This window comes from Pangasianodon hypophthalmus, chromosome 22 (genome assembly GCF_027358585.1).
Source record: "Pangasianodon hypophthalmus isolate fPanHyp1 chromosome 22, fPanHyp1.pri, whole genome shotgun sequence".
Lineage (NCBI taxonomy): Eukaryota > Metazoa > Chordata > Actinopteri > Siluriformes > Pangasiidae > Pangasianodon > Pangasianodon hypophthalmus.
The window spans coordinates 12,034,266-12,168,258 of NC_069731.1; the positions used below are offsets into that span (position 1 = coordinate 12,034,266).

Genomic DNA, 133,993 nt, shown 5'->3' on the forward strand with positions numbered 1-133,993 from the left:
AATCAGCATTTCTGAAACTTTTGTAAATCTGGTGGAAATGTTTTTGTTCAGTTTTGCTTACACACACATTTAAACACAACTTTACTATAAGATTGATAAATGAGGTCCAATGAGTCTACTTGGCATCAGCAGAGAGGTCCAACTGTGTCTTGTCAAACACGCCACTTCTGGGTACAGACGCCACTCTGTTGGGTAAATCCACTGCCTCGACTGTGTCTGATGCAGCATTGTGCCGGACCAACAAGTGAGTTTCTCTCACTGAGGCTAAGTGTGGGTGAACCCACCTGAGATGCTTTTGTGCAAAGCAGAGAGTGCCATCTGACCTCATGCTGCCTTGGTGATTGATGTATCTGAGCATAACAACATTGTCTGAACGGACCAGTATGTGGTGTCTCAGAGTTGGTGAGAAGAATTTGAGGGCCAGATAGCCTGTCCTCAGTTCCAGGCAGTTGATGCCTTCTAATCTTTTGACTCAAGCTTGCCACTGAGAGTTTTTCTTGAAAAAAAAAAAAAAAAAATTATTATAAAATCATTATTGGTCATTTTTTCTTTATTGATAAAGCCTAAAGTGCTAAGGTCAATAGTATGAAAGTGCTATAAAACCCAGAAGGTGGTCAACATGAGAATTAAGAAGAAAATCAAATCATTGGAAACTCACAGATGGTCTCACTAAGAGCATGGTAATATCTAGCAGTAGAATAAAGGGTGCTATAAGGCTTTGTCTACTAGATGGCGCTCAGTTCCCATTGAATTCTTGTAGTAGGTGGCTGCTGTCCTACATGGCACTTTTAGATTTTCAGTATCTTCGCCATTTGGACGGCTTAGTGAGATGAAAACAATACACTGTAACATAAATCAATGCAACTCTTTCAGTTATTATTGGCAGGTCAATATTAGTCTCAAACATACTGAGCATTAAGGAATTTATAGCAAATTAGGTTTATATTGGAAATCTAAATCCAACACAAAAATAATGCAAAATTAATAAACAAACTCATTGCATTGTTTTATATATATATATATATATATATATATATATATATATATATATATATATATATAGTTGATGTCATTTTAAATAGCTTCACTAGACAAGTCTGATCCTAAGAAAAGGCTATAATTCACTCAGTTCTATGATTAATTTAGGTCATTTAATTTACAAGCTCATCTAATATGCCACACTTTTGTTCAGCCTGTGGAGCACTGTAGATGAAGGCACACTTAAACAGATCGGTGACCTTTGTAATGAAATTAATGAATATGCCTCATTAATCTTCGTTGTCCTGATGGGAAAAATATTTTGCAGGTGTGCACTTTTGAAACAAGCCACCTGGCTCATTTCAATGCCATTTTTCATCTCAGAGTATACTGTTCAGCTCTCTCTGGATAAATAAAAGCCCACTTAGGAGGTGTTGCAGGAAATGCAGCAGCAGACCTTTTTAAAATCTCTCAACTTAATTTCAGAGATGCCAGTGACTCATTATAGTAATATATAGGCTTAGACCACAATAATATAGGTCATTTTGAGAACATTGTTTTTATATTTGGGCCACACTAGCATTTTCAGTCTACTCTCCAAAAGTTTCCTATCAAAAATGGAACCTAAAAATGACAACAGCATGAAAACAGCATGCCGGGCCTGCACCCTGTGTGTCTGACCCCTGACCATGATGTCATTTCTGCCATTTTTGTTTCCTTTGACAACATGAACATTAAACATGCATTCTTGCACATCCCAGCATTGTGTATACCGTACTAAGCAATCAAACATTAATCTGAAGTTAAAATTCCTACTACAGAAGACAGCATTACAATAAGTTCTGGCTTTTTTTTTTTTTTTTTGAACTGTGTTGATCTAATGACAATCATGGGTCAACATTTTCAAAAGCTAGATTTCCCCTTTTTTCAGATTTATCCAGATTAGAGAGCAAATTCAAAAAGATGTGATTTTGTTGGTCAGAAATGCACTTTGAGTGTGGATGGAAAGGCAAAATGGAGAAGAAAAGACACATTTGAACAGGAAAAGATTGATGTTAGAAATTTTTCAAGTAAAAAATGCACTTAAATATTATTATTGCATAATTTCATAAGGCATCAGTAATGTTACTAAAATGATAAAAAGAAAATCAGTACCTAAGAAGTGATTTGCTACAATTTTGAAGCCCTGATACATTGTGCAACCCTGATTAACAGATCATGAGCTTAATACACACTAACTAACGCATAAATACTTATGTTTTAATATTAAATTAATTAATTGTACATGATCAAACCTATTTATTAGTTCATTGTTAGCTATTAACCAGCAGTTAGTTAATGAGCATATAACATATTTAACCAATATCGCACAAGCAATTGTGCTGTTGTACTGAATATCAGCACGGCTGTGTTTCAGATAATTACAACAGGAATTAATATTAACATTTCAGACACAGTATGGCCAAATATTTTGTTTATTTTTGCTCCATCATCGAAGTGTAGTAACGGTTTCAGTGTAATGAACTATTGCTAGAATGAGTGTTTTATATAGTGCACACAGGCAAGCAGAGTGATACACACAGTGAAATGTACCAATGCTGTTGTACGAAATATCAGCACTCTTAGATCGTTGCTTGTCCAGTCAACGTGGACCAGAACTAACTGTTGAATAATAAGCAAAACTATCAGTGATCAATGCACTCAGTGACTCACTGCTAAATGATTAATGTATTACTTGACAGTAATGAAGGCTTAATGAAGAGTCACTGAATTATTAATTAATTAATCAGATCAATTATTAAAAGCATAATAAATTACTAATATGTAATCCTTAATGTAAAGAGTTGCCATTAACACCGCACCTGAAGTATATCGATTCAAGATTTTTCAAGATTCCAGATTTTTATTTGTCACATACACAATTATATACAGTATATAACTTGCAGTGAAATGGAAACCTGGCCTAGTCATCTTTAGACTGTGCACTAAATACTAAATTAAAGTTAAAATTAAAAATCAGAAATGAATAAGAAATAATAAGAAATAAGATAAGAAATATGAAATATATGTACGAGAATGTCATTTGTGTTGTTTAAGAATAGGTCTGTTACATTTATAGAAATGGAAAAAAACTGGTAAGTCTAATCCGCAGACTTGCTTTTTAGTTGACACACACAGACGACAGAACTTTTTCAGGAATTTCTGATGAAAAAACACATTATTTCTCTTATCAATATTGCATCTCCCCTTTCTTTCCGCTGCACCTTGGAGACAAACAAAAGAGGTCCCTGCTTTGTTTTAGGATAGGCTATTCTTCATCCCACGCTTCAAGGGAGCACACAGGAGACGCAGATGACGGACAAATGCATTTTGGCCGAGCTGTAGTGCATTTGCACGAGCCGGACAACAATAGCATGGAGAGTACTCAGGAGGGCTGAGGTGGAGATTCTAGAGGCTCTGAGGCTTTTGCTTCACTCCAGTGGCGCACTCTTCCCCCCCATCGCACACTGTCTCTCAGTGGGAAGCGCAAAAAAAACAAGGAGCCAGGGCCAATCACCTGACACATTTCCATCCAATTTCCACTGCCGAATGTGTTCATTTTCGGCCCTAATGGCATGTCATTTCGCCAGAGCCTTTGGTCAAGAATTAAACCTGGAATCAAAACAGATTTTCCGGGGAGCAATCTTCCATCAAGTATTGATTTTTTTACACTCACGGAGCCTGTACTCCCTAATTTAACCTGACAGCGCACCACACAATGGACTAGAGAGCACCTTGGCGACTAGCAGAAGGAACTCACTCCCTCTCCCTCTCTGTCTCTCCGTCTACCTTTTAAAACATGTAAGGGTAAAGAGAAAGTTTGGAGGGAAGAGCGGCTTGGCCACTGAAATAGAGGTTGAAGTGTGTGTGTGTGTGTGTGTGTGTGTTTACAGATGACACACCTTTTCCTCTGTTTTAGCTTACCCCTTATTAACTTTTCAAGTGCAACTCAGGCAGGTTAGACTGAGAGGGGCCAGAAAGAAAAGAGATAGAGAGTATGAAAAACGGAGAGAGAGAACGCTATCAGCTATCATTACGGGCCTGTTGACATCTCTCCTTGTGATTCGTCTCTATAGTTGCACGACCTTCTCGGCCGCCATTTTCTTTCGCTTCTCAGAGTGGCTGAGTGTTTCAGCCTGGCCTGCAGGGGGTCCTGAAAAAGCCAGAACTCTGTGTGTTCACAGCCTGCAGGATCATTTTAATTGTAATAATTTAAAATGTGTTAAACTACTTATCATTCTGTATAAAACATCTGGGTTATTAAAATGTTATCATTGTGTAACTGGGATGCAAGGAGACGAACAAATGTTGTGTATCAAAGTGTGTTGTGTATGTGTGAAACGAATAGTAAAATTGATCCAGCAGATCCAATGCTCTATTTTAATGCAGGTACAAGTATTATTTAGTGAGGATATGAAGCTAGTGGGTGCAAGTGTTGAGGATGCAGAAGATAGGGATAGGTGGAGAGTGATGATTCGCTGTGGCGAACCCCTGAAGGGAAAAGCCGAAAGAAGAAGAAGAAGAAGTATTATTTAGTGGGTGCTAGTTTGGTTGGGCTTAAGGCAAAATTTCCCCTGTTCTCAGTTGATTAGGATTTTTTGTGGACATAAATGGATGTGCCTGCACTGACATGGATCGAGCAGCACAACATGGAGTGTGACATTTGAAATCTGTAGCGTCAGTGGGATTTGGGGATTTTGGTCCTAAAATTTCACTACATCATTCCTTATTGCAACACTTTCTTTGTGCAAGCACAAGGCCAAAATGTTCTTCTGACTTGAAACAAAGCCTTAATGTTTTGTCCTGTTTCTTACTGTTATGTCTGCAGTCGAGAAACATCTGCCTACCCAGCAGTATGTGCTGTCGTCCGAATGCGAACTGTTCTCTCACACTGAAACTTCGTGATGTCTTAAGCCATGTCCTTCTAAGTCCAAGCATTTTCTTGTGTATCCTGAAATTCTGGTGTAACAGTCTGTTGTTTTGGCTCAGGTTTATGACCAAAGATTTTTGGATTTTTTTTGGTTTCTGACTTGAAACATTTACAGTACTGTGCAAAAGTCTTAGGCGCCCTATTTTTTTAGTACAAACTTTGTTATAGAGTTTTATTTTATGACTTCTACGTTATTGATTCAGTACAAAAACATTTTAGATTTCCAGACATTAGTTTTCCAGCACAAAATTAAATGTTCCAGAAAAATGTTTGTATGTCAGTAAAGAAAGCAGCATATTACATAAGAGACTTTTCAGACAAAAAAAACAGAATGAAGGCTGCTGGGTTTTGCTGCAAAACTAAGAAGCAAGTCTGACAGTCAAAGTCTCCAGTAGAACTGTGGCTGCTTCTGCAAGATGCTCAGTAACACTTACAGCTCATTTCTTTATAAAACTGCACAAATTATACCTGAGACTACTATTTTTTTTATTCTAATGCGAAGGATCTTCACACCAAATATTGATTTTGTTTCATTTATTACTATTTACTGCTCTTTTTAAATAATTATTTTTGAAGGCATCTTTGCTCTACAGCATTTTTTTGCATATGCCTAAGACTTTTGCACAGTACTGTATATGGACTTTAAAACCTGATGAAAACTAATTAATCGCCAGATTTATTGCCGTCATAGAGATAAGGAGTACACTAAGGCAGAAAACACATTGTGCCAGTTAATCATTTCTACCACTAAAATATTGACATAAAATCTGCAAGTGAACCTGAATCATGTCGTTAAGAAAGTGTTAGAATGCTAAGCCAGGGAATGAGAGAAGATAAGCTGGATCCTTCAGCAAGACTTTTAACCCTCAACTAGTTAGCTAGATGCTTGATTCACTTGGGATAAAAGCCAAATGAATAAATATAAATTCATCACATTTCTAAAAGTGTCTGAAGAACTAATCTACAGATTGTTTTAAGTTGTAACCTGTTTTGGCGCCTTTTGAGATTTGTGCAGACCCTCTTGACGTTCTGCCCCCACACTAGCTGCTAAAGCTAAATGGAGCGAAGAACGATGGCCTCTCTTGTCTCAGTCATCAACGTCAGACATTTTCACCTCTAATGACAGGGATGGGAGATGGACAGGGCCGGAGAGGCGAGTGTATGCAGACACCTTGGACAGGCTATGAGCATCGATAATTGCCCCTCCGGAGGCAACAAGGTGTGTGCAAACACCAAATATAACGCTATATATTTGTGTCTGTGTCTGTGACAGAATGGGAATGTGTCTGAAGTTGATGGCAAGGGAGAGAGAGGCAGAGTTGTAAGTGTGAAATTAGAGTGTTTATGTGAAGGTGTGTATTTGAGGGTGCACGTTTGAGCGATGCCGCGACAGTTCATTTTCTGAGAACATCGGCCCCGCTGCACGTCCACCACGGCAGAGATAAGGCATGAGAGCAGCTCTGTTCAGATGGAAAAACAAAGAGAGCAATTTAAAACCATCGACATTTTGCACACACACACTTACACACAAATACATATATATATATATATATATATATATATATATATATACTCACACTCTCATTTTTCTTTGCTAGTGTCCTGACTGATATTGAAACATAATCCATTTGAGCTGCTGACATGTCCTGATGTTTCTCCTGGAGTCTTTTTCCTTCTCTTACTTTCAGATTTGAAAGTCATGTTTTATTATGATGAGATAGAAAGAAAAAAGAAGATTTTTGTGTGGAATATGGTGTTGGATTATTATTGGTTTTACAGTTCAGTATTAAGGCAAATACACTGTTAAGCCACATGATACAACTAGTAGCAGCTCACTGTGTATGTACAATATACAGTGTATATCCTGTTTATTAGGTTAATGAATCTAGTAAGTAATAAACTGACAAATTGTATATGAGATTCACAATAATTTCGCTTTATGGTTGATTATCAATCTGTGATCTCACTTGCATCTTTGTAATATTCTTGCAAGATTCAAGAAATGATAACAAGGTTTAGGGTATAATGTTGGTGTTATAGCATTTGTACATTTTCTTCCATTTTCATTCATAAGAATTGTAACAAAATCCAACCACATCACCCTTCTTTTTTCAAATTTGTATAAATTTCTCATGAGACCTGATTTTAATTTCTGACTAATGCCTAACTTACACAGCACTGGTGTAAAAAGGTTCTCACATCTGTGTAGGCTTTCAAAATCATCAAGTTTGTTTGCCAGTTTGCTTATTCAAGAAATACTAGAGGATTCTTTATAATAACAGATGATCTTGTGTGTGTGTGTGTGTGTGTGTGTGTGTGTATGTGTGTGTGTGTGGGTGGGTGTTAAGAAAAAGGACACAACACTTTCAGTCACATACAGAAGAACGAATACAACATAGTCTGAACTGAAGCAGATCAATGTCTATCCATCTCTCCTTTGCTTCTATCAGAGCCTTGAATAAGCTCCAAGCTTGAATAAGGCCATGGACATGGATACAGTACAGGTTATGTCACACACACCCACAATGCAGCAGTGAATTGCTTTATTACCTTGAACAGATGCAACCAAACTAATACATGCTGTTTGCCATTGTAATGACAGTAACATTGAAACAGAGATGGAAAAAGTTCCATCTTTGCTTCTAGGCCAAAGCAGATTGACGGATGATAAACAATAGCAGAAGAAATAACACAATTACAGCACTAAAAGAGAAATGTGTGTGAAAAAAAGTGGGATGCGATACAACTTCTACTGCCACACTTAAAAAGAACTCTAGGGGGAACGGAGAAAAAGGATGATGCGAACATCTTCGACATCGCTTCTCAGCCTAATGTTAATAATTTATGTTGTGTGTGCTTTTTTATGATGATTATTTATTTATTTACTGCTCTTCCAGTTGGCAGCTAGTCAGCTTTGAAAGGCTTTGTGGACGAGAAACTTTGGAGTTGAGTTTGTAGAGGCTTTCAGTTGAGAATGAGCTTCCCTCTTTGTCTCAGGCTTGTCTCATTATTGTTATCTGCTACGATGAAGCGCTGAAATATTGATGCAGATCAACCGTGGCGCAAGATACCTTTCAGTTGACCCTAAGGGAGTCTGTAATAAATTGCTGTAGCAACCATGTACTGTCAGTTTGCTTTTAGGTGTGAACTTCATAATGAAATCTGGTTTGGGGGTGTGTGTGAAAAGGCTTTTGTGAGTTTCACTTTCAATCAGGAAAGACAGAATATCAAGACACAGGTCCAGAGAAGAGGTCATTACTCAGGTAAATAGACAAGTCCTGCATCTCAGTACTGTTTTCAAGTCACCTTTGTCGACATGCTCTCTTGACTGGCATGAAGTGGCTGTTTGAAAGCACAAGAACGAGGAGTGAGTAGTGAAGTGAATTTAAACAAGAAAAAAAAAACTGAGGTGCACTTGAGGTGCACTGATGGAAGTATAATGTTGTCGAGGCAAATATGGGCTTACTGACCAGCTAGCTGGTAAATATAGATGGAGTAGCTGGCTACCTAAAACGTATGTACTACATAGAGTATTTTAAATATTTATAAATATTAAACATTTTATTGGTTCTCTGTGCATTTATAAATGTGCAGTATTTTTTCCTGCTAAAAATTGCAGTCGCTTCTGTGTCAATTCTGTTCCTCAACAAACTTGCACTTTAACAGTCCTATACACAACCATTTAGTTAGAATATTTTATAAAAATGTTGACTTAACTTGATTGAGCCTTCTTAACTGTTTAGTAGAGAGGTAGATTGTTATTATTAACATAAGGAATGGTAAGTAACATTCACTTTAAGTAAGAATTTCAAAAGACATCACCAGGGTTTATGAAGGTAAGTAGAAGAGGACATCTTTACAAACAGTATTGGAGCACCAATCAAACCCCAAATCCCCCCTCCCTCTTTCCAAACGCACACAAATACTTACACAAAGCTGACTGTTAAAACATTCCTTTTAGTTCCACACTGATCTGTGTCAAAAACGGTGAAGAACCACCCTTGAAGCATGAGATAAGGCTGTTCCTGCACCGTAATCTGCAATGGCCAAAAGATTTCAAGTTTCTCTACAGAATAATACGTGCAACAAACAAAACATTGCTGTGTTAATCTATGCTTTAGGGTATAGAAGGTTATTCTTATTCACCCAAATCATGTGGCTTTTGATGGCCTTTTATAGCAATATGTAGTCCACTGAAGGTAAATCTAAATATGATTTAAACTGATGTGAATATAAGGTATGAATAAATATAAGGTGGTTCAAACTGGAGAGTGTGAGAGGAGTATCTAATGTTAACAATTACTTTACATACAAAACATGCATTAATTATCCTCCATATGTTTTTAAATATTTTGTGTGAATATTTTGTTTTTGTCCCATGGTAACATCAACAACAACAACAACAATAATAATAATAATAATAATAATTAATAAATAATAATAATTTTAAATAAAATACTTCATTAAAGAAGTATTAAATATAATCAGTAATAAACAGTCTTTAATGAATTAAATAAAAAATAACTACAAATAAAATAAAATCAAAAGAGACCTAAAGATCTCTGGGGCAAAAATATAAGGATCCAGATGTGCAAAGCTGATAGAGACTTGCATCTGTATTTGCAGCCAAAGATTGATCTACCAGATACTGAAACATAGGGTGAGTACCAAGTCTGTGTGTTTTTTTTTAATTAATCTTTCTGTAGCAATAAAAATATTTTGCACCTTCACATATATTGTGTAAATCAAATGATAAAAAAATCACAATTAAGTCAATTAATAAGTATCATTTTCAGGTCATGACACTATGAAATGTGGGAAACTTGATTGTAAACTTAAGTGTCTTTTGTGGCAATGACTTTGCCACATGGGCTGGTCTGGGTATTTCATAAACTGCTGATCTTCTGTGATTTTCACACACAAAAGTCTCTACAATTTACACAACATGGTGCAAAAGACAAAAAACATCCAGTGAGTGGCAGATCTGGGGGAGATCGGAGGAGAACGGCCAGATGACAGGAAGTCTAAGGTAACTTAACCACTCTTTACAACCATGATGAGCAGAAAAGCATCCCAGAATGCACAGCATACTGACCCTTGAGGCAGATTGGCTACCACAGCAGAAGACCACATAAGGTTCCACTCTTGTCAGCCAAGAACAGGAATCTGAGGCTACAGTGCATAGGCTCACTGAATCTGGACAGTTGAAGTTTGAAAAAGGCCAGGCGATGTTTTTAACTGTCCAATATTGTTGAACCTGTGCCAACAACCATGCCATGGTCAAAGTCACAGAGATCACATTTAACAGATTAAGCTGTTAGGAATTACCTGCAAAAACAGAAGCAAGTGTGACAGTCAAAGCCTCCAGGAGAACTGTGGCAGATTCTCCAAGATGCTAGCAAAACTTACCAGCAAATGTCCTTAGAAAACTGCACAAAGTGCACTGGAGAATACTGATGCATTTTGAAAAAGCAAAGGGTCATCACACCAAATATTGACTTTGTTAAATGTAGAAACGTTTAATTTCATTATTTTTTGAAGGTATCTTTGCTTTACCACATTTCTTTGCATGTGCCTAAGACTTTTCTATTTATACTAGCTATGAGGACACTGAGATCTGGACTTCAGTACTTTTGGGAGTTTTTTTTTTAATCTCCAGTTGTGAAATTCAATATGGAAACACTGTTAATGTAGTGGCAGAACATAGTGGTGGAAAAGCTTGCGTTCCCAGACAGCCCAGTCAGCAGTGAAAACTGGTTCTCAACTGACCCCAGAGCAGCTGAAGAGACACAACTGACATAGCTACGATATCAATGTACGAGTATATACGAGATCATGATATAATTGTATAAGTGTTTATTGGGGAATTTCTTTTAAGATTGTTTATAACTTCGACAAGCCGAATCAGCTTGCTAGTTGCAGTTTGCTAGCTGATCGGGTTAGTTCCAAGCTCTTTAATCGACTATAAACAAACATTTCATATTTATATTGTTTTAGTTGCTGTATTGTGCAGTGTTACTCAGTCCCTGGAGGACTAGTGATTAGGCCACAGTGCCCTCACCGCTACGGCCTGGGTTCGATTCCCGCCAGGAAACCAATCCGAGCCACTGGGGTTGTGTGCAACAGTGCGCTCTCAGTGCTGGTTCCAAGCCCGGATAAAATTGGGGAGGGTTGCATCGGGGAGGGTTGCATCAGGAAGGGCACCAGGCGCAAAATCTGTGCCAAATCAAATATACACGGGCCAATGATCCACTGTGGCGTACCCTAATGGGAGCAGCCGAAAGAGGAACAACAACATTGTGCAGTGTTACTCATTAACAACATAACATGAACTTGATGAATTTTATTATTAACTATTGATGATATGGTACTGATATTGTATCATCTAATGTTGAGTCAGAGTTTATGAAAGAATGGAAGAATAACATAATGGAGATTTATACTGAGCAATTGTACACATTCAGCATTGTGAAATATTAACTATGAGACATCAATGTGGACCTCAGTGTAATTTTGATCCTGGTTATGGCCCTGAGCATGAGTATCAACAAATCAGATGCTTCATGTCAAACAGTTGTTTATTATTAATTATGGTACAAATAAATGTAACAGATCTGAAGCTGTTCAGGAATACACAAAGTGCAGCTTTACTGACCAAACATATATTGCTTTATATATATGTACAGTTTTTCATAAAATTTAAAGCAGGTTTATCAGCTTTGGTTTCGAGGTGTTCAGTGTCACAACTTTTCAGACTCTTTATCTCTCTCTCTCTCTCTCTCTCTCTCTCTCTCTCTGTGTGTGTGTGTGTGTGTGTGTGTGTAATCAGTTCAAGACAATTGAGTTCGGTCACAAAGCTCTCCTTGCTCCCTATTATATAGGGCAATTCCAGTCACAGTCAATAAAGTTCATCAATGTAAATCACATGAGGGGGCAAACAGACAAACAAACAAACAAAACCATTACAATAATGTTTAAAATGTTCTATACACGTGACCCTGGAAACCACAGCATGAAGATAACTGGTAGACTCACACTCTTTGAGTACCTACCATGACTAGTGAAATCTACTTACACACATTTACACAAATCCACAAGTTGCTGTTCATTTCTCTTCCTTCTAAAAACTCACTGCATACATGTACAGTCATGAGGTAATCTTGATGCTAGACTTTATGATCCTTCCATTCATTTTCCTCAAACATTTCCAATATTTAAAGATTGTCAGCAACATTTAGCCATTTCTCTGTACAGTGTGCATATTACAATTGAGCTTTGGTCCAGCATTCAAAAGATGAGCAAAGGCAGAACTCGTTTCTTTGTCTCTTGGTTTAAGTTTTTTCTTTTCTTTTCTTTTTTTTTTTTTTGGTTACAGCTTCTTTGTTAAACCTCTGTATGATATACCATGTCTGCAACCATAAAGACCAGGCTAGTCAGATGAAAATGAAAAAGGTGTGTGATCATAAGTCATAATTAACCTAATAAAGTGTAAACTGACAGCTCAATGTATTGCACAAAAAATATTTTCTTGAAACCAAATGCAACACAGCGTTTACTGTAGTTCATGATGACAAATTAAGAGGAACTGAGAAATGTAGAATTATGGTGATTTCAAAAATGTAAAATCTTTTTTTTTTCTTTTGCTTGAATAAAAACTGGGACATGCTTGGATCAGTCATATTTATATGACTGCTGTAATTATATTTATTATTCCTCTAATAAATACTTTTCCGACTTTTCTTTATAAAATTACTTCCAAAGTTTGCTAGCTATGACAATATTTTCATTGCTTTATGGATTAAAAACAATATTGAAAGAGTGGTAAAGCAAAAACTTAAAATATTCATACGTTTTAACATAATTTATAATGTGGCATCCAGTATTAGTTATATATTTTGCACTTAATTATAATAAATGTCATCATTCTCATTTGAACACTTCCTTGTTTTTATAGTAACACCTTTTTTTTTATATTTTTCATGAAAACAAAGTTGTAAGCTAAAATTAAACATGTAAACCAGCACAGTTTGGCAAATAAAAGCACAAACTATAGTGTCTAGGGTTATAAAATGAAACATTATTATTTTTAAATATCTATGTTATGGCCTATGGCAGTCATTAGTCTGATTTCTCAAACCTGATTTCGCACCAAATTTTGAAAGAATTTCAAATGAAGGACAGAGACAGTCATAAGAAAACCAACTGCTAACCCATCCCTTAACCCTAACCTGAACCATTCATAACTTATCACATAAGTTCCCTCACTCAGTATTTTTTTTTTTTACACATTTGTTAGAATAACACCATGTTTCCAAAAGCTTTTCATCCAAAGCAACTTTCATCCCCTCTGCTTCTTGGAGATATTTGATTTAAATTACATGATTTAAATTATAATCAACCTTGCTATTTAAAATTGTGATTGTATTAGTATAATTGAATATTTTAGTGTTTTTCAAGCAGAGAAATCTTTAATGACTGTGCTGAAGAAATAATATTCTGTCATATAACAACAAAATGGAAGAAAGCACAAACTTTTGGTAATGCGAGTAGAGTACTTGGGTTGTAGTACTTCCTGTTCTGAAGCTCAATCAGTGGTTGCAATAGTATCATTTCAACAAGTTGCAAATTTATATGAGACAACTCATAAAAAAACACATGCATTGTTAAGTTAGGTTACAACTTCATTTGTATAGAATTTCTATAAATTTTGTGAGAGAATTGGTTGTTCATTTTGGTAACTTTGTATGTTTTGATCACTTTTTTCGACACAAGTTACAACAAATCTACCAAATTAACAAAAACATGCACAAAATGATAAATCTTAGAAATGATCTCATTTAATTTACCACTCATTGGTTGTGTGCTGAAAATCATGCAGACCTGAAGCCATCGATGGGACAAACACATTGAAAAATGTCATCACAGCAAAAGAAAAAAAAAAAAAGTAATGTTTTTTTTTTTACCCATGTATAGTCCTTGGGCTACAGCCCATGTCCTTGGGCTGAAGAATGATGTTCTTTGGCTAGAAGGCTTTGGCAATACAATGACATACTGTAGTTTAAGTCACAGCTGCAACAATGTGGGTTCTGCCATATCGACCACCTTTGACATATAACCCATTCTTCCAGAGATTAAAAAAAAAACCTTTTAAATTATAGTTTTACAAACAGGAGTGAGGTGACTAAAGAAAGGACCACAGGTATATGGTGTGGTCATCTCTGAGACAAAGTTTCCAAAGAGTTTGTGATTTCAATTTGAAGACAAAATTATTGTAATATTTACATATAAACCCAAGTGAGCAAGTGAGACAAAGATAATGTTACACCCTCCCACCGCCCCCCTGCCCATACACATATATCTTTTTTCCCTTTTGGTCAGTACAAATGTAAAAATTTAGAACACATTTACAAAAAGCAAAACAAAACAAAAAAAAACCCTTCAGGAATCAGACACATCAGACTTTGGTTGTAGTAGTTTTATAGCTGTCCTTGATTTAGATGTGAACTCTAGTGTAAATTCTCTGCTTTGTCCAGGAAGAGGACCCCAAATTTATAAGCATTTAGACCTTTTTTTTTTTTTTTTTTTTTTGCTTAAGTCTCTTCACTTCAATCTTATTACAACACTCCTATTAACATTGCTATCCTTGTTGGTGGTCCATCACAGTACAATGTTAGAAACGTCCAGGTTTTTAGTGTCCAGTCGATTGAATCATTGGTAAGTGGGTCCAGTTTTTCTCACATAAGTCCATCTTATCTATGGATGTTCTTCCAAAGGGTCAGCCAGAGGGTCCATGGGTGCGACCGCCCCGAGCTCTGGCTGTTTCAGCCTCTTTATTGTGTTTTTAAGCGCCTGCCTTTTATTGCAGAACCAGACACGCACCACCTCACGGTCGTAGTTCAGTTTTTCAGCAATCTCGGTCATTTCCTGGCCCGAGGGGTGTGTGTTCTTCTCGAAGTGGCTGTTAAGGATCTCCAGGGCCTGTGGCGTGAAAGAGGTCCGACGCTTGCGCTTTTTCGATGGCTCACTGCCGATAAACTCAGTCAGGTTCTGCATGCCCGAGCGATGGCGGGCTTCTGCCTCGGCCATCCAGCGCTCCAGCACGGGCTTAATCTTCTGGGCGCTTTTTGGCGTGATGTCCAACTTCTCAAACCTGGCAGGATATAAAAGGCCAGGGTTCAGTTTGCCTGTCAGACTGCTAGCTATAGTGCTCTCTTGGGCTTCCTGTGGTAGGAAAAAGTGGCTTCTCAGGATGGTGTGTCTGGGGGAGAATTGAGAGAGAACAAGCTTACTTCGGCTGCCCCGACTGGGCAAACGGGGTTTGCTGCCTGACCCAGTTTCTCAGGAAGGGTCTCCTGGTCCAAGCTGCCAATGAGACAGAGAGTTTCTCTTACGTCACTTTCTTGTTGCATCAGCACTTGTATACTGAGAAATCTACTTCCACTAGGGCATGTGTTTGCAACCCAGCCTTCTTTCTGTGCTAGTTCACTTTATAACTCTCTGTGCTCACTTTGCAGTGATGGACTGAGGAGACACTTCCACAGACTGGAAAAAAAATCAGATGCTCCAAAATTATTCAGCATCTAACTTCTATAATTAAACAGTTTAAGTGGGCTTAAACTCTGTTGTTTAACTCAAATGCACAATGATTTAAACATAACACGTTGAAGTATATTATCTCATTTAATATTCCCTCTTTTCCTGAGCAGCAAAATATGCATTTACATGTAAACACATTATTTATTCACATTTATGGCTTAAATTATTGACTATAATGCACAACTATTTTAATACACAACTTCTCTTCACCTCCAAATAACTCTGGCATCCTGAATGTTTAATATTAATACACTTTCATCCCCCAGTTTTGCATATGCTTGCAAATACACAAATACACTTTGACACATTTGCAAAGTTGAATATTTTATTATTATTATTATTATTGTTATTATTATTATTATTATTATTCCAACCAGTGTTCCTGAGATCCACCTCAACCCTAACCAGGATTAAGCAGTTACTGAAGATGTATGAATGACTATGGTGATGATGATGATGATGATGATCTTTGTGAATAACATTTGTGGAAATACAGATAAAACCCCTACACCGGCTTGGGGATATGCGTTGATTGCAGGTGTGTGTAAATACTTAGGACATGTCACTGGGACTAAAGTCATCTTTTTATTTCATCTTATTATTCTCAGATCTCAGATTTCTGTAACACTTTACATTAAGGTTCCCTTAATGAAGTAACATAATGTAAGTTAACAGTTATTAATTGATATTTGTTTAAATGTTAACAAAAATACACATAAATGATCACGAATGAATTTATAGCATGTTCCTGTATGTTGATAACTTGAAGCTGAACTCTGGTTTCCAGGTGTAAATATGTAAATAAACTTTTTTTTATCTTTAGTTCTGAATTTTGATAGTTAACAATTACAAGCACTTACTTTGTTAATGGTACTTATGATATATTAATGCTGAAGTTCATGGTTTGTTCATGTTAAATAATATGTTAATTAATGAACCTTAATGTAAAATGCTACAAATATTTTTAAGTTATTTTTTATACTTATTTATTAATTTTTTTTTTTAATTGAGCAGAGCACATAATATCATATTGGGGAAATTATTCACCTTAGTGAAATGTATAATGGCTCGGGAAAAATAAAAATAACAAAACATCTTTTATGAGCTGTCCACAGACACAGCCACTCTCATGTAAGTGTGTGTTTGAGTGTGTACGATAGTGTATGAGGGTGTTCACTAAGCAGCTTACACCTGTCAGACAGGCCGAGAAAAGCCTAGCAGAGAGAGAAGCGAGAGACGAGTCCCAGGCTCCTGCAAGGACGTCTTTGACGGAATCTTAACTGGCAGTTGAGGAGATGCCTCAAGCAGGGGCAAAGGCCTCTGCTCTCAGGACCCCAAATGCAACAAGACACATTTTTTTAGTCTTAACACAAGGATGAGTGACGGCCCTGTGTGAACACTGGACAGAGGAGGAAGCAAAAGCCAGAGATCTGGCATAGTGGAGTTGTAACTTATTTATTAATTTATGATTTATTTTGGGCTTGAAAATGTGGCCATTTGCTGTTCTTATGAGGAAAATAGTGTCTTATTACAAACCACATTATAATACAACTGGAAATAAGGGGAAAATGGCCCACTGGCCTGAAAAAGTAAAAAAAAAAAAGGTATACACACACACACACACACACACAAACCAAGAAATTACTATTTTTTTTTAAATAAATCTTTTTTAATCAATGTATTTTTTCATTGACCATTTTTTTAGAACTATATAGCTATATATATGTGTCTTATATATGTAAATAAGTGTATGAGTGCTAAAATACAAGCTGCACATGAGAGACAGTCTTCCAATGTGTGTAGCGAATGGGATAAAATGTAGTGCACTAAGTAATTCTCTAATGTGTACACACCAGTGTTAAGCATTGTTTCTGCCTAATTTGATTTGCAAATTACAACCAGTAGCTAGAACATGAATCATTCATGTTAGCTGGTGTTTTAGTGTGGGTTAGTGGTGTACATTCATGTGGCTTAAATGTTTTAAAGCGATTCCCATCTCAAAATTACGCAGTGACCATTTTGGAAGCGTTCGTGCGCATCGTTGCATCCTAAGTAGGATTTGTGCTGCAGATAGTTGTGAATCGTTGCATGTAAAATTTGTAGAATGTAGAATTTGATTGTTATAGCAATATCGTATACTATACATGCTTTCTACCAATTGATACAAGTCAATTAGCAACTGTTCTCTATATAGAAATCTAACCCATGCTAATATTTGTAACATTAGTGGAGTGTTAAATGGAAACTAAGATTCATTTGAAGGTCTTCAATGGATTCACCAATTTCTGAGTTTTTCGATCCATTAGCTGGCATATCAGGACTGACCACATCCTTTATGCGACTGTTGGGGAAAGCAGTAAAAATTTTTTTTTTTTTTCTCAGTGTAAGCTCTGAGAGATCAGACAACATGGAGACATCTGTCAAGCTGAGTTTGACTGAGCACAGACTGTAAGAGCCCCAAGAGCCTACACAGAAAAAAACCACAAACTCATCCTTATCCTCCTCATATTTGTCGATGTTAACCAAAGGAAAGCATATGCTGTTGAACCCCACAACACAGAGCAGTCTGTCATGTCCAATGTCATACAAATGAACGCGTAATTAAATAAAAAACTCCCGTCTCCTCTGTAAAGAATCTAGATGAAAGAACATGGAGTGAAAGCTTCACATCACCCATTTATTTTGCAATGTAATGGCTTTTAATGTATGTTTCCTAAATATCTGAATTATGTATTTGGGAAGTATAAATATTTCATGCAGAATTTCTGAGACTTTAAACATTAGTTTGAAGCTTGATAATTCCCCACCAACTTGCCCCTCAGTTCCGTCACACTGTTTCAGGTTTTATTCCGCATTTGATGTTGATGGGATGAAATTTTTAAAATTGCATGACATCGCTGTGACACATAAACAGAAGCAGCTCATCATCCTGGCCTAAGATTTCAGCAAAGATCAGCTTTAAAACAGAAAACTATTTATCAAAGTTAAAATGTCCCACAAAAAAATCTAATGCATGAGAGCATCTGAGCCCAAAGATATTAATTTACACTGGGATTTTAATTACATGAAAGTCAGTGCAAGGTATAACGTTTATATTTCAGACCCATATGTGAACCTTATTAAGATTATGGGCATTTGTTATTATGACCAGTTGTTTCTCACAGCAAAATACTTGCCCTTGAAGTAAGTCTATCCAAAATCATATAATAAATTTATGCTAACATGAGCCATAATATCTAATAAAGGAGCATAAGTAATAATGGGAGTAATGGTTTCAAAAGGCTTTAAAGGCTTTAAAGACTTTTTGCTGAATATTTTGTCAGTAGCTCACCATAATGTTCCAAACCTTGTTTTTATGGGACTAAGAACATGTTGGTTTTATTAATAGTCTAGTTCTGTCACATTCTATTTAGCTAAATCCATGATGAACACTTGAAGACCTTAGTAATTATTAACTGCTTTAAGTGCTTCTTGTAATACTACTAATACATTTTGCATACACTAAGTAACATAACTCTCATATATACACAGGAAGAAGACACAGGTTAAGACATGATAAAATAAATGTCAGTTATGCATTAGGATCTTAGGATCTTACTTACATCTATTTCAATATTAATACAGGCCTACACTCTTAATCAGAGTACAGAGCAGGTATGAGCTTTTATTTTATGGCCATTATGGAGAGTTTATTTACTAGCATACACTATATTTTCTTATTGCTTTTCCTGGGCATTTGATAACGCTGTTTTTTAAAAATAAATAAATAAATATTGCCGCACTGTTAGTAAGATTTGTATAAATTATTTTATTCATTCATTATAATTTAATTGGATATATTCAGACTGCTAAATGTTAATTACTTTTAATTAATTAATGTTAAATAGTAAAATCACTCAGCTACTAATAAAATGAGGAATGTTTATAAATTGTGCAATTCACATTTTTTAATAGCCTTTCGTTTTTCCACAGAATAGTTATTATATCCATCCTTGTACATACCATCTATGCTAGGTTTACCAATGATAGACTTATGTTTCTTATAAGTGGCTTATATTTCATAAAAACAGCAGTGTTCTAATCAATTTTTTCCTTAAGAATTTATCAGTTGCCCTTTTAAATTTGATTTTTCTTACTTTCACCCCTCTGCTATCAGTAAAGACAGCCCCAGTGACTACGTCAGTACACATGTATTATATACATGTAATGTATATACAGTAATGTATTACATGTAGCCAGAGCATCATGAAAACCTATACATCAGATTTAGTGGTAATAATGTTATAAATGTCATTAATGTTAATACTGTTGATAATAATGTGCTGCTTTGGTTTTGGAATTGATCAGCTTTTGCTCTCTCGACATGGATGCTTGAATGATTGCATTAGGCAGTGCAAATGAGTCTACATAGAAGGTTTTACGTTAGGGTTGGATAGTGTATTTAACATGGCTTGGATGCTTTTGGTGTTGATAGAATTCCACTGTAAAGTAACTTTCATGTGTCTTGACTCACACTGAGACAGGAACACCTCCAAAGTCCATATGTCAAATGCCAACTTATTGGATCCTGTTGCTCTTTAAGACGCTTTTGTAGGTGTTGATGGCTAAACTAGTTTTGCTACTTGTAGTTTTGGGCAGCACTTGGCCCTCCTTACCTGCAAATGGCGGATTGGCTGTAGGCAGGCCCTTCTGTGGCACTGAGAGCCTGGCCCACCTGAGTTTGCGTCAGACCCAGAGACAGACGACGGATTTTAAATGCTTTGGCAAATTCTCGGATCTCCTCCAGATTCACACCATCCACTTCACTCGGAGCAGTTTGAGGGTCTGAGAAGCATAAAAATGGAGCGAAGATAAATATCAAAACATGGAACCTTGAAATGAGGTATTTTATTTAATTATCCTGTTCAGTGATAAAAAATAAGTGTTGGAAGTCATGAAAAAAGCAAGTTGTCTTGAGAGATTTAAAGGGGCACAGATCCAAAAATTTTATTTGACTCATTATATTGAAATATATCTATCTATCAGATAGTAATGGTATTCATTGCTAAATTGAAAACCTTAGCATGCAAGCCTCAGATATATGAGCCTCTCATCTCGCAAATTTGCAGAACTGAAAAACAGAGATTTGAAAAATTCTCCCGAACAGGGCATTTTTTTCCCAGAATGAATGCAAGACCTTTTTGTTTAAAATTCCTCTGATGCACGATGCATTCAATTCCAGTGGTTTCAAGAATGCAACTTATTATTTCCTGTTATCCAAAAACATGTCCTGGATAAAAGAAATTGTTCACACTTCATATGTAACAGTTTGCTAGTCAATAAAATGTGTTTTTGTGTTGTATGTCACTGTAGTCCTGCTTAGCATTCCGCTTATGTAGGGAAAAAAGTTTGGCAGATTAAATTATTTATGTTGGTCATTATCAATGAATTATTAAAGAATCCTCCAGGCATATTGAAGGTAAAAACCTACTGAACCGACCCCTTGTCATTCCTCATAAGTAAATGTGATCTTCAAACATGGAGCAGTACTCGCCTCTGCTCTGGCCTTGTAATGTTTAATGGTGGAGATGAAGATGAAGATAAATGACTTTAACAATTTAAAGGTAAACTCAGAAAGTTCCTTAAAGATATGACTGAATGACTGTCCTTTAGCTTAAACTAAACAGGGTGCAATTCCATGTTGTCTTTGCTGTTCTCCATTTTTTGAGTGCGACAGATGTTGTGAAAGTAGAGATATTATTCTAACTAAGAAGCAAACCTGCATACATTTGTAGGCAATATTGATAGTTTGTTAGTTAAGTTGTGTGACATATTAAGGTTTACTGAGGTTGGACTCAGTCTAGTAATGGTGACTTTTGTATTCTATATAGTTCTGAGAAATGCTGGTTTTCCCAAACTGAAATCTGTTTCTTTTTTTGCACATATTGCAGTCAGAATTAAAGTTATTGCATTTTAAAATCTGATAAGCACGCCACTTTGAAGCTGAGAAAAGAGGGAAAATCAATCAGAACCATTGGGAATAGCCAATACAACAATTTGGAATATCCTGACAAAGAAAAAGCCACTGGTGTTCTAACAACTAGATATGGAACAGGTGAAGGAAAACTACAGCATTTGGTGACAGAAACATTGTGAAAGCTGTGAAGAAAAACCCAAAAACAACAATCAATGACATCTTAACAGCCTCCAGAGGGCAGGGGTGAAGGTATCACAACCCACCTTTCGAAGAAGACTTTGAGATCAGAAATATAGAGGCCACACCACAAGATGCAAACCACTCCTCAGCAGAAAGAATCTGAAGGCCAGATTGGAATTCACAAAGAAATACAGAGATGAGCCACAAAAGCTCTGGGACCAAGATTAACCTCCACCAAAGTGATGGAAAGCCCAAGGTGTGGAGAAAGAAAGGATCTGCTCATGATCCAAAACATACAAGCTTACTGGTCAAACAGGGTGGAGGTAGTGTCATGGCTTGGGCTGGCATGGCTGCTTCTGATACAGACTCACTAATCTTTATTGATGATGGAACTCATGATGGTTACAGCAGAATGAATTCAGACAGCTACAGAAACATTGTCTGCCAATTTAAAGAGAAATGCATCCAAATAGATAGGATCCTCCATCTAAATAGGAGGAACTTCATCACACAACAAAAGACTTCATCTAGGCAAAAAAAGTGGAAGGTTTTAGACTGGCCAAGTCAATCACCAGACCTTAGCCATACTGAGCATGCATTTCACCTCCTGAAGAGGAGACTGAAGGGAGGAAACCCCCCAAAACGAATAACAACTGAAAAAAGCTGAGGTACAGACCGTTGGCTGCGTTTGCTGGAAAAGCATTACAAAAGAAGAATGCAACTGTTTGGTGATGTCAGTGAGTCCTCGGCTTGACGCAGTTATTGCAAGCAAGAGATATGCAACCAAATATTAAGTGTTATTAAGACTATATAATTTTGCTCACCTAAAAATTGGGTGGTCTGCCCCCAAAGGTTCCAATTTCTAAGTTGTTTAACACATCTAGATATAAAAATATCTGGAACTGAAAGCCGAAATTCTGATCTATCATCTCATTTTCATCTTTTCATCTCAAAACCATGAGTCTTCAGGGTATAGCAAAAACAAAAGAATTGGCCTTACTGTTCCACTTTTGGAGAGGACTGCGTCATACGAATATAAATATAACAATACCATGAACCCAGATTAATACTGGAAATATTGAAGTAGTTTTGTAATTCTTTAGAGAAAACTGAAAGTGTAAAGCTTTCATTCATTGAGTCCGATCAAAGCAAACATTCGGCCTTTTGTAGCTCTGGGTCACTGATTTTTCTCACTTCTTTCAACCTATGTTCTCTAGATTTGTGCTAGACAAGGACGCTGTGACAAATACAGTGTGGCATAGAAAGCTGCACCATGGCAGCAAATTGATGAAATGAATAGAGAATGCCAGAGGTATTACATACATTTTGACACAGAAGAAGGGGGGAAAAGAAATATGAAACAGACCATTGGCTGCGTTTGCAACAAGTCGATCAATGGCAACTTCCCTTTTATTGAATTCAAAACTCCATCGCAGATGCCTTTGAAACAGGTTTAAGGCAATTGCCTGTGACAAATGAGAATTTATCTAAGTAAAGCAGTTTTTTAAAGAGACGCCGGGTCTGTGACAGGCAGCAGGGAGTGATTTATATGTGGTGGCTAAGCAACTCCGCACACAAGCCTCTGTTTATGACACATACACTTTTTAATGCACACAGTCACAAAGAAAAAGTGCAGAAAAAACAATTCAAATACTGTTTGGCTCCAGACAAAGACGGGAATAAATATCAGTACAGAGTTCGGCCATGTAGATGGCAGACCTTGATACACAGAGGATAAAAACAGAGTTTCAGAGCTCTCAGAGTTTCTTTGTATTCTGGTTTGAACAGACGTTTATTGGTGTACTTGAGCACTACGACCTCTGTTTGCTTTACAATATTCAAAACACTATTTCCTTTTAAACCTTCAAATGCATCAGAGCTAGGCCTGTTATAACCACCATTTCACCAACCAGTAATTTTATCCAAGATTTCTGTGTGCTTGTGTGTGTGTGTGTGTGTGTGTACGCATGTATGTAAGAGGGTGGGCTGTTTGTACTCACTGCTAACCAGCTGCCCCACGCTGAGTGCTGAAGATGAGGATGAAGAGGTTGAGGAGGATGAAGAGGCTTGGCGGAGAGGACTCTGGCTGTGAGGCATTCGCAGCAGGCCTGGCTGAGACACTGGGGCCGGTGGCTGGGCCTGGGCAGCCTGGGACAGCTGCGGAGATGCACACACGTACAAACACACACACATAGAAATGTGAATACCAGAGACAGTGCAGAATATATGAGAGTGTATCAGTGGGCATAGCTAAGATAATGATGGAGGTAAGAAAAAGACCAGGAATAGCTGAGATGCCAGTTTTAGAGTTTGTCACTCTCGTCTCTCATGCACACAATGTAGGATATGTAGTATCAAAATACCCTGCCTTTGCTCAAACAGAAACAGGTGTGCACTGAAATTTAAAAAATCACTCACCAGTCACTTTAATAGGAACACCTATACCCCTGGTCATTCATGCAATTGTCCAATGAGCCAATCATTTGGCAGAAGTGCAATGCATAAAATCATGCAGATACTGGTCAATTTTATGTAGAATTTATATATGCAATATGGCCAAAAGTATGTGGACACCTGACTATTGAATATCCCATTTCAAAACTCTGGGCATTAATATGGCGTTTGTTCCTTCCTTGCTGTTATAAAAACCTCCACTCTTCTGGGAAGGCTTTTCACTAGATTTTGGAACATGGCTGTGGGAATTTCTGCCTATTCAGCCACAAGAGCATTAGTGAGATAAGGCACTGATGTGAAGCGAGGGGGCCTGGGGCGCAGTCAGCATTCCAATTCTTCCCAAAGGTGTTCAGTGGGGTTGAGGTTAGGGCTTAAGTTCTTCCACTCCAACCTTGGCAAAGGATGTCTTTTTGATCCTGCTTTGTGCACAGGGGCATTGTCATTGTCATGCTGGAACAGGTTTGGGTCCTTTAGTTCCAATTATATATATATATATATATGAGCAATAAGCAATAAGAGGGGACTTAAGATACCAGTATGAGGGTGCATTTTTTAATATAATGCAGATGTAATATTTTTCATGATTACATCTAGCAATTTGGAAAAAAAAAGTGGCATAAAATAAGGGGTGGAGGAATATATTTTTTCAAGAGGTGTAAATAGATGTAAAAAAAAAATCAAATCAAATGGACTCCTTTCATTCCTTTTAAAAGCTGAGCGACACACACAGCACACTGACATTTTTTATTAATAATATCCGATATTAGAATGTAACAAAACAACTTATGGCGTGCTCTAAAGAGTGTTTATTCACACATGTGATCCTCTAGGCCAATGTTTATGTTGACTGAATCATCATTTCTACAATGACTATACATTTGGAGAGTATCTTATTTTTTTATTAATAGATTTGTTGTACATTTTATTCACTCTAATTAATACTATATGATGTTACTTTAAGACCTTGGAATCATAAGGTTCTATCTGATGTTTTGGGGGTAATGTTTCATGCCACTAAATATGTGGAAGAAATGATATACAGTATACTGCTTAAAAGTATAAAACAAATATAAAGTTGTATTTATTTTGAACTTACTGAGGATCAAAACCTTATGGTTCAATATCAAAATTACAAAAGTGTCAGAGAGTCTTATAATTCCAGCTGTGCATTTCACATTAAAGTAGCTATAACTGAGTTGTTTTGTTCTTATTTGTTAAAAATAACAATTCAGCCTGTTGCTTTTAAGCAGTAGTTTGGGGTGAAATAAATAAGGAACATCCACAAAGCCAAGTTATAAGAAATAAGACAGATCTTTTAAGGCCTTGTGTTGGATAACTCAACTGTGTCTGCATATATGGAATCCCAGGGTCGAACTCTGACCATGAAAATAGCAACTGCCATTTTATATGAGCAAGCGTTATTTCCTGAAATTATGCTTATGACTGTATGGAAATAGAGCCCATAGTAGTTTTTTTTATACACATGAATATTTGTCATAGAAACACATATGGGCACACATACTGTCTATCCACATGTATACCGTGTAATGTAAACTGTTTTCTTTGAATAAATATCATCTTTTAGCCAAAGAAAAACACAGTATATATTAACATTTTTTATAAAACTGTATAGAAAGCTATTTTTGTTATTAAAAAAACAAAAACATTCTGCATTATGGTCTGGTACAGAAAAGTGACATGAACATCACGTAAATAATCCCATGATTCACATGTGAAATTTACACATTTGGATTTTAGACCACTGAAATGTTATACTTCACACATTTTTCACATGTAGTGTATGTGCTTTTATTTTCATATGCTTCATTCATTTTCATACGTGATTTTTATACATGATTCATGTATTTTTATGTTCATTTTTCACGTGTAGGGCATGTAGTTTCATTTTTCAGATGTGATCGGAATATGATGCCAAGAATCTTTTTTTTTTTTAACATGTGAACACACATTATTCACATGATGTCACATGTTAACTTGAATGTTTTTCACATATTATTCATAAGCCCTTGTGAGAAACTTATGTGAAACATATGTGATTTTTTTTTCTCTAAGGGTAACTGCAGTGTCGCTGTTGCAGCTCCTGGTTAAGATAAAGATTTGGGCTAGATGAAATGCTAGTTCAGGTCAGTTATCTTTCCAAACTTTCTTTAAACACTGCTGTCATATACACATTAAAAATGCACATTGGGAAGGCTGGCGCATTCGGCATTCGTGAATCACAGATGCTCCAGTTTAGTGAAAGAAGTAACCAGAATTCTACTTGTGCTGTACAGGTTGTCAAGAGCATAAAACTGATATATTCATGTTATATGCACAGTTGATTTGCTTTTACAAGATCAAGACAATGCGGCTCCTGGAGAAAAAATGTAGGTTGGCTTCTTTGTGCTAGTCCCTAGTGCTATTAATTATACTCTGCAGAGACTGTGTGTGTATGTGTGTATGTGTGTGTGTGTGTGTGTGTGTGTTTATGCTGGTGTTTGTTTGGATGTCAGAACAAGTGTTGCATACACTGTCAGAACTGTTGACAGCTTCTGGAGAATTATCCCGAATCTGTGGTGCTCGCACAGAGCCAGTCGTGTTTGACAGCCATAAATTATCAGGGGCACAGAAATGGTTGGCGTTTTAGAGTGCACACAAAACCATAAACATTATTACAAACACATTAGCGTGTTCGCACGAGTGATCAAACGGCCTATGAAAATGACACACGGCACCTCCCAGAGAAATGAGATTAACCTGGGTGCATTTTTTCCACTGAATGACTCTAAATCGTGGGGTGGGATATGGACAAGAATTATTTGTCTGTAGTATATATCAGTAGTGTAGTGAAGACAAATGCCTGTGTATGTGTGTGTGTGTGTGTGTAGGGGGCTGAAAAACCTTTTTTAATACTTCTCTATGCAGTGGCTCTATTGAATGAGTGCATTCTACTGACAAGCATCTCTCCTCTCTCTCTCTCTCTCTCTCTCTCTCTCACACACACACACACACACTATGAGTGAATATGCACAAGAGCACTTAATTATTTTTCACATTATTTAATACTTTTCTCTTGCACACACTTAAACACACACACACAAATCCACACAGACTGACACACAGACCTGTCTCTCTCTTACTACACAGATACACATAAACCCAAAAAGGTCCTGCTATTTATTATGAGCTAAGGAAAAACTTTCTCTCTCTCTCTCTCTCTCTCTCTCTCTCTCTCTCTCTCTCTCTGTAATCTTAACTAGTGCTGTCAGGAGTGTAACAAAGCACTGACACAATAACATCTTATATTTGTGTACTATGGGCATTCTTAAGTCATTTTTTCTTTTATATCTTTAATACAAGAGGAAGGCAGAAACTTTTCCTTCAGTTTTAAATGTACTTCATAAACTTTAAATGCACTTCATCCTTTTATTTTTAAACCTATATAATATAAAATGTAGGAGTCCAGTACTATGATACTGAATGACACTAATAAATAAGCTCAGATGGCCTTCAAACCGGTTACAGGCTTCAGATGGAACATAAAGGGCATCGGAAAAATAAGAACACAAGCCATGCCTCACTTTCTCCATTAAACTGTGTGATTTTCTAATAGAACATACATTATGTCTATGTAATAGGTACTGGTGTGGATTAAGCACCTCAGTATAGAGCGCTTATAAATGCTATCATTAGCTTATTTATCATGACCTTATTTCAGTCATACTTGTCATCATATGTATGATTGTATTATTACAATCATGCATAAATAAAACAAAAAGGATTGAAAAAAAACAAGCATTGAATGTAATTTTGGTCTACAGGATTTTGCCCAATAGACAAGAATTTACTTCCCTTGACTGACATTATTTAACATAATAATTAACATGAACAAACCACGAACTGCAGCATTAATAGACCAGTAGCATGTAACTAACACTTGTATTAATTGTTTTTTTTAAATAATGACCTAAATAAGCCAAATAATCAACAATCAGAATTAACCAATGTTCAGCCTATCACTGAATAAAATTAATGACCAATGAACCAACATCAGAGCATGATTGCAGTTAAAAACATGACTGCAGTTGTTAACTAGAAAAATTCAGAACTGTAGTGATGTATTATGGTGATGTACTGTAATGTACTATAGTAATTTACCCTAGAGATGTATTGTAGTGATGTACCATATTAATGTATTATACTGTCATAATGTACTGTAATAATGTACTATAGTGATGTACTATAATAATTTCTGTAGTGATGTACTGTAGTGATGTACTATAGTAATGTACTGTAATAATTTACTGTAGTGATGTACCATAGTGATGTACTGTAGTAACGTACTGTAGTAATTTACTGTGGTGATATCCTATAGTGATGTACTGTAGTGTGATGTGCTACAGTAATTTACTGCAGTGATGTACTTTAGTGATGTAGTCTAGTGATATACTACAATAATTTATTCCAGTGATGTACTGTAGTGATGTACTGTAGTGATGTACTGTAGTAATTTACTGCTGTGATGTACTGTAGTGATGTACTGTAGTGATGTACTGTAGTAATTTACTGTAGTGATGTACTGCTGTGATGTGCTATAGTGATCTGCTACAGTAATTTACTGCTGTGATGTACTTTAGTGATGTAGTCTAGTGATATACTACAGTAATTTATTCCAGTGATGTACTGTAGTGATGTACTGCTGTGATGTGCTATAGTGATGTGCTATAGTAATTTACTGCTGTGATGTACTGTAGTGATGTACTGTTGTGATGTGCTATAGTGATTTACTTTAGTGATGTACTATATTGATGTACTGCTGGGATGTGCTGTAGTGATGTGCTATAGTGATCTGCTACAGTAATTTACTGCAGTGATGTACTTTAGTGATGTAGTCTAGTGATATACTACAGTAATTTATTCCAGTGATGTACTGTAGTGATGTACTGCTGTGATGTGCTATAGTGATGTGCTATAGTAATTTACTGCTGTGATGTGCTGTAGTGATGTACTGTTGTGATGTGCTATAGTGATTTACTTTAGTGATGTACTAAATTGATGTACTGCTGTGATGTACTGCTGTGATGTACTGTTGTGATGTGCTATAGTGATGTGCTATAGTAATTTACTGCTGTGATGTACTGTAGTGATGTACTGTTGTGATGTGCTATAGTAATTTACTGCTGTGATGTACTGTAGTGATGTACTGTTGTGATGTGCTATAGTAATTTACTGCTGTGATGTACTGTAGTGATGTACTGTTGTGATGTGCTATAGTGATTTACTTTAGTGATGTACTATATTGATGTACTGCTGGGATGTGCTGTAGTGATGTGCTATAGTGATCTGCTACAGTAATTTACTGCAGTGATGTACTTTAGTGATGTAGTCTAGTGATATACTACAGTAATTTATTCCAGTGATGTACTGTAGTGATGTACTGTAGTGATGTGCTATAGTGATGTGCTATAGTAATTTACTGCTGTGATGTGCTGTAGTGATGTACTGTTGTGATGTGCTATAGTGATTTACTTTAGTGATGTACTAAATTGATGTACTGTAGTGATGTACTGTTGCGTGTATCTAGCAGTAAAATTCATCTGTAAGTAGCAGCGTGTAGTATTGTACTAGAGAAATGTACTATATGTGTAGTAATGTACTGCAGTGTGTATGGAGTAGTGTGTATGAAGCAGTGCATAATAATGTACTGTAGTGTGTATGAAGCAGTGTTCACTGATAAACATTTGTTGCTGTGTACACAGTGTGTGGTAGTGTAGAACAGTGTGTGTGTGCAAAATTGTGCAGTAAAGTAGTAAAGTGTATATGCAGAATTATGCATTGTAGTGTGTATGCAGTATTTTGTGTGTGCTTGTTTGTGTGTGTGTGTGTGTGTGTGTGTGTGTGTGTGTGCGTGCAACAGTCCTGACCTGCTGTCCAGGTTTGATTGGTGATAGTGTGATTCCCTGTGTGTTGATGACAGGCAGGATCTGATTCCCGATCACCGTGGCGATGATCTGGCCTTGTGCATTGGTCAGCAGTTGCGGCGTGATTGGCTGGACCTGGAGAGATGAAGTCCCACCCCCTGTTTGGTTGGAAGGTCCTGCAGAGTTTGGCATCAGTGGGATTGTACCAATTATCTATAAATATAGAGGTGGACAAAGAACGATTTTTAAAATTAAATATGTGGTTGTGTGATTAATCATGTAGATCCACATGTGCTAAAATCAAGAAAAACATGATGGGGATGATGAGGAAGTATTATTACGTTATTAAGTATTATTATAGGTTTTATTACATCAATTATTAAAACAAATGTTTTGACACATTATTTTGTGCCAGCCTTCGTAAATTTGTTTCTTCTGCGTATTGCATTAAGGGCCATACCTAGGTTTTTATTTCTCAAATTAAAAAAAAAACTCTCAGTTTCAAATATAATATGTATTTGTGAGTATTAAGTATTGACTGAGTGAAAAACAGTTCATTGTAGTGGAGGTTTTAAAAGAACCTGTTTATTTCAGAGGAAAAGAAAGAAGTCACTGAACAGCTGTAGTAGTCATTGAAAGATTGGCCTCACACACATACAAACACACACATACACTGATGACATCTATATGTCCTTGTATCAGAACCCTCAGATCATCAGGCTTGTTTTGCTTAGGACTGTCAGGTACGTCCCACATGATTATCCGTCAAAGTGGTTTGAGCATTGCTAAGGTCAAAGTGCTGTAGAAAATGTAGGCACATACACACACAGCCGCTGTGCTGATTTCCGCACATATAATACACAGCTAGTAAAGGTCAGGATGTGAGTAGATTTGTGTTAACTGGTGCACACCACTGACTCATATCCATTATAAGACCAGATGAAATGAGTGTGTGTGTGTGCTTGTGTATGTCTGCCATGGACAGCTTGTGTCTATTCACTGACTCTGTAATTTAGAAAGTGGTTGAGATACAGTTGTGGCACTTAAGGCATCTCTCACTCCACCACCAACGCTACTATACACACACACACACACACACAAACACTTCTAATTCCCTGGCTCCTATACTCTCACTCCAAAACACTCCACGGCCTCCTTGTTTTCTCTGCTTCATTCAGTGTTCATTTCTTTCAGTCCTTTTCCTTTCTCTATTCAGCTCTCTGTTCTCAAAATACCAAAGGCTGTGACTTTATCGTTGGTCCATCTGAAAAATGTGGTCAGGGTTCACTTCATGTGAACTCGGGCATGGACCGCACTGAGACTGGGAGTCAAATAAAATCATTACTTTATTGCCTTTCAATGGCTACGAAATTACGAATATGGAATTTATTGTCACTTTACAAGTCCAACAAGATTCAGGGTGCAGCATTTCTTATAAACAATAAAAAATATGGGAAACACTTTATATTAAGGGTCCCATACAATTCTAGACGCAGTAGTTATTAAGGAGAAGCAAATAACACCTACAAATAAAAAAGTAAGGACATAAAACTAAATAAAACACTAATATTGCCACTTTTAATCATTATTAGTTATAAATAAACAGATAATATGTGACCCCTTGTAATAATAATAACACTTTTTACAATAATGAATAAAAAGACATTCATTGTGTGTTTATGTATATGGGTATGTTTTTATATCTTGATCAGGACCAAATGTCCGCACAATTATAAGAAAAGGTCCCCATGAGGAAATCTGCTTTTTTTTAATTTAAAAAAGTAAACCAGCCAAAAGTTCTCCTTATGATTGTTGCATTAATAATTATGTAAGTAGAAGGTCCACACAAGGATAGTAAGACAAATGTGTGTGTGTGTGTGTGTGTGTGTGGCCATGTGTTAATTAGACTGCATATTGTTATATTGCTACTCTTTAAATAATTTATTGTCCTTTTAATTAATTAATATACAATATGTTGCTATGTTAATGCCATTCTTTTCTTGTGATATAAAGAGTGCATATATTTGTGTGTGTGTCTGTGTGTGTGTGTGTGTGTGTGTGTGTGCGCATCTGATTTTCTACCTAGAGAGTGTGCATAATGTCTGATAAGTAATTTACCCTTGGACACCTTTAAATCACACTAGCAACACTGTAAACCATCTAGAAACTAAGAGCAGTGCTTCCCTCTGTGTTGTACTGGTCCACTCATCCCCCCTCTGATTCATCCCTCTCTCAGTGACATAATAGCGACAGAGTGGCATGCCAGCGATCTGTAATTCATCCTCTCCACGGCTCATTTGCCTGCGTTGCTTCGCATTACGCGAAAGATAATTTATCTCTCTCTCCCCGTCCCTCTTTATCTCTTGCTCTCCAGTGCTCCTGCTCTTTATCCCTTCCTCAGCACTCACTCCTGCCACTTAGCATATTTCATTGTGCTGGGTGACGATGCTAGTGTCTCAGGAGCTGCTCTGCTCAATTATTCATCCTCATTGGGCTAAGTGGTTTTACTATTTGTATGAACAGCGAGGAGATGACAGCCTGCTCGCACATGCACAGGATTCACTTGTCTCTTGTCTTGCAAATACAGAACATTTTTCATGTTAAATTTCGCTCTATGCTACGTAGGATGGATTGGAAAATACAACAAAGAATAAAGTATTCAACAAAGAACTCCCTTGGTTTCTCCTGTTGGTTATAAAATGCTAAAATAATTTTGTTAAATCATTTATTAGGTATTAGGAATAAAACATAACAGGACATACTGTCATAGGAAATTAATCAATCACTGGGTTGTGTGATGAGGTCTGAAATGAACTGGAGTTACTAAGTGTTTTATTCCCCTTATACCACACCAGATTACAAACACTAACAATATTTTATTTATAGCAGAATCATATATCATATATTTCCATACTTCATATAATCATATATTTCCATACTTCTAAATATATATTATTGCATAATATATATGTTTGAATTAATGAAAGCACCTTGGTTAAGAGATAAAAAGATAAAAGAACGTAATGTTCTTAAGTCAACAGCCATTTTCTCTCTGCCTTTCAACTCTGCTTTCTTTATCCTTTATCTTCTTTTTTTTATGGAACATATTTTACAGTGTAGACTCAAGGTGTTCATCATCATCCTCGCTCTCTCTCCTTCTCTCTGTTCTTCCTGTGAGAAGTCACTGTTTTGCAACAAATGTCATCTCCTTCTTACAGCCAGGCCAATCTGAAGTGTTCGCCATGGTCACCAGCCAATATCCCTGCCCATTTTCTCCCCTAGTGCCCCCTGTTCAGAGGAGAATAGGATTGCAACCCATATTGGAAGAGAAGCCCAAACTTCTAACATCAAATCCTGCCAAAAAAAAAAACAAAAAACAAAACAAAAGCACATACTATTTGAACTCAATACTGCACTGAAGATGATATGCTTTATGACACTTTTTACATCATAAATAGCAATAGTAACTGGACAAACTGGACAAAACACATCTTAAAATGAGCACTTTAGTGCCTTACATACACAGAGAATCAGCTACGGAGTGTCTCACACACTTCCAGCTTTTTACGGAATGCCAGAAAGTGGAAGACTGTCAAATTATCGACCATCTTTCTAATAACAAAGAAGATCTGGCAACAACAATTTGTGGACAAATGATAAGGTTCAGCGTCAACAAAGCAGACTCAGCCGTAGCCAAACTCACAAACAATGAACAAAAGGCTAAAAGCTTGACACTTCCAGAACTGCTATTTACAGTGATAAAGAGAGAAAGGTAGCATCCACTGCCATTTAGCTCCGGGGCTGAACCACAAAATAACTCCCAGAGGCTTCCTTTATATTTAAGTGTAAACGGGAGCACACGAAGAGAGACCTCTGAACTCCATCTATCTTTTTCCTCAGCATGCAGCTTGACTTGATGGATTTATAGCTCAGAGTGAGGACTTATAGTTTTATTTTAAATTTGCCAAAACAATTCTGTATTCACTCTGTGTTCACTCTGTCTTTTAGGTGAAACATTCCTTGAATGCACACTCTGCTCTTTAAACAAGAGAAAATACATAATATCGATACTCACTTGTGCTCACCGATGTTTCTAGCAGAGGCGATCATGGAAGCTGTTTTAGCTTAGAGGACAATCTACTACATTTAGACTGAGCTTAAGGCAATGTGACTAAGATAGTTCTGGCACCAGGCCTTTACTTAAGCCCAAGAGCCACAAAGACAAACACATAGCCTTGACATCTCATCTGAGATTCAATGCCTCTGATTGTGTTATCTTCTTTTCTGTGTCATGTCTGAGGCATCATCTGGCCCTGTTCAGGGCATGTATTAGTATCTTTAATGTTAAAAGCAGAAAGAGCAGAAGGAGGGGGCTCAGGCTCAAAGGCCTACAAGTGTTTTAGAGAGCTCAAACTAAATAATAGGCTGCTGTAATAAGGTCAGGAGCAGAGGCTGTAGCCCTAGGCTTTGACCATCTCCATGACCTGATTGTGTCAGGCGGCCATGACAGCATGAACGCACAGTAAAAAACGCACAGCGTGGTCCATCAAAGCCAGCGTAACGGCGATACATCCAGCCAAGGCCCTGCGGGTGCCTTCAGAAACCGAGTACACGCCAAGCTCATTAGGGATGTTCAGCATCAAGACGCTGACCATGTTCACACACTTGCCTGTACATGCTGAAATGTGTCAACGCAAATACACACAAAATAATCACACTGTATATTAATCTGTAATCAGATATGCTGTTTAAGAATTTATTATGTGCCACCCATAAGCACATCACAATATCTGCAATAATAATAATAATAATAATAATAATAATAATAGAAATAATTATTAGACGTCTTGTCCTAAGAGATCATAAGCTGTATTTTAACGAGAAAGAGAAAACTTGAATTAAAATTAAAAGTGATAGTCGTGGTATATATATAAAAAAAAAACATACTGGCCACACACTCTTTCCCTTTAGTATAAGAGTGGTGTGCACCTGTGATAAGATGATTCATTAGATAGGGCTTAGCTCTGACAAGCGCCATCGTTCAAGCCTCTGGCAACCGATAGAACAATTCTGCAGCCAGCCCATATAAATATGACAAGGTCAGCTGTTTAGCCCCCTGTCTGCACACTGCAGACCAATCAAACCATGACATTCAGGTTAAGAAAACACAAAACTGGGCTGCTGACCAATCGTGCTAATCACACTCATGTCCGGGTTTCAAATCAGAACTGACTAATGTCTGCTTATCCAATTGGGATCAGACTGAAAAGGTTAATATGTGAATAGGGAGGCAGATGGGTATAATTCCTAAAGTACTTACATTAGCACTTTAAAAAAAAAACAAAAAAAAACTTGTGGACGAGTATCAGAATGTATTTATTGATAGAAACTTCTGTAAGTTGCTCTGGATAAGGGTGTCTGCCAAATGCCATAAACATAAATGTAAATGTAAATGTATGTTTAGAATAAATAGTTCTTTTACTCTTTCTAATAACATTTATTTTCAGTGTATCTATTTATTTTTTTTTTAAAAAAGTGTGTAGTGATTTTATTTTGCCAATGCATTTTTTATCCTTATCTTAAAAGTTTCTTTTACTACCAGCATATTCATGAAGCTTTGAGACTATAAAGTATCTCTTTCATTTCAATTCATTTAGCTGACTTATGGGCTTCTTAACATTATAAATGCATAAAGTTATAATGAGTTCTATAAATATAAAGCTGTATTGAATCAGTGCTTCATAAGATTTGACTGCAAATGAGCCAACAAATCCCAATGCTTCTATATAAATAGATAAAAATAAATACAGTTCCTAAAAGGGAAGATGACACAGTCATTAGTTCATAGAAAATGTCTCTTTGTGAAGTTTCATGAAGTGCTCTTAGTGAAGATGCCCTTTATATGAAGTGTACAAAGTTTACATCACCATTTCTTCAGTTCCTGATATCACTGACTGGAAAAACTGCACACACAGAAATAGGCGTATCCTACAGTATATCTGTCCAATTTCCATAATGCTTATCCTACACAGGGTCATGGAGTTTCCTGGAGCCTATCCCAGGGGACTCGGTGCACAAAGCAGGGGACAGACCCTGGATGGGGTGGCCACACACACACACTCTGGAGAATTTGGAAATGCCAATCTGCATTAGACTGGGGGAGGAAACCAGAGTGCCAAGAGGAAACCCCCGAAGCACAGGGAGTGCATGCAAACTCAACTCTGTGCATACAGGGCTGAGGCAGGATTTGAACCCCCAACCCCAGAAGTGTGAGACAACATTGCTAACCTCTAAGGAAATATACAGGAAATATAATTTCAGTAAAATAAATTAAGTAAATTAAACAGCACAGCCTAGACAATTTCAGTCATGCTGTATGAAATTTTTAAATAACTTAGGCGGAACACTTAAAAAAAATAATTCACATGTTTAAATTAATGGCAGAATTTCTGCTTAAGTAAAATATGTAAGTTCAACAAAAATAAATTGGTAAATAATGGCAGGTTTATGTTAAACTCATTAAACAGAAATATGTACATTTAGGAACTCAATTTATTATAGTAACATGGACATAGTATTAATATGTAGAAGCTACGTAAGGCCATAATCACTTTTCAGAGTGAACCAAATGATACTAATTTCAAATACATACTGATCAGTTTGAGTGACCTGATCCCCTCTGTCAGTGTCTGCATGAGTTTGAATATCTGTGTGTGTGTGTGTGTGTGTGTATTGCTGTGTGTGTGTTACTGACCTGTCCCTGTGCATTGGTGACCAGTTGGCCTGTAACGCCCTGCAGGTTTGGCAGAGCAGCATTCCCAAACACTTGTGATCCAGCAATAGAGCCCATCGTTGCTGCTGCTACTGCTGCTTGGCTGGCTAGTGGATTGAGCTAAACAAAGATAAGGAAACAAATACACTGGATTAATTTTTTTTTCGGTTATCCAGGTTATTGAACGTCTAGTCAAAGTGACTGCGTTTGTGTTAAAATCTGAATGATGAATTTTCTAATTTAAAAAATAATAATAATAATGAAGCCCTTTGTATGAGAGGTGCAATATTGTCACAGTTTCCCTGACTTCATGTCCTGTTTCATGCCCCAGGTTTTGCCTTGGTATGTATAATAAATCTCGTTTGTCCTTACGTCCAAGTTCTCTTTCTGCCTCGCCTCAAGCATCCTTGTCCAAGTTACACCTATACCTAGGTTCAGTGACCTAAATTCCAACTAACAGTAGACCAAGACTGAATTTATTAGCCTTTATTTGGTTAAATGGCATAATTTTATACACACAGTAATATTTTAACATAAAGAGTTGATTACAGAAATTAGGCTGATAAGAGGTTTTAAAAAATATAACTTGTTACTGGTCTTAACAAGATAAAAAATAAATGTTTTACAGTCTCCATTTCACAGCTTACAATTTACAGGCCACCTTATATGAGCCTCTGTCCTGTAAACTATTTACTTCCTTGTTTCACTTTCTTCCCTAAAAAGAGTGTCCTGTCTCTTTTCCTCTATTCCCCACGGCTCCCTTTCTCACACTCATGTCCTTTCCTAATACACGCACTCACACACACACACACACTCTCTCTCTCTCTCACACACACACACACACACACACATACACACACTTTTGTGCAGAGCTAATAAATCAAGCTAACCTTCTATCAAGTCGTGTGCATGGTTTGCTATTTGGAATCCTAAGAGGCAGACTGGAGCCTTTTATTAGGTTGCTTAAATAGATCAAGAGCTCACAGAGTCTGCGCATAGATTGTCCAATTACTCCCCACAATGAGGGAGTAATAGAAACAGTGCATGAAGTGGAGAACAGATGGAGAGGAGAGGCAGAGAGGCTTTAATGACAGAATTGAACACTCAGATTCCATTGATTCTGATATCAGTTAATATCTTATTTAAAGTGTAACCAAATCAGGACAAAACAAAATGATGTGTTTAAATTTGAAAGTTAATAATCTTGTTGTTTTACTCCAGCAGTGAGCAGGGTAATGTGGTAATTAGAGCTACATCAGTGGCATCACTACCTTTAGAGCCTTAGAGTCATGATGGCACATATATGCTGAGTTACTTTTAAGACCATTGGTACAGATGGAACCTGGGTTAAAAGGTTTAGGGTTAGCATAAAATCACGATCAAAATATGTAGTTATGAGATATCTAAACAAACAACATCTCTTCTCTAAAAACGAAGTGATATTTTTGTAATGATATACATTTGCCTGTATATGTAATACACATTATATACTTTAAGTGTTGGGAATAGTTAGCTACGAGTTACTAGCTTAACTACATGTAGCAGTGAAGTAACAAAATAGCTAACTGTTTAGACCAACAGTGACAGCTGACCTCAGATATTCAGCCTGATAGCTAGCGTCAGCCAATATAAAATAACAAGCATTATTATTTATATTACAGCAAATGCCCAAACATAGCTTTTCAATTCAGTGTTATATGGATTACCATATGTCTATTAATGTTAACTAGCTAGCAAGATATTTCCAGAAATGAACTAAACTGAGAGTAGTGGAGTGAGCGCTCTCTGTATCTGTTGCTTTTTATGCCACAATGGAGCTACTTATTCTTAGTTGCTTATTCTTATTTATTTGGATAAAATAATTTCATTATATAGTATTTAGGTCAAGCAGCCATTTCATAGTTGGGTCACGAAAACAGCAAACATCCATAGAACTCCACAGTAAAAACTAGCTTGAAATCAATATAAAATAATGTTTTGCATCTGTAGAGTTGAAATATCAAACCCTCTGTTGCGCCTCTCCACTGACGTCAGCACAGGCATGTCCATTTCAGACTAGGAAATTAGCAACTAGCAATAAGGGGGAAAAGTTGGCTTACGCTCCAGTCACATTAGTAAAATTTGTGTCTGCAGGAAAATAGAGCCCTTAATCATTTAGCACAATAGCACCAATTAGCTGGGAAATATTATTCCATACTAACTGTATAATAACTGATTTGGTTGTACATAACCTTTTTCTGTTTGTTTTGTTCATCATAGCTCTACACGAGTCATATCACTTTAATTTTAGTTAAAAATCTATTTTCTGTCATTATACTAAATTACAAATTGTACCAATACAAGATGTGCATTACTGCCAACTGTGACTTCAGCTTTCTCAACTGCCTCCTGTCGTAAGTTCATTTGATATTATTCTATACAGTACTACAAAATTAATTTTACTATAAATTAATTAATTTAAATTTCATATACTATTAAAATACTCAAACATTTTGTATACCTATCTCAATAAATGACTATTTTTAAGATGCCCATGCCAAATTAATCATTCCATAAATTGCATAGATTTTATTTTTACAAAAGTGTAAAAAGTGTAATATTACAAAGAGTGTCAGGTATAATAAATATGTAAGACATCTGTGCCTCTCTCTCTCTCTCTCTCTCTCTCTCGTGGGAAGGAATCCACCTTTGTTAAACTGAGACCACTCAGCAGCCATTTATCTTTTATCATACCACACTAGCGATGTATTACCAGGCTTTCTGAAATCAAATGATGAGAAAATGCCACGGAGCGATCAATACTTTTTCATTGACAGTAAAGGTTAAGCACATTAAGAATGACATCGCATTTGTCTTATGAAATCATATTTCATGTTGGTGGCCTGAAATTGGATGAGATTGATACCATGTCCCCAGGACTGAAAGTTATTTTTTTTTAAACTCCTAATCACAGAAATCATCTTTTCTTTGTTCAGCGTTCCTTTGTCCTTCGGCAAAAGTCAAGTGCCAGTTGATAATATCAGTGGCCTAAATGTTAAGATCAATGATTTGCGTCCTTCAATACTTCACTATTTGGCAATAGTGACAACTAAATGCATTAAGAGGCTTGAGGAGGTTTACCTGCATCAAGGCAGGTAGTGAAACATACAAAAGTGTTATTCGTAAGAGATTGGAGTTATTGCGGAGTTGAGTTACTACACTCTTAGAAATAAAGGTGCCAATAATTATTATTTAGAGTGATGCCACTGAAGAACCTTTTTTGGTTTCTTTAAGAACATTTTATTGTTTTTTTTTTTGTTGTTGCCACAAGAATTCTCCACCTCAGAGATCTTTCCACATAATGATAATGGTACTCTGCTGTACTAATAAAAATGGTTAAATATACAACAGTCAAAAAAGGCTCTTTATAAAATTAAAAGATGGCATCACAATATTTTTAATAATTTAATAATATTTTATTATTAATAATAATAATTTCTTTTATCAGTGTACCCTTACAGAAAAGCCACACAAACTCCACATGATTCACCTGTAAATTTTACACAAGTGGTTTTAGTTGTATTTCACAATTTTTCACATGCACTGCTTGTGGATTTTTTCCCCCATGTGATTTCTCACATGATTCAATTAATGCCACATGTTAACTTCTCACATGTATGGCTTGTGGTTTTATATATCAGATGTGATTTTTATCATATGATTATTTTGCTTTTTTTTTTGTCCATGTGATTTTTCACATGATTCTTTTATTTTTTTTTTATCTCTATCATGTAGGGCGTGTGGTCGCAATCACATATTAATAACATGACGTCTTATGTGTTGACTTGAATTCACATGCGCACCAATAACATGTTGAAGAAATGCACCATCACATGTTTTTCACAAAACCTGTGGAGATATTGCCATTTCACAGCAAGCTGAGTGGGCTAGAGTAACTAGTCAGATCTTTTGATATTTTATAGCGTGAAAGATCTTTATTACACTTAAGATGCCAGTTCTATGTGTCCGTTGTATTAAATATGTCTAAGTGCTTCTACAACTTGTAGGTAACGCAAAGGACAATGTATAAGGGGCATCTTTGCTGGATAGCTATCTATGTAGCAAGAAACATGGATGAATTAACATGAGCCAGTCAAGTTAACGTTACTTTTTTTATATAATGTTGATAATCAAGGTGGTGTTCACTTCAGCATAGCTCATGTGATTAATTAACATAGAGTAACTGTTCAAAAATGCATTACTCAGATATAGGACATTTTCAGATTAGTTCTGTCAGTTGTAAAAGTTTATTTTTTATATTTACTCTTATGTCAGTAATTTTCTAGATCACCACTTTTATTTTTACTTCAGGGAATTATTACCATAACAGCAGTACTTTTAATTATCCGTAATATTACTCTTTCACCACTGCATTTTACTCAGATAATCACAAGTGAAAAACATTTCATATTAAACATATGTGTAAGGTTAACTTAATATGCACTGATTAGATGCTTACAAAATGTCATTTTTTTTAATATTGATTTCCTAGCAAGGTCCTTCCATGTGATTGTATAAAAAAAAAAGAGAGAGAGAGAGACACTCAAAATAGACAAGGTAAAAATATTAACCAGGGGTTGTGTTTACAGATAATCCCACCCAATCTCACTTCTTGAACCACGAGACAAGAGAATGAAACTTAGTGAGCTAATGAAGATCTGTTTTAATGATCAGCAAAGAAATTGGTTATATAAAGCTTATATCACGTAGCTCGTCTCAGGTCAGAAAAAGCTAAAAGCTTCCATAATGTTACCATGGTTGGGTTATTTTATTTCCCTTTTACACATCTTACTTTATTATGTTCTTTATTATGTTCTTACTTTATTATGTTCTTGCTTTCACCCTGATTAAGTCTTGTTTGTCATATCTTTTGGTGTTGTGGTCTTATCGTTGTTATCCTTGCCGTCTTCCACAACAGCACAACTGAGCTGAAAGGATGCCATGTGCCCTGTGAATCATATAAAACCCAACACCTCATCTCTTTAAGTAACCAAATGCACAGCATGTGTGTATGCTAAAACACAACCCATACACAACTCTAAGCCATAAAATCAATATCATCACAGCTCTACCACTGACACTCATATCAGTTAATGGTATATCAATTTATTAGAATACAAATATGTACAAATCCCTCTATTATGTTAATTAATATCATTCAGACCCAGTGTCGATGCACAAGTGCTAATGTGTGCTTCAGTAAAATCAGCAGCAGGAGGTAGGAGAGGAAGGGGAAACGTGAGGAGAAGAGGATTGCAGAATTTGAGTCTAAACATGTGATTTTCCAGGAGACTGACTCGCTTCTGCAAGGTACAGCGAGGCAGGAAACGTTTAAGCGCCCCATGCATTTTTACTGATGACATGGATGTGTGTCACTAAAAAGGCCTCCTGCTTACAGACAAATCGCAGGGAAATTGCAGGTAAAACACATCCCTTCCTTCTCTCATTTTTTCTCTCTAAAAAGAGATTATACATGATGAAACTGAAGAGTACAAATCTGAGGTTTTATGGCATTAAACTTTGCAACTTAGGCATAGTTGTAAATGAACCTCAATTTTAAGGGTGCAACAAATACAGCAATTACAAAGAAAAACAACATTTTTACCAATATAAGCAGACCCAAATTAAACAGAATTACTATCTATATTGCTGTTCATTCAGTGAGGAAAAATCCCTCATCCTCAGACACACACACACACACGCACACACAAACACACACGAACGCACACACGCACACACATTTTACACCCTTTGCCAAAGCGGGTGAGTAAATTTTAAACTCTATTAAGTTCTGTGTGGCCTGCAATGGTCGTTTGACCAGCACGGTCAGATGGAGCAACAACCCATGTAATCTCCAGAAGGAAGGAAAAATGGCTCAGTGTTAGCACAGAGAGACCTCTGAACACCCGAGTAAAACGCTCCAAAAGCTAGAGTCCATTTTCTGCCTTTTCTATTCACACAGACTCTATCGCTTTCACTGTGAATACAATCCGATTCAACTGGCCTCAAGGTGACTGCCGTTAACGCTGTAGATGTTCATGATCTCAGGGAAACCAGCGCTGTTTTTAAGATAAAAATAAAAAGGCAATGCTAACTGCATTAGCCCTGTGACATAAGTGGAGATCTGGACATAAGATAGCTTGGCGCTTTCCAAAAACTGATGATTTAATTTATATATTCAGTATTACTTTATTTGGATAATCTGCTTTAGACTCATTAGTGAAGCAGTAAGGAAGCAGCCTATTAATTCATTCTCAACAAGAAGTCAAATAAAGTTTAAATATTTTTCAGCATGTCATACATCAGTGAACTGAATTTGAAATTGTGATAGGACAAGAGATGAGTAGAGATGCTATATATGATCTACTAAGCATCAACAACCAAAAACCCTTGACATATTGTATAGGCTGGTTGATGTCTGTCAGGTTGTTAACAGCCTATTGAAGGTTTGTTGACAGTTTGTAGAGTACCTACATTGGATTAAATACAGTGTACTACTAGAAAAGTGTAGGTACCGTTTTATAGTATCCACTTCGGCCACAAGTTCTATGAAATCTGCCATTCAAGTCCCTGGGTAAGCTGGTACTCTAGAAGCAATAATGTATTAGAAGGAGTGCATTAATATAAACTTTGCAGCCAGAAGCATTGTCAGAAAATTAATCTACACTTTCTGACCAATCAGAATTGAGAATTTAACAGTGCTGTGGTATAATAGCTTAGAATGGTTAAACTTGTATTTAAAAAACTCATAAGTAAAGTTAGATGCATAACACTTTAAAAAGCATTAGTATATTAATGAGTTTGTAATGTCGGTATACATAAATATTAAGTATTTAGTAAATTGTGTAATGCCTGTTTATAAGAATATCATAGACACTAGTGTTGTTAACAGAATATCTCTTCAGCAAGTTATAATGCAGAGCCTGTAATACAGTGCATTACAATATTACTGCCTATAAAGTCCTTATGAATAGATATTACAATGTGTTATTTATACTGACTCTTGTAAACACACATACCTGTGATTTATAAAGTGCTTTGCATGTAACCATAATGATATGGTAATTATAGAGGCTTTTGTTAAAGCATGATAAGGTATTATAGGTGGTATATAACGCATTCTAATCCATCTTTAATGGATTATGAATCACGGGATCCATATTTAAAAGCTATAGATAAAACAAAGGTTAAAAAAAATGCCCTAATATAACAAAAATAGAAAGAAAGTTGGTGCATTGAAAGAAAAAAAAAGTTGATTTTCAGTATAAATCATGAGTGTGTGATCTAATATCTGCACAACTGTGTGTTTGCTGAAGCTGTTTTGGGCAGGTCTTCTTGTTTTTCTTCAGAATATTTCTATAACCATAGTAACATATATTAATGCATTCTTTTTCCCATTTTTTAAAACAGCAAACAGCCGCCATCCTGTCCCTATCTCACTCGTGTTCTTTCTCTTTGGTCTCCCTCTCTCCCCTCTTTTCGCATGACAGAGTGAACATGCTTGCTATCTTACTGCTCCTCTCTGCAGACTTCTTACCACCTTGTGCAAAAACCTCACCCTCACCTTCCCTCTATTCTTCTCTCTGTCCCTTGGCATGGTCTTTCCTTAATGTGGGTACATAAAAATGCCATTAAAACCTCTATTCCCCAAGTCTGACCACCAGAAAGCTACTGCTTCTTCTGTTCAACTGCTCTGGCTGCAAGTCAAGAAATAAGCAAATTGAATCAATTTTATAAAGAATTATATATATATATATATATATATATATATATATATATATATATATATATATATATATATATATATATATATATATATATATATATATATATATATATACTTATATATGGCCAAGAGTGTGAGGACACCTGACCATCACACCCATATGTGGGTCTTCCCCAAACTGGAAACAGTGGAAACACACAATTGTGTAGAGTCTTGTATGTTGTAGCATTACAATTTCTCTTCACTGTAACTAAAAGGCTCAAACGTGTTCCAGTATGACAATGTCCTGCACAGAGCCCTGATCTCAACCCCACCGAACACCTTTGGGATGAATTGAAAAGTTGACTGTGTGCCAGACCTTCTCTCCCAACATCAGTGCCTGCATCACTAATGCTCTCGTGGCTGAATGAGCACAAATCCCCACAGCCATGCTCCAAAATCTAGTGGAAAGCCTTCCCAGAAGAGTGGAGCATATTATAAAAGCAAAGGGGGACTAAATCTGGAATGGGATGTTCAACAAACACAAATGGGGGTGATATATATATATATATATATATATATATATATATATATATATATATCACGCGAGTGAGATAGAGACAGGATGGTGGCTGTTAAAATTACATTTTCCATGTGTATTAGCTAGGTAAATTAGCCACATTAGCCAGCTAACTTAGCTACCATCTGCCAAAACACCAGCTTGCAGTTAACAGTTACACCTAACTAAGCTAGCATTACCTTTCCACCACACTAAGCTAGCATTACCTTTCAAACACACTAAGCTAACATTACCTTTCTAACACACTAAGCTAGCATTACTTTCCAACACACTAAGTTAGCATTATCTTTCCACCACACTAAGCTAGCATTACCTTTCCAACACACTAAACTAACATTACCTTTCTAACACACTAAGCTAGCATTACCTTTCCATCACACTAAGCTAGCATTATCTTTCCAACACACTAAGCTAGCATTATCTTTCCAACACACTAAGCTAGCATTATCTTTCCAACACACTAAGTTAGCATTACCTTTCTTACACACTAAACTAGAATTACCTTTCCAACACACTAAACTAACATTAGCATTAGGTGGAAGTTTGTTATACGATTTAAATAAGCTGTGTTATTAAGTACATAAGTACATTTCATATTACTTAAAATCCTGCTTTCCAGATTAGCTAGGTAATGTTAGGTTAGTTACGCATACTTTCATTGTGCAAGAGCAGTTGACTTTGACTTCAGGCCAAGCTGGAGTTTCCACCAGCCTGTGACTTTACATCGTCAGTGTCTGGAGCTGTATCTATACAACTATAAATACAACTGACCATGTGCTGCTTGATAGAGCAAAAAGAGAGGCAAAAGGGGTCATGTTTAACGAGCCAGAATGCAAATGAAGACTAGACAAGGCAGGAAATAAACTGACAAATGCACCTATAAAATCATGATCGAGTGTCTGGGACTAAGCGTCAATCATGCGACTCATTAACTCTATGATAATTAACTCTGGTATTTGCCATTATAGAGAATTTCCTCTCTCTCTCTCTCTCTCTCTCTTTCTCTCAAATCACTGATAACTAATTTCATGCATAGATTTTAATCCTTTAGTCTTTCATCCTATTTTTTTCCCACTGTGATGAAGCCAGTATGGTTTTAAAAGGCATTAATGATTAAATTAACCAGATTACACTGTATTCTGTTGAGAGATGGGAAATCATATATGGTGCATTTATGACTACTGCACCATTGCAAAGTCTGTGTGAGCACACAGGAAAGACTAAGGAAGAACTAAGGCATAATGTGCTGATCCGTTACTACTGCTTGGAAGTGTAAGCTGGCACATTTGCTTTAACTTGTTACATACTGTTCAGGATGGCCACTTTTAAATTTATAGAAAACTGACATATCTGTAATAACTGTGTTCAGGTCATTTTGACTTAACAAAGTAAAATAAAAGTCTTAAAAAGAATTCTGTTATTTGTAAATTTCAAACAAATAGGTGATTTTAGTCCCTATTATGACTCCATCTATTATTCACACACACACACACACACACACACAAGTATGTGAATAGAGTTGAGGATAATATAGTTTCTGAGAATATGCTTCTATAAAATCTAAAGAAAAGTGCTGGTGTGATGAGACATCTATTGCTAAATAGTGTTTTCTTAATCGCATTTGGACAGCAGTTTTGCTAGCATTTACCCACACCACTGATATAATCAATATCAATGGTATTTCACCTGAATAATAAAGCATGGCTAGAAACCAAACCCAATACAAATATAGGTAGACACAGGATAATCAATGGTCAAGTTATATTGCATGAATAAAAACATATAAAAACTAGCGATCTTAATCTAAGGAAAGGAATAAAATCCAGTGTATGTACATAAGGCAACCTAAACAGTTCTAATTCATCATATCAAATTCTGCTCTGCGACATTTGCGCAGAATGCCATCCCTTTTCACATTGCTTATTGTCCTGACATACAAATCCAGCATTTGAATGACTTTAATATTGGCCTAATCAATGGCTGGTGATCTTTTGATGGTCTCTATTCAGTCTGGTGAGGGTCAGCTGTGTCTAAGCTTCATAAACAGAATAATGGTAAATGATTACTGCGCACTATCATGTCCCAAACTGAACGCCGCTAATGAAGAGAAATGGCTGAGCTTTTTCGGTGGCGGCTGCCAGCTGCCATTTGGAAAGGCAAACGTGCAAGATTAATGGTGACTGATAGCGCCTGTGTGGCAATGATGTGGTCAGGGGCTCAATCAATAACCTGCATACACACACAAACACACACACACACACCCTTACACATGCGCACACAACAATACACTTACCCTTCTTTCAAATATACACTACTCAGGCATGTACACACAACTACAAGCACTTGCACTGTATCATCTCTAAGTGGAGTGATGAATCTATGACATTTGAAGACAGCATTGATCAGTTTCTTCCATATGTTCCTCCAGGTGGTCTACAGGGGTTGGAACAAACTTAACAAGTGCTACACATTATTGTCCATCTGTTTCTGGAATTGTTCTGTTACCCCTTTCAGCGTTATTTATTACTTTCATTACAGCACTGCAAGTGTGTGGTTGGTGTTAGAGAAGGATGGACATCTGACAAAACTCTGAGTGAGGACAAGAAAACTTCTGCATAAAGACACAATTTGGAACTGCTAATGGTTGTGAAGAGGAGAAAAGAGTGAGAGGATGAAAGAGTGCACTTCTTCAGGCCCTGCAATTAATTCAGCTTTCTGCCATTGACCATGCTTGTGTAATAGATAGCATCACAATAGATAGTTATCATTGTGATGCCTGTTAATGTCAACAGTTAATTCTTTGTGTCTTTATTTGTACAGATTATAAACAGCTAATATTATGAAAAAGTGTTGCCAATACAACCCTTATGGCAACACTATATACATTTCACATGTTTTTCATGTGATCATGTTCAAACCAAACAAAGATATATTTCACCACGTTACACCCATCAATTCCACATGTGAATTCAATGAAACATGTGACATGATGTGAACGATATGTGACCGCATGTGAAAAGAATTATTCCTTTAAGAAAATCCCTTCTGAAAAATTAAATCATATGTTAAAAATGACCATGTGAACATAATTGAATTGTCTACAACATATGCACTACATAAGGAAAATGAAGAAACAAGACAGTGTCTATGTTTTAATGCAGTAGTGTTTATGTGCATTTTCTGTGAGAGAAGTTTCTCAAAGTCTTCATGATGTAAAAAGTAAGGAGGACAAAAAAAAAAACAAATCTGAAACTTTTTTCTTAGGCAAGATGTCATAAAAAAATTCATAGTCATTCCTTTTTCCACTAGCTCATCCTGATCCAGACACCTTCTGCAGGCTTCCTGCTTTTTTTTTTCTGAAAAATAATCCCTAATTTCTAAGTAAATAAAAAAGGAGCTTTTCTCTGTAGCTTTCAGTGGCCAGCTTCTGCACGCTAGCGCCGTGCCATGCTTTATAATTATTCATATGAAATGCGCCGTCGCCGATGTGCAATAGTCTTATTTTCTGCTTCAGTCACCAGTGCACATTTGTATTTTCAAACAGCGAGCCACTCGTTACGTAAGGCAATTTTCTGCCTTCTTAAGAAAGACTGTCTGCTGGCCTGCATTAATGAGACACAGTGAGAGGGAGGGAGGTAGATGGAGAGGGAGAAAGGGAAGGAGGGAGAGAGACCGAGTGAGGAAAGAAGAAAGGGAGCAGAGACAGGTGTAGTGAAAAGGATAGGAGAGGAAAAGATGAAAGAGCCTCAGAAAATAGATATAGTAGAGTACAATAGTCTAAACTTGCTACTAAGAAGTGATCAAAAACTACTACAAAATGGGTAGCACTTTATTTTATAGTAGAGTAAGTACCGAGTATTTATTAGGCAAGTATGTAGTAATTACAATTAACATTTGTAATTGTAATTGTAATTCTAATTGTACACATATCCTTAATGCTTGTGCCATTGCTTTCACCTTGCACATAGCTGTATTATATCACATCTGTACATATATCTATTTCATTTAAGCCTATTGTGTCTACTGTACAGTGTATGCGTGTATATATATGTAGATGTACGTACATATATGTATATGTATATGTATATGTATGTGGTGTGTTCTGTAAGCTTCAAACCAAGTCAAATTCCTTGCACACTTGGCAATAAAAGCTCTTTCTGAGTCTGATTCTGATTCATTCTTTGCATAATGGATTTTAAAGTACATGGAAGTACATGGTAGTATAAATGAAAACCTGTGCTACTTGGTGCTACAATGTAATAATTACACAGAATCTGACAGCTGGAAATCTCATACTTACAAGTATTTCTTAGTGTTTTTTACTTTACAAGTTTTAAAAAAATTACCAGTTATGCAGTTATATTTTTTTGTATCTTGTATTAGAACTCAAAAATGAATATTTAGTTAGGCAAATGAGGTGACATCTAATTAAACATCTAATTTAAAAATGCATATAAATTAATTTAATAGACCCAAAAATCTAGTCTTTAGATGATATTAGAATTAAAGTGTTCATTTCATTGTGAAGACACACTCAAGAGAAAGCCTTTTACAGAACAGTTTGTTGGAAAATCATTTCTTCATTATTTCACCAAGAAAACACTATGGGCTGTTCTAAGTATAAAATCTATCTTAAATCTAACATGAATATAGATCATCTAGAAACTGAGATTTTTGGTTCTGAATATATATAGGAAAAAAAACAGATTTTGAGAATAGTTTTAAAAATACAATGTGATTGCATGTGTTGCCACTCTAGTAAATGAGGTTTATAATGTTAAATAAAGGAAATTGGTATGTATAACATAATGACATGTAATTTGACAAGCAAGCTTTTCAGCTTTTCAGATATATGATGTGATAATGGGTGGAGCTTGTGGACGCAAGTGGACAAGTATTGACTTTTGTATTACTATTACTTTAGTTTAAGAGAAAACATGCTGTAGATCTGTCCAAAATTCTGAAACATGATTGATGTAACTAAAATGGTTGTTTCTAGAAGTAACATAAAATTAATAAATAGTACCAAACTGCTTCAGTAGATACATGTATATATGAATATAATTAATTCAAGTACAGCTATTACTACTACTAGAACTACTACTACTACTACTACTACTAATAATAATAATAATAATGTGTAATAATGTAATAATGTTGTAATAATGGTTACTGATAAGGTCACTTCAGTCACAAGAATATAATACTAAACAGTAAGTAAATAATAACTATTTTACTTATATTAGTGAAGAATGATGTAATTAGAAGAAGTATAATTTGAGAAGAATTATTGCTGCATTAAAATAGGTTCTCGGTAGAAATCAAACACTTGGACTGGCATTCGCAATGCCAACAGTCATCTTCCTCTTCCACTTTGCTCCCATCAAATGAGAGGACATATAATTTCACACACATTTAGCCATTGTGTTCTACAGGACGCTACATGAGCAGATTATCACGTTGGGTTACTGGTGCATAGAAACCACCTGGGATCTAGCAGCATGGCACTTTAATGTTATTCTACTCAACGGCTTTAGTCAGCGAGGGTGGCTAATTGAACAAAGTGGTTTTATAATGAACACCTAATTACAACGCTGCTGCCATCGCCATCAAAATAAATAGATACATTAAACCTAATAAGATCATCAATGCAGGCCATTATGGGTGGATGAAATAATTAGCAGTGAGCTCATCCTCTCTCACTCAGGGGCAGAAGGGGTGAAAAGTGGACTCTGGTCATAAGGGTTTTGACACACGCCGGCAAACTGAAGGTGGCCCTGAAGAGTGTGTGTGTGTGTGTGTGTGTGTGTGTGCATGTGCATGAAGAAGACCCAAAGAGCATAAAAGCAGTGGTGGAAGACGGAAGAGCATATGTGTGTGTGTGTGTGTGTGTGAGTTTGTGCATGTGTATGTGTTTGTATGTGTGTGTGCGTGCAGCTGACCTTGGCCGAGATGGGATTTTAAGAGTGTGCTGTAATGATGGCTGATTGCCGGGGAATGGTGGAGAATGGAGAGAAGGAGGCAGAGGGAGGGAGAGATGAGAGGAGAGGAGAAGAGACCAGGGGAACAACGAGAGAGAGACAAGAAGGGAGGAGAAGAGGCCTGCGTAATTGCAGAGAGAGATAAATAGACAGAGAGAGAGAGAGAGAGAGAAGAGTGAAGGTGAGTTGTCTGTGGACTGGGGCTCTGACAGTAAATTGGCACTGTTCGAATGCTGGCCAGTAGTAGTGTGTAATTAAGCCTCAGGGTTTGAGGGTTGGACACAAAGACAGAAGGAGATAAAGAGATAGAGGAAGAAAGATACAGAGAGGGAAGTCAGACAGGACATCTTCCTCTACTGTATACCTTAATCTGTTAAAACCAGGGCTTGAAATTATTGCCAAAATTTGCCTAATATGTAGGTAACCTTATGGAGCTGCTCAGGCAAAAATGAAAAAGTCACTACATTATATAAAAAGGTAGCAATTATGAACTTGCACATTTCCTTTATTCAGCTTGTCCATTCTCCTGCTGGTTTACCTCACAGCAACAGTGCATATGTAAACTGCAGTTTATCTGTTCTTAGCTAAGCCAAACATGATGACAAATAACCTGGCTTGAAAGGCTATCTATCTGGCTGCTTCACCAGCCCGAAGTATTGACATCGCACAATGACATGGAATTCTTTCAATATTATCTAGTGATGGATTTCTATTCATGAGTATTGCTTATATTATCCTCTATTATTGTTTGTTGGAATTCATTGAAACTTAAATATGTGTAATAAAATAAAATCCAAAAGAAACTGTCAAAAATTGGAATTTAATAGTATAAAAAGCTACAAAAATACAGAACATTGTTGGTCAGTTAGGGGATCATAACTCTAGCTTTTTGCAAAGATTGTCTATTTTGAATTTTATACAGTTTTAGAGTTTATTAGAGTTTATTAGATTTTTTATACAGTTTTGTGAGTTTTTGTTAATGCAGAAGTTGTTGAGCTTTGACTTATGCACCCTACTGATCAAATTCAACAAGGTGTAGTGTTTTTGTTGTTGTTGTTGTTGTTTTTTATGTGATAGTCAGTAGTACAAAGAGTACTACATATTCAGGAACAGAGAGTACACAATAATCAAAAAGGGTGCAAAGAGAAAAGCAATGATGAAAAGGTGCATCAGTGAAAACTGACAGGAAGGTCATGAAAGGGCTGTTTACAAGCCAGCTACAAGCTAACATATAATGTCAAGACTGTCTGTGTTATGACAGAGAAAAAAAAATATGTGATTGTAGATTGTCCTCTGTCTTATATTTAGTTACAGGTTGCTGGATGTTAGCTTAAGATAACATCTAGTTTAGCAGAATAATTGAACAGACATGTACACATCATCTTTGCAGTAACTATTTGCTGTATTCTTGTTCCAGTGACACAGTAAATGAATAATTATTCAATTTATGGATTCATTTGAGAAATTTAGGATGTATAGCAGTGCATTTGGGGTGAATAGCTAGTCAATACTGACTAGCTAGTGACCTACAAAGTTAATTTCAATCTCTGGCTGGACCCCAGGATAGAGAGACACCTCGGGTTAGATCAAGGATTGCTAGTAAACAGTCACATACACGTGCGACTGCACTGAACTACATTACTCTATACACACTGTGTTTGTCAATCTGTGATGTTACACCTAGAGAGAGAGAGAGAGATAGAGAGGGAGAGAGAGAGAGAACACGCATGCACATGTGGACAGTCAAAACTACTTCTTATCCAGATTAGTGTGTGTGTGTGTGTGTGTGTGTGTGTGTGTGTGTGAGAGAGAGAGAGAGAGAGAGAGAGAGAGAGCATACAAGCTGAGCTGGTTACACCGGAATTGATCTTAATTAGATCTGAAAGACCTGCTACAGCAGAATGGTCACGGTGATTAGAATGAAAAACAGGAGAAATTACTGATCAAATTAATCATAATGTCGGCCTACAGCTGTAGGCCCGCTGTAATTTGCCACTTCACTGGCTTACATCGGCCACTCACACACACACACACACTCATGCACACACAGAGAGACACTCAGACATATACAAATCCCCGAGCTTTCTCAGCGTGGAGAAACCCTGCTGCCCCGATCAATCAACTCCCACAAATCCCAGTCACCATGCTAATCAGCCCATTAACACACTTAAGCAAATTTTATAATCTCCTCTGTGTGGGTGTGTGTGTGTGTGTGTGTGTCTGTCTGTCATCACACAAGCAGTTTATACGCACATATGAACCTCTCCTATCTCACTGTGTCTGTCTCTGTGTCTCTCTTTCATTCTTTGTCTCTCTGTCTCACATCTCTCTGCCTTTTGGTTGCTATCACATTGGCAGGTGAGCTGATTGGGATTTTTACAGAGAGTATTTAAAGCACTAATCCAAACGCAGAAATCAGTGCTAAAGCCAAAAGTACACATGAAGCCAGAATGTTTCACCAACGAAAGGTTCATGACACATGATCTACTCAAAACATGCCTACAAGTAAAAACAGAGAGATGAGAGAGAGAGAGAGAGAGAGAGAGAGAAGGAAAGAAAGAAGTGAGGGCTAACACTAACTTCATTTTGAACATTGGACTCACTCAGTGTGGCATTATGAAACACAAAGCTGTCAATTCAGTCTCTCGTTTGGCCCTCAGGCCTTTTCTGATTATAGGAGATCTGCTCAGCCCTCCCATGCTCAAGTGATCATCAAGGGTTGTAGACAAGACAGGAGGAGAGAACAAGAAAAAAGTGTATTGTGCCCATGTTACCAGGAGGGGTTATTACAGAGGTCTTGGAAACATTCTTTCCTGTAATTCTCTGGTTGTTTTTAGTGTCAGTGTGTGACTGTGCCTTGAAGTCAACAGCAAAACTTGGGTGAAATGCAGTGCATCCCTTTCACTCAGACGCAGATGCAAAGCCAATTATGAGCTCAGACCCCCCCAGCACGGATGCCACACACACACACACACACTTGCTTCTATCTCTTTTTTCTGGGTGATTCCATGATTGGGGTGCCATTTATCCCTTGTAACTCCTAAAAGTTATATTTTTTCTTTTTTTAAACAAAAGTTTCTTGTAAATTGTCAATTTGCTTTTCAATGAGTAACAGGATTGAAAATATTAGCAAAGAATTAGCAAATACACAAAATGTAGTTAACTAGCATCCATACTAATGGCACAAGGTCATTAAAGACATTTGATTTACCTAATTCTTCTCTTTTTAATAATTTGGATGACATGCTTGCATCAAGTTCAAAGTGAATTTATCTGTCAATATCAAAATATCAGTGGAGACCAAGAAACGATACCCTTATTTTCTTTCATTTGTGCATGTGACTGGTGGAATATGCAAAATTCAGAATTCATGGGGTGAATGTGCTCAGGTAACAGGGTTGAGTGAATGTTGTGAGACAATAAATCTTAGATTTTTCATAACTTCTAACGGTTAACTCAAGGAAAAGGATGTTTTAAGCATGAGCTGTTAAATCACACATTAATGCAAAAATATGATTTTTGAAGTATTTTAATGGTTGTGAGATGATTAATGAAAGTGTGCTTATAGTGAGCTGAGACAGGCATTTTTCTAAGCTTTCTAAGTCCTGTAGTTAATTTTCTTTTTTTTTTTTTAAATTAATGGTTTATGTTTGTATCATATACATAGATTGTTGTGAAGGACCCATTATCTATGTTTAAAAATGTCTTTTAGCTTTACTTTACATACTTATTTGAAAATATAATGTCAATAGGATACAAATGGCACCCTAATCATGGACTCATCCAACTCTCACTATCACACATACTGTGTTTGGATGTTGAAGTTGAAGAAGTAGGTAATGAAACATGAAAAACTGTTCTTTTTTAAAAAATCTTATATATATAAACTCTAGAAGCCAAATCCTATAGGCTGCAGTGCAAAACTGATGCTCTGCCACAGACCCTGCAAAGGGTGTTCTTCAAGGCTCTGTCCTTGGCCCTGATGTGATGTAGTCCTTGCTTATGACCTAGGGACACAGTAAACCTTTTACTTATTTATGGCACCACTATACTTAATCTCATTGAATGGGGCAATAAAGTAATGAGCCCTAATGTAACTCTGACCTGGGGAAAGAGCTTGGCAGATGTCTTAGTTTAATCTGTAATGACTTCTTTGACCAATGAATAATTTCATCATTGCATGATTGCGTCAAGGTTATTGTGTTTGTGGACAGTGTTACAGTGTTTGTGGACTCAGACAATATCATAACTCCTGACACAAACTAAAAGAAACTGGTGAAACATCAAATCATCAAATATGCTAGTGAAATATTGGCCAGTTCTCACAATTCCCTTTTTAATTCTGCTTAACCCTGACAACACTTAAATAATGTATATATAATGTATAAAAATCATGTAAGCATGGATTCAAAAAATGCATGCCAAATTGAATCAGATGTGATTCAACTGTTGTTAAAAAAATATATATATATATATATATTGCAATAACTGGTTGTCCCTGAGGAGCCTTTTTTTGATAAGCACTAGTTGTGGGCTCCAGGGACCATTAAGCTCAGGGGCCTGTAGGGTCCAGCTGGTATGTGTAAAGGCCTGACAGAGGGATAGAAGGTGAAATAAATGGCCTAAGTTGACGAGAGCCATGAAGGGGGCCACAGCACAGAGCAAAAAGGGCCATGACGCTGATGAATGTGGGGAAGGACATGGAGGCGACCTCTGGCTGAAATGAAACCACTGGGATATAAAAGGGGGGAGCAGGTTATTAAAGAAGGAGTGAAGAGCCAGACAGACAGAGGAGGAGAAATGAATGGACAAATGGACAGATGGATAAATGAAATAGGTGGAGCATATATATATATATATATATATATATATATATATATATATATATATATATATATAAATATACATACATATATTGATAGATAGATAGATAGATAGATAGATAGTAGAGACAAACTTTGTAGTTAGTAAAGGATATTGGATATTGTGGTGGTTTATACATGATATCTGTTCACATTTATGCTGCACATTTATTATTTAAACACAAATCAGCAAGACTCTGCAGGTTAAAAACAAATTATTATTAAAAACTAAAAAAAAGCTATAAAAACTACAAACGAATAGCACATAAGATCACTATCTTAAATCCCAGTAGTTTAATGCAGCATCAGCTGTGTATACTTCACCCATATGAAACATGTCAATAAGTAATTATCATGTAATTGATTCAAATCAGGTTAGACCAAAACCATCATAACTCATAACTTAATATTCTGAAGCTCTTCGTCCTCAATAATGCTCTATTGCTGTCGCAAGCAAGATGGCAAGAATGAACTCTTAACAATAAACTTTCAATTTTCATTCTTTCAAAGGGACCAGCTTGGCAAACAAGTACCTCTTCCAGAAACAATATTTGTAATATCCAAGATTTCCCCAGACAGATTCAATCACTAAATTGAATTACTGCCCCATTCTCTAAGATTCATCCCAGACCCTGTGTCACTCCAAACCTCCATTTTTGCAGGCATGTTGTGAATAATGTAGAAGAATGAGTCCTTTAAGTGGAGCGACATCATATTTAGGAGACATTACATAGATCTGTCTCAAAGGCCTCCATGCCAGGCTGAAATCCTGACTAGAGTTTTCCTTCAGTCATCATTCAGCATTTATGTCAACCACAAATGACTGCTTTGGAGTAATGAGCTATTATAAACTTGTAGGACGTCAGGAGAAATAAAGGTCATTGGTCAGTGCTGTTTTTTGGGTGGAAATGTACTGGGGTTTTATGTAGCTCTCATGTTTAACATCAACTTTGTATCACATAAGCTTTATTATTTTAAGCTAAAGTGTATACCATGGTGTTTATCCTTAATTTCCTTGAGTTAAAACGCAGCTACATAACTCAAGAGTGCGTGTTTCCAGTGTACATTTGAATAATGACAATTTGAGCTTACTATGAGCTTACCTGCAGTGGCAGAGGAGGTGTGACTGGCGAGGGTAGGCTGTGTGCTGGTGATTGGTTCTGCTTGTGAGAAGGTGGAGATTGTGAAGGCTGAACTGAACCAAGACTGGAGGAGGTACAAGAGGAAGCGGTGCCTGTCGAAGGACCAGTGGCTTGTAACTTTATTGGAGGAGTCAGTGGATGATGGGATGGCAGCTGATTGAGAGGCTGGAGGTGTGCTGACCCACAATGTTGTTCTCGTTCGCGTTCACGTTCTCGCTGCTGCTCTCGCTCTCGCTCTCGCTGCTGCTCTCGCTCTCGCTGCTGCTCTCGCTCTCTGTGTTCCCGTTCTCGCTGCTGCTGCTGTTGTTGCTGGTGGTGCTGTTGTATTTGTTGGAGATGCTGAAGATGCTGGAGTTGGGAGTTGAGAGATGAGGTAGCTGCAGAAGAAAGAATGGCTTTAAGAGCTAAGCAGTAGTTTCATGCATTCCATCAAAAAGCTGTTGGTAGTATTTTACTCAAGGGCAGTGTTCACAGAAGTACATGACTCCTACATGAGCTGCTCATGAGAACTGCCATAAAGCTACATAGACAAAGTTATGATAAAGGTGATGATGTGTGACATAGGTTAGCATAATGTCGCAGTTGGAAAATTGAAAAAAGTAACACATGAGACAGCACAGTGCTGCCTCGATACAGAGTTACTGTCCGTGTAAAGCTTGCCATGTTCTCCCAGTGTTCATGGGTTTCCTCTGGGTTCTCCCAAAATTATGCAAGGTGACTTGACATTGAAACTGACAAAAGCAGTCTTTATGCCTGATGAATTAAGCCTTCATAAATATTTGTGTATATTTATGTTAGTTCTCATTTAAGGCTTATGTAGATGTAACGTAATGCTACCAAGTGGGCTTTTTAGTTTCCTTCTAAAATGTTATGGACCCAAAAGTAACTTTATACAATTGTAAATCTATTTGAGTTCCATTCTTCCATATTGAAATTATTGAGCAGTTGTCTTCTAGAAGCCTCTGTGAAAGTGTAGTACCATGCCTCGGGCTATTTAAAGATGTCTCTTTTGATGTTGGTGCATTTCTTCAATTCCCTGATTTGAAGGGCCCTTAGAGTTCATTTATTGTAATTCACATTGCTTCTTATCTGTAGCTCGTCTACTGCAGTTCTTACTGTGGTTAAGACTCAGATTGGGTGCCTCATTATTTTACAGTTACAAATTAGGCACATTGAGATTACAGCCATTATTAATTCAAAATAGATTCATTTGGCAGAATACAGCTATACTGCCAAATTATGCTGTTTAATGGCGTAACACAGAATATCATACTTCTTCCATATATGTTTCTTGTAAACGTAAACAAAGACATCATATTTAGCAAAATATATATGCGCACCATTCTTCGTGATGTCATGGTATAGTCCTGTTTTCTGTCCACTTCAGGGCAAAATCATATTTTCTCATTGCAGTATTGTGTTAACATTACATTAATATTACAAACAATTCATCATAATCATTCGTTATACAAAGACAGGACAGATTTCGCTGGAATATTTCAATTTGGCAGCCTAACTAGCAGTAAAACAAATCACCCCAAATGGTATGAACTACAATAGATCGATGCATGATGTGAGAGTGATACTCATATTAACACAGCAAGGATTAATTTGTCAGCAGCAGATACACCAGTAGCCATAATTAATTTATGTACTTCAATTATTAAAACAGGATTTTTTTTCCTTGTAGATAACTGGGAAAATATATTGGGGCTGGCATTGCTTTGATTAGTGTGGCTATTTCTGCTTGAGAGCCAGGCAGGCATGCATTTGATCCTCTCCTCTACTCCAAGAAGCAAGAAAATCAGAGAAGAAGAACAAAAAAAGTGTCTCTCGACCAGTAAACAGGCCACTTTTATATTTCTTCTATCTGCTGACACGTTGACACCACTCTCACACCCTGCCATGAATTATATATGGCATCTGCGCCCGGAAAAAAAGCCAAGAGTCCAATTCATGCTTGAAATGTTGGGGCAAGTTGTCTTGCAGGCCTTGACAGAGCGAAGTGTATGTGGCGCTCTCACAACTCAGAAGCACTCGGAACGGCACTACTGGTAGAAAAGGAGAGCAAAGAACAGAAGGCTGAAGGGGAGGAGGGAAAAAACGAATTTAAGAAGAAGGTAAAAAAACAGATTTCTGTCAGAAAATTATTGGGACCTGAGGAAAGATCAAAGGCAAATGCAGGCCCTTCTCCCGCCTCCAGTGACGGGTCCAGAAAAAGAGATGGAACAACAAAAGGAGTGTGAAGAGAAGAAAAACAAATAGAGAGAGGCAGACAGGGAAAGCGCTGAAGAAACCCCCATGTGGCCCTATTATGTGGGCACCACTGCAGGTAACAGTATGTCTTAACGGCAGTGCTTTATAAATGCTGTCATCTTGTTAAGGAGAGCCGCTGACCTTCCACTCTCCTTAAAAGACTAGAGCAAATTCATCGGGTCCGCTCTAATCACAGAGAGTGACGGAGCTAATTGTCAGAGCCGATCATGCACTGTAGGCTCTAAAGACATGATTAGAAATAGAAAACGGTTTTGATCAAGGCACTTCGATGTGATTACATTTAATTTACTGTTTATGAAAGCTATCGTAAAGGAGGGAAAGTGTCGACAACTTATTTTAGGTATTTATTCCTTGTAATTATTTCATTTCGATTCTTTAGTAATTACAAACAGAATAGGAGTTAATTCTTCATCTCCTTCTTCATTTTTATTTCAATAGACCACTAAATTCCCCTGGGTTTCTATGTGTGGTGAGTTTATTGATTAAGCAACGTGATGTGAACAGTAGTTAACACACAGAGAAAGTAAAAAATTACATAATAGTGGAAGTGTGACTGAGTCAGTGACTCACTGCTTAAAAGAATATCCATTTCCATTCATTCCCTATCAGAATCAGAGCGTAATTACTTTACTTCTGAACTTTATGTGGTATTATATGGTATTATTTGAAATCATATTTATTCATCTTCAGCAATCACTTTTTCCTGGTTTGAGGTGTGATATATCTGGAGCCTATCCCAGGAATGTGGAAATACACCCTGGATAGTCCATCACCATGGACACCATGCACAAACATTCACACCTAGGAGCAATTTATTATATTTGAAATCGTAATTATATTTTATTACAATATTTGATCATTTGAAGTTTGTTGCTTGCTAACACTAGCCAAATAGCTTGTTAAGTAAGCAGCTACTTAAGTGGTCGGCTAATGAATGTTTTCATTTAATTACTTCTGAGTAAGTTAACCCCAATGCACTTGTGTCTACAGTTTAAGCTTATGGCTTGGTACAACGTTAAACAAAACTGTAAAATCACATCAACCATAACAAATCAGACACACACTCACCAGCAGTAATCAGAGAGGCAGTGTGGCAAGATACAACGACAAAATTTGCAAGTGGACATGTGCCATAATTTCACTGGCATAAAACAAACCCTGAATTTCAAGGCAAAAACTCTTGTAAGATATGAGCACTATGAACAATTCCAATTTTTCCACTCAAAATAAGAAGTTAGTTAAATAAACGGTTGTCCTATATTACAGCTCATCACTACATGTTTTCCCCCTCTTTCTATCTGAGCAACTGACAAAAAAAAAAAAAGGCTGCCATGACGTCTGGCTGCTTCTGTTCTTGTCGGACTCGTTCTAATCTAGCACTCATTTTTACTTCACTCTCACCCCAGAGCCATGAGAAAGGAGACAAGAAGACAAAACCACCAGACCAGATCACAGGATTTCCTCTATTAAACAGAACCTTGTTTGGCTGACCTCTGTGGCCCCCTGTATAGCCTATGTGTGTCTGTGTGGGTGCGAGTGTGTGTATTGTGTGTTGTTCACTGTCCATTCTGAAAGCTCTTGTCTCTGAGCTGCCACTGAAAAAAAAACACTTGTCTTGTGTTTGAGTGTTGTCAGATTGTGTGTGTGTGTGTGTGTGTGCGTGCTTGTGTGGCGTGTGGCTGATTGTCAGAGGTGAACACAGAGGTCACGGTGAGCAGGATGGACAGCATGCGTGGCTATTTTTGCTCCTTGTACAGAAGGAGAGGAGTAGCTACTTTTCCCATTACTCTATAGCACCTGCGTGTCCTAACAGCACACCATTTACACAACTGGGCCAGATAATGTGTGTGTGTGTGTGTGCGCACTACATCACATCCTTACTCCTTACCCTTGGGGCTCAGACAGTACTAAAAGGTCCAAAGCAGCGATTTGGATAGGGATCAGACAGCACTAAATGATAGGCAGCCTAAGTGGTCCAGAGGGTTCAGGAGACTAGAGAAAGCAGCTTGTTGGGATCAGGACACAGAGCTGGCTCTAGGAGATACACGACATATCACCTATATCAGTATTCTCATCCCTAGAGGGGGATTTAGATGGGGTTTGGGAGTGTCTTCAGGGAGGATGAGGTGGAAAAGTAGTTGAGGAGCAAAAGTAGTAAGTGTTTCATGTAAGGCTAAAAGTAATAAAATTATGATTTTTTTTTCTTAAAAAGTGACTCTCCTAAGGCCAGTTCATCACAATGACAGACAGTGTATAAAATTCCAACATTGGGCATGAAGGGATACTATACTGAGGATATACAGAGGATGTATTTTATCTATGTTAATTTTTCTTTGGAAGATTCATTTGCATTTTTTTTAAAATACAAATGATCAAAGTAGAGGTAAGATAGTGTACTGCTACTCATGTGAACACATGTGTACACTCATTTACACCTAGGGTCAATTTAATTTAGTCAATTCACATACCAGCATGATTTTGGCAGGTGGAAGGAGACTGACGAACCTTTATGAAACTCACATGGGCACAAGGAGCACAGGACTGAACCTGTCATCCCTTTGAAGACAGCAAGGCAGAAAAGTGCCCTATGATTTGAAATATTTTACTATAAATAAAAGTTTATAGAGATGATGATCTGCTTTGCATGCCAATTGTGCTATGTATTCCAAACCATGGTTGTTAGGAGACTCCAATCCACAAAGCCTGAAGTTACAGGAAAATGGGTCCTAGTCTTGATCTTAAACAGGAGTATGTGACTATTTTTGATGGTGTGGTGCTTTATCTTATCAGGATCGAATCTTGTTTCATTGCAAACTTACTTGCAGAAGTTAAGAGGTCATGGCAATTTGATTAATAAAAGAAAGCCGCATTGCTATGATAGACTAGGCAGCTCTTTCAGGTTACATTACCGCCTCCTGACAGCGGTGTTGCTTTAAGAGCCTGTGGCTGATGAAGTGTTGCTGCTGTTGCTGAATTTGCATCTGAGAAAAGTTGTAGCCCATTTGAAGATGTCATATTTACTAATACAATAAATGATGTTGATCCACCTCCCTTGATGTGTTTTTTGAAATAACTAGAAGGCCTCAGGCTGGAATTAAAGAGTCTTATACTCTAGACACCCCCTGTAATTCAAATACATCTTTAGCCCTCAGAAATTCTTCTCTTCCCTCAGAGGTCAACTCTTCACACTCTCTGATGCCCGTCTGCCTCAGTTTTCCATGCCCACCACCACTGAGGTCTCTCCCATGCCCCTTCTCCATCCATTGAGTGTGTGGCAGTGGGTAAAGAGCCTCATGCAAAATTTATGCTCACCCGGCAGTTTCAGTGGGCGGAAAAATCAATAGAGGTAGGCACTGATGCGTCGGGGAGACAGAGTGCTGGTTGACAGACAGTAAAAGCCTTAGGGGGGTGTGTATGTGTGTGTATGTGTGTGTATGTGTGTGTGTGCATGTGGGGAGGGACAGGGGGCTGCATTTGCCGATCCAGAGATGGACCACAGCCTTCGCACTCTGTCTTCCTCATATCAGAGGGATTATTTCAGTAGGTTACTTACACAGAGCCTACCTGAAAAGCACCGAAAGAGCTTTAAATGGAGCACACTGCTTTCTGTCTAAAATATATGTTAAAAAAAACACCTTTTTGTTGCATGTTTTTTTTTTTGCACCACTGTTCTGCACCACTGGGATAGATGAGCGCAAACTTACCCAGGCAGTCATGTAGAAATGAAAGGAAGGACTTATTGTTGTGCAAAGCAACTCTTGGTGTGAACAAGAGCTGAGTAAAAACAAGCCAGATTTCCGTGGGATGAACACCAAACAATGGGATTTTTTCTCTCTCCCTCCATCTTGGCTTTAATTATTCCCTTTGCTCATCTTTTAAATCTGTTCGCACTTACCAAGAGAAGGGGGGATAAGGACAGGAGAGTTTGAGAGTTGAAAGAAAAAAAAAAGAAGAGAAAATGAGAGAGAGGCATCATGCCCACAAGTACTGCAGTGTTACTGATTACTGATGCACACACTGACAAGTCACTGCCTGTGATGTTAAATGCTCTTTAAAACCAGTCCAGTGAAGGCAAAACCACGAGCGGAGTAAAAAATTGCTGATATAAAACACATATGATCAAGAGACAGATCAGATACATATTCAACACACTGTATACCATCAGTCTTTCTATTATGTACCCAGCTACTGTTGTTTTGCAGTGCCCAAACAAAAAGTGAGGCAAATTATACTTCAAAAAAAAATCTCTGAATAAAAAGTAATGTGTACATTGCTTTCTGTTTCTCTCCACGCAGCATTTAATAGAAGCTCAGCTCTTCTGTGAAGTGGCAGCCCGATTTTTGTCGGTTTAGTGGTTTCTCTCTCTGCATGGCCTATAAGGCACATGAGCGATGTATGATGAATGAAGTGGCGCGCTGCTTATGCGCTTATCATGCTCGGTGAGCAGCAACAGGTTCAGCGGAGGTAAATGAAATTCCTCTCCAGGACAATATATCATCACAGCAAATGTATGTATGCACCCCAAACTTACACAAGCAACTTGAGCCAAACGCTGACAAAGTGTGTGATGGGTATGGGAAATGAAGGGAATGGAGGTAATGGGTATGCAAGGGGGTGCTTGGTGTGAGATGCAGCTAGAGCTGTGGTAGCAAAGTGTATTTTCATATAAGCTGATGTTTTTTCCTCTTCTTCTTTACTTTTTTCAAGATTCAGTGGTGGGAGTAAATTGAATATCTGAATGTTGCTAGTGGCAAATTTAACACAGAAAGCATATTAGGAGAAGATAAATCATGCCAGGACGCTGAATAGAGACTAAATGTGTGCTATTCTAGTACTGACACACAGAGGTGTCTGTAATATTGCAATATTTTCTGTCGGAGAATTAGTATTGTCAGAGAATTAGTATAATTCAATTTAATTCAATTCACCTTTATTTGTATTGTGCTTTTAACAAAAGAGATTGCCACAAAACAGATCCCTAGCAAGTAAGCCAGAGGTGATTTTGTCATGGAAAATCTCCCCGAGGAAGAAAACTCATATATAAATCATTACTTTTCTACAGTTGTGAACTATAAAGTCAAACAGAAATAACTGTGTTAAAAGGATGCTCGGTATGAGCATCATAATCTTTATGATCACAGCAGGTACAAATGTATAGTATTCAGGTCCGATTATCCACTGAAGAAAGGACGAGACTTGGGCATACACTGTTTTTGGGAAATGCAGTTCATATGGAATATCTGTCGAAATTCAAATGCTCAGTTTTTAATGAATTAAAGATCAGCAGGAAAGATGAATCAAGTGGTTTATTAGGGTTACAGGAGAAATATAGGTTGAGAGAGCCTAATGTTAGCTGTAGCTGAGTGTAAGGAAAAGGGAAAATTGTCAGGCGAGTGTAACCCAAACTCCCTAATGACCAGGGGGCGGGTGGAGGGGGGTTGGGTTTGGGGAGAAACAGGAGGAAAGGAGGAAAGGGAAGGTGAGAAGTTGCATGTTTGATGGCAGAAAGACACACTTAAGCTATCTCTCTGTCTCTCCTTTGCTCTCGGCTTTCTTAGCAGTTTGGGGGCAGATGTAAGACTTTGGATGTAATAGATATCTGTGGTCTACTCATGTGCTACATGATCCAGCTGCTATGTGCCTTCACCAAGGACCCCCTGGGGACCATTACACTCTCCAGTCCTTCCTCTGAGGCCTCTTTCAGCCCTCTTTAACACTTAACACAGGACCCCCCCTCCGAACCTAAACCCCGCCACCTTCCGTAGAAAGCATGGCTATTAATTAAGGTAATTAGGCCCTGAACCAGCAATTAGAAACCGCAGACAGCTTTTAGCCACTGCTTTTCGCCTTCCAAAGAGGACTTGGTTTCAGCACCATCTGCTGAGTTTAAACTCACCACAGGGTCTTGTGTTTCGGGGAGAAGAGGAACACGTTATCTGAGATGCAGACCTTCACGTGACCCTAGGGTTCGATTTTTGGAACATCTCAGATTTTGAGTTTTCATCTCTTTTTTCCCCTCTCTGATATGAAATGACAAGTGAAAGCAGCATTGTATGTCAGAGAGCTCTTATGACTGAATGTGGAAGTGATCCATTTCTGAGGAGCGATCCTGGTTAAAATATATTGCAGCACTTTAAGGTCTATCGATTTGTTATTATGGCTGAATGTATTTGAATGGAGAAGCCAGAGCAGCCTGTATGTGTATTGAAAAACTGTTTGATTTGTATTGATAGGTTGATTCTTTAGATATTGATTAGATGTTGAGGTTATAATGACATGGCTGGATTTGTGTAGCATTTGTATTGATTCCTGGGTAAGTGGGCATTGATAAGCTGCTAGGTTAATATTGATTGCTGTTGACATTCAAGCCATAGTGCACTATACCACTATAACACTAAAGTGTTTTTTTCCCCTTCTTTTCAAATATAAGCGTCAAAAAATGGAAAAGTGTATTTTCTTACAACATTGCCAATGAGCTATAATACAGAAAAAAAAACTGAATACAGGACAGACCTTTTAAACTTCACATTTTCCAAGCGATTGAACTAAAAGGCAGGCTTAGCCCATCATAGGCTCTTTTTCTGCACCTCACCCTATATTTTAGCAACTTTTCCATCTATCAAAGAGAACTTTCACGCTCTTCTAACACGAAATGGCATACCTTTGCCTTCACGTTCTCACAAAAGGTACATATTTGTGTCAATAGGGGTGTTAGAAATCTCTACCTCTTTCTCTAAAAGCTTCAACAAAAAGCTTGAAGCTTCAGTTCTCATAGTCAGAGTACCAAGCAATATGTTATATTATACACACACACTCACATGCACATACAGAAACACACACAAAAGGAGTGACATATTGTCACTCTGGTGACAGAACACAATTGTCGTCGCAGTACGATAACCCCTTTTTCATTGCAGTTCACTCCCATGAAATTACCATTAGCATTACGACTCATGCGGAACTGAGATAAATGTAAAAACGTCACCCAATTCAACCAAAGGAGAATGCCAGTTCCACCAGATTACCATCTCTCCCTCTCTCTTTCTCTTTCTCTATACTGCCAAGTGTAGTGTTTCATTTACAACATATCGTTGGTTTTCCTCCTCTCACTGACCATGTAAATCACTAATCAATTTCCATTTCCAAGGCCTGATGATGGGTTGTCACTGAACGCTTATGAATCGCAACATAGCAGCCAAGCACTAAGACCTTTAATAATGGAGAGGTGAACGTCTCAGAGGAGAAAAAGAGTTGGGAGAGTACATGAAAAAGAACTACACTTGAATAAGTCTACGAAATTGTAGCTGATGGTTTAAGCAACCTAAACTTCTTATTTCATTAAACCAAATTAAAAGATCAGGCACATTGTCATTGTATTGCTTTGTAACTTTACATCTTTCCTACCTTTCACTTCATTAATTATATCAATTATAGTGCCTGTTTGGTTGTCCAGTAAGATTTTCATTTAATAAAGAACAATGAACACATGCACAATGAATGTACAAGTTATTATTTTTTAAATATATATTTTTAAAACCCTAGCAGAGATAGGCTTATTTGTGTGCAACACAAAGGGCTATGTAGGCTATATGGAGCAGTGGCTATTTTGGGAAGTGACATGAAGATGCTAAACTTCATACAAAATGAGCACAGGAACATTGTGAATAGTGCGCCTCCTGTTCGCGTATGTATTTGTGTCTGTTTAGAGCACATTATCTGTTCAATTCAAATAATGTATTCATATTTGGTTACATCCCAACTACCTCAATACCTGCCAATATTAACTACATCCTCATGTCCATATTCCATCTGAGCACATACATCCCTGCACTCCATCCCTGCACATTTTTGTTGAGCATGCTTCTTCTTCTACCTTCTACCTTAGCTGTTTTTCTTCTCCATCAACATCATCATCCCCTGCCTGTGTTAAGTCTTTGTCCATCTCTGTGACTCCAGCTCTCCCTCTCTTATTTAAATATCTGAGTGAGCACAGGCAGACAGCTAAAATTCAGGAGCCTGCACCATGCCAGAGAAAGTGCGCACTGAGCGATTTGTTTAATTTAATGCCAGTGTTGAGGAGCTTAAGTCATTTCAGGCCTTTCTGCACCACTTCCCCATCAGAGACAAACGTCAAAAGGCTGCAACCTTTTAAAAACCTTTATTGGGTCTCTCCAATTATTTGGAGACTGACGCTATTACCATAAAATATACAGTATATAGCAAACATGGGTGAGGATGATGAATGCAGAAAGAAGAAGGGAAGGAATGACGGACCATGTCAAGATTAACAGAAGTATCTATTTTAGACTGTGCGTCCCTGACCTGGAGTTTCTGCACTGCATGTTTGTGTCTCCGTGCTTTACCATGCAAGCAGCAAGACAAAGAGGTCGGCTCAATTGAAACAGACAAAGCCATATCCGATTATCATTATTATTGTCTATTTCAATCTTCCCTCGTTCTCTCTTATGCGTGCTGTGGCTGTTTCTTCTTTTCAGCATTTAGACAGAGTGACAATGCCACCAGTCACATTTAAAACGAACAGCATGTGGCAGACCAGGCGGCTGCTGAGTCCGCTTCAAGACCACAAATGCCACAAATACGCCAAACAGTAACAGCAGGATTTTAGCAGACACTCGAAGGACTCTCATTGCCTGTAGCGTTTCAGCTTGAAGAGCAGTGCAGATGTAATCTTCTCTTGATTTGGAGCCTATTTTGTAATAAAAGGACTCATACATAGAAAGCATGCATTCTTATATTTTAATCATAAAGCAATAATTTTTGAGCATGATATGGAAAATAAATGATATGGAAAATAAATTCATTCGGTTTCATTCAATTGTCCCTTGATGTGTACTCTTGATGACACGGGGTGCTCTATATATGTGTATTTCCACCTCATAGCCTGTCTGTGTGTACATTACAATTTGTGTTATTTTGTTTCTAACCCACTGTCATATGCAGTCACCTGGCAACATACTTGCAAGCTGCTTATTCAAGTCAGACAATATTCAGGGGAAAAAAGGCAAGAGAACAGGATGGAGAAGGAACTGGAGCGATATCAGAGGTGTATGGGAGATGAAAAGCTTAATTTCTGCCGGGATTGCCTAGGAGAGCGAGCGCCGCGCAACCCTCCCTGTCTCCGACGCCACCTCTCACTCTCAATTATTTGGCTCCTGTCACAACAAATCAATCAAATTACTCCAGCAAGCCTGTGTGCAGGTGCTGCTAGCACATCGCCAGTCGCATTAGCTTTGAAATGTATGAGAGCTCTGGCAATTTTATCACTCTTATTTATTTAATGCGACTTGCTCCCCTGCGAGTCATCTTACAACTGCTGCAAAGTTAAATCATTAAAGGACATTACAGAAGGCAGACTGTGGGGAGCACTTTAAATTAAACACAGAGAAAGAGAGAGTGAGACAGAGGGAGAGAGGGAGAGACTGAGCGAGGGTTTGCATCAGGATCGTGTTGAAATAAAGTGAGAGCTGTACATTTGAATACTGCGGTTGTTTCAACAGAATCAGCTTTAGTACAGTTTGTGCAGCCTTTGACTCTGGCTTCTGGAGCTGACAAAAAGGAGATCGTGAGGAACTTTACTAAAATAAATACATTTGCTTTTGTGTTATTTAAGAGATTTTTGAGAATCAAAACACATTTCATTCAGTCGGTACATTTCATGCACAACTGTGCAGAGTTCAGATGCATAGACAAGAAAGTGAACTTAATCAAGACACAACCTGCTGAGATTTTGCCTTCAACTAACTTTGCTCAAATCCTGGCTCTGTTAAGCAGAAAATCTTAGGAATCTTGTCCTGTCTCAATTGTAAACTGCTTTGGATAAAAGCGTCAGCCAAATAAATTCATTCATTATTTCATCTTCAGTAACTGCTTTATCCTGATCAAGATCATGGTGAATATGGAGCCTATCCCGGGAACACCGGGTGCGAGACGGGAATACACCCTCTGTGGGACATCAGTCCATCACGTACAGCCAAATATATGTCAAAATATCAAAACAATGTAGACTAACTGGGAATTTTGCCTTTATAAGGATGCACGGAAATACGCAGGTAGAAGTTTGAATAAAGGTAATAAACTAAATTTGTGCAGTGCCTGGCCCAAATATATCAAACCACTCTTTTCTGCTTTACTGCTGCGCATCTTACAACAAACTCTAATTATCAACCTTGCTTTTGTCTACTTAGTGTTAACTTTACAAATCCTAGAGGTTTGAGTTTCCTTTAAACTAAAATAAGGGTGTTTGAAATGTTGAGTTCCCAGATCTCTCTGTTTTCTGTTCCAGTTATGCATCTCCATCTAAAGCCATCCAGCGCTTTGACAGCAGACAACATTCCAGAGGGAGCGAGAAGCTGTTCTCTTATTGTAGTGATTAGAGCCAACACGGCTCCTCATTAGCCTACATGAGCTGAGAGACGCAGGCAATTACCCCCTCACCCCTGAGTGCCGTTTTATGTTTCCTATGGAGAGAACACAAACACTCTAGCCCTCCCGTCAACCCCCGGTTCCCTCGCTGCACGGTACACTGCAAGCTCTGATGCGTCTGTGACCAGGCAGCTTACAATGTGAATATGAAAGAGTCTGACTCTACATTTGTTTTGCATTAACTCAGACAGATAATGACAAGCGGTAGGCTGATGTTTCATTTGCTGCATACGTCTGTAGGGAACAGACTGGAGCACTACATTAGTGTTTCCAAAAACACTTGAATGGGTCATGAAAAGAAAGTTATTTATGATCTAAGGCTGAATTCTGTCTGCCTCTTGAAATTAGGCTTGTTGAATGAGGGAAAATCAACACTGATGCTATTTTCACAAGAACTTGAAGTTTGCTTTAATTGGTTGTGCTAGAATGCAGAACATGTATGACAAACTGAATAAAAGGAAATGTATCAGACAATAAAATTAAATTTGACATTCAAAGAAATGACAACATGAGACATCGCTACAATATGTCACATCACCAATCTTCTCTTTCTAAAATAACATTTCATTCCGTCTCTGTCTGTCCTTTTACAGTTTTACACTAAATCCAGGAAACAGGAATTGATTTTTAATAGAAAGGTCATTAAAGGTGTCTCTAGTAAAATCCCAATAAAATGTATGAAGGGTCGAGATTTAATCAAATTATATATGGACATATATGGACATAGCAAGCAGTTTAGTCTTTTTCTTCAACATATCTGTTAAACAAAAGTTTACCTACATGACAAATCTGATACTACCATCTCAGCCTTACTCAGATACTACCATCTCTTTTGACTGTCCAAAACCTAGCTAGCTAAATCAAATGTAATTTTATAGTTTCATTGCCAATTATCTTAAACAAATTTGAAAACAATTGTAATCAAAATATCTGTAAAAAAAATGTCACACCACAGAAAAAGAAAGAAAGCTATGTGTGTTATCTATTTACAATACCACCTAGCAGTGTATACCTTTATCTCCAGTTTAAACTTGGTGCATTTACCCAGCTTCACTAAAATAAAGAAGTTAGTTTATTTTTTCTTAGGGTGAAAAAGTAATGAAATTAATGGAATAATGGATAATATTAAAAATAAGAATAAAAAAATAGCCTACTGAGGTTCCTTTAATGTTTCAGAAAATTATTTAATTTTCCTTTATTTTCTCTGTTTTATCCTCTTTATGCTGATTCTTATTATTTGTGAGCGTATTCTGTTCCAGGAAGTTCTGACCTGAAAAGCCTCGCCATAGGATACTTGGAATGTACGTAAGGAGATAGATAAGTGGTACACGTTGTCATGTGAAGACACTGTTATCATACAATGAGCTAAGCCTCTCTGATATCTTATCGCATAAATTACCTAATAACTTGTTATATATTGGAAAGCTTTCACACATTTAGTTAGACAGGAAGGGAGACAAGTTGTGTGACAAGACCGAAACAGAACTCAGTCTACACTCCATCTGAAGAACTTCTGCAAATAAAATTCATCTACTATGAAGATCCTGTCTCCAGATTTATCCTTCCACTCTTTTCATTAGACTGAAGTGTTATTCTAGTGTAAAAAAAACAACAACAACACTTATGGTGATATATAAATATAGTTACCCTGCATTAGCAGAAGACATGTTATCTTGTACAAATGGCAGATAACAGTTAATGTGTATCTTCCTGTACTATTCTGCATAGTTAAGGAGAGGAACTTGTTATTTTGCATTTGTGACAAAGGAAAGTTATTTTGCATTATTATTGCCAAAATATAGTTATCCTGCATTAGCAGAAGACACATTATCTTGTAATGGCAGATAACAGTGAGACAGGGCCTGCTATTAGATGCGCAGAGCCCACGACTAGGCCAAAAGGCACTGAGGCACCACAGATGATGCTAAAAGACATCACAAAACTAACAGATGTGAAAAGTGTAGCTGCAAACTGTATCAGATATGTGACAAGTGTGACATTAAAACAGAGAAAGGTGGTATTTGGTGTAAACCTGATCTTCAGAAAGCTTGGGGGAAAAGCACTAGATTAAAGTCCTGTGAGTGGATTAATGTGATTCTGTGTAAGACCCAACAAAAATGGCCGAACTGGAACAAAAGCTTGAGGAAGGTACTGATATGAGTAAAACTGTTGTCTTCACACCGTCTCATCTCTGTCTGTACCCATTCAGAGATCTCCTGGCAACAGAGGAGAAATTTCAAACAAAGGCCTCTAACTCAGCCACACCAAGCGATCTAGAGGACAAGATTTCTGATGGTGAGTCTGAAGGCATCGAGGAAAATGGATTCATGAAAAGTGTGCTCTGTCAAGAACAACACAAGCCTGTGGGCTATTATTCAGCACGGGTGAATCCGGATGGGGGCCATGTTTAAGAGCTGTCCACGCCACATACCTGGCAGTTCACCAAATACTCCCTATCACGTCCTATGGACGAACAAGTTCATGTCATGTCCACTTGCCATCTAAACACCCCTGTCAATGGCACAGGCTCATCCTGTGACAGCAGCAAGACTCATTTATCAAGCTGGATATGATTTACGAATTTATTCAAAAATCATTCATTGGATCGTTAACACAAGAAACATAGTATTTATGAAAATCCAGTTTGGACAAACATTCGTATCCTACAAGAGCTTCTGAGTTTGTGTAAATTTAGACTTTATGTATATGGCCATTAATTCCATCCAAATAGTAAATGCACTAAAACACTCATCAATATATATTTTTGATTCTGACTCTGCTCCCTCTTTCTGTCTGCTCAGAAAAAAACATCAGAAACCCTCAATCAAGGCCATGAATGCTTGGGTGTGCAGAGAAAAAGTAGTGATGGGGCTTTCCTCTTTAGGGCTCAGACAGGCAGTATCTGCTTTACCATCAGCTCCAGACTTTCTCTGTGCCAACACTGCAACATATGGTCTTCATACTCATATATTTAGCCAACTGGCTAAATATGACTACGAATTTTACTGGTAGTTTTAACTGTGCAGTTTCTACGTTCATATCTACCTTGCTTGTCAAATACCAACACACATGCCATCTACAATATATTGGTAATTATTGCAATGCAGCTGGACTGTAAAGCTGGTTTTGATAGGTAGGCAAACTTACTATGGAAAATATTGGCAGGCAAATTTTAAATGAATGTTTCAGATGAATGTTGCTTCAAACAGATGCTAGAGTGCTGTAGTCAGTAACTGAAAAAGAGAAATTCAAAACCTAAGTAGGGGCATAAATAATAAATGCCAGTGTAGAGAAATACAAAGAAGAGATATCCTAGCTTATTACTGGAAACACACTGGCCTATTAGACCTTTATAGGAAGAATGGATGAAATAAAATAGATAAATATAAGAAATAGGCCTATGGTGGCCCACTATGATGTTTACATATTTATTGGTCTTGGTTAGGGCCAGGAACAATTCTAAGTTGGATTTTTAGCAGCCAGTTCTTACTGGTAACTCGCCATGTTGACTTATTAACCTTCAGAACCAGTATCAGAAGCAGGAACTTCAGTAGTGAGTGCCGATCAGTGAGTGGTGGAAATACAACAAAAGCATCTAGTACATAATTATTGTGCAATACAGAGCTGATGCAAATAGTGTTACACTTAAATAAAGGCTTATCCCTGTGGGGAAACTCTTGCGATCAGAAAGGGTTTCAAACTAAAATCTTTTTAGGAAGCTAAGAATCTTCCTAAAAAGGGGGGAGGGGTTAATATTTGACTTAAGATTGTGAATTAATATTTTAACATTTTAAATTAGTAACTGGTAATTTTTATATATATTATCATATTATTTTGACTTTTATAAATCATTATTTTTGAGATATTAGGTCCTTATTAAAGGCATTGTTTTGAGATATTATGTTGTTATTTTGATTTACTAACTTGTTGTTTAAATATATATCATTATTACAGCTTATTTCATTCCAAGTATGTCATTATCTCATTATTTCAAATTAGCAACTAATAATTTCTAGTTAGTATCTTTAATTCAATACATTTGAAATTCTAGATTTTGTAGAATTATGTCAAGACATTGACATAATTTTTTAAAAGGTTGTGGGCTTTAGTAATTCCGAAACAAACTGGTCTGCTTTATAAAAATGTGTTAATTTGTTCTAACAGTGCAATGGGAAAGCAAAAATGGCTTATAGTACTCTGTTCTCCTCTATAGCTTCAGTTCTGTAACACCGGTGAATTTGCTGCTTTTAGGAAAAACCCACATGGTGATGTCAAACTCACATAAAGAGTTTGTGGTTATTTGAGGCAGAGATGCTGAAAGGTTATAACTCAAAGTATTAGACCCCACTTTGTTTTCTATTTTGGAAGCTTCTAGAAAAGTTAAGCAGACTCTAAGGCATATAATCGTGACGGAGGAAACTCTGGGTACATTTAGGAACTCTTCTGCCTGCATGAGTGTTTATTAAAAGCTCAGACACTGTGTTGCCTGTTGTTATTTATGCATGTTTGTGTCCATTAGAGACATCTTTTACGCCATCTGAGCACCTCAGCTATCTGTCTATCTGTCCATCCATCCTTCTGTCCCCTCTCTTTTGGGCCACTTTTTTCTCCTGCTCGTGCATTATTTTAATCTCAAGCCTCTTGGAAAAAAATGAAAAGATGGCACTAAAAGATGTGCTACTTTACATGCACTCAAATGTATAACGTGGCATTTTTAGTCAGGTATTAGTGAAGGCATCTCATCGAAGATTTATGACTGACGGTTTCCCTCCTCCATCCAACGGTCTAATGGTATAAAAGAGACAATGTTTTAAACATTAAAATGAAAACCATTTACAACTATGATCAAAAGAGAACACTTGCACATTAAAGTTTAAAAGAGGGCTATGAAGGATGAAGAGAGGGACAGAAAAGAAGAGAAGATAGGAGGTTGCTCCCAGATGCATCTACAGAGAGAAAGAAAATGTTTAAAGTGCTTTTTTGTACTGAGATGCAAAATGCTGACCTGTAATGAATATCAACGACTGTTTTAGCCCAGTGCTTCACTTTTCCACCACTCTGCTCACCACTGTGTTTTATACACTCTTAAAGTCCCTGTGAAATCAAAATTGAAGTTTTGTGGCTTTTAGTATGAATGTGTTAGCCTTAAGGTTATCTATAAGCTAGTGTGCTCCAAAACAATGACAAAATTCGCATTTAGAAGATATATGCTTTCAAAATTTACAGTCTCTCTCTACCATAAATACAGATCAAAAATTCTGATGACATCATTCTGCACTTCAGCTTCTCATCAGATTTTCTGTCCAATCAAACGTCCTCTAGGATCTAGAGTGTCACACCCCCAACTTTATTAAAATCTCCTTGCCGAAGTTGCCATTGTTGAGCGAGAGAAATCATATCAGCTTAGCCCAGGCTATGAGGTAAGCTAAACACTATTGGCTATTTAAAAAAGTGGAGGAGCCACTCAATATGTCTTACTCTGACTTCCTGTTTCAGTGGAAATTAGGTCAACACATCAGATAGTGCTGCGCGATAGTGCTTCAAGACACTTCACGGGGACTTTAATATGGTTCTATCTGGAACCGAAAAGGTTCTGTATAGAACAACTGAGAGCTTCCTTTCACAAAAGGCTCCAAGTAAAACCCTTTGAATTATCGAAAGAAGCTTTGAGGAACCTGAATACCAATAAGACTAAATATTAAATCCCATTTGGACAGTGACTTTGAACTTTTAACCCTACACTCTTTGGGCAAAAAGGATATATCTAGAACCCATAGAATGCTCATCCATTTGTCGCTCTTGGGGTCGCTTAATGTTCTCTGTAGAACCCTATAAGAGAGGATTTTTCCTGCAGTGAGGCTTCCACATAGAACCCTGTTAGGAAACTGAAACCTCTAACTATCCTTTGAAGACCCTTTTTTTCTTAGAATGTGCTTATCTGCAAACTGATCTTTATAGTGATTGATATTGCTTACCAGATCTGGGGATGACTTTTAGAACCAAGCCCTTTCCATCATCTCACATAGATAGTTACTTTGCACTTCATTTAAAAGCCTACAGTCCAAGAAAAAAGATTTCATCTAGAGTTGTTCAGTTTATTCCTCTGGTGAAACCTTTAAATGTTCTAGGTGACACCCAACAACAGAGGGTTTTCCTTTTAAAAAGGTTCCAAGCAGTACCCAGGAAGCTAAAACTGTGAACCACGATTGGATATTAAGGACCACTGCTGTATGTTTGATATTACACTTATATTAGTTGTAACTTGGGAAACAAAAATGAACTTGTACAGACAGTGTATGGGGAAATTCATTTTTGTACATATACACTGTACATATGAGTAGACGGTATATAAACAGGACATAAATAATAGAATTGCTGTTTTTCTGAAAGAACAGAAATTTTCTAATGATGCTAATGTTAACAAGTGAAGTGAAGTGACTTGTGGCCAAATATGGTGACCCATACTCGGAAAGTGTGCTCTGCATTTGACCCATCCAAGTGCACACACACACACAGAAGTGAATGCACATACACCGTGAACACACACCCGGAGCAGTTGGGGGTTTGGTGCCTTGCTCAGGGGTCTCACCTCAGTCGTGGTATTGAGGGTGGAAGAGAGCGCTGGTCATTCACTCCCCCTACCTACAGTCCCTGCCGGACCTGAGACTCAAACCCACAACCTTCAGGTTCACCTTCGGGTTGCAAGTCGACTCTCTATCCATTAGGCCACGACTGCCCCCAAGTGCATATACTACATAGTTGGATGGAATCTACAGGATAAACTACATGTATACAAACATGGGTTTAAAGCTATATGATTGTACCATTGCTCTTGGCTAATCTGGATAAAGATTCCAGCTGAGGTGTAGAGTAAACACTTACCTTGCAGGTTCTGTAGAGGGAGAGTCATGATGCCCCCAGCGGCTGCAGCAGCCACCAGTCCCTGGATATTGGCTGCTGTAGGCAGAGAGAGGACCAGGCCCTGCTGTCCTCCCAGGTGCCCACCTGCATTAAAGGGGATGAGGATTGGCTGGTTCAGACCCGGCGCACCTCCCGACATCACGCCGCTCATGGCTGAGGCCAGCTGCTGTGCCACCAGGAGAGACTGAAACAAAATTACATTAGAAATCAATTAATAAATAAGCAGCACACATACATTTCTAACTTTTTAAAAAGAAGTGAGAAAATAAAGTTTGTAGTGTTACAAAACAATGATTAATGATAGCGCTCAGCTTATATTGCTTTCTGGCATTATCCTTATACATGCTTCTCAGGAGCAAATAATTTCTTTGAGGTTATCAGACCTTGGTAAGTCTTTGTCTTTAGTGAAACAAAATATTTTCAATGTCACAGAACATTTCTGGACACTTTTCTGGATGGAAAACAGATGAATTTCTTTTTTATACCTTCACACAATAAACATACCTCTGATACAACACATCTCGCCTCTCTTAAACATTCCAGCATTTTCTTACTCTCTTTTTTCTCTCTTTTTTTCCTATCACTGCCTTATTAATGCAGTTATCCCAGAATAAAGTCCTGCAATGCTCCACTAACCTTTTAAAATACATCATTCTAAACATGCACCAATGATTCTTGATTATGTTCTTCACAACCAGTAAGAATAATTATTTATACTTGTATATCATCTTTTATACATTTCATACGCAGCTCAAACCCCTGTACAGTATGTGGATTTTTTTCTTGCAGTTCCTAGAGACTAGAGAAACTAACACGTGGTGTTAGAGGGACACACCACACATAAGTGTATTTGTAAGTCACCCTCTAACTCTGTGTGGATATCAAAAATAAGCTCATGTGTTGTTCATTCGTCTTCAGTAAGCACTTCTGAGTCAGGGTCACAGTGGATCCAGACTATACCCCAGGAATGCTGAGTGTAAGGCAGGAATACACAGAATACACTATGGATGGGACACGCTGATTCACACCTAGGAGCAAATTAGTGTAGCCTGCGTGAATGTGTTTGGGAGAAGGGTGAACCCGGGGAAAATCCACACATGCACAGAGAGAACATGTGAAACTCCACACAGAGAATAAGCAAGCTCGAGATCGAACTTGAGCTGTGAGGCGGGAACGCTACCCACTGCGCAACCGTGCCGCCTCACTTTAGTGTTGTGTTATGTCTTTCACTGGGATTCATCTAGCATTGATCATGAACTTTGGCTTCAGCTCTGGCCTGTAGCTCTCCCTTCAGATGTGACTATCCTCTCTCTCTGTCTCTGTCTCTGTCTCTCTCACTCTCTCTCTGCTGAACATCACCTGCTCAGCCTGTGATTGCTGGAGAAACCAGAGGGCAAACACATTAGTGTCTGTATGATAAGCTACTATGCTGCATACACAGGGAGGCTGGCGTCACTGCTCTGGAGTGGCCAGAAGAAATATAAGAAAATAGTTAAAAACCAAATAATAATAATAATAATAATAATAATAATAATAATAATAATAATAATAATAATAAATAACCAAAAAATAACATTTTTTTCCTCTTTTTGTAGCCTCAGTATGAAACATTCATTTTGTAAGCGAAGATGATTAAACATTTGCTGGAATATTGTTATTGTGCGACACAGAGCATTCAAGATACAAGGAAACGTGTCAAGACTAGAAGGAAATTCCCCCAGTTGTCTGAACAGCTGAGTCACTGTGTGTCTTCAAGCAAAAACTGAAGAAGCACGTAATTAAATGAGCAATAATTTAAAAAAAAAACTTGACTTGTGTGTTTTGTTGCTGTGCTAACTCATACTAACTGATCTATTTGTATCTGTGCTCTATTTGATATAAAGCTTCTGGAAGTCACTCTGGATAAGGGTATCTGCCAAATGCTGTAAATGTAAAATTACTTTAATTGGAATGTTATTTTATATACGCTTTCATGCAGTCCCTGTAATGTGGTCCATTCACTGCACTCTATTCCAGGATTTCAATAGCAAGCTGACAAAGGTCATTTCCTTCTTAGAATCATTTTTGTTCAACATTCAAGAAATGTCATATGTCATTTCATTTAGAAACGGAGGGTCTTTGAACATTGACTTAGAAGAAGAAGGAAATTAATTAACCACTGAAAAGACAGATACAAAGACGTGTGTGACAGAATCAAATGGCATACACTTAATCTTGCTGTTTTAAGTGTGTGTGGGCTGGTGTGTCATGTAGGATCCTTCAGGCAAACAATCAAACAAAGCTTATCAACATTCCTTCTCTGTCTTAAAGTGAATGTCACTCTTTGGGCTGACACTGACTTGACTCAACTCTATGTTTTAAACAGTTAGTCACAACCTGTAGTCATTCTATAATTTCCTTTATTTTATATACAATGGACAATTAACATTAATATGTCATTATAAATTGAATATATTTACACCACAAACTGCCCTCAATAACTCTACTGTCTCAGTTGCAATTATGTTAAATTATTTAAATATTATCTGAAACTAGCAAGCAAATGCATTAGTGACATTAATAAAAGAATTATATGAGGTAAAAGTCACTCGTATGAGTCTCATCATCACCTCTTCACTTCACTGGTTAGTGTTTGTTCTTATATCAGTGGTGTAATAATCATCAATTAATTCAGGGAGATTTATCTGTTGACTAATTTCCCATTTTTTCGTTAGATCATTCAAACATTTTTAAACTTCTTCTTTCCTGCTACAATCTCTACAAGTGTATAAGAGTATCATGGGGAATTTGACAGCTCTGGTTACAAACCAAATTAACTAGACGTGAATATTTTGCCACAGCACATAGCTATTCAACAGCTTGATCAAAGCAAGTGAGGAAATCACACTTAGCTAGCAAATTAGCAAGGGTTTAAGCATCATCTTTAGGCAGACTGATTGTTTTTACCACCCTGTTTGTTAAACTGGTTTTTGCTGAACTGACACCACTGCATAACAGTGTTTCCTAATTTCCTAAACCAAGTATTAGTGATGCAATGTACCCTCTAAACCACAGGTTCCCAATCCTCTGTCCTGCACATCTGAGTGTCTTCCTACTCTAACACACCCACTTCACTTCAACTCAGGAAGGGCTGTTAATAAGCTGATTAGTTAAGGCAGGTATGTCAGAGCAGAGAAAACACTCCAATGTGCAGGACAGCTGGTACTCCTGGACCAGCAGGTGTTTCAAGAAAGCTTTCTCCCCTAACATGCACAACACCAACCAAAAACAGGGAGTCATATCTTCCCTGAGTCTGTCCTTACCTACTTTCTGCTCCATATATCACTTTCAGCATAATGGCTTTCCACTTTTCATATACGGTATATACTGTTTGTTTGACTTGTTAGCTGAATAGTAACACCTGTTGCTTGTTTCCTCTGTCTTTTTTGTCTAATTTGTCTATTTTAATCCTCTGCAAAGATTAGTCGTGATTTTTCCTGCAATATTCAACTTTGTTTTGTATTATTCCTTGTTCCTGTGCTTCCTTGGCCTGTTTGTTTGTGTATGATTATGAATAATCCTAGTTTAACTCTGTCTGCTATGGACTGTGAGTACACGTTGGATTTGCCATAATAAACTTAGAGCAGAGTTTACAAACTTGAGTCCTGCCTTTAGCCTTTAGTCTTATGGGTTGATTAAGAAGAGAATAAAGAAGATACTTCCTCATTAATAAGTAGCTTCACACTCAATTTTCACATATTTTGTACTAACAGTGAATATTAAATCACAGTGGACATTTTAATATCTCTGAGACATGTGTGCGCTGAGCACATCATCAAATAAAACATGGCTCTGTTTTCTTAGAGAGGCCAAGTTTCTGTGTGAAATCAGAATGCTTCCAAGTTCCTTTGAGTGGCATAGTTTAAACACTTCTGGTTTCAGTGAGGTGTGAATAAAAAACACTTGACCTAGAATGGGCCATTACAGTGGCCTTCAGCAGCCTTTTGAAGTGGAGTAGGTAAAGAGACATGGAATAATTGGAGCCACCAACTCTAGTTAATATTGAACCATATAGACAAGGACAGACTGCTATATACATTGGCATCTTTGCATACATTCTTCTATAACCTCTACCATCTTCAACTGACAGAGACATTTGTCAGAGAAATGTCACTATAAAGCACTCCATGCTCACAATAACCAAAGAAGAAAACCTCAACCTGAGAGGTCTTTAGAAATGTTTTAGAGAACTCACAATAATTGATGGAACAGAGTCAGACATTCATTTCTCTCTCCCTCACTGGCTCATCACTTGATTAAATTTGCCAATTGCTGGCTTGTTTTCTCATCAGCCCCGTCTCTGTTCCACAATGGTTAGAGATTGCATCTGACCCCTAGCTGAGAAATGACATCTTATCAAAACACTCTTTAAAAATGGAACAGAATCACACTTAAATTCATGCACTTTGCCTGGTAACACTTAAGGTTCATAGGGCTACATGACAGCTCCATATGGCTACATATTTGTGATAACTGACATAAACCTGCATAAACATTTATAAAGGCTTATTCTAAAAAGTGTCAGCTGCCTTAAAGGATGCTTTATCCATTCTGATGTACATATGGCATACCTGACATACCTTATTCAAGTGACGTAAACAGAAGGTTGTGGTATAACATTAGAAGATCATAGCACCTGACTTTGTAGCTCAGTACACTAATAGTATGTAAGAGCCATAATAGTAATAATGTGGCAGTTATACAGTCATTGTTATGTAGTGAACGTTTTAACAGTGACAATCATTACACTAAAATTATCCTAATTACCTAGATAGCATAAATTTACCCTGAGTTACTGGTAGCAGAGATGTTACTGTAATTAATATTTACAACATTCTTACTGTAATGTTCATTTAAAGTAATGGCAAATTGTACCATATTATTTTACAAGACTGCATATTGATAACAGTAGATTATTATTAAAATCACTGCTGCATTTTTTTCCTGACAGTAGAATCTGACAAAAATGTGTTTAGTAATGCAATCATTTAATTTCAGTGTGCAAAAAACAATCTTATTTGGTAACATCTAAGTTTATCTAATAATGCAACTAAGTAAAAATTAGTGACGATAAATAATTCAATAAAAGTATATATTTATAGAACCTATACAGATGTCCGGCATACAGGTATAAGATATCAAATTACACAATCAGGAACTGCTAAAAATGAACAGTGAGATGAATGGTCACAGAATCACTGAATCACAGCCCTGAAAATCACAGAAAAAATGCAAGAAGGAAGAAGGTTTATGGTTTATCTATCTGGCTAAAATATCAGGCTAGCAAGGGTTCACTACCTAGCTAGGCTAACATTAGCTAGCATTTCTTACCTTTATGTCTAGTTTAAACTTGCTGCATGATACAGCATGTCATTTCTGTAAACATTTTCCCAGAACACCAGATGCACTGCAGTATCAAACTGTAAAACATATTTAATTTGTTATAGTGTAATATTATGTATATAGTTCTCTGGCCAAATGAAGTGAGTTTAATTGTATTATTTATAGGATTTTTCTGAATATTTATGGCAGTACCATCTCACTGTAATGACAGAGTTATGTACATTTGCTCTGACCATAAATCAGAGTGCATTTGGTTTTGATGTTTGATATATTGTAATCCTTTTCACATGCCAGAAGTACAATGAGCTCAAGTAACTCAACCCATAAAGTGTCAAAACACAGCGTTACATCAACAAAACTCTGTCTCTTCCAACCTGACATAAAAAAATAATAGAAGCAGCTGAAACAATTTGGAATAAGCCTTTATAAATGTTTATATAGGTTTTTTGTTGGTTTATGTTGGCTGTCATATAGGGTTTATGCACATTCAATGTTAATATACATAACTTTTGCATAAAAATTTACATTTTTCTCTAATTGTGTTCATGTTCAGCTAAGCATTTATTCACTGGTGGTTTTCCCTTATAAAAACTCCCAACTGCAAAAAGTCAATTCTGCATTCTGGAGTTAACTCTAAAGTTCATTTAATTATTCATCAAGCATCTGAAGCACAGTGTTCTTGATAATGACTGATAGTGTTTTTGACAATAAATTTTCCAGCATACAAGATCTTCGTTTTGGCTTTTGGCATTAAACTCTCCCATTTTTCATGAACACATCCTCTATTAGGAGGAACCCAAAGACCCCGAGCTGCCTGGCAGGGGAAGCTGCTGAGAGATTACCCACAATCACACTGATGGCAGGCCTGTGTCAGTGCATTGAGGAGAGAGACAGACAGACTCATGTAGGGCTAACTGCCCTGTTACCAATCCGGCTCTGTAATGGCAGAATGCACAACATTCAACGGAGAAGTGAGAATCCATCAAAACATATTGATTCCGAAACAGAGGAATTGGCTGTGGCGAGAGGACAAGAGACCAGCGTGGCTGAAAGATGTTTGTTTTGGCACTATGACCTTGACAGGGCTCATATTTTAGAGCAAGACTCCAGTGTGTAGGATATAGCATTACTCGACCTTTATGCTTCTTCCTATTTCTTGTTGATTTCCCAACTGTACCAGTTTTCACTGGAGAAAGTGTTTAATTGAAAGTAAGGCTACTGTGTGAAAAAATATTAGTCAAAACAATACTTGCGTGAAAACTGAAAAGTGTCCACACTTGAAAGTATTCCAAAGTTTAAAAATAATAATAATAAAATAAAATTGCAAGACACTAAGCCAAACATACATGCCCCCATAAACTTCTCACATATATTCAGTGGCATGCAAATAACATATTTATTGCATTAACTATTTTTTTAAAGAGGAAGATTAGAAATTCTACCAGTAGTGAGTGTTTATGTGTGTGTGTTCTTACCTGTGGTCCAACAGGGTACGCTGGATGGGGCTGACACATGTGACCCTGCTCAGAGGGGCTACTGCTTGCATCTGACTGGACTGAACCACCTCTGCCACCTAACAGAGTGAACAGAGAGAGAGAGAGAGAGAGAGAGAGAGAGAGAGAAAGTGACAGTTACTTTTCTACCAGAAAATCTAGTTTACAAATTCCATTATGATCCCACAGCAAGAAAACCATCAAAAAGTACTATACTACAATTTGCTTCCCATTTCTGCTTTTCTGCTCTTGCCAGAAAAGCACACACACACACACAGAGAGAGAGAGAGAGAGAGAGAGAGAGAGAGAGAGGAAGAGTCACACTGTTATGACAGAAAGCCACTGTGTAAGTGTTGTGGTAAAGTGGTTTATCAACACATTCAGCCGTAAACACACACACATGCACACACACACACACTCATCGGCAGTGCCGCCCACAGCTCATTGCGTCCCTTTATTCCTCCCATTCCACTGCGCTCGGCAATTTACAAGGCCGAGAATGCATGCATAAAAAACTTTTTTTTATTCTTAAATATCCAATTCACATCATTTATGTGTTACCACTTGCTTATTTAAGAAAGTGTAATGTGTAATTCCATCCATCTGGCACAGAACAGTCTCCGGTAAAGTGGCACTGCCTTTCATTAAACACAGCGAGCTTATTTTTCATGGGGGCACTGGACAGTTTTAGACTACAGACTTGACACTAAAGTCCACAGCTTTCAGAGTTTTTAAGCTGAAGTTTTAAAGTGTCATAGAAAAATACACCAGCAAGTAAGTAAGTCCACTTACTGAATCATTTCAATATTTAAAGCACATGCTTCTGATGATTAACAAAGCACTAACTGCAGTAAGAGTAGCACTTTACAAGAATCCTGCATCCTGCATGACACAGGCGAACATGCCGTAAACCTGTCATATCAGCTGACGTCCAGTGATATAACAGTGTTATGTATAATGTTATGATAGATGTCATAATGTTTGTCATGACAGCATACTGTATGTCATTTAATAATTTTATGCTAAGTGTGCTCATTAGCATATTGCTTATGACAGATGTTATTATACAGCTGTCATAACCAATGATATCTTGTCTCACAACATGAAAATCACTCTAGATTATTTAGTAATATAAACAGGAGGTCCCACATCATCAAAATTTAATTCAATTCCATTTTATTTGTATAGCGCTTTAAACTATAGACATTTGCAACAAATCACAAATTGTGCACATTTTCACAAATCACATCTGGATTTTTACCAAATTCCAGATGTACATTTATGTTTAGATGCCTAACCAGCAAAGCAGAAACGACAGTGGCAAGGAAAAATTCAGTGAGACAACATGAGAAAAAAAACCATGACAGGAAGCAGAATCTTACGTTAAATCAAGAAAATCACTCTAAGAAAATGGATTGTAAACATAATGATGCATTGTTATTACAGTTATGACAAACATACACACAGAGATCTGACACTGCAAAGGGACAAAATATGACGCCATGAATACTGACCAAGTCAATTTTCCAAATACATACATATTTTCAAATTAGAATAAATGTGATGGGGGAAATTGTGCATGATTTTCGATGTCCAATACACTTTGTGCTGTACACTAGATATTTTCTAGAAAACCTGTAGAGCCATTACTGAAGTACCCTGCACTTACTCGCTGAAATTGTCCCGGATATAACAGGTTGAAATTGTGTATTTGTTGGCCCTATTTTCCAAATCTGTTTTTTTGACACCTGAATGACTTTAAATATAAAGTGAACACTGTTTTAAAGTACATTCACAATACACACTAAAACAAAAAAGAAGCAGGCATGGCTAAGCTGGTCCAGAGTTTACTGTGGTAACGAAGGCACAATTAGTGATGGAGTGTGGAGGGAAGAGAGAACGTAATCAGGCTACACACACCTGCACACACACACACACACACTCACACACTAGGCTGTACATCTGCTTAAGGTCAAATCGTGGCCTACAAAGCCACTGAAAAGAATGTATAAAGATTCCTCATATAGTCTATATATTGTCTATAATACATTTAAACCAATAACATTCATGGTTTATGTTGCTTCTCCTTAATACAACACTGGCACTTTTTTTAAATTAAACATTAATCAGAAATAAAATTAAGGAAATTAGGAAAAATGAAAAAAAAAAAATTTAATTGGTAAAAATGCCTCCTCATAGCTCCAGGGTCCTCGGTTCAGTCGTGAGCTCGGTTGCAATCTGTGTAGAGTTTTGCATGTTCTACCCAAGTTTATCATATGAGTTCCCTCCAGGTTCTCCTAGGTCTGAATGAGTGTGTGAGTGTGTGTGAGTGAGTGAGTGTGCGCATGGTGCCCTGCAAGGGACTGGCATCCCACGTGATGTGAATTCCCACCTTACACCCAATATTCCCAGGATACTCCCGCGATATTCCCAATATTCCCGGATCCACTAGGACCCTGACCAGGATAAAGCGGTTACTGAAATTAATGAATTACCAAAAAATGTAATTTTCGCGTGATCTACAATAACTTTTGCAATTTTATTATACCTCAATAACAATATAGATATCCAAAGCATATTTTGACAAATTAACCACCAAAGAAGAGGCTAGCATCTCATCCCACTAGCATCTCATTATCAATCCACTTTATTATGTACATCCTGGGCTTTGGGCTGTAAGCCACATAATCACTCTCCTGGGTAATTTATGAAGATACACTGACAGATCATGTCTACACAATGGTGCATTTAGTTTCAGTCTTCAGCTGTGAATAATATATATCCTATATGCATCTGTAAAGTGTAGCTTGCAGTGCTGTCTTTCATTAGATGAAATTAGAACCATTTGATCCTCTTGGGCATAATTGTGAAGTTAACATGTTTTCAGTGCACGAGCAAAAAAAATCAATAATTAATACATGCACTACATGCACTTAGGCTCCTCCACAGGGGGTAAAGTATGAATTTGTGTCCCTGCAACAAAATTAAAAAGCTTGACAGAAGAAATGTCTGGGGATTTCAGCAACTGTTGTGTCCCATTATCAGATCCCACTCTTCTTTTAACCTGTTTATTAAAGGGAGCCATCCTCTAAGAGGATTACCTTCAGAACACTGAGAATGCAATTATGCGTAGAGCGCTGATGGGGAGAAACTCTTACTGTACTCACTGATTTTATAGGAAGCCACTTTTATACATGTACTGTTGCTAGCGTAATTAACAATGAATGTGTTTGTGGAGTACTTTTGAAGACAAATGTGTTGGTGTGTCCCTTCATATTTTAATATTTTTATCACCAATTCATTGTCCATCATGATCATTTTTTACAATATGCTTTTAGATGGAACATGTAGTATAACCTAACTCCTAGAGTTCTTTGTAGAGGTTGGAAGTTTACACAAAAAAACCAAAGTCAGAATACAAGATGCTTCCTACAGTCACTAACCTCAAGCTAGAATCTTGCCAAAGCTACTTGCTGAATGTTTTACACCTTTTTACCACTGATATGAGGGAAAAGGGAAAAACTGTGTGAGGAGAAACAACTGGGACAAGTGTATGAAACACCAAACATAACATAACTGTGTGTATTGAAATTACAAAATGCAATCTGCTTAATAGCACATTAAGGCCCACTGTACTTGAGTTGGGTAAATGCTTTACTGAGCCACAGTTTTCGGTGTGACGTAGGAGGCTAACAGTGAACCACATGTGAAATCAAATGTGAAAAACGAAAAGGTGGCTTTCAAGTGGTGCAACAGAAAAGCGTTTGCCCTATTGTTGTGGGGATCACAAGTACAAATCCTGTAGTGCAGCCATCCTGGGCTGGGAGTCTCTCTGGGTGGGAGGGATGGCATTATCTCTGTCAGTCACAGTGATATTAACCAAACGTGGATGTCTGTGAGCTCATTTATGCAGAAGAGTGCAAACAATGCTTTTTTTTCCCAAATATGTTCAGCTGCCCAGTGATGCAGCAGATGTGGAGGCTGGATTCACATGGTTTAGAACTTCACCCTGCCAGGCTGGTATGCGTCATGTGATAGGGGACAGCGAATTAGTGGATGGCAAATGACCAAATTGGAAGATGTGAGGAAAAAAGAAACTAAACAGCCTCTTCAAACTCATTATGAAATCCCCTGTATTGAGGTTTTTTTTTGCTTCTGCTTGTTTCCATGCAGTCTGTTATGAGCTGTTTATGCACACGTGCATGAAAGTGGATTGATGTTGACAATAGTTCAATTTTATTCTTCATAACCTGACAGCATAGGAGAGCTGGGCCTTTTATAAAACAGCGACCTGTGAACTGCTTTTAATCAACACAATAAAAATGGATTTTGTAAGAGGATAAATGCAATATTTGTAATTTTTAAGAGGATAAATGCAATATTTGTGTTGGTATTTGATTGCCAAAAGAAACTGGATTGAAGCCCAGGATAATACGCAGATCAATGGCAGCTTTGCATATCAGTGGATTTAAAACATAGACAGCAACAAACAACAAAAGGACCACCTTTAATTTAAAAAGAGACAAAAAAAAAAAAAAAACCTCCGTCGCATTGATCATCTAAGTGGTGGCCGGGGAGTGCGGATGAATAGATCTGGTAAACCAAGTCTGAAAGTCAGCACATATTAATTTTATTTATTTTTCCTACAGAGTGCAAAGAGCTAGCTTTAATTGACACTCTGCCGCCACCCTAATCCCCCTCCCTCCCACCCCCCACCAGACAACCACAAAACAATCGTCCAAGCCACCGCTGCTGCCATCACCATTTTGCATGCCACCTCCGTCCAACATTTCTGAATCAAATGGCCGTTATTGAAAGCTTTGTAAAGCTCCGGCTTGGCTTTTGGCCCCCGAGTGCATTTATGAATCAATTTTGCCCTCTATAAAAAAGGGAGTTTTAACACTGGCTATTTTAGTGGAAATCCATTATATCATAAGTTGGCTGGTAGGAGCGGAGGAGGCTGCTCAATCCGTCTATTCAAAATCAACAGGGCAAGGCGCAGCGAGCTTTGGGTAGATCTTAAATAGCTCTCCTGCTGGTGCTTTGCTTTGTGCCACATCATCTATTTATCATCTCATTCCACCCTCATTCAGCAAAGACGTTACACACAAACCCGACATAAACTGCACCTTCTACTTTTCAGCTGCTCGGACCACAAAACTGATTTACAGGTGATTTAGATGAAACAGCTCCACGGCTATTGGTATCTTTCTGTTCAAAAATGCCTTTTATTGTTCTCTTTCCTGTCTCACCAGTGTAATCATTAACCACTAAGCAAAAATCCATTAGCTCGCTGAAACACATTTGATGACTGCATATGATTTCGTTCATCTATTATTTTTTTATTACAACGATCATAAAAGGTTGTGGTTTGGTTTGGAGGGATTCAGTGTCTGGGCCTGATGACTGACAGGTCGCATTTAACAACAGCAAATCCAGTCAATAACCAGAACAGTGTTTAAATTGTACGGCCATTGATTCAGGCTAGTTAATGTAGCTGATGGTTCGAGAGAAACAGCACTTTAGCTTAGAGAGTGAGAGGATAGGGGAATAAAGAGAAACAGAGAGAACAGAGGAAAGACAATGTGCTGAGATAGATAAAGCTCTGTCTACAGCTCAGTGTGAGCAAATAAGTACTGTCAGTGACTCAGGAGCATGATGTTTCACTAACAGATCAATCTGCTTCATCTACTCTGCTGGATTTATATAAAATACTCCATCATTAGCATTTAGTCTAAACAGCCAGTTGCAGGCAGGTAAAGTGTTAGTGTTTCGACACCTTTAGAAATATCTGTTTAGAGTTAATCAAGGATTTGTTGATCTAAGCTTAATTATCATAATTCAAGTTCAATTATCCCTAACTGAAATTTAAATCTTAAATTAAAATCTTACATTTTAAAGCAATAAAGCAACAAGATTGAATTAACTGACAAATATTAGTTCACCGGTGTTCAATCCTAATTACTGGGGAAAAAATACATTCATCTTTATTCATTTATTCTTCATCCTGATCAGGATCACTATGGATCCAGAGCCTACATCCTGGATAGGATGCCATAATGCTATATAATGCTGGTGATTGTTTAATTATTATAAAATCGTTATAATAATATTAAACCTATTTCAATCAAAATTATCTCATGCTATTGGAACAATAGCTCTTGCAGGCTATTTTGTGAAACAAATAAATTTATTTGAAAATTATTTTATATTAACATAATATTCTTATTATTTTTATATTAACATAATATTATTTTATATTAACATTATATTAACACAATAATTATTTTATATTAACATAATATTCTTATAAGAAATATTCAGTACATTTACCTATATTAAGATGTCAAGTTTTCACATGCTGATCTATCATTTCAAGGAGAAAGAACATAATAACAAATGTATAGAAAAGAAAGGCAGCTGAAGAAGTGAATGTGGTGTTGATTTAGCTACCACACAAATGGACACATCTGTTCACAAAGCTTCCTTTACGCTCCTCATCCTCAAGCAATGTCAACTTGAGGGTTGAAAGAGACAAATATGTGCCCAGATGACTCCTCATCCTTTTAGGCCCATCTGTGAAATCAGGGACTTCAAGGTCCATCCCCTGTCTATGGAATCTCTAACCCTTTTAGAGAAAGCCAGAGGAATGCTGGGGTCATCCTGCTTTTCGCTCATGCTAACCCCACCTCAAATTATCTTAACCATATTTGCGACAAATAGGATTCTGCCTCCTGACCACCATTCTGTCTGTGTCCTGCAGAAGGGCACTTCTTAGATCTCTTTTATTAGCTCCATCACAGAAAACAGCTTTGTTTGGTGTATTATTATCTGCTTAGCTGAAATACCATTTTCTTTTATTATTTGGCATTTATAAAATATTATCCTATTGCCTTAACTATTTAAATATACTTAAGAATTCAGACAAAAGAATTCAGTTAAATCAGCATTAAATGGATTTTAACTGACTGGCTCTAAATCTAGGGTTAAAGCTTATTGTGGATACGTAACATTTATATTTGAATAGTATCCAGTCCTATTTCAATCAATTGTCAAGACGGTTAACCTATGGCAAGTTCAATTTTAGTTAGCTAAAGCTACACTTTAGCCCACACACAGCTCCCTTCAGATACATAAGTAAACAAGTAATAAAAACTGGTAATAGAAATGATTCTTGATTTTTGTTGTTCCAATCCAATGGCTTAATATGTAAATTCCACAGTTCCAGACACCATTATATTCATCTTTTTTCCCCTAAAATGTCTTGCATTACAGCAATACTACCCTGGCCTTTCAAACTTTAGTGTTTTTAGTGCTTTAGCTAGAGACGGCATAAAGCAAACACTAAAATGTGCATGACAAGCCCACCTAAGGAGTAGGACTTAAATAATAAATTCCAAATAACAAGTAATAGTTTGCATGTACAGTCTGATAAATTGCATTTGCAGTGTGTGAGTGTGGGTTATTTAAAGATAATAACTGCATCAATAAATGATGTCACACACAAAATAATGTAACTATTTCAGTGGGATTTTTGTGTGTGCTAATTGTTCTCTAAAGACCAAAACTCACCACACATACAATTTGTGTAATTAGGCATCACGCATAACACTGATTTTAAAAAGTGAGATGTGTTGGTGAGGAATATTTAAAAATAGCCCTAATGTTAAACCAAACTTCACCACAGCAAAATCAGGTCATAATTTTGAGGGGAAAAAAAGATAATCAGACCTAATTTCCAGATGTGTGTGTATATATATATATATACACATAGATTTTTTTTGTTGTTGTTGTTGTTGTTGTTGTTTTTTAAGCCAGCTTAGTAAATTTAATACCTGCAGTTTGGTTGTATCAATTTGTGCACCCAACCACCATTCCTGAGTTTCTGACTAATTAAACCCCACAGGGAGCACATTGCATTGACAGCATAAGTAGTATTGATAATCCCTGTATTTTGCAGTTTTAGGTAGAAGCATGCCATATTACATATTCATTATGGCAATTACACAAAACAGACATCTTCTTTTATTCATATGAAAGACAATTCTCCATAGAGCCTCTTAGTAAATTATCTTGCACTTATCTTGTTTTCAACTGTACACCTGGTTTTACGCGTCTGTCTCACAATGATAGGGCAGTAGTTTGGACTGTGCACCTCTCAGAAGCCCAGTAAACAACTTTTTTTTATTTTAAAAGAAGCAATTTTTCCTTAATTACTTATTTTACATTTATGTACTGCTGTATCTACTGTAACTTCCGCTTACCCCCTACAAAAACAATATTCGTGACAAGATCTTATAGAAATATGAAGACTCCAGATCCAAGAAACAATATATATTACATCATAAACTTTCACTCTCGCATCGTCTCATTGCCTCTCTACACTTTTCTCCATCCCACCTCTATTTCCTCACCTGTGAAGCCACTGCTTCTGTCCTCCACCCCACCTTCTCTGTGAGCTCTTTCATGGAGGATCAATACAAATCATCATAAACACAGGCAGACGGAGGGCACTGTCGACGACCTGCTGCGAATTCTCTCTCTCTCAAAATCTCCCACGCAAGGTCATCTAGTGCCCTGTCTCAACATCTAGTGAAGGGTGCAAAAAAAAAGAGAAAAAAATGCAGAAAGAGTAGGGCTTTGAAGCCACGGAAACTCCATTCTGCAAGAACAGAGGCATCCACAATTTTTCATTCCATGTCCTTAAGCATGAGGTTGGTGTGTGTGCATGGGGCAGGGGTGATAAAAAAAAAAATTCCTGATAACTAGTGTCTCTAGTTTTCTTTTTCTCGTACACACAAACACACACATAGACATCTACCTCTTCTATATATGAACACAGACACACACGCCTGCCTCTCATCTCCTCAGTCTGTGGTTTCAAAGGAAGTGAATAAGGCAGAAGGACAGAAGGTTATGCATTAGTACTGGTCAGTGCTCAAAGAGAAACCGTCATAAATAATAAAGGCTTCAGGAAGACAGTCCGGGCTCTTGTTAACGTCCACACTCCGAGCCCCGCGCCACACTACATCAAAAACCTCGAGATTGTCATTTCAACCACACACTCGATCTATATGATTAGGTGACTGCTTCAATTATAATGTACTACAGACAGAGGAGCAGGAATTAGATGAGCTGAGGGTGATACGCCAAAGTGGTGACAGCTTTTACATTTTGTCTGATATGAAAACAATTTGTTTGTGATTATCAGCTGATACGCTTCTCTTGTATCACTTAAAGGTTAAAGGTAATTTATACAGCCATCTTAAGATGAACAAGTGTTATTTTTATATTTATTTATTTATTTCACAGACACTTTTATCTAAGCATCTTACAAGTAAGGAAGAATGCAATCCATGAATATAGCAGTTGAGAGTTAGAGCCTTGCTCAAGAACCCAAACATGGTTCTTTGGCAGTTCTGGGATTTGCCCTATGGAACTTTAGGAGAAAATTTGGGACAGTAAAATTGCACAAAGATTTCTGATTCCTCTTGACATGTCTTGATGGTACAGATAGTGACATAGCGATTTATGCTGACTATGGTAAGTGAAAGAAAAACATAGCATCAGAAGATACATTAATCTCATTGCTTCAGGAAATTTTGAACTTTAGTTAAATTAGCTGGGTGGCACAATGGCGTACTTGGTAGTGTTGCTGCATCATAACTCCAGCATCCCTGCTTCAATCCTGAGTTAAGCTTATTGTCTATGAGGAGTTTCTGTTCTCCTAATGATAATGTGAAATTCATCAGGGTTCTCTGGTTTCCTCCAAAAAACATGCTAGGCGGATTAGCTGCTCTAAATTGGTGTGTGTGTGCATGGTGACCTGCAATAGACTGATATCCCAGGATAGGATCTGGAATAGATTATCTAGTGTAAATAAAATTCTGATTCAACACACAATAAAAATGCTAAATTAATCAACTTCAGCCTCACACTATATTTTCTATTTTAAACTGGTTTCAGTCTAATCTACATGATTGCACAATACCACAGGTTGTTGTTTGATCATCATGTCCAGTGCCGCAGGGGTCTAATGTTAATGTAAATGTGTGTTCCTGCTGTTATAATAAATATATACATTTTGCATTTATTAATGTTAAAATTATGTAGAAACCTTTATATACTGAAACACACTGACTTCTATAAATATCAGATTACGATATTTTTCTTTTGACTTTGCTGTATGTTGTTTATTGTTTCCTTTTTTAACTCTTTGCAAGTTTTTAAATTGTAAAACAGAGGTACATTTTCCATAGTGTATGCAAACCTTTGCACTCAGCTCTATCAGTTTGAGACCTTAACCGATGCAAAACATTTCCAGCAAGATCATTATTACAATCCACAAAAATATTTAGAAAATGCTTTCCATTCCAGCCTGTCATACCCATTTTTCTGCACACAACTAATGTTTTTCTAATCCATTATAAGAACTTGAAACACTCCTGCCCTCGGTTAAACTGCTGGAAGCCTGTATCAAAAACAAAAGTGGACCTAGAACAACTCCTAGATGGCCATCCCTCCCTCAACCCTGTGCTTGAACAGTGTCTTACCTGTAACCACGGGCACTACAGATGCATTAGCGAGCAGATTACACATGCTTGGTAGGAACGCATTAGTGTTACATGTTCGATGGGAACGGGTGTCGGCTGTAAGCAGACGACTGAAGGCCACGTCTATAATGAGATCTAACTCCTTAGGAGAGGCACTTGGGGCCAGTGGGCTCTATTTACACAGGCTGGTCTCATTGAAAAGAGAGAGAGAGAGAGAGAGAGAGAGAGAGAGTGTGTGTGTCACTTTATTACTTAGCCCCAGCAAAGCACATCAAGGCTCTCGTTGCATTAGGACCAATCCCTCCTCCTCCCTATTCAAGGATAAGCTGATTACACAAACATAATGTGCATGTTTTGTTCTGGGGCCTGCAAGGGAGCGATTTTAAGAGCATAATGCCCGTGTGTATGTGTACTTATATGCGTATGGAGCAATCCAGGATAAGGAGGTAGTACTAATTTTGCTTGTGGCTAACCATTAAAACAAACAAATTTATGTCTCCAGGACACTTTTTGGATAATAAGTAGAGTAGGGATACATTTGGATGGCTCTGAAAATGCACTACAGTGTCAAAGTACGTTTCTTCCACTAGACATAACATGACTGCAGCCCTGTGCCCGGTAAACATTTGAAATGCACAATTCTGATATTACTCTTCAGATAAGAACAGTGAAGCATAAACCATATCCATCTGTCCATAACAGATACATTTTCCTCTCAAAGTCCCCCTTAATTACACAAATCAATACACATTTTTTTAATCTATTCACCCTTTTTTTCTCTCTCACTCTCTCTTTCTGCTGAAGGTGACCCCTGGGCTGAAACGTGTCCTCCATTTCGGCAGATTCAGTATAAGTGCTGGCCATTTGGCTTGGACGTTAAGTGTACAAAATGAGTGGTCTTGTCTTTCCGGCCCTCTCGTTCTGACAGGCTGATGATAGAAGCATCACATCCCGGGCCCCCAATAAAACGCATAGTGACAAGAGATGAGGCTTTGGTCGCTGAATATAATGCTGGATTGTGCTTTGGAGTGCCTTATTATCTTGTCTCAGGAGGCTGGAGGGAAGAAGGATCTCACGGAAAAAGAGTAGATGCCACACTGTACCCTCACACACAAGCGCACACACTACTTTGGCCTTCTAACTACCGCTTTTTGTTGACAATAAACAGCACGAGGTGTATGTGGCAGCTTGAGTGCAAAGTAGGAGAAATGAGCTTTTTAAACGAAGAGTGTGCGTGCCATATAGAATCGAGGGAGAGGAGAGTTTTTTCTGGAGTCAGCGGCTTTGCTGTGGCTTGGCTGTTACTGATAATCCACACAAAGACTTCACATGGGAGTAGCGCCACACAAACTTGTCACAATCACAGTCTTGTAAATTAACCACTGTGTTAAAAAAAAAAGCCTTTTAACTAAGATCGCTATTATAAATTATTACATTCAGAAATGGATACCTTAAAGCAAAAACAACAAAACAATGGTCACTGCTGGACTATTGTAAAACTTTTTTTGTTTGTTTTTTAATGAAATATTATTTTTCATGAGAATATTTTTAAAGTATTCCATCTCTTTCTTTATGAAAATCATTTTCATTGGCAAGCAAAAGAGTTAATAGAACAACTCAGCTAGAATATCTCATATTCTTTCCCTGCTCTGCTGAGTCAAACATGCTTTCTGAAAAAAGTGAACAATACAGGCGTCTTTCTAAGAGCTTGATGTATGTGACATCAATTTTCACAAAGAACATTTTCCAAATATCGGGGGAAAAAAATTACAGCCACACTCTGGAGAACATATTCTAATTTGTTTATAGTTTTGGGATACAGCTATAGCACCCAGTGCGCAGGATAGTCTTCTGCTGGCTATTCCAAGTAGCCATGAAGCATCATGTGCATTCACTCATCGTCAGTACAGTAAGTGCTTTATCCTGGTCAGGGTTGAGAAGGATCCCTATCCAGGGAACACTGGACAGCAGTTGGGGTGCTATTTATTTCCCACTCAAATTACATTTTTAAAAAATTGTATTCAAGGTAAATGTAAAAGACATTTAAACATGGGTTAGGTGTCCTTTACAACAACTTATGTATTTTCAGATAAATAATATAACCAATCTACAGTTTGCCTTGCCCCAGCCCACTGTAACTACACCTGAAATCTAATCATTCAAATATTATTTAATCATATTGTTTTTGTATTAATGTATGAATCCAATTAATCCATCTCATGCTTGAAAAATCCATTATAAGTTAGGAAATCTTTTATTTTTTCACTCAATCCTGTCACCTGAACATTTTCACCCCTATGAAATATTTGTTCAACAGGAATTTGATTCTTCAAGATCAAGGGAAGAAGATCATTACATTTTTTCTTCTTTTTTCTTTATTGTTAGTGGGAATGTGATATTGACTTATGAGGTCACTTTGAACCCACAAACCTGTTACCCAAGTTATATATTTACAAGTGAGTACATTTTGTAATTGTGCCATTAGCATAGATACTTGTTGGTGTATTTGCTAATTCTATGTAATAAATAAATAAATACATTTTAAAAACCCTGTTACACCTCTAAGAACAAATAATAATTAAATACATATGTGCTTTTTAAATGGTTAAATGTTTTCTTAGATTTAGTATTATAAGTTACTTACTATTGTAAGTCGCTCGGGATAAGGGCGTATGCCAAATGCCGTAAATGTAAATGTATTATAGAAAAAAATAGAAGCTTAATTTTTAAGTGTTTATTTTTAAAGTTTAATTTTTAAGAGTCAGGCTAAAAGGTTAAATGTCAGTGCAATCGTAGAATCACCCAATGCACCACAGGGCACCATCCACACACACATTCACACACTTATTCTCACCTAGGGGCAATTTTGATCCACTTACTGGCTTGTTTTTAGGAGCTGTGAGGCAGCAATGTTACCCACTGCATCATCATGCCACACTGCTCTACATGTATTCACGTCATTCACATTGATTACATGAATCCTGGCAACTCTTCAAGTATCTCTACACAACACATATTACACCCTTCACACTAAAGGCAGCTGATTAAGACATACAAACCCAACCAAATTTTGATAGCCAAAGTTTTATTATAAGAATTAGTTGAATATTTTATTTCATCATCATTAATGTCATGTTGCATGGATAACCTAAGGCATCACTGAGGGTGTTTTCATATCTGGAATATTAAAGGCAGTTGCTGCTCCCTGCAGTCTTGTTGCCACACTACATAAAATAATTTCACTAAATGTTTAGAAAGGTTTTCTAGGGATTCTTGACATTCATACACTATATGATCAAAAGTATGTGGACACCTGACCTTCACAGCCATATGTGAGCCTTTCATCAAACTGTTGCCACAAAAGTGGAAGCACACAACTGAATGTCACAATAGACAATAGGTTGTCTTTGTATGCTGTACTATTTTGATTTCCCTTCACTGGAACTAAGGGGTCCAAACCTGTTTTAGCATGGCAATGCCCCTGTGCACAAAGTGAGGTTTATAAAGACATGGGTTGACCAGTTTGGTGTGGAACTCGAGTGGCCTGCATAGAGCCCTGATCTCAACCCCACTGAACACCTTTGGGATGAACTGGAACACTGACTGTGTGCTAGGCCTCTGTGCCTAACAATCAGTGCCTGACCTCACTAATGCTCTTGTGGGTGAATGGGCAAATCCCCACAGCCACGCTCCCAAATGTAGTGGAAGGTCTTCCTAGAAGAGTGGAGGTTATTGTAACAGCAAAGGGAGATTAATTCAGGAATGGGATGCACAACAAGCACATATGGGTGAGATGGTCAAGTGTCCACATACTTTTGGCCATATAGTGTATGTGCTTGATAGAATGGATTGAATTCTCTATAGGTAACAAATTGTCCTAGCATGAACTTGTGACATTGTGGTTTGTCCGAGCCAAATGAAATTGCATAATGAATAATATTAGAAATTCATTAATAAAAGATTGTAAAATGGTATGGAGATCCTTCATCCTTATGTTCTACTAATATGAAATATACACATAAAGATGCATGTCATTTATTATTATCATTATGATTATTGTTGTTGTTGTTATTATTGTTGTTGTATTAATGTTATTATTATGCTTTTTGCTTAGTACATTGAGTTTAAAAAAAAAATCAGATGGAATGAAACTGTATAGTGAGTACAGAAAAAAAGGATTGTTAGACACCTGAAGGCATCTGTATTAATGAGCTTCAGATTCATTGTCCATATTCCATATATTCAGTCTCAAATTCAGTCTTCCATATATCTGATCTCAGATTAGATCTCCATATTCCCATCTTTCACACCAGTGTTCACGGGATAGGCTCTAGATCCACTGTGACCCTGACCAAGATAATAAGTGCTTACTGAAGATCAATTAATTAATGAATATAAATATATATAGAGAGAATGATGTTTATGAGTAGGGTACACTAAATCTGATACAGTTTTAGTTTCTTCTGAATGTGAAACAAACACATAAACACCCAGCAAGCAAAAACAGCCCTGACAGCACAGACATAATCCACTCAGCACTTTCCTTCCAGGCCTTTTCCCTCCTTTTCTCCTGTAGTTACTGAGTTCCCTGTTCTTATCTAACTTCAGTGGATCACTTTTGGCAGCCAGGGAACCTTTAATCTGTAAAACAAACTCTACACACCCCCCACTACAGACTTATTGCATGAACATAATAAATATTAGCCTTATTATTTCAATGCATACAATACTATTTTGGCTAATTATTGGAGCCTTAGAGCTTTTTATTCCCAAATTACAGTTTTTATTTAAATTGTCATTAGGTTCAAGTTGACATTATTTATAGGTTAACTTGTTGTTGAGTTATTGATCTTTGAATTAAACCTATTCAATTCAAGTTGAATAGGCTAATAATTCTAAATTAAAACAAAACTAAATAATAGATATAATCATTCTGATGATGATGAGTTGTGATTTCCACATCTTTAACAAAATAAAATAAAAAAAAAAATACAGACCTTAGTTTGAGAATCTTTTTATACCATGAGCTCAGTCACAGTGTCCTGCATGATCCTTAAACAGAGACACGGGGTTGACTGCAAATCTGCACGGATTTAATAAATCTGCCCAGTTCTAATATATATATATATATATATATATATATATAGATATATATATATATATATATATATATATATATATAGATATAGATATAGATATAGATGTGTGTGTGTGTATAGCCAAGCTCCCACCTCCTATCCTCACCTCCTTCTACAGCTGTCTCACCGTGTGGTACAGGAACGGTAAGGTCTCAGACCGCAAGACCCTACAGTGGATTGTGAGAACAGCTGAAAAGATCAGCAGAGTCTATCTACCCACCATCGACACCTCATTCAAAAACCGCTCCATCTGCAAAGCCACCAGTATTGCAGAGGACCCCTCTCACCCCTCTCATGGACTCTTCATCCTCCTGCCATCTGGCAGAAGGTACAGGAGCATCCGTGCCACCACCAGCAGACTCCGCAACAGTTTCTTCCCTGAGGCAGTCAGATTACTCAACACACTGCTGCCTCCCAACACTCACCTGGGCTAGTCAAACACCTACCCCAGTACGACTCAGTACCACTGCACACCGCACTTTACAAAGCTGCATCGGACACGAGTTTTTGCTGCTACTTGTGCAGCCCATGTTCAGTGTATTTAATGTCCTGTTCTGTGTATTTATTTTCTTGCACTCGTCTGACACTGTTGTGTATTGCACATTATGTAGTCTTGTGTACTGTTATGTGCTGCAGCATGGTCCTGAAGAAACGACATTTCGTTCCAATGTATACAAGCTATATAGAGGGATGACAATAAAAAACTCACTTGACTAGACATATATACACACATAAACACACACACACACAATTTTATATAAATATTATGTTTATGTGTAGATTCAGTGGGGTACAAAGGTCTGAGAGAAACGCTTCTATTTTACATTCTTCATTTTCATTACAAATTATATTATTGACAACAACTTGAGTGAAAAGTAGAATCTTTAAAATATTTACATGAATTTCTGAGTTTCTTAGTATTTGGTACATCCACTTTTTGCTTTGACAGTGTGCACTCAAGCTGGCATGGACTTCACAAGTCTGTCCAAAACCTTGTGATCCATTTTAGGTCAAATTCAGAGGAGTGTCGTCTGAACACATGCTTCAATAGAAGAGATTAGACCTGAGGAAAATCTGACCTTTTGTACAAAGCAGTTAACATGGTCAGTATCACACATTTGCTTACATTTAAATAGGGACCTAGAAATAGTGCAGAATCCTGCATATTAAATATTCAAGATATTGAACTTTTACTTTCTTTGTCTTAAATATTTCAAAATTCTAAAACCTTTTGTTTATTTCCCATTTTAAATGAGAAAAACATCCCAGATTTTCAATGTGGTCTCAGAATTTTGGACCCCACTGTATGTGAGTCTAAGGTTAAGAATGTGGTTTACCATTAAATGTTTATCTGTAAATGTATTCATCATAAATACATGGCTGTGTTTGTGTGTGTGTGTGTGTGTGTGTGTGTGTGTGATTGCTTGCAGCCATGACAGCTAGAACAACTAAAAGACAGTCAGATGATGAGTTGAAAACATGAAGGTGGAAAAATGACAAAAAGCGGCCAACAAAAGCAGGTTTTGATGCTTATTAAAGAAAATTGTAACTCTTTATGAAGTACTCTCTCTCTCTCTCTCTCTCTCTCTCTCTCTCTCTCTTAGTGAATCTTGCCTTGGGATATCCTTAAAAATTCATCAGACTGACAATGGAATCCTCCAGACCAATCAGGGGGCTGACAGTGAGGACCAAATGGGGATCTAAGAGAGATCCCCCACCCAATACACACACACACACACACACACACACACACATATACGCCAGCCAATCCTCCCAAATCAGCAGAGGCCTGCCATGCTATCACTCTATCTCCTTAATGTCAAGCCACATCACAGTCCCAGTTCCATCCCAAAAGACAAAGAAAAATAATTCACTGATAGAAGAAAATATCCTATCCACTGTCTGTGCAGTTATCCATAAGCTCTTTCTTCCTTTCCACACACACACACACACACACACACACATATAAACACACAAACAGACAGACCCATGTTATGTTGGTTGGCATTCATAAGGGGGTTGCTGATGTCTGATGTATAATTTATCTCAAAGCACCAACCCATGCTCTTTATACTTCTCTTCAATGTCTGATGTAATGCCGTGAATACCTGCCTCAGTCTAATGAAAGAGAATTTACCACATTCTGAAATGCTGTTAGCTGTGATGGCTTCACCGACATCTTTTAAACAAACGACACTTAGTTAGCAACGTTGATGAAAGAAGTGAAGCTGGGTATACTATTCACATAATGAGAGGGTGCCGTTAATCTAACAGATTTATTCCTTATAAATACTTCAGGTTACTAATCAGCTGATACGTTTACGTTTAAATTTATTTATTTGTCACTTTCATCCAAAGTGAATAATATATGATGCAATGTACAATCCAAGCAAGCTGAGAGAGGAGCTGATGATATAACTGGACAAATCTCTCTTAAGTTTCCTCTGACCAGGAAAAAGTGCAAGAGAGTTGAAGGAAGAACTAAACACACACACACACACACACAAACACACACACACACACACACACTAGCAAGACAGAATAAAGGCAAGTATATATATTCGTAATTAATACATTATAAATAATAAAATGACAATTAACCCACTAAGTTCTAGGTTTATTATTTAATTATTAATTTTATAGCATTTTATTATTTATATTATTAATATATTATTTATAACCACTATGAATTATTCAGTAACTACAGTGAAACTAATAGAAAAGTTAAGCTAGTTATGAAAGGATCTGTATCGGCCATTAAAAATAAAGCAACAATAAAGTCTATTTCAGTAAACTTTAAGTTTACAAACTATGACAAGTTCATTTATTCATTCGTCTTTAGAAAGCGCTTCATCCTGGTCCGGAGCCTAGCCCAGAACTCTGAGAACGAGGTGGGAATACACCATGAATGAGACACCAGTTCATTGCAGGGCACCATGCATACACATATTCACTACACCTAGGGGCAATTTAGCTAATCCACCTACTGCCATGTTTTTGGACTGTGGTAGGAAACCGGAGAACCCGGAGGAAACCCACACAGAGACGGGGAGAACATGCACAGAATCTGCACACAGACAGTAAGCCAAGCTCAGGATTGAACCAGGAATCCTGGAGCTGTGATACAGCAACGCTATCCGCTGTGCAATATGGCAAGCTGTGTTTGAAAATTTCTGTTACAACACCGCAGCACATGTATATACCGAAAAAGTGAAAGAAAGAAAGAATCTATGATGAGGTTGAGCTAAACACAACATTAAAGGCAGAAAAGAAAAGGATTTCTAAAATAAAATACATCCACACTGATCCATATTACGTGTGTGGCTCAGTCAGGGCTTGAAAGTCATCTGAACATCTAAATACATTGACATAAAGTATATATTTTACATAATTTTATGCTCTTTTTATTTAAAATTAATAAATTAAAAAGGAGTAAAAGGTGTAAAATAGTCTGATAACATATGCCGATATCTAACGCAAAAAAAAGACATTTCTGAGATTATTTTATGAAGCTGCATAAGTATATAATACGTTTAAATGTCCAGTATTGTATTTTATTTCTTTAGTTTAGCTTTCATGCTACCTTCTGAGTGTACAGCTAAGTGGCACACGGTAAGAAAAATCCCTTTACAGTTTTGAATTTGAATAATTATATCTATAGTTTATTTTAATGCTTACATTTTGAGACTGACAGTTTGAGTGCATAGATGTGTAGATATATTCATGTGTGTGTGTGTGTGTGTGTGTGTGTGTGTGTGTGTGTGTGTGTGTGCGTGTGTGTGTGTGTGTGCTTGAACACGGGCATATGTATGTTTTTGGGAGCAAAAAAAAAGTAGAAATATCAAAAACTATGTGAATGAAAATGAAAAAATATCAAAAAGTAGAAGTGAACTTATTAAAATAAAGCAAAATGAGTTCACTACAGGTCAGAGAGATCAATTTTTCCCACCAATATATATTTAAAAAATAAGATAAAATAAGCAAAGAATAAGAGTGTTACTGGTTTAATGCATTTGCTGACCTTAAAATACATCCGACTACAAGCTTGTAATTTGATATCTAATTTCAGATAGTTACTATAAGCTAAATCTAGAAGATATAATACATCATATATACAGCTGTATTAAATTATACTCAGTCTGTATGGTAATGTTATAGGATTTTTGTTTCACTTCTTTATGTTTGTCCCTTAATTTTAACAAGGGCTTGACTTGGAATTTCAGATATGCATACTTAAAAATAAATCATAAAAAAGAATCCCACCAAAGGAATTTACAAGAATTTATGATGTAAATTTTATATTAATACTCAATTTCCTGTTTAAAGAAAAAACATAAAAAAACAATATAAACCTGGAAATTGAAGTGATACTCAGTTTACCCAATAGCACTTGATTTTTACGCACTAAATATTACAAAAAACAAAAAACAAAAAACAAACAAAAAAAAAACATAATAACAACAAGTTTAGTTATATCAGCGATTACATTATAAAGCACAACTAATAAAATGTTATTTTGCATATTAGAGGTAATTTGTCATAAATTACTAAAGAATACAGAGGGATACAGCTCAAGAAAAGAGAGTGAGAGAATGGAAAAAGTGAGAATATCTCTCTCTCCACACAACAATCACATTTCTCTCCCCCTTAGGCATCCCACCTTTCTCTCATTTTTATCTCCAGTCTCAGCCAAGGAGATTGCAAATGTGAAGAAATGTCACCCAGTGTGACAGATGAGTGCATCTGCGTCTCCTGTTGCCAGTTTGCCCCAGATTCTGTCATACTTTTTTTTTTTTTTTTTGCATTCTGAACGAAAAACGATGTCCTCACGTGCAGGGCTGCATCCCAAAGCTCCCCCATCCAAAAAAGATTTTGGACAGTTCCACGATAAGGAAAGTTCTTCTTAGTGCAAGTTCTTCTTAGTGCATGTAATTTATGGTGATCATCAGCAGAACACAGACAGTCTCTCTACACACACCGCTAGTTATTTAACTTCTCAGTGATGTGATACGCTGGCACAAACAGTTCACTGGCTGACTGTATAATGCTTTATTCACAACCACAGATTTACGCAATAATAAGTGAAACAACTTCTCCTCAGTCATCCAGATATGATGTACACTTTCTCTCTAACTCTTTTCATGTACTTCATCCAACATTTTTACAATCCTGACAGCTGGCATTTTATCAGCACTTGCGAAAACTCCTCCAAGCGAAACTTTCTAACTCATCTCTCAGTTATACTCACACACACACACACACACACACACATGCACATCAACTATTCTCTATAACCCACTGGCTGTTCCATGTGTGGCCCCAAAGCTTAGTGGTCAAATCGAAAGAGCTAAGAACTAAAAGATGGGCAGAGACAAAAGAGGTGAGGATGATGAAGATGATGTACTCACCATACAGCTTGTCTTCAGCATCTGGAGGCAGCAGGAGAGGTTCCTCATTAGTCTCGCTGTCCGGGCTGGGAGCCCTCTCGTCCTCGCGCAGCTCTGCGCCTTCCATCTCTCCTCTCAGGGAGAGCAGCGGCTTGCTCAGCTGCCCAGTGATCATTGGAGCCTGGAGCAGGAAGGAGAGATGGAAGGAGGAGGGGAAAATCACTGGTTAGCACTTGGGTTCTCTCGCTTGCTATCGCTCTCAAATGCACACACACTCGCATGTGCTCTCTGCTGTTCCCCTTCTCCTGCTCTCTCCACCTTTTGCTCTCTATCTCTCTCTCTCTCTCTCTCTCACACACACACACACAACACACACACACACTCTTTCTCTCTCCAGTGCTGATCACTCACTTACACAGCGCTCTCTCTTTCTCATATTCTCTCTCTCTCTGCTGCCTGAACTAGCTCTCATGGACTGGAGAGATTCAGAACGATTCCATTTGTGTCCCACGTGCCCCAAAGGCCTTATTTACATACTTTATTCTCTAGAGTATTACACTGCAATAAATCTCGTTATGCAACAATGTTCAGTTGTTCAAAAGCATCCAATGATCATCATCGTTTGTTTATTTTGCTCGTTCTCAATTACAGGTAAAAATGATTTTTTAAAAAAAACTTAAATCTGTAGCTTAAAACAATTCTATTAAAAAATTGCAGTACTTCAGTGTAAGAGTTGGCACAACAGGCTCCATTGTGAATTTTAATGGCACACTTCAGTCAAGTACCTACAGAAATTTACATATACTCTTAATTGCCCCAATTCATAGTTCCACTCTTGCAATCAGCGTAACTCATTCCAAAGAGCACTTTTATGAGGCTACATAAAAAAGTAGCATTCCATAATCATTTTATGCGTTAATTTGAATCACAAGTGCAAAACTCCCACAGCAGCGTGGGCAGTTGGTACTTCATGATAATTTGCTAATAAAAAAAATAAATAACTTACCAAAATGGTGTCTCCAGATTCAAAGGAAAATATGCTGAAGAACTACTCGTAAAGATATCCAAAGATTAGAGAGATCAGCGCTAGAAATTTAGAAGCAGTTGACTCTTCACGAAGGCCAAAAAAGCATCTGATAGGAAAAGCATCGACTGGTTCAAGTCTGGGGTCGCCTCTAGAGATTCACCAGAGATGTCACCTCTACTCTCTTTTCATCTCTCCTCTCTCCATCTCTCTGTCTCTCGTTCTGCCCCTCCTTCCTTAGATGTACCTCCTCCCTGCTTTCCTGATGGTGAAGCACATCATAAACAAATTCAGGCAGGAGGGGGAAAAAAAAAGAAACCTCTCCTCTCCCTCCCACTGCCTTATTTAGGGAGAAGTTTCTGCCTAAGTGGCTCTGAAATAGGGACAGGTGATCAGTTCGAATCTATCCTGAAAGGAGAAGCAGAACAAAAAGGGGGGAGGGGGGTCAGTGAATGAGGGAGGTGGAGGGGTGATGTGGCTACCCAGACCTCCACATCACCATATTTACCCCCCCTCAGGGTGATTCAATGATTGCGGGCCCTAAGGGGCCGTTTCAAATGTGCTCATCAGCCCAAGCACTGCAGACTTTGATGTGACACATGATAATCTATGAAAATGTTAATCAATAGGAATAGTTTAAGCTGTCGTTGGTGAAGCGGACCGGTCAATACTCATATACGCAGCAACAATGTCGCTTGTCATCGCTTTGCTGGAGTTCTTTCTCTTTTTTTGCCGAGCACTTAAGCACAAGAAACTCAACGATGCGTCAATATGCCCCCCACGCTGTCCCCTTGCCAGAGAGGTAAACACATTTTCCACCGCTGCTGAATGATAGTGCCTCTCGCTCTGCATTCATTTAAACCAGCATCCCCCTCCATCTACCCCTCCATCCATCCATCCTTCCATCCCTTCTTCTCTTTGAGTTGCATGGATAGGTCCAGTGGAGGGCAAAATTAATACCTAATTGAATAGTGCAGTCATCAAAATAATCAATACTTTTTTATTATTTATTCTTTACAGTCCGTTGACCGGTTGAGAGCTGAGAAGAGCTGAGGGAGCTGAGGGAGCTGAGGGAGAGAGAAAGAGAGAGAGAGAGAGAGAGAGAGAGAGAGAGAGAGCTCAGTGTAATTTTCACCGCAGGCTGGACACACAATAAAACAAGGAAAATTATGGCAGAGCAGAGGGGAAAATTTGGGACGGACGAGGACGGGGAATCTTTCTCTCCACAACAAGTTATAAAAAAAAGGGACAGGAGTGCCTTAAAGAGCATCCTTTCTCCTTCCTAATGTTTGATTTTTATAGAAAATCATATTAAGAGAAGGTGCATGGCATACCAACTGTCTTCAAATTATAATAAAAGTTTTTTTTTTAAAAATCATCAGTAACATGATCACATGTTCATGGGTGACAAAATGGGGCATCTGATTGTTAAATTTCAATTAAAAAGTATTTGAGAAAAGATTGTGATTTTAATAATCACTTTTCACCCAGTTTTACTTATCACTTTTTTTTTCAGGTGGCCTTTTTAATGTAGATAAAACATCGAAGAGCATAAAAATAAGAAAAGTGAAAGAATGTCCATATAAGGAAATAAATATGGAGTGAGACAACATAAATAATATTAATAATAATGATAAATATAGATAAATGAAATCCAGGGATATAATATACAAGGCTCTCTCTCTCACTCTCTCACTCTCTCTCTCTGTGTGTGTGTTTGTGCATGTTTTATATGCAGAATTGGAGGTGTGTGATTATGATTCTATGTCTATTAACATAATAAAACGCAAGTTCCTATGGAAGCTTCAGATGAAAGTGCACACGCAGATACTCACAGCAGTGTGAAGAGGGTGGATGGTGTGAGTAAGTCTCATGATGTGTCTTTGTGTGTGTGTGTGTGGGTGTGTGTGTGTGTGTGTGTGTGTGTGTGCGCGCATGAGTGACTCTTCTTTGGCCTCGCAAGAGGAGAAACAGGGAAAAGCACTTGAATGTTGACCCCCCTGCCTCACACACACTCCCTGTTCCCTCCCAGCTCTGAGAATTGTCTCTGTCCCTCTCTCTCTTGTAACATATTCATGCTAATTGCTAATGGCCCTAGCTGTAGGGCTTCCAGGGTCCCTTGAGGACAGGGGAAGAACTGATGATTTGGGCAGTGAGCAAGCAACCTGTTCACTCGTGCACTCGTTCTCAGATCAGCGTCTGCTATACATCTGGCTTATCTTACTTTTGCCTATTTTGCAGTACTACAGTAAACTAGGATATCTGGACACACTGTTATTTCATGGTCAATAAATCTGAGTACAAAAGTAAGCATGGTAATAACATTGTTATAATAATTCAGCAAAAATATAACTATATTATATATTATAAATATATCATTCATATGTAGAAAGGTAAAAAAAAAAAACCCTTCCTTTTGGATCACATATGTTTTAATCAATACTGTTTGCCACAAAGTTATTGTTACAATGTTACATTTATTAGATTTGTTTTTATTTGGAGAGATTCATTATTATTATTATTATTATTATTATTATTATTATATTTTGGGAACAAGCATTTTGAAAAAATATTGTGATTTACATCTCATTACATGCTAATAATTATTATTCCAGCCCTTTTTAAAATTTATGGTCAGATTTATTGTCAGAAATTCAAGTCAGAGGACATATTTTCAGTGAGAGGCTATTCCACTAGTGTTTTCTGTGGAATATTTCTGCCTTGGGCCTAGTGGCTCATGGGAAACCCCAGAGAAATTTCTTTTCCTCTGCAGGAGCAAGAATCTGTTTATTTTATTCAACTTATACTATTTACTTTTAAGCAGATATCTGACTGAGCACGAAAGCCAGAAAATCAATGTACACTAATAGCATATAACTGCAACCACAAAATAATTTAAGTCATTCTAAGTTATTACAATTTATTGTGGAAGACTGAAAAATCAATTCTCCTATTGAGTTTCTTTCTTGGTATAATTCACAGGCAATATTTTAAATTGGATAATTTTATTTAAAATTAAAAATAAAGATTGTAGTAAAGGTTTTTAGAGGGATGCCACAGAACACTATTCAAGTTCCCAGTACATGAGTCTTTAACTGTTTTTTGTTGTTGCTATAATACGTGAACTGAAAAATCCTTTCTCACCACAAAGATCATTCCACATAAAGACAGATATTTTTTTAGTTCTCTGCGGCATAAATAAATAGTTAAAGGTCCATGAACCAAAAGATATTTCGAATATCAAAAATGGTTCTTATATGACATTACTTTTAAAGATGAAAATGGACCAACACATAAGCAACAGAGAAAATGACGAGGTGGTTTTGGGTGAATGACTGAAAATGTACACTGACGTTACTTCTGCTGCAGTGCAAAAGGTTTGTGTCAGCCAAGGGACTGCGCATACACACATGCTCACACACACACACACACACACACACACACACACACACACAGCACACTCATGCACATTCATGGAGAAAGTGAGTAGACGTAATTGTCTGTGATTCAAATATTTGCCACACCTACACCTCATGTTCATATGCATTCATAAAGACTATTGTTCAACATAAACATTAATTTCATAAATAGAATGATTTGAATCTAGTTTATCTGAGAATATGCAACCTTGGTGTAATTCAATTCATCATATGCATTCATTAATAATCTTGCTAAATGCATTCAAGTATTTTCTAACATATAGAAATACATTTTGCATTACAACCCCTGCAGATTTATTCGCATTTTCATTTGTCAGTCATATTAGACAGTTTTTTTTATTAGCAGAATATACAAAAAGAGATCTACCAAATATAAAACCTTTATCATATATATGACCATTTATCAAACCTCTAGCTGCTGCAGTCTGAAGCCATCCACACCACATACACATACACACACACACACACACACCCGGGATCAGAGAAAAGACAGAGAGCTCGTGTCGTTGGCTGTTGACTATCAAAGCTGAGCTTTAGAAAAAGCTCTTTGAGGCCCAAGACACTATAAGACCCTACTGCTCCTCCTCAGATAAATATAAAAAGCCATTGATTGAGTGAGTTTGTGTGGCTGGTTTCTTTTTTTTTTTAGTTTTTTTTTCTTTCTTGGTACATCGATCTTTGAGCTGACCTTCTGGTGATTCTGAAGCTTATCTGACCCCTGTATTATAGCCTGAACATGGAGAGACAGAGAAAAATAGATACAGAGGAGTAAGAGTATAAGGCAGAGGGACAGAAAAGGTGAAACAGGAGAGCACTGTAAAAAAAAAAAAAAAGGAAGGGGTGATAGAAAAATGAGGGTGTTAGGGAGTTGCATTTCAATACTGAAAAGAGAGAAAATAAGGGAATTTAAAAAAAAAACATATTTACAAACCACTTGGTGTATATCAAGAAAAATTTTTACTACAGAGGGATGCACTTGCTCTTTCCCTTCCTCATCCTCATCCTTATGCTTCTTTGGTCAGTTGCCATCAGCAACAAGGTCTGTGTGTTGATTGGTCTGGCAGGGCTGTACCCAGGACCTGTCTGACACTGACGAATAGTTTTTAATACCTGCAACAACGCTGCATCATCCAGAATAAACACACGCGCACACAAACACACACACACACACACACACGCACACAGGTTTGGCTTATTTACTGGCCATATCATAATGCCCACCTTCCTGAAGAAAACTGGAATTATTTCTGAACTGTATATACTGTTGCACGTTGTTGCAGCAACAACAACAAAAGACTCTCAGTAACCAAAAATTAATCTTTTGGGTCTTTTAGTTTTTGAAATGAAACCATTTTTTTCTCAAGATGTCCAAATTTATAGGTATTTTATACACACACACACACACACACACACATATATATATATATATATATATATATATATATATATATATATATATATATATATATATATAAAATCTGTCCATTGTTAAAATCATCCATTGTTTTATATATATGTCCATAAATGTCCATACAATTGAATTGAATTGAATATGTTTTCTGTAATTGTGGGGATATTTGGTTGCATACACACACACATACACACACAGTTCAAAACGCGGTATAAAATCTGTTTGACATGAGAGTGCGATACAAAGGGAATATAAATGTAGATGTAGATGCTTTGATTCTAAATTAGACAGTGGGCATTGACATTAGACATTGACAAGATATGAGACAGAATACACAAGAGCAACATTTAGTATTGTTATCATGAATGTAACGGTACATTGATATCGGGGTATTGATTAAAGATTCTAGTATTTATACATTATTTTTGTTAAAATGCTGTGGACTAAGGTGCTCTTAAAGTCTGTGCTGCCATATTCAAGAATTCACTATAGTTTAATGTGGCTTTATTATGATTCACTGTACATCACACCATAAATGGTAATCTTATCAAACAATTATTAAACTCCGCTCACATTTCCTTCAAAGTCTAGTCAGTTTCAATTATATTTACTTCAGAGAGATACATATATATACATTATAATGGCCACAGTAGTTGTAAAATTTAAAGATGGTGTAGTTACCTGCAGTGCTGCAATGCTATATGCCATTTCATTTTATAAAAGTTACAACTTTAAAAAAAAAAAAAAAAAAAAAGTTCTAATATAAGGAGAAGAGTCCATGCTAGAAAAGCAAGCACACCATGGGGAAAATATGAAATGCAAAACATAGAAAAGCAATAATTAATTCTTTAAAACAGCAATAACCTGCTGGTTGTTATTCACTGAAGAGACAAAACCTAAGAGCAAGTAGGCTTTTGCTTTTCAGAGTGGCACGTTGTCTGCATTCACAAATGATGTTCTTTCCCCCAGTGGAACTGCTTTTATATCTTCTCTCTAGTAATCAGATGCCAAAAAACTATGTTGTACATTTAAACTTTGAATTTTTCATATCATGTTATTATGCAAAATAAAACTGCGCATGACTGCTTTGCTGAATATACAGGATAACAATTTAACAAGTGAGAGAATTAATTAAACAACAGATTTGTTAAATATGCCATCTGAGGCACAGTGGTTAACACAGGAGTCAGATCCCACTCCAAAATATTGACTTTTTTTTAGCACTATTGAGTCTGAACAAATACTTAAACAAAAGTAAAACAATATTTGAATTTGTGTTTTAATAAGTACAAACAGTATCATATTTAATCAGATAATAATATTTATCACTGCACTTATCATGCATTAAAAATAGTGTTCAGGCTAGAGAAATAACTCTGAATTAAGCAGTGTTAAGCCAAATTGAAAAAAGCTGGTACAAAAGTATATTTAAAAAGTATATAAAGAGATACAGGAGATATAGTATATTTTTCAGGGGTCTCCCACAACCCAATTCTTATAATCAGATACTGCCAAACCACCAACTTAGGAAATGTGATTCAGTGACTGCCTAGAATTTACCCCTTGACTGAGTTTTACTTGCCATGCTCGTTAACTGTGTAATACATACTAATTGCCACTGAGGACAACAGGCCAGTCGTAGTGCATGAGAGCATCTTAATGACCAGGGACAGCAAAGCAAGTGAATCAAGACATTGTCTCTCCCTTGCGGGAGTTAATTGCATTGTTCAAGCCTGATTCCCACATTACATAAGAATTATGAGACACATTAGTTTTTTCTTTACAGGGCAAATTAGCATTCTGACCTTGCAGCCACGTGCCTTGTGTGAGATTTATGATTTGGTCCAGTGAATAGTAAAGTATAGCTCTCAGTCTAGGTGGAGAGTACAGTGAGTGTGTACAGTATATGGTGAACCCTTCTATAAGGAAATGTTTATATAACATTTATGTAAGGAGTGTCCGGTGTCACTTTCCGGTGTTCCGTAGCACTTTCTAAATGTTTTCCACCCAGGAAAGTCTTCGGAACTGTCCAGTAAAGAAGAATGGCATTATTCATCTATCTTATCAGAACGATACTAGCGAACCATGGTCATCTACAGTTAGCACACTCCTCCATGTGTGTTAAGCTGCCCTATGACATTGCATGAAAAGCAGTTTGACAAGATGGAGTGACAGACCTGCATGTCACTAAGAAAGCACGTGTTAGTCCTCACACGCTCCATTTGGAAGCCATATACAGTACAGATGGCCAGTTGTCTGGAATGTCTTTGTATATTGTAACTTTAAGATTTCCCTTCATTGGAACTGAAACCCGTTCCAGCATGACAATGCTGCTGTGCACAATAAGAGGTCCATGAAGACATGGTTTGAGTGGAAGAACTCGAGGGGCCTGCACAGAGCCCTGACCTGAACCCCACTGACCACCTTTGGGATGAATTGGAACACCGACTGTGCACAAGGCCTTCTCATCTGACATCAATGCCTGACCTCACTAAAGCTCTTGTGGCTGAATGAGCAGACATTCCCACAGCCATGCTCCAAAATCTAGTGAAAAGCCTTCCCAAAAGAGTGGATGCTGTTATAGCAGCAAAGGGGGAACCAACTTTGGAATGGGAGCACATATGGATATGATTTTCAGGTGTCCACATACTTTTGGTCATATTTACTATTGTTTACTAATATATTTGCAAAGATTTAAAATTATGTATTATTTGCTTCCATATAGTTCATTATTGAACCTTAAAGACGGATCACCTTTCATATCCTATGATGAAATATTTGTATCCTGATGGGAGTGGTCTCATCCAGGTGGGCCAACACTTTTTTTCCCTTTGTCATCCAGTGTATTAAATACTGGTAATTGGTAATTATTTGTTGGTATGAAACAACTGAAACAAGTATCAATACAAAGAATTAAGCTAAATACAGATATTAGTGACCATCTAAAAGTGTTTTTCCAGGATTAGGTTGAAATCTGTTAGCAATATGTTAGGGCTAATGTTAACTGCTCGAATATATTCAATAATAAATAGCAGCTATGTACAATTTTGCATTCATATTTGCTGAATAAAAAAGGTTCTTGATTGTAGATTTTTGCACCCTATTGTAAATAACTGTATTATTATTGTATACGGGAATATAAACAAGTTGGGCTGAAGCAGTTAATTAGCAGGATTAGAAGGTGGTGTAGGCTGTGTACCTGCAGCCCGAGATCCAAGTGGGTTTGGCACAGTGTGTCAAGCAGGTGGAACTGGATCTGCTCCTAAGCTATGTGCGCTGATTGTTTTCGCCAGGCTCAGCGGGAAAGAGGGAGGATGATGAGGGTGAGTGAAATAGCTGGCGCTCCCTGCTGCCCCCCCTGCCAACACCAGGCTGCCCCAGCATGCCATTATCGATCCGTCCAAGGAAGTAGACATGGAAAGGGGAGGGCATTGCAGATTGTGTTGAGAAAGAGAGAAAAAGAAAGAGGGGAAAAAAGAAAGAGGGATGTGGAGAGGAGAGGTAGTTAGCAGAGGGCAAGCTGAGGCAAAGAGAGATGAAACAGGTTTATGCTTCTCCATTTCTCCTTATGCTCTCACCTCGAGTTCCCACAGTATTGCCAGTGAAGGGCAGCAGAGGGCAAGTTCCAATAACACACAGCCCATGATGGGAGACACACCAAAGACAAAGAACATTTTAGACAACACCAACACAGTGAATTTCATTTTTACCATTTGGTCAACTTCATTATCAACTTTGTATACTGCCAGTCATAAGTGTTAGCATTTAACAGAAGGGAGAAAATGATTGTATAAAACAAACATTACACACAATGATTAAAATTTTCCAATGACATACTTTTTCTAAAACCCTTCTCATAAGAACCATTTTAAAATCTCTTAAACCTCTATTGCAAAAATATTGACACCCCAAAGTCTAAAATAATAACAATAATTACAAACAAATTAAGGGGTGGCATGATGATGCATTTTGCATGTTCTCCCATGGGTTTTCTCCAGGTTCTCCTGATTCCTCCCATCTCCTAAAATGCCAATAGGTGGACTGGCGATACTAAACTGCCCCAAGGTGTGAATGTGTGTGTGTGTGTGTGCGTGTGTATGTGTGCATATGCTGTCCTGCAATAGACTGGTATCCCATCAAGGGTGTATTCCTGCCTCACACCCATTGTTCCCGGTATAGGCACCAGATCCACCAAGACCTTGACCTGGATAAAGTGATTAGTTAAGATAAATGAATGAATGAATGAATGAATGAATGAATTGGTATGCATTAAAAATTCAGTCTCCTGAAAATCTCTTAATGCCTGTGTGAGGTTGCACACATGTAAAATCTATATGGGGGAAAAACAAAAGAGCTTTCAGGACAAAAGAGATAGATGGTTCTAAGCGTAAGTTGAAAATAGCATTGAGCATGAACAGAGAAAAGCATTGAAAAAAAAATTGAAAGTCTGTAATAGTCAAAAATTTGTCAGGATGAGGACACATGACCCCAAATTTATACAGTATATAAATCAATATGGAAATGGCTGCAGGGCACAAAATCAATGTTTTGCCTCTGACTTCTTGGTGCATGGACTTAAACTCTACTAACCAAACCTGTGGTCTGAATTGTAGAGTGAAATCTACAGACCTAAGAAAATAAAGGAGCTTGAAATTTCCTGAATGAAAGAGTTGTCCAAGATTACTCTACAAATGACTCCATAGGTTTATGCTGAACATATTATTCATTTTTATTTAGTTTCATAAAGGGTATCAGCAATTCTGCAGCTGACAAACAGTCATTGATTCATTTTAAATAAAATGTTCTGGATTAAAGTCAAACAAAAAACAATAACATTCCATTTATTTATTCATCTGCTGAATTGTAGCATGGCTAAATGTGTTATATCAATACAATCAGCTACTTGTTAGTGCTCCTGTGAAGAAGTAAATAAACTTATTAACAGTAAAAACATTTCCCAAAATGTTACATGATGAAGGATACTTTATAAAAGAAGGCTCAAATCTTTATGAATATATCATCAGTAAAGACAAACAAATAACTTGTAAAATAATTGCACATGCATTTCTGATGTACAGACATTATCTACTCCAAAATCCAACTTTCCCTTCTCCCAATTTTGCAATATAACTTACAATATAACAACAGAAATGGTTATGTACATCATAAACACACTGTCTGGGTTTACACTTTGCCTTTCTTTACAGATATTTACTAGATTTAATTCCAGTTATTTGCTATAAAACAAGTTCTTTGTGACCTTTGTGGTCTTTTTAAACCAGCCCAGTTTGGTTGAAAAGCTATTCTATCATAGACTGTCCTGTCCACTCCTCGTCTTCCACTGAAAATGTCCATAGAGAGCAAACATGGGTCGGTGTGGTTCCTGCTCCAAATAACCTGCATTAGCTTTTGTTTCAGTTCCCATTTTTGACCAATAGGTGCAACAATAACTCTATTGACTTCACTGCGCCACGACTGCAAAACATCTAGAAAGGTGAGCAAATCAATGAAACATTAGCTTATATCTGTTAAATGGCAACATTTTTGGTTCCTCAAAAGAGGCAATTAGTATTTTAATGGAATTTAAAATGTATGGAGCTGTGAACGAGGACATTATGAAGACTAATATTTGTTGACTGGCTGATATAAGTAGGGGGGCTCTATCTACCCCTATGGATGCGCTGCCACTGGATACAACAGCCCCACACAGTCAGAGACAGATTACTAACCAGGATTACTGGGCATGTGCCCTAGGGGGCCCACAACAAGCATAAATTTGAAAGGAATGATTAGGCCATTATGCTCTCTCACACACCGCGATATACAGAACACTAGCCAAATGAATGTAAAGTCACAGAATCTGAAATAAATTTGGAAATGTTATTGGTCTTTGGGTCTGAATTTGTAACCAATGCGTGATGAGGTCCTACACTGTAAAAAATAAATAAATTAAAAAATGACTGTATATTATACAGTACAGTAATTTACTGGCAACAAGTGTTGTACTGTAAACAAATTACAATAATCAACTCTGAACATATTTACAATAAAGTACTGTAATATCTTACATAGTATAAAATGACACAATCCAATAAAATTGGTCATTTGGCTGACACTTTAAAAGCAACAACTTTTAATTTTCAATTTTCAATTTCAATTTATTCAGGATACAACTGAGCAAAGATTTTCAGTTTTTCTCAAGGAGCCAGCCATAGCCATTTGGCATTTGGCAATTCAAAGCCTAAATCACTGAGCCACCACGACAAGCACAACTTGCATTGATTCAACCACTTCTACCACTGAATTAACTCACACTAAAAGAGTGAATTGAATCAATGCAAGCTAGTTGTACTAGTCGTGGCTCAGTGGTTTAGGCTTTGAGGTAAAGAGCAGAAGGTTGTATGTTTAAATCCAAGTACCACCAAACTGCTACAGTTGGCTCCTTGAGCAAGACTCTTATGCTCTGTTGTATCCTGCATCAACTGTAAGTTGTGTTGTTTTTTTTTTTTAAAGAATCAGCCAAATGAGCAAGTGTATTGGATTATGAGTTATTTTATACTTTCTAAGATATTGCACCACTTTACTGTAAATATGTTTACAGTTGTTTATTGTACATTTTTTACAGTAAAATGTACAGTCAATATTTTTTTACAGTGGAACTGTTTTTAACTGGAGTTAGGTAAGGGGATAAAAAACACGGATAACCATAAACAAAGGACTACAGTATGTGTCTCATTCATTTTCCCTAATGGGACTGCTTACAAATGAACTACAAAGGCAATTGGCCAAAGAAGAATTAACATTGCTGTCACTCCTAGCCATTGAGTCGGTAAGGTAAGACTGCTCTCTGCTTATCATCAAGACACCTTAAATACTCATAAAGAATGTGTAATGTAGTAATGTATGTGTTTTATTTTGCATGTGTTGGGTTGTGGTCCATGTGTAACCAATGGGTGCGGAGTGCTGGCCTGCTTGAGCCCATCCCTGCATACACTTCCCCGGTACTGATAATTGAGGCGATTCATTCTTCTTTCCTAAGTAACCTACGACACAAACACTTATATGTCACTTCTAAAGTTTTGACATAATCCTTACATATATCCTCCAAAATTAACTTATAAAGGATTTATGCAATCTTTATGAATGTGTTATGAAGGCCCAGGTACTCTTTTCCAAAGTGTTAATAAATAAAAGTATTGTAGGGTACAGAAATAAAAAAAAATAATAAAGATGCATAAAAATTGTTTTATGATCAGTATGGCACCATCAATCTTAAATATAACATATGCAAAAAATTTGTGGATAGAATGCGAGAATGTGTGTAAAACTGGAATCCTTTAGCATCATATGGGTTAGCTATTAAAAATAAAATTTAAAAAAACTTGCTTTTATTAGAATACTTTGAATGGTTTTTGAATCCTATACAAAAATCCTCACTATCTCACTTTCCTCATTTCAACGCACTGAGGGTCAAAAATATCCCTTAACAACAGCAGGAAGAAATTAATAAATCATGCACCAAAGTGATAGCAGAGTGACAAAAGCTGCTTGATGTAAGCAAGAGAAGCTAGGGGGGTTAATGCAGCAGTGTTTGTGTGTTTGTGCATACACTCTCTCTGTGTATGTGTGTGTATGTCAGTGTGTGTCAGTCAGACAGGGCGTTGCAATGACATCTGCACCAAATAGAGCTTAAAGGTCAGCTCCTGAGGAAGATGACTGAGGAAGTGTCCTTGCTTTCTCGTGGTAGAAACACTATTCCTCAGGACAGAGAAGACCTTTAATATATGAAGTGATGGCTTGAGCATCTGGGTGTAGGGCAGATATAATGTACAGCACACTGAAATATTTTTTGTTTTTATTTTAACTCTGTAATCCAGCACATTGGATTTGAAATGAAACAATGAATATTATAATAAAAGTACAGAATTTAATGAGTGAATATACATCCATATTGGGAGAACTCATTGAGAAATTATAGCTAGTTATCCCATTTAAGAGCACTAAAAGAATGTTTGAATATGGCTCAATTGTTTCTGGGCCAATGCATTACTGAAATATTAGAGTTATGCTGTTAGAAAAAAAGGGCTCTTTGGATGGCTACTGGTTCTTGGAACCTTTTCTAAAAGGGAAGCCATTACAGGTCCCCTACAGGAGAAAAAAACTGCAGAACCTGTAAGAGTGTTATATGAGATATATATGATATATTATCTTTCTTAAGAGTATATATTTACCATGTGTATGTTATTAATTTATTAATAATCAATGCTTGACACTGGTATGGCCTGACACTGGGCCCTTAAGGATATCTTTTGTAGTTTAAGTGAAAAACTGAAAGTAATATCATATTAAAACTCTTTTTAAAGTAAATAATTAGACATTAAGGACCGGTGTTGTGTGTTTGAGGTTACTTTTACAGTGCCTGTTTCATGTGGCACAAAAAAGTATTTGTACAGTATATAAGTACAACTATATCACACTGCAAACATGCGTATAATCACCTGAGAGCGAATGTCCTGTCCCAACTGTCCAGACTCACTTGTGAACTCACACACTATGTAGGTTAATATACATGTGTACTTACATAAGTACTCTGTAACATTGCATACATCTGAGGTACTTACACTATATTACAGTTTGTCTAAAAACAGAGGTATTAGAGGCTTTTCATATAAAGTGGGATCTGTTCATTTTTCCAATTATGCATTTCCCCTGTAATAGGAAAATGTGTAAAAGGTTGCAGTTCACCCAATATGCATGTATTCTCTTGAATTAGAACTGACATTCAGCACTTTAACCACATAGACACTGCTGCATTTTAAATCCAAAAACAAAATGTCACAAGTTGTTATTGTTCAATTACCTAATGACCAATGCTCACTATAATATGGCTACCCTACCCTTATGTACATATTTGCCCTACCCTTATGTACATATACACTTGAGGCTTAACTTTAAATGCAAGTCTGTGATTTGTTGAAATTTAATATCAAGTTTAATAAATTTACTGTGTAAATTATACATACTTTACTGGCCTTACTGGCAAACATAACAATATCAGTCACATTTTATATTTTATTAAGACCCTACAAACAGAAAATTGAAAAACAAATTGACTATAGTCATAAGAATGTCACACATTTAATATTTCAGTTTAAACCAAAAGCAATATTAAAGCTCAGCATACAGGATGATAATCTGTTTAATGTCAAAAAGGGGTAAAATTTAACATAACCCAAGAGAAATATCACAGATGTAAAAACCATATAGTGAAAAGAAGAGAAAAGTGATTGAATAATTCATCAACAGCCTAAAGGTAGACTGACCAAAGCCAATGAAGTGGTAATCAGAGGAACACTATTCTTCTCCTCATCAATTATTAGTAGTTTGTGGATAATGGATTGATGAAGTGACCCCTGCTTCTGCACCCGAGGGCCTTTCAACTATTTACCATGCTCCTTGTTGAAGAAAATGACACAGAAGGAACATATAGCTATAACGGATGACTGGGCATTAACACACTTTACCACAAAGGCACTTTCTGGTGTAGTTCATAAAATAAAAGACAAGACTGATAGTGTACACTCTACAAGGCTCAGGTCTGTTCTATGAGATAAGCCTGAGAGTCCCATCTTCCATTTCCCCTCTGATTTTGTCTTGTTTGCCAGTTGTTCAAGATCTAGTCACACAGAAATCTTTAGCAGAGGTTACAAGTCACAGCGTGCATTGTATTATTGCTCTGTGTTCACTTGTTATGACTCTATATCTGTAAAAAAATAAATAAATAATGGAAACCCTGCCCCTGTTCAGTCACACCACATCAACATAATCACACTGGATGTATTGACAGCCTGTCACAAATGAGCCTTTCCCTAGGCCATCTATTGTAGCAGTCTGTTGCAAATCAAAATTTAAAAATGTCTGAATAAATCTAATCACATGTCCAAGTGTATAAGAACATGTTTTTATAGGGAGATAAAAATGACTGTTTTTCCTCAGGCCTATTAGGATTATACAGACTGGAGACTGAAAGTTGGACAGGGTCATGGAGCCTGATGTACATTTACCTGAGGTTGAATGACGTTAACTTTTCAATCCTAACTTTTGTCATTTTTGTTTTCTCCTTGTCTACTTGGGTTCTCTCCCATCTCCCAAAAACAAACTGGTATGTTCCTGGACTAGGCTGCAGATCCACTGTGATAATGACCAGCACTCCATATTAATGCCCATGGTTTTGGAACAGGAAGTCCAACAAGCTCATATAAGTGTGGTGGTGTGATGGATAAGTGTATCTTCAAGAGGGCCTGAACTTGCCATCAGGAGATTTGGGAAAAATCCTGGTGGCCTGGCCTGGTTGGAAGTGGCTGGAAATACTTGAAGGTCTGACAAATTTGGGTCCATATAGTCAAATGTGATTGGTTAATAAATCATGAACTCACTAGTCTTGTAATGCTATTGGTCATCATTCACCTCAGTATCACCTATCTAGCCAGTAAAACTGCAACTGTCTGCATAATCGACATTATTAAACTATACACCTGAACATTCTTTGTTACAAAGGTTCCAAGATTACAAGAAACCTCATTATATAGATCCCTTTTATAAGCAGTAAGTGCAGTCATGTCCCCATATAGCCTAGGGGTAGCTAGCAGGCGGGTATAACATAATGTAAACTGAAAATAATAGCCAGCATTGATAGTCAGTAACTAGTTCATCTAGCTGTGACAGAAGGTAGGCTGACACGTCACAATCAGCCAACAACAGGGACTGAATTACAGGTACAGGGCCTGAGATAAAATAAGATAAGATTTTATTAATCCCACGTGGAAAATTCCAATGTTACAGCAGCAGACAAGAGACAATAGCGAACATAAGACAAAAGACAATATAGCAGCAGAAAAGTATTAAAATAAGTTACAATACAAAGGTACAAGACTGCAGCGAATATATATTCACAGAATATAACCAGATACACTTGCATGCTTATAACAGGTTATAACAGCTATGCAAATGTACAAAACTACAGTATAGCGATTATATACATGGATTATCTATCATGTGCAAAATGGGACAGAATATAACCAGGTGCACTCATATGCAGGTTACAACAGTGTTCAAAATGTCATTGTGCAGCATTGGACTAAGCAAAAGTCTTCAATTTTGATGTTCACCCCCCAAGGAGTAGTGCAGAAAAGTCAACATGCCTTCTCAGGTGGATAAGTTATGTGTGGAGTTGTACAGTCTCATGGCTGCAGGGAGAAAGAACCTGCAAAAGCATTCCTCTCTACACTGAGGCAGGAATAACCTCCCACTCAGTGTGCTTCTCTGTGCAGTGATTTTTGGATAGATAGGTGGGAGTGATTGCTCATGACAGTGAGGTTGGACAGTATCCTCTTCACCACCACCACTATCTTCACTGTGTCCGGTCTGGAACCCATGACTGATCCAGCTCGCTTAATGATTTTGTTGAGCCTCTTGATGTCCTATGTAGTGATGATGCTGCCCCAGCACATAAAAGATGGCACTGGACACAACAGACTCGTAGAATGTTCATACAGTAACAGCTTCATACAGTAACAGCCTCCACAGAAAACAGAGTTGCCTTTGTTCTTTCTTGTAGAGGCTGTTCACGTTCATGTCCGACCCCAGCTTGTCACTCAGGTGAACACCCAGGTACTTGTAGCTCTGCACCACCTTGATGTTCTGACCCTCAATGGTGACTGGAGCCGGAGCAGATTTCTTCTTATGGAAATCTCCTTTGCCTTGCTGGTGTTAAGCTGAAGATGGTTGCGCTGACCCTACATGACAAAACTATTAATCAAGCTCCTGTACTCCTCCTCATTTCCTTCCCTAATACGCCCCACAATAGCGGTATCATCTGAGAACTTTTCAATATGACAAGGTTCAGAGTCATACCTGAATCAGAGGTATAAAAGGTGAATAGGAAGGAAGCAAGAACAGTCCCCTGTGGAACACCCGTACTGCTTACAGTCTTCTCGGACAGTTCTGTAGCCACACATACTGGGGCCTGCAGGTCAAAGGTTAAGTTAAAGGTATAGAATAGTAGTCCTTATTAGAAATGCATGCAAAAGAATGAAGTATCACTTTCATAACATTTGTTTTATTAATGTAATACAACTGAAAAGTAATGCAACTCATGCTTTTCTTTTGAGAAAAACTTGTCACCAAAATTATTAGGAACCCCATTCTAAAACTGGGTAAAACTGTGTGTTCTGAGATGCTTTTCTGCTCACAACTATTGAAAGACTTGCTATTGTAGTCATTACTGTAGAATGCCTGTCAGCATGAAATCCCAGAAGAACAGCACTTTCTGAAATACTCAAACACTTTTCGACCATACTCAAATGGTCACAGGCACTTTTTCCTATTCTGATGTACATTCTGATATGAACATTAACTGAAGCTCTTGACCCGTGCCTATATGATTGTATCATTGAGCTGCTGCCTCATGATAGGTTGATTGGATATTTGAATGAATGAGATATACAGGGATTCCTAATTGATTGGTGAGTACATTATAGTAGGCTGTAAGTGGACACAAGTGTGTTGTAGGTGGGTCACAATGAAGTATTGCTACCCTCTACCACAGATACCATCTGCCACAGAACGGGTGAGAGGAGCCACTAGACCTGATCTGTGCAGTGCATACACCCTGATTCTCATTAGTGAAGGGGATGAGTGGAAAATGGCTTTCATTGCCAACACTGGACCCTACAAGTACCTGGTCATGCCATATGGACTCATCAATGCACCTTCACTGTTCCAGGCCATCATAAACGAGGTACTCTGGGAATTCTTGCCATCCTGATCTATTCCTAAACAAAAACAGAACACATCTCCCAGATATGTGTGGTGTTGCAAAAGCTCTTGAAGAATAATCTGTATGTCCAACTGGAAAAATGTGAAGTTCACCAGAAATCTGTTAAGTTCTAGGCTACACTTTCAACCCAAGAGGAGTGGAGATGGATCAGAGTAAAGTGGAGGCAGTAAACTCTTGGCTCCAACCTAAACCTGTCAAGGAGATGCAAAGATTCCTGGGGTTTGCCAACATTTACTGATGGTTCATTCAGAGCTTCGGCACTGTGGCAGCCACACTAACATCCCTCCTCAAAGGAAAGCCCAAGATTATCAAATGGAACCCTGAAACCCAGGATGCCTTTGATGCCTTGAAACAATGGCTCTATGGACTTCCTGAGGACACAGTCTCAGATCATGATGTGAAATTCAGCTACTGGGTATGTCAAGGCTTTTGCAAAAGACTCAATATCAATGCCAGTCTCTCCTCAGGTTACCATCTCCAATCTAGCAATTTGTGTTCTAATGGTTGTTTAATGGGGGGTATTTTGTAACAGCTAGTCCACACTCCAGACCAACAGGAGGCACCCTCCCCGAATACTGAACCCACTTCTTCAGTGGTATTTCCAATTTCCTGTGGAACTGCTATATAAATCATATTAACTTGAACTCTGGTGCAAAGCCTTACAGTTTGCCTGCATTTTTGTGAGTGCTGAGATGTGTGCTTGTGGATTGATTCTCTGTGTCAGACCTTGATATTTTCTGAGTTTTGCCTTTTGTTTTATCCTTTTGATCTGATGCTATTTTGCTATTTTTGTTATTTTAACCCAGCCTGATACCATGACATTGTTCTTAGACAATCAAAACAGATCAGTTTTGATCTGTTCTGGTTTTGGTGATTTTTCTGGTTTTGACCCCTGCCTGTTTTTGACTTTGTACCTTTGTCCCAATAAACCTTGTGCAAACCTTGTGTAAAAACAGGCTGAATAATCTTATATTTCATTTATAATAATCTCATGATAAGAAATATTACATAAATTTGCCCAATTTCAAGATATTTTCACTTGCTTTTCACCAGCGGGCAATGATTTTTATGTTTTCGTATGCAGTCCTCCACAAGCTATGCATTGTCCTTATCTATGATGCTGTGCATCCACTGACTTCCAGGAGAACGCTGCTTGGGTGGCAGGGATGTGTTTGGTTGAGTACCTGGAAACATGAGACATGATGACATTTCTTCTAGAAGTTTTTTAATCAGGGGTTTTAGACTGATATTTTTCCAAATACATCTGAAGTGTAAACAATAAAATTTTAAATAATAATGTGTAAACTATACAAATTTCCCTCATTGCATCTTTCCTTCTCCTATAGAACTGCTCATTCTCCCTAAATATACTCTTGTAAAAATCTCATACATAACAACTCGTGACAGAAACTGATGAAAAATTCTCTCTAAAAATATCAGTTAAGACTGAGTCACACTGTTAGTTTCTCAGGCTGATGTCTTTAATAAAATGTCTCCTCTAAGATAAAACTCTCGCATCAGACAGCTACAGATGAACAGCATGAGTGAGTAGATCAGATTTTTTTTTCTTTTGCATTTTATGTTTGCTTCAAACACATGGGATATGTGTGATATCACATTATTCTCTAATTATAACAATATCGCATGAGCAGGAGTGTGGTTATACTGAATATCGGTACATCCGTCATCTGGCTGTAGGTAATCACAGGTAATATTCAGTATAACCGCACAAGAGCGAGAGCAATATTGCTTTTATACAACAATTCTATAAGCAAAAAATTAATATCGAGTAACTGACATTTCAGACACAATGTGGCCAGATGTTCTGTTTATTTTTGCTCCGCTAGGGGGAATAGATCCTGAAGAAGCCACACTCACTTTATAGCACATCAGCTAGCTGTCTAGCTATCTCACATTGATCTGTACATTTCTGTTAAAGGTGCTTCCAGTAAAATTGGCTTCCCTTCTTCCTTCAGGGCAGTAGTGGCTCAGTGGTTAAGGCTCTGGGTTACCGATCAGAAGATTGGGGGTTCAAGCCCCAGCACTGCCAAGCTGCAACTGTTGGGCCCTTGAGCAAGGCTCTTAACCCTCCCTTCTCCAGGGGCACTGTATCATGGCTGACCCTGTGCTCTAACCCCAGCTTTCTAACAAGCTGGGATATGCAAAGAAAAGAATTTTACTGTGCTGTAATGTATATATGACAAATAAAGGCTTCTTCATTTGACAAGCTTTCATATTTTAAGCCAAAAGTTATATTCCTGAAAAGCCATGTCCACTGATGATATTGCTAACACGACTGTAGTAACAGTTTCAAACTAGGAAGCGAAATTTCCTGGACTTCCTGACTGGGAGACCTCAGTCAGTCTGGATCGGGAACAGCATCTCCAACACCACCACACTGAACACTGGGGCCCCACAGGGCTGTGTGCTCAGTCCATTGCTGTTCACTCTGCTGACTCACGACTGTGTAGCAATGCACAGCTCGAATCATATCATCAAGTTCGCCGATGACACGACCGTGGTGGGTCTCACCAGCAAGAACGACGAGTCAGCATACAGAGAGGAGGTGCAGCGGCTAACGGACTGGTGCAAAGCCAACAACCTGTCCCTGAACGTGGACAAAACTAAAGAGATGGTTGTTGACTTCAGAAGAGCACAGAATGACCACTCTCCGCTGAACATCGACGGCTCCTCCGTGGAGATCGTCAAGAGCACCAAGTTTCTTGGTGTTCACCTGGCGGAGAACCTCACCTGGTCGCTCAACACCAGCTCCATAACAAAGAAAGCCCAGCAACGCCTGTACTTTCTGCGAAGGCTGAGGAAAGAACATCTTCCACCCTCCATCCTCACCATGTTCTACAGAGGGACTATCGAGAGCATCCTGAGCAGCTGCATCACTGCCTGGTTTGGGAATTGCACTGTTTCAGATCGCAAGACCCTGCAGCGGATAGTGAGGACAGCTGAGAAGATCATCGGGGTCTCTCTTCCCTCCATCACAGACATTTACACCTCTCGCTGCATCCGCAAAGCCACCAGCATTGTGGATGATCCCACACACCCCTCACACACACTCTTCACACTCCTGCCGTCTGGTAAACGGTACCGAAGCATTCGGGCCCTCACAACCAGACTGTGCAACAGTTTCTTCCCTCATGCCATCAGACTCCTAAATACCTAGAACTGGACTGAAGGAACACACACACACACACACACACATACATATACACACACACACATATATACACACACACAACTGAACTGGTCCAAAGGAACTCACGCATACATACATACATACATATACACACAACGGAACATCCTCTATGCACATGCACTGCACATGTTTTGTACATGTTTTATTATTGCTGCTACTACTATGTTTACACTGTTTACACTACCTCAGCTGTAATATTTGCACTACTGTCACTTTATCACTTTCAACAGGACTGTGTACTGGTCGGCGTCGTAGTTATGTACTGTCTGTTCTGTCTTGTGCTGTCTGCACATGTTTGCACTTGTGCACTTTACGTTTAATTTATATATTTTATGTAGTCCCCGTAGTTCTGTGTTGTTCTGTGTTGTCTTATGTGGCACCTTGGTCCTGGAGAAACGTTGTTTCGTTTCACTGTGTACTTGTATATGGCTGAAATGACAATAAACTCCACTTGACTTGACTTGACTTGATGTGGCAAACACAGACGAGCGGAGTGATACAAACAGTGAAATGTCTCAGTGTGGTTATACTAAAGATAAGCTTGGAATGCTGCTCAACCAATCAAATTAGTGGACCAGAACTAACTGTTGTATAATGGATTTATTTACAGAAAACTAGAATCATGATATTGTGTTATATGCAAATATGAAGTGGAAAGCTTTATACTGACTTCAGCTCATTATATTGGCCAATTTAATCCTGTAGGATCACACACTTTACTTTTGTTTTCTTCTAATGTCCCCCCAACAAAGACACGATAGGTGAAGTAAACTATAGCAACTCAAAAAAGAAAAACAAGTAGAACTTCATGCCTTGGCCACCAATAAGTCTAATCCTTTCAGACATTTGACCTTGCTGTGACCTTGACCCTGTTTGGACCAATTCCAAAATCTTTTTATTTGTATTGTAATAAATCATTTTATTACAATATAACTACAAAATACAAAAACAGCCATTACAAAAACCACTTATTCTTGATATTTCATGCTAATGAATCTCGGATGGACACACAAACGGATGGACGGAACGCAAGAACAAACTGAAAACATCTCCACCACCTAATCCTATCTATTATCCTATTATCCTACAGTGAAACACAGAACTCTGAGTTGATTAGTGTAACACCGTACCTAATGGACACTCTCACACTGCATGCAAGTATAAAGACTCCACTCTATGCGAGTGTCCATACACAACAATTTGATGTGGTTCACTTCACTGTTAGACACTTGGTCCACTATTAGCCCACACATGGGTTACTGTTAGCCCTCGTGGTTCACTATTAGCTCACGCCATTCAAAATTAGCCCATGCAATTCACTTTTAGCCCACATGAGTCACAATTAGCCCACACAGTGCACTGTTAACCTACATGGATCACTATTATCACCCCATACGGTTCACTGTTAGCCCACATGTTCACTATTAGCCAACACTGTACACTATTAGTGCACACAGTTTACTATTAGCCCACACGGTTCACTGTTATCCCACACTGTACACTATTAGCCCACACAGTTCTCTATTAGCGCACACAACTCACTTTTAGCCAATACTGTACACAGTTGGCACACAGTTAACTATTAGCGCACACAGCTCATAATTAGCCCGCACAGTTCACTATTAGCCCACACTGTACACTATTAGCCCACACTGTACAGTATTAGCGCACACAGTTCACTATTAGCCAACATTTTACACTATTAGCACACACAGTTCACTATTAGCTCACATGTTTCACTATTAGCCCACACTGTACAGTATTAGTGCACACAGTTCACTATTAGACTACACAATTCACTATTAGCCCATACAGTACACTATTAGCGCACACTGTACAGTATTAGCCCACACTGTACATGTCTTGGCAAAAACTCTTCAATTCAAAATAAGAAAAAAGACTTCCAAAGACAAGGGGTTCTGGTTCTGCCAAAAATCAATAGACTTTACTGAATCAAACAACAAAGCCAAGATTTCTGCAGAGCATCTGATTTACATAGTCGTGGCTCATGCTTTTAAACAGTTCTAAAACAATGGTCTCATTAAATGGAGTTTTCTCTTTTGTCTTTTAATCACACACCTGCCTCTCGCCACAATTATTTCACTGTCCCTTTATCTTAGTTTTAACCATGGCGAGAAGTCAGAGTTTATTTTATTTAAAAAAACATTAGCCTTCAAACATTAGCCTTCATCTTAAAAAACATTAGCCTTCAAACATTAGCCTTCATTACACCACCTGCAAGGTTTTACACCACCTGCAAGGTCACACCAGATTGTTTTCTTTGATTCACATACACAGAAATATCCTTGTAAAATCATATGCATAAAGTTACTCTAAATGTACTAAATCACTTATATTTGATTATACTTGCCTATTATTTTTAATAAAGAGTTATCAGAAATGATACAGTGATATATTGATAAAAATAACAGAAAAATTCTTCCATATACACTATTAGCTCACACTGCACACTATTATCACACACAGTTCACTATTAGCCCACACTGTACACTATTAGCCCACACAGTTCACTATTAGCGCACACTGTACACTATTAGCGCACACAGTTCACTATTAGCGCACACTGTACACTATTAGCCCACACAGTTCACTATTAGCGCACACAGTACACTGTTAGCCCACACAGTTCACTATTAGCCCACACAGTTCACTATTAGCGCACACTGTACACTATTAGCCCACACAGTTCACTATTAGCCCACACTGTACACTATTAGCCCACACAGTTCACTATTAGCGCACACTGTACACTATTAGCGCACACTGTACACTATTAGCCCACACAGTTCACTATTAGCCCACACAGTTCACTATTAGCCCACACAGTTCACTATTAGCACACACTGTACACTATTAGCCCACACAGTTCACTATTAGCGCACACTGCACACTATTAGCCCACACTGTACACTATTAGCCCACACAGTTCACTATTAGCGCACAATGTACACTATTAGCCCACACTGTACACTATTAGTGCACACAGTTCACTATTAGCCCACACAGTTCACTATTAGCCCACACTGTACACTATTAGTGCACACAGTTCACTATTAGCCCACACAGTTCACTATTAGCACACACTGTACACTATTAGCGCACAGTGTACACTATTAGCCCACACAGTTCACTATTAGCCCACACTGTACACTATTAACCCACACTGTACACTATTAGCCCACACAGTTCACTATTAGTCCACACAGTTCACTATTAGCGCACACTGTACACTATTAGCCCACACAGTTCACTATTAGCCCACACTGTACACTATTAGCCAACACTGTACACTATTAGCCCACACAGTTCACTATTAGCCCACACAGTACACTATTAACCCACACTGTACACTATTAGCCCACACAGTTCACTATTAGCTCACACTGTAAACTATTAGCCCACACAGTTCACTATTAACCCACACTGTACACTATTAACTCACACGGTACACTATTAGCCCACACAGTTCACTATTAGCCCACACAGTACACTATTAACTCACACTGTAAACTATTAGCCCACACAGTTCACTATTAGCGCACACTGTAAACTATTAGCCCACACAGTTCACTGTTAACCCACACTGTACACTATTAACCCACACTGTAAACTATTAGCCCACACAGTTCACTATTAGTGCACACTGTATACTATTAGCCCACACTGTACACTATTAGCCCACACAGTTCACTATTAGCGCACACTGTAAACTATTAGCCCACACAGTTCACTATTAACTCACACTGTAAACTATTAGCCCACACAGTTCACTATTAGCCCACACTGTATACTATTAGCCCACACTGTACACTATTAGCCCACACAGTTCACTATTAGCCCACACAGTACACTATTAACCCACACTGTACACTATTAGCCCACACAGTTCACTATTAGCTCACACTGTAAACTATTAGCCCACACAGTTCACTATTAACCCACACTGTACACTATTAACTCACACGGTACACTATTAGCCCACACAGTTCACTATTAGCCGACACAGTACACTATTAACTCACACTGTAAACTATTAGCCCACACAGTTCACTATTAACCCACACTGTACACTATTAACCCACACTGTAAACTATTAGCCCACACAGTTCACTATTAGCGCACACTGTATATTAGCCCACACAGTTCACTATTAGCCCACACAGTTCACTATTAGCGCACACTGTAAACTATTAGCCCACACAGTTCACTATTAACCCACACTGTAAACTATTAGCCCACACTGTACACTATTAGCCCACACTGTACACTATTAGCCCACACAGTTCACTATTAGCCCACACAGTTCACTATTAGCGCACACTGTAAACTATTAGCCCACACAGTTCACTATTAACCCACACTGTAAACTATTAGCCCACACAGTTCACTATTAGCCCACACTGTATACTATTAGCCCACACTGTAAACTATTAGCCCACACAGTTCACTATTAGCCCACACTGTATACTATTAGCCCACACAGTTCACTATTAGCCCACACTGTATACTATTAGCCCACACTGTACACTATTAGCCCACACAGTTCACTATTAGCGCACACTGTAAACTATTAGCCCACACAGTTCACTATTAACCCACACTGTAAACTATTAGCCCACACAGTTCACTATTAGCCCACACAGTTCACTATTAGCCCACACTGTAAACTATTAGCCCACACAGTTCACTATTAGCCCACACTGTACACTATTAGCCCACACTGTACACTATTAGCGCACACTGTACACTATTAGTGCACAGTGTACACTATTAGCCTATTTGATTATACTTGCCTATTATTTTTAATAAAGAGTTATCAGAAATGATACAGTGATATATTGATAAAAATAACAGAAAAATTCTTCCATATACACTATTAGCTCACACTGCACACTATTATCACACACAGTTCACTATTAGCCCACACTGTACACTATTAGCCCACACAGTTCACTATTAGCGCACACTGTACACTATTAGCGCACACAGTTCACTATTAGCGCACACTGTACACTATTAGCCCACACAGTTCACTATTAGCGCACACAGTACACTGTTAGCCCACACAGTTCACTATTAGCCCACACAGTTCACTATTAGCACACACTGTACACTATTAGCCCACACAGTTCACTATTAGCCCACACTGTACACTATTAGCCCACACAGTTCACTATTAGTGCACACTGTACACTATTAGCGCACACTGTACACTATTAGCCCACACAGTTCACTATTAGCCCACACAGTTCACTATTAGCCCACACAGTTCACTATTAGCACACACTGTACACTATTAGTGCACAGTGTACACTATTAGCCCACACAGTTCACTATTAGCGCACACTGCACACTATTAGCCCACACTGTACACTATTAGCCCACACAGTTCACTATTAGCGCACACTGTACACTATTAGCCCACACTGTACACTATTAGTGCACACAGTTCACTATTAGCCCACACAGTTCACTATTAGCCCACACTGTACACTATTAGTGCACACAGTTCACTATTAGCCCACACAGTTCACTATTAGCACACACTGTACACTATTAGCGCACAGTGTACACTATTAGCCCACACAGTTCACTATTAGCCCACACTGTACACTATTAACCCACACTGTACACTATTAGCCCACACAGTTCACTATTAGTCCACACAGTTCACTATTAGCGCACACTGTACACTATTAGCCCACACAGTTCACTATTAGCCCACACTGTACACTATTAGCCAACACTGTACACTATTAGCCCACACAGTTCACTATTAGCCCACACAGTACACTATTAACCCACACTGTACACTATTAGCCCACACAGTTCACTATTAGCTCACACTGTAAACTATTAGCCCACACAGTTCACTATTAACCCACACTGTACACTATTAACTCACACGGTACACTATTAGCCCACACAGTTCACTATTAGCCCACACAGTACACTATTAACTCACACTGTAAACTATTAGCCCACACAGTTCACTATTAGCGCACACTGTAAACTATTAGCCCACACAGTTCACTGTTAACCCACACTGTACACTATTAACCCACACTGTAAACTATTAGCCCACACAGTTCACTATTAGCGCACACTGTATACTATTAGCCCACACTGTACACTATTAGCCCACACAGTTCACTATTAGCGCACACTGTAAACTATTAGCCCACACAGTTCACTATTAACTCACACTGTAAACTATTAGCCCACACAGTTCACTATTAACCCACACTGTAAACTATTAGCCCACACTGTACACTATTAGCCCACACAGTTCAATATTAGCCCACACAGTACACTATTAACCCACACTGTACACTATTAGCCCACACAGTTCACTATTAGCTCACACTGTAAACTATTAGCCCACACAGTTCACTATTAACCCACACTGTACACTGTTAACTCACACGGTACACTATTAGCCCACACAGTTCACTATTAGCCCACACAGTACACTGTTAACTCACACTGTAAACTATTAGCCCACACAGTTCACTATTAACCCACACTGTACACTATTAACCCACACTGTAAACTATTAGCCCACACAGTTCACTATTAGCGCACACTGTATATTAGCCCACACAGTTCACTATTAGCCCACACAGTTCACTATTAGCGCACACTGTAAACTATTAGCCCACACAGTTCACTATTAACCCACACTGTAAACTATTAGCCCACACTGTACACTATTAGCCCACACTGTACACTATTAGCCCACACAGTTCACTATTAGCGCACACTGTAAACTATTAGCCCACACAGTTCACTATTAACCCACACTGTAAACTATTAGCCCACACAGTTCACTATTAGCCCACACTGTATACTATTAGCCCACACTGTAAACTATTAGCCCACACAGTTCACTATTAGCCCACACTGTATACTATTAGCCCACACAGTTCACTATTAGCCCACACTGTATACTATTAGCCCACACTGTACACTATTAGCCCACACAGTTCACTATTAGCGCACACTGTAAACTATTAGCCCACACAGTTCACTATTAACCCACACTGTAAACTATTAGCCCACACAGTTCACTATTAGCCCACACAGTTCACTATTAGCCCACACTGTATACTATTAGCCCACACTGTAAACTATTAGCCCACACAGTTCACTATTAGCCCACACAGTTCACTATTAGCGCACACTGTACACTATTAACCCACACAGTATACTATTATCACACACAGTTCACTATTAGCCCACACTGTAAACTATTAGCCCACACTGTACACTATTAGCCCACACAGTTCACTATTAGCCCACACTGTACACTATTAGC

At 37.6% G+C, this 133,993-nt stretch overlaps 1 protein-coding gene across 2 annotated transcripts; it reads right to left on the reverse strand.

Annotated features, from left to right (window-relative positions):
- Positions 1-11,579: 11,579 nt before the first annotated feature.
- pou6f2 (POU class 6 homeobox 2) lies at positions 11,580-106,059 on the reverse strand. Of its 2 annotated transcripts, XM_026938181.3 has the most exons (10): positions 105,737-106,059; positions 104,752-104,911; positions 83,635-83,732; positions 76,739-76,961; positions 57,098-57,513; positions 36,810-36,947; positions 30,059-30,268; positions 23,681-23,837; positions 20,200-20,368; positions 11,580-15,206 (listed from the first exon to the last, which is right to left on the reverse strand). In XM_026938181.3, the coding sequence occupies exons 2-10, from the start codon at positions 104,903-104,905 to the stop codon at positions 14,702-14,704; spliced, it is 2,070 nt and encodes a 689-aa protein (XP_026793982.2). In that variant the 5' UTR covers positions 104,906-104,911; positions 105,737-106,059; the 3' UTR covers positions 11,580-14,701. The 2 variants fall into 2 exon arrangements, with proteins under 2 accessions (XP_026793982.2, XP_026793983.2); XM_026938182.3 differs by lacking the exon at positions 105,737-106,059 and having other exon boundaries at positions 104,752-105,009.
- Positions 106,060-133,993: the final 27,934 nt, after the last annotated feature.

What these genes read in the sequence shown, in the direction of transcription:
- pou6f2 (XM_026938181.3), bottom strand. Translation starts at nt 104,905, where the DNA reads ATGATCACTGGGCAGCTGAGCAAGCCGCTGCTCTCCCTGAGAGGAGAG. An exon ending in CGTACCCTGTTGGACCACAG is followed by an intron (nt 76,962 to 83,634) that starts GTAAGAACACAC and finishes ATTTTGTTTCAG; the next exon opens with TCTCTCCTGGTGGCACAGCA. An exon ending in CGTGGGGCAGCTGGTTAGCA is followed by an intron (nt 20,369 to 23,680) that starts GTGAGTACAAAC and finishes TATGCTTCTCAG; the next exon opens with ACCCTCAAACTGCTCCGAGT.